This window comes from Callithrix jacchus, chromosome X, assembly GCF_049354715.1.
Source record: "Callithrix jacchus isolate 240 chromosome X, calJac240_pri, whole genome shotgun sequence".
In the NCBI taxonomy this organism is placed as follows: domain Eukaryota; kingdom Metazoa; phylum Chordata; class Mammalia; order Primates; family Cebidae; genus Callithrix; species Callithrix jacchus.
This window is the reverse complement of record NC_133524.1, coordinates 114945340-115089518: the sequence shown is the minus strand read 5'-3', so window position 1 is coordinate 115089518 and position 144179 is coordinate 114945340. Positions and strand designations below refer to the sequence as shown.

At 43.1% G+C, this 144179-nt stretch overlaps 2 protein-coding genes across 3 annotated transcripts; one reads left to right on the top strand and one right to left on the bottom strand.

The window, feature by feature from the left end:
• Positions 1-44943: 44943 nt before the first annotated feature.
• On the top strand, positions 44944-116140 carry KIAA1210 (KIAA1210 ortholog). 2 transcript variants are annotated; one of them, XM_035288540.3, is made up of 12 exons: positions 44944-45141; positions 73850-73920; positions 80433-80601; positions 87726-87852; positions 88491-88625; positions 92615-92770; positions 98039-98242; positions 100980-101073; positions 104216-108268; positions 109269-109432; positions 111622-111727; positions 113221-116140. In XM_035288540.3, the coding sequence occupies exons 1-12, from the start codon at positions 45107-45109 to the stop codon at positions 113394-113396; spliced, it is 5490 nt and encodes a 1829-aa protein (XP_035144431.1). In that variant the 5' UTR covers positions 44944-45106; the 3' UTR covers positions 113397-116140. The 2 variants fall into 2 exon arrangements, with proteins under 2 accessions (XP_035144431.1, XP_008988069.1); XM_008989821.3 differs by lacking the exon at positions 44944-45141 and adding an exon at positions 69860-69942.
• A 1670-nt stretch (positions 116141-117810) lies between these two features.
• Positions 117811-122423, bottom strand: CT47C1 (cancer/testis antigen family 47 member C1). The gene is made up of 5 exons (XM_008989819.5): positions 121300-122423; positions 120959-121081; positions 120600-120767; positions 119621-119768; positions 117811-118087 (listed from the first exon to the last, which is right to left on the bottom strand). Exons 1-5 carry the CDS (start codon positions 122144-122146, stop codon positions 118078-118080), a joined length of 1296 nt encoding a protein of 431 aa, XP_008988067.4. The 5' UTR covers positions 122147-122423; the 3' UTR covers positions 117811-118077.
• Between the last annotated feature and the right edge of the window lie 21756 nt (positions 122424-144179).

Sequence of the window (144179 nt, the reverse complement as noted above, 5' to 3'; positions counted from 1 at the left end):
CCTTGGCCAGGGCACAGGGAGGGGAGCTGCTACCTTCTCCTTAGCCTGCCTTCCAGGGAGGCCCTGACGTGGTTCTCTTTAGACCCTGGGGAGCCTCTTAGAACATTCTGGGCCTTCAGGGACAGATGAGAAGTGAGCTTCCCTGCCCATTCCACCCCCAGCTGTCATTACTGAGGAGAGGTTGGAAGAAGTGTCTGGGAAGGCTCTGGAGAGCCACCCGTGAAAGGCACCACCTGCTCGGGAGAGACCCAAACCCCAGACTGATTTTTCTGGTCACTGAGAGCTCAGAGCTTGGAAGGAGGGAAGCTGTCTCAGGCAGCATCCCAATGCTGCCAGGCCTGCAGCAATAGCAGCTTGTTTAGATGGGAGGGTGTAGAGAGGTCTGGCAAGGCCCAGGCACAATTCTCTGGGTAGAAGCTCCGAGTTGGGGCAGGAAAGGCCTGCATTTTCTCTGTCTTAGCTTTTCTGTTTGGTAACCATCTGTGCTGTGGAAAATATCTGGCCGGTGAGTCTGTCCCCAGCAGTGTCACTGATTCATTCACTCTGTGAACCTTGGGCAAGTAACAATCCTGTTTAGCTTCAGTGTCTGCAAACTGTAGAATGGGCATGATCTATGCTATGTCTGCCTCAGGAGGATGGTGAGAAACAAAGGAGATAATGAATAGGAAAGTTCTTGGTCAAAGTGAGAAGCTTTTTTCTTCTAGCCATTACCTCTCTTGTTCCCCAAAATGGCAGCTGGCCAGTTCCATGGGCTCTGACTCTCCATCTCTTGATATCTGTGAGTGAAGTTATGCTCAGGGCAGGGCACTCTCTAGGTAGGATGCTATGAAGGGCTCTAGGGGCTGAACCACGTTTAACCTGTTAGAGCCAAACCCTTGCTTTAAGCATCCTGCCATTATCAGCATTAACCAGCATTTATGAAACACCACTTAGGCTAAGCCGTGGGATACAAGAAGACCTAGGACACAATCCCTTTCTTCAGCTGAATTAATGAGGACAAGAAAGGAGGAAGAGAGGGAAGAAGCCCTTCCTTTTGTGTATTGTTTTATAGTTTACCAAGTGTTTTCACTTAATCCTCAAAGTTTTTTTTGTTTGTTTGTTTTTTACAGATGATGAAATAAAATCTCAGAGAGGCTAAGCAGTTTGCCCAATGTTGCAAAGCATATTAAGACCAGGCCTCAAGGTATCTTTATTTTAAATTAAAGGCATTTTTTTTTCTACAAAATGTTGGCCTTCTACAGTTTCCAGGAAGCCCTGTTGAGATATAAGTGAGAGGTGGGATAATATCAGTGCCTTTACTACCCACTGACACCTCAGCAAGGATTATCAAAACAGAGTCCAAGAGAAGAGGATAAACAGAGAGGCCTTTTCTTTTTTTTTCTTTTTTTTTTTTTTTTAAGATGGAGTCTCGCTTTTCTTGCCAAGGCTGGAGTGCAATGGTGCGATCTCAGCTCACTACAACCTCTGCCTCCCAGATTCAAGTGCTTCTCCTGCCTCAGCCTTCCAAGTAGCTGGGATTACAGGTGTGTGCCACCATGCGCAGCTAATTTTTGTATTTTTAGTAGAGACAGGGTTTCACCATGTTGGGCGGTCTCGAACTCCTGACCTCAAGTGATCCTCCCGTCTTGGCCTCCCAAAGTGCTGGGATTACAGGCGTGAGCCACCACGCCCAGCTGAAAGGCCTTTTCTTTTTAAATTAAACTTTTATTTTGAGATAGATTCACATGCAGTTGTAAGAAATAATATGGAAAGATTTCATGTACTCTTTACTCAGTATTCTCCAATGATAATAACATACAAAACTCTAGTACATTATCATAAGTAAGATATTGATGTTAATGCAATTAAGATGCAGAACATCCCATCACTACAAGGAACTCTCATGTTGCCCTTTTATAACTACACCTACTTCCCTCCCACACCAATCCCCTTCTTAACCTCTGCCAACTACTAATCTGTTCTCCATTTCTGTATATCTTTTTAATTTTCATGGGTACATACTAGGTGTATATCCATTTCTATAATTTTGTCATTTCAAGAATGTTACAAAAGTAGAATCATACTGTATGTAACGTTTTGGGATTGGCCTTTTCCATACAACATAACTCCATGGAAATTCATCCAGGTTGTTGCATGTATCAATACATTTTCTTTTTAAATTGATGAGTAGTAGTATATGGTATGGATGTGTTACAGTTTGCTTAACCATTCACCTGCTTCAGAACATCTGGGCTGATTTCAGCTTTTGTTACTGGTAGAGGGTCTTGACTGCAAGTTGTCCAGGTTCTTGGCATTCTGAACAAAGAATGGGCCAAAACGCACAGCAAAGCAAGGAAAGAATGAAGCCACGAAAGCAGAGATTTATTGAAAATAAAAGTACACTCCACAGGGCCAGGCATGGTGGCTCATGCCTGTAATCCCAGCACTTTGGGAGGCCGAGGCGGATGGATCACCTGAGGTCAGGCGTTCGAGACTAGCCTGGTCAACATGGTGAAACCCCATCTCTATTTTAAAAAACACAAAAATTAGCTGGGCGTGTGGCAGGTGCCTGTAATCGCAGCTACTCAGGAGGCTGAGGCAGGAGAATCGCTTGAACCTGGGAGGCGAGGTTGCAGTGAGCCAAGATCACGACATTGCAGTCCAGCCTGGGTGACAAGAGCAAAACTCCATCTTCAAAAAAGAAAAAGAAAGAAAAGGACAAGAAAGAAAGTACACTCCAGTTTGGGAGCCTTGGAGCAGCAGCTCGAGGGCCCCAGATACAGAATCTTCTCACGTCCAAATACCCTCTCGAGGTTTTTCCACTGGCCACTTGGTGTTTACCTCATGTAAATGAAGTGGTAGCCCACAATCAGTCTGATTGGTTGCAGAAAGCTTTCCTCAACCAATCAGAGGCTGAAGTGAAGTTACAAGGGTCACTGTCCTATGCAAATATCTGATTGGTTGTGGAAAGCAACCAGAGGCCAAAGTGAAGTTACTGAAAGTTGCACTTCCATGCATACAAAAACTTGGCCACAAAAAGCAAGCAATCAGAGGTACTTTCAATTTCCGATCTGCCGGTGGGGGTTTGCAAAGAGAGTAGCCTCTGGTCCTTTTTTACTTAGGCATGGAAAGTTAGGGCTTTCCTTTCAATTTTGTTATAGGAAGTCAGCATGAAATGGCATTAGGTTCCCTGCCTCCAGACCTTATTCTCCTGTCTCATTCTGAGCTATTATGAATAAAGCTGCTATGAACATTAGTATGCAGGATTTTATGTGAACGTAAGTTTTCATTTCTCTGGGAGAGATGTCCAAGAAGTGTAATTGCTGGATCATATAGTAATTGTATATGGTTTAGGAAGAATGTTTAACTTTTTAAAGAAATGGCCTAAGTGGAGCTGCCCAGAGCACCTGGGGGAGGATGGTGGCCCTCGAGGCTCATGGCAGACAACACGGTGGCTACATCCTTAAACCAGGAGATTGCATTGAGGCGGCCCCAGCAAGACCTCTGGTGGTCAGGGGAGGAGCCCCAGTTGCAAAGGCAGAGACTTCAGCATGGCTCGCTCCTCCCACTTAGCCTGAGACGGGGGGCGCCAGGCAGTCCAGGGGGACTGGAAGGAGGTTTGCTGCCCGAGAGTGGAAATTCTCTTCAACAAACATGGAGACTGTTCAGTCACCAGGAGCACAAAGTTATTATTGTGGGGCTGGATAACGCAGGGAAAACTATCATTCTTTTCCAATTTTCTGTGAGTGAAGTTGTACATAACTCCCATACAATAGGAAGTAATGTAAAGGAGATAGTGATTAATAATACATGTTTCTTACTGTGAATATTGGTGGTCAAGAGTCTATTCTTTCTCCCTGGAATGCTTACTCTACTAACACGGAGTTTGTAATAGTTGTGTGGATGGTATAGACAGGATTTCAGTAACTAGAGAAGAACTCTATAAAATGTTAGGACATCAGGACTTAAGAAAAACTGGATTGCTGATTTTTGCTAATTAACAAGATATTAAAGAATTCATGACTAGCAGAAATCTCCCAGTTTTTTGAAGCTAACCTCTATTATAGGTAGGATTTGAATGGATATGTCAACGTTTAAGATCAGGTGATTTTTGCTCACTTCTTCCATAGACTTGGTATATATGCTGACCTTTATGAAAGCTGCAAAATTTAATAGTTTAGATATATTTAGTAATAAACCAATTTAAGCTTTTTCTATAAGGAGAAAAATTAAGACCACTTATTTGAAAGCAGATGAAGTCTCACATTCCAATTTGCTTTCTCATTAGTTCCCTCAAAAGTAAGTTATGAAAGCTATGATTGGCATTTTTCTTATAATGGATCTTCTCAGGACATTGTGTAGCCTGTGGTAAATACAAAGGAAGAGGAAGACATTTTGAATTTTAAGAGTTTTATTGTCAGCATAGCCTTCTTTAGTTGAACGTTGTTCTCTTCTTGTTCTATTAAATCAAAATACAAATCAGCACAGATAGTGTTTTCAGTATTTTAAAATGTAATGCTACTTATAAAAAGTATTTTGCATACAGTTGCATATGTATTGTGTATATATCTCAAATTCAAGTTAATGACTTTGTTTTATGTTTTAAAGAAGAAAACAACACAACAATTAATAATATCCTTAGTTAAAGCCATAATGGGACAAGTACTGGCACTGGTGTTATGTGACATTTTGTACTTTTCCGCTGTGTTCCTAGATTGTACTAACCAACCTGCTGTTAAGACAAAAAAAGAAAAAGGAAAAAGCTTAACATCATGTACCTAATTTTTATTGTTTATCCATCTCTCCCATAAATCATGTAATTCAACTGAGTGGAATATATATCAAATTGTCAGTTCAGTATTAATGGGCAGAATTGCACAATGAGCAATTATCAGATTATTCCTTGTATCAGTCTTTATTGCATCTAAATTACTGAATAAATTATTAATTGATTAATCAATCTTAAATTATGGTTAAAATTATTGAGTAAATTCCTCTCAGCAGTTGAAAACTGTTGCGTGAAACATGTCTGTCCAGGAGAGGTAATACTCGTTGGCTGTGGTGGCTCATGCCTGTAATCTCAGCACTTTGGGAGGCCGAGGTGGGTGGATCATGAGGTTAGGAGTTTGAGACCAGCCTGCCCAACACGGTGAAACCCCGTCTCTACTAAAAATACAAAAATTAGCTGGGCGTGGTGGTATGTGCCTGTAATCTCGCTACCTAGGAGGCTGAGAGGCAGGAGAATCACTTGAACCTGGGAGGCGGAGGTTGCAGTGAGCCGAGATTGTGCCATTGCACTCCAGCCTGGGTGACAGAGTGAGACTCTGTCTCAAAAAAAAAAAAAGAAAGAGAGAGAGACAGAAGTAATACTTTATAAATATTTTTAAATAACTTAGATACAATCTTTTAAAGTATTAAATTGTATGTCAGGCAGTTAATTCTATGTCAAGCAGTTAATTATACATCAAGCAGCCGAGAGTAAAAGTAAGGCATATTTTCCAACAAACATCAATAATTTCTTAATTTACAAATTTCTCATTTTTGAACTTGGAAAAGTTTGAGAGTTTGTGTTTCTATGAGCTTACTTGTATCTTCTTCCACTTCATAAATGCATTGTTTGACAATTATAAAATACAAATGTTTAAATGCTTTTGAGAATTTGATTTAAAAATTGACACGATATATTATTTGTACTAAAAAGTAACTTGACTCAAATACTTTTATGTTTGCTTAGGGTTTTTTTAATATCTAAAAGTTGAAGGTATTTTTGGTTACAACTGTAAACAAACTTACCCTAAATGTGTTAAAACACATTCTTGGGTTCTCTATTTGCATATTGATCATGCCCTGAAAATCTGAAGGTTAATCCAAATTGGTTTTAAAATAGTCAAGAAAAAAAAAAAAACCTTTAATACCAGCCTTTTAATTTCATGAAAATTTTGGTGAGGAATAATGATATATACTATAAGTACATATATTGACAAAACTTTGAAAGTTTCTTTCTATAAAATATAAAATACTCAGTATCTAAATCCAAGTCAGGCCGAAGAGATCAGTGTTTAGCATTGGTTGTTTTGTTAATATGACAGTGTTCAAAATGCAAACATAACATTTGATCAGGCATGGTGACTCACACCTGGAATCTAATCTCAGCACTTTGGGAGGCCAAGGTGTGAGGATTTCTTGAGGCCACAGGTTTGAAACCATCCTGGACAACATAGCGAGACCCTGTCCCTACAGAAAAAAAATGCAAGTATAACATTTAATATTTGTCAATGTGCTTTTACAAAGTAAATCTGAAATTACTAAACGTTCTCCATATGGTCTCATACTTTTTCAAATTACTGTGAGGATCTACTCATATATTAAAAAATTCCCTTAAACTTTCCGCTCTCCCCAAAAAGCACAAATGGCCCAGCTGTTTTCTAGAGTGGCTGTATCATTTGACATCCCCATCAGCAGTGTATGAATGACCCAGTTTCTCCAAATCCTCACCAGGATTTGTGTTGTCACTATATATTTTTTTCATTTCAACCTTGCTGATAGGTATCTCATTGTGGTTTTAATTTTTATTTCCCTAATGGCTAGCAAACTTGTTTTCATATACTAATTTGCCATCTGTGTATATGTTCGTGTAATTTGGTCATTTTCTAATTGGATTGCTTTTCTTGAGTTTGAGAGTCTCCCCCTCTTTTTTTTTTTTTTTTTGAGACGAAGTCTCATTCTGCATTGCCCATGCTGCAGTGCAGTGGTGCAATCTCAGCTCACTGCAACGTCTTCCTCCTGGGTTCATGTGATTCTCCTGCCTCAGCCTCCCAAGTAGCTGGGATTACAGGCGTCCACCACCATACCCAGCTAATATTTGTATTTTTAGTAGAGATGGGGTTTCCCCAGATTGGCCAGGCTGGTCTCGAACTCCTGACCTCAGGTGATCCACCCGCCTTGGCCTCCCAAAGTGCTGGGATTACAGGTGTGAGCCACAGCACCCGGCGATAATTCTTTTTTTTTTTTTTTTTTTTTTGAGATGGAGTTCTCACTCTTGTTACCCAGGCTGGAGTGCAATGGCATGATCTCGGCTCACTGCAACCTCCGCCTCCTGGGTTCAAGCAATTCTCCTACCTCAGCCTCCCGAGTAGCTGGGACTATGAGCTGCGCCACCATGCCCAGCTAAATTTTGTATTTTTAGTAGAGACGGGGTTTCACCACGTTGACCAGGATGGTCTCGATCTCTTGACCTAGTGATCCACCCGCCTCAGCCTCCCAAAGTGCTCGGATTATAGGCATGAGCCACCGTGCCCGGCCTTAATAATTCTTTATATATATTAGTCATTTATTGGATTTTTTTTCCTAGTCTTTTCATCTTAACAGGGTCTTTCACAGAGAAAAAGGTTTTATTTTCATAAAGTCCAACTTATCAATTTTTCCTTTTATGGATTGTGTTTTGGTGTCACATCTAAGAACTTTTGCCTATCCCTGAATCCTAAAAATGTTCTCCTGTTTTTTTTTTTCTAAAAGTCTTCTAGTTTTACATGTTGTATTTAAATCCATCACCAATTTTGCGTTATCTTTTTTGGCCAATCGATGCCCATTTGTTCCGATGCCATTTGTTGAAAAGGCCATCTTTTCTACATTGAATTGCTTTTGCACCTTTGTCAACAAGCAATTGGGCATATTTGTGTGGGTCTCGTTCTGGCTTCTCTATTTTGTTCATTAATCAATGTGTCCATTCCCCTGCTAATACCACATTGTATTGATTACTGTAGCTATGTGGTAAGTCCTGAAATCAGATAGAATGATTCCTCCCAGTTTGTCCTTTATCGAAATTGTTTTGTCTATTCTAGTTCCTCTGTCTCTTCATATATATTTTGAATAAGCTTAATGGGATTCTGCATTAAATTTATACATAATTTTGGGGAGAACTGAGATCTTTATGTTGAATCATCTCCAATCCATGAACACCTGTATTTCTATTCATTTATTTAGATCTTTGATTTCTTTCATCAGCAGTTTGTAGTTTTCAGCAAGCAAATTCTGTACATGTTTTGTTAGCTTTGTTTTAGTATTTTCAGTTTTTACAAGACTGTAAATAATATTGTATTTTAAAATTTTGTATTCATTGCTAATATACATAAATATAATTGATTTTTCTTTGTTGATCTTATATTCTGTGGTCTTGCTGAACTCACTTATTAGTTCTAGGAGATTTTTTGTAGTTTGCTTGGGATTTTTTTATGTAGATAGTCATGCTATTTGCAAATGGGGACAGTTTTATTTCTTCCTTATACATCGGTCTGCATTCTTATGTGGCTTCCATTGGCACCATGGTATGGGGAGACCTTATTACTGCTGAGCTGAGTAAAATTCCTCATTTTCCACTAGGCCTCCTCAGGTGAGAGGTAGGAGGTGAGAAGTGAGAGGTAGGAGCTGAATGAGGGTGGAAGTCTAGGCACCTCTCTAGGCCTCTGCTGGCATGGGTGGGGATTAAGGCCACAGTTCTTCTGTTGTGTTTGGCTAGAATAGAGCAAATGGAGCATTTTCAAAAATTGTGTTATAGTCTCTCCCTTTTCTGGTCTTTTGGCTAGAGAGGGAGAGAGAGCAGGGTTTTCATAGGGTTTGTCTTTTTTTTTTTTTTTTTTACTGCATCTCTTGTCCTTTCTCAGTTGTTGGCTTCTTTAGCCCAAAGTCTGAAATATATTAGGCAGAAAGAAAACCCAGCGACCCCCTGGTGATGAGGAAGAAGGCCTCTGCCAGCCCTTCGAGGAGAAGGCTCGAGAGCCTGGGCATCTGCACCTGCCACAGCCACCCGCATGCCTGCTGCAGAGCACCATCAACAAGCAGGACTCTCCCAACTCCCAGAGCAGTGGCTCCCCAAGTGAGAGCAGGCCCGGCCAGCACCCAAGAACTTGGCAAAGCAACCAGGGTAGGGGAGAACCATAAGAGAAGCATTAAATGACTTTCACAGAAAGCAGTACAGCCACTTGAATCCTTTTTTCCCTCTCCTTTCCTGCATTTTCCTCCATCTCCAGGTACAGTTTGGGATGTGAATGCCTCTCCCCCTACAAAGGCACTGTGTCGTGGAGAGCTGAGAAGGTGGTTCGGTGATTCATTCCTCATACCCCAGCAGCATCCCCTTTTTTCTGCCTTTAAGGTCCTACCTCACCTACCTGTTTGGGTCAGAGAGATAGATTTTCAAAGCCCCAAAGGAAGAAGGCTGGGACTGTGCCCTGAGGTGTTTCTTGGTAATGGAGTGGATTTGTGCTCTGAGTTTGGTTTAAGAGAATGTCGCTGTCTCGGTCCAGGAGAGGCAGCCCATCTTGGCACAGGGTGAAGAACAAAGCCCACAGAGGCCTGGGGTTTGCCACCTGTGGCTGACAGTGTCTGCAGAGCCAACATCGAGCTACTCCTGTGGGAGGATGAGAGCTACTGCACAGTTGTCTGATAACTTGGTAGGGGCTTGTTGATCTGTGAAATTCCATGTGACCAGATTGATATGCACCCTGTGCATCCCTGAGGGGCCCCTTCTCCCCAGGCTCTGGCTGGCTGCAGGCTGGTTCTGGTGTGAAAGATTATACAGCCTTTTCTTTGTTTTTTTCTTTTAAAAACAAAAAACAGCTGAAAACAAGACCTGCACCAGTGGGCAGGTAAGAATTATCTTCAGGAAAATGACATTTGTGGCTCTTTTCCAAAGAGCCTGGCTGCAGTTGAGCCAGAAGGAGGTGTCTTGTGTGAAGGCTGGGGTGGAGGCTGTCTTGGAACCTCCGTGAGCAGGAGACCCTGAGCTGTGGCAGTGGATAGAGGTGCAGCTTTCTGTACCTCTATATAAATCTCTCTCTCTCTCTCTCTCTCTCTCTCTCTCTCTCTCTCTCTCTCTCTCTCCAGCAGACAATTCAAGGCTGTGAGGTAAATGAGTGTCTGCATTTGGATTCCACAAAACCAAAATCCATGTTGAACAGTGAAATCTCTACAAAGTGACATTTGGGTGAGCTGTGTGTATCTGTCCGTCGTGTGTGAGCCTGAGCCCTGTTTCCTGTGGAGATACTTTGAGTGGCATTCTCCCCACGTGAACCACACTTCTGGACCACAGATGGCCATCTCTAGGTAACTGATCTTACACATTTACTGCTTACGGAACAAATGTCTGACAGTGTACATGCGTGTATTCGCAGCATTGTCAACTGCAGGCTGCTGTGTTTGCCAGAGATACTGGCTCAAAGTAGAGGATTTACTTTCTTCCATAATGTCAATGTTTTGTCTGAATATTGTCATCATTCAAGAGTTCGGGGAAGAACCAGACTCTTCATATATATGAACCAGGATGGGCAGGGAATGTTCATTTCAGTGGTTTGCTGCCTCCATTCAAACTTTCCTATCAAAATGGTGACCTGAAGCCAAGCAACAGGCACAAGGATCTTGCAGGCCTTCCTGCCAACTGCCTTCACCTCCTACCTGGGCCATTGAGTCTTTACAAAGAAAAGTGAGTCACCCCACTCAAAAGGGGTGGGGCAAGGGCAGGAACAAGGCATGAAAACCACAGACAACCAAGGCATTTCTACAAAGTGATCAGTTTAAAACAAATCACCACCACCAACAACCACAAAAAAATATTTATTCATAATCACTGTAGTTTGTATGCTGCTATGTGGTCACATGGAGATCTGTGTTCCGTTCCCTGTAAATAGAAACATGCTCTGAGTCTGTCTGCCTCCTTTGCCTGCTCCTAGTCCTTGGTACCAGCTGCTGGGGGTGTCTATAACCACTTGGAACAGAAGAAAGTAGAATTTCGGACAGAAGCTTGATTGGATCTTTAATGACAGGCTTGGACTAGCTGTGGCTCGGATATCGGCCCTGCCCAGAATTGCCAGGAGGAGGCTTTGTGGGCACTGGAGATACCGCAGGGCTTGCCTCCCTCTGCTGAGTCCAATGGGTGCAAGCAAGCTGGCATGTGGCCAGAGATGGCTGGAGTGTGTCACAGCTGTCAGATGCCTTTCCTTCCACTTGTTTTAAAAAATCCCAAATGACTCATTGAAGTTTTACCAAAATGAATCCTTTTTCAGTTAACCAATCGAATGCATGAATTCTCACCCTCTCATTTCTTTCCCCAATTAGAGTGGGGAACTGGTCGAGTGTTAACTGTGGGATTCACTGCAGCATCCTACCCTGAAGGCATGAGAAGAAAATTGCAACCTAGGGAGCTGGGCTTGATTCCCAAGTCACAGTCTGGCCTCCACTACAGGAGGCTACCCTGCTCAGAGAGAGATTCAACAGGGGGTTGAAGGAATCATTAGGGGACCAGGGAGATGTGATTGAGACTGGTTTTCCAGGTGGATGAGACGGTTGGTGGAAGATTTGGTCCTAAGCCAGTTGGAAGATTTGCAAATGTGAACATATTCCTGTGTGAGGAATGTCACCTTTTGTCAGTTATTGTGAATATATGTGTTTTAAGCAATAAGATTTGGCTGGTCAGACTCTTCTGGGTAGTCTTGGTGACTACCCAGCATTTTCTGTGCCATGATTGTTCTGAAGACAGAGTGACTCTAACCACTGTGAGAAACCCAAATACAAATCCATCCCCCCACCCCCCAAAAAAAGAAAACCCAGGGAATTCATTACTATTGTTCTTGATGTCCTAAGGTCCCTAGTCTGCCTTTTTCTCTCCACCTTTTTTTTTTTGTTGTTGTTGTTGTTTTTTATTTGCTTCTGTTTTGAGACAGGGCCTTGAAATATCACCCAGGCTGGAGTGCAGTGGTGCAATCATGGCTCACTGTAGCTGTGACCACCCTGGCTTAAGCCATTCTCCCACTTCAGCTTCTTGAGTAACTGGGACTACAGGTGTGTGCCACCATGCATGGACAGTTAATTTTTTTTCTTTTTCTTTTTTTTATTTTTTGTGGATACAGGGTCTCCCTTCATTGCCGAGGCTGGTCTCAAACTCCTGGGCTCAAGGGATTCTCCTGCCTTGGCCTCCCAAAATGCTAAGATTACAGGTGTGACCCCACATGTCTGGCCCCTCTCTTCGCCTTTGAATCTTCTTTCTTTCTCTTTTAAAAGGTATATAATGTATGTGTTGTATATACAGTTTAGCATTCTTATTTGTATTTAGTGGGAGGAATAGAGAAAAGTAGTACACTTATTCCATCCTTCCAGAAATGGAACCTTCCACAGGAAGGCTGTGTTTGGGAAAGGAAGCAGGAGGGAGAGGAAGAGATCTGGAGTGCACATTTTATAACCCTGCCTACGTATGGCACCAGGTACCACTACTGGTCCAGGTTAAAGTTGCCCCACGTGGTCCTGGCTGCCTGAGGTAAGAGGTGTTGAGAGAGATGCATAAAGGGGCAGGTGGGAGTCCCCAAAACATGACCCAGACCCTGGTTACCCAATTGGATCATTCAGAGACTCCAGGAGGCTTGGGCAGGCCCTATAGCAGCCCTGGCCAGGATTCCTGAGTGAATAGTCCAGGCTCCCAGCAGCCTATAGGTGACACCTGGCATCAACAAGTTCTGATGTGGGCCATCCAAGGAGCCCAGTTGGCTGTGGTCACAGCTGGTTGAGCCCAATTGTGAGTTCAGCTGATTCAATCAGTTCTGATTCTTCTAAGCCCACAGGGCTCCACAGTGAGACTGAGCTCCTACCTCAGAACACAGTGACTATCCTGGACATGGCTGCTCAGAAAGTAGGAGATTCTTATGATGCTTTCTTAGGCAACTAGTGGGCAAGAATAAACAGTTTTTTATTTCACTTTTTATGAAGGTTTGTTTGAGAAAAATTCTGGTTCTTTGAAAATGAACTCATCAGCATCAGGAGATTTTTGGTGCTGGCTGCCATTCATTGGTCCGTTTATTCACTCATCAGATATTATTGTGTACAAGGCATAATTCTAGGCACCATGGACAAAATCTCCCATGGAACTTTCTAGTGGAGTTATTTTTGGAAATCTTTCCCTTTTCAGCATATAGCACTTAGCACAGGTTTGCTGATTGGGGTGATGTTTCAAGCCTCAGGGTCAGGGTATGGAATGACTGTCTAGTCTAAGGATTTTCAAACTGGCCTGCATCTCAGAATCACCTGGGGGAGGAGGGAACTTGTTGAAAATGCAGCTTCTTGGACCTCTCTGGTCTTTCTGTCTCTCTCTCTCTCTTTTTTTTTTTTTTTTTTTTGAGACAGGGTCTCACTCTGTCACTCTGTCATATAGGCTGGAGCTCTCCCTGGCCTCAAGCGATCCTCTCGCCTCAGTCTCCCAAGTAGAAGGGACTACAGGCATACACCACCATGCCCTGTTAATTTTGTTCATATTTTGTAGAGATGAGGTCTCACTTTGTTGTCAAGGCTAAGATTACAGGCGTGAGTCACTGCACCTGTCCCTGTCTGTCCTACACTTGAATGGACCAAGCACATTTTTTTATCACAGCAGGGTCTCTGCACTTGCTCGTCCTTCTGATATTACACCTTTTCCATGGTTGGCTCTTTCTATCCATTCAGGCCTCAGCAGAATATCACCTCCCCAAAAAGCCTGTCTTGATCACCATATCTAAAACCATAACTCCACCCTAGTCTCTCCATTTCACATACATGTTGTGTCTACTTCATAGCACCCATGGATGCCTGCTTTTACCTTTTTTTTCTTGCCTGTTTTGTTTACTAAATTGTAAGCTTCTTGAGGACAAGGACACTTTCTTCTTCAGTGTTGCCTCTCTAGTGCCTACAAGGGTGCCTAGCACGTAGCAGGTATTTTCTGGGTATTAGCTGATGTTCCAGTTGAATGACTGAAGATAAGCTTGAGACTCTTCTTATTAAGCAAGCACACCAGATGATTCCGGTACCCACTCAAATTTGACAACCAATGACCAAGTGCCAGAGACAGAGAAATAAAGACTGGGCTGAATGTGATGTGCTCAAAGTGTTCCCCACTTCAAATTTGTTTCCTCTGTCTTGTGATTTAACAAGACATAGCTCATTTTCCTATAAGGGATTGAGGCAAGCCAGGAGAAAATTGCTGGTTATTTGAAGTCACTGGTCAAGAAGGTTCTAGTTCATTGAGGTTCAGGTCTGGCTCTAAGGGAATAAAAATATTTTTGTATTCCAGTCTGAGAGTTTATTACAGATCTATGGCTTTTCAATCAGTTCCTGACTTACACTCATAAGAAAAACCAATGTGATCTCCCTGTGTGCACAGTAGTTAACAGAAGAGACTTGGGAATCAGAGTGAACCCAATCTAAAATTGTTTTTAAAAATTCCTCACAGCAGGCTGGGCATGGTGGCTCACTCCTGTAATCCCAGCACTTTGGGAGGCTGAGGTGGGTGGATTATTTGAAGTCAGGAGTTCAAGACCAGCCTGGCCATCATGGTGAAACCCTGTCTCTACTAAAAATACAAAAATTTAGCCAGGCCATAGTGACACATGCCTGTAATCTGAGGCTACTTGAGAGGCTGAGGTAGAAAAATCGCTTGAGCCTGGGAGGTGGAGGTTTCGGTGACCCGAGATCACACCACTGCACTCCAGTCTGGGTGACAAAGTGAGACCCCGTCTTCAAAAAAAAAAAAAATTGTCACAGCAATCAGCAAAGCATATGATTCCCACATGCCTAAGGAAAAGTGGAGTTTGCTGCATTTTTTGCCCAGCTCTGTGCCCTTCCTCATGACCCCCATATTTATAGCTGGATCTACATTGCCTGGAAGAACCAGCTGCTTTACTAACACATGGGTTCCTGGTTTGGCCCCACAAGTGTGGCTATTGCCTTGGCATCTGGCATCAGACTAGGGGTGGAGAGGCAGAGACAAAAAGAGATTCAGAGGCACAGGACTGCACAGTGATAAGTTGGTGATAGAGGGGCTCCTTGGAGAGCTGTTCTAAAGGCAGGGTTCTGTTCTGCTCCTGTAGTGGTCAGATGGCTGGGTGCTGAATATCCCTGCTGTAATGGCCTCTGTAAGTGTGGCCCAGAGTGCATATGCCACCATTTCCCATCTGTGGTTTCTCACAACTGAGTCTTGTCATCAAAGGCAGCTGGAGCCTGCCCTTGAAACCCTGGGTCCTGGGCAGAACAATGGGCCAAGAGAAAAATGGGGCCAGTGTCCTCCAGAAGGGCCATTGTTGGAGAGCTGTTAACTGGCTCTTTGGGCTCTCGGCTTCACACAATTTGTCATCTGTTGACCTTTGCTCACCAGGCCCCAAAAACCTGTGGCTCTTTCCAAGTGTAGTGTGTAGTCTCCAGGGTCCCAGAGGAATGTTGCTATGATCAAAGGCAGTGCAGTCTATTTTGTGGGGGTAGCTGGACTTGTTCTGAGCATGCTGGTTACTCTTTCCATATGGTTTTTGTTATATCTGCTAAATAAGGATTTGTTTTTATTTTTTATTTAAAAAATTTCATCCAAGAGACACTCAAGATTCTATTTAGAGAAAATCAAGTGTTCTGTGTGGCTTATTTACCAGGAGTTACGGAGGTTTCTTTTGGTCTTGTTTGTTTGGTGCTACTCAGCGGGCATCCTTATTAAGTACCACTTACAGAATATCAAAATAAGGAGCAGGGCAGATTCTCAAGAGCCGACTACGGGGCTCTCCTCACAGTGTTATAGAATGGCTGGACTTCAGAGAGCATCCTTTAGAGGGTTGGGTTGGTTAAAATGCCTTCTGCATAAAAAATTGTTTAAAGAAATAGCCAAAGTTATTGTAAACAAAATGAGTTGAAACTAGAGAATAGAGAAAGAGTAGGTTTTGGGAAGGATGGCTACCACTTCTCCATTTGCTGCTAACATGGTGCTAAAGTGGGACTTCCATTTGGAGAATCTGAGAGAGGGAACAATTACCATTTGAATTGTGAAGCACTGATTCAGTGCACTCCATTAGAAGTGAGGTCATGGCAGGGCGTGGTGGCTCAAGCCTGTAATCCCAGCACTTTGGGAGGCCGAGGTGGGTGATTCATGAGGTCAAGGCACCATAAAAACACTAGAAGAAAATCTAGGCAAAACCATTCAGGACATAGGAGTAGGCAAGGACTTCATGAACAAAACACCAAAAGCATTGGCAACAAAAGCCAAAATAGACAAATGGGACATAATCAAACTCCACAGCTTCTGCACAGTAAAAGAAACAGTCACTAGAGTGAATCGGCAACCAACAGAATGGGAAAAAATTTTTGCAGTTTACCCATCTGACAAAGGGTTGATATCCAGAATTTACAAAGAACTCAAACAGATTTACAGGGAAAAAGCCCATTCAAAAATGGGCAAAGGATATGAACAGACACTTTACAAAAGAAGACATATATGAGGCCAAAAAACATATGAAAAAATGCTCATCATCACTGGTCATTAGAGAGATGCAAATCAAAACCACACTGAGATACCATTTCACGCCAGTTGGAATGGCGATCATTAAAAAATCTGGAGACAACAGATGCTGGAGAGGATGTGGAGAAAAAGGAACACTTTTACACTGTTGGTGGGAGTGTAAATTAGTTCAACCATTGTGGGAGACAGTGTGGCGATTCCTCAAGGCCTTGGAAATAGAAATTCCATTTGACCCAGCAATCCCATTACTGGGTATATATCCAAAGGACTATAAATCGTTCTACTATAAGGACACATGCACAGGAATGTTCATTGCAGCACTGTTTACAATAGCAAAGACCTGGAACCAACCCAAATACTCATTGATGATAGACTGGACTGGGAAAATGTGGCACATATACACCATGGAATATTATGCAGCAATCAAAAATGATGAGTTCGTGTCCTTTGTAGGGACATGGATGAATCTGGAGAACATCATTCTCAGCGAACTGACACATGAACAGAAAATGAAATACCACAGATTCTCACTCATAGGCGGGTGAGGAAAAATGAGAACACATGGACATGGGGAAGGTGGTACTACACACCGGGGTCTATTGGGGGAATAGGGGAGGGACAGTGGGGGGGGAGATGGGGAGGGATAGCCTGGGGAGAAATGCCAAATATGGGTGAAGGGGAGGGAGAAATGCCAAATGTGGGTGAAGGGGAGGAAGGCAGCAAAACACACTGCCATGTGTGTACCTATGCAACTATCTTGCACGTTCTGCACATGTACCCCAAAACCTAAAATGCAATAAAAAAAAAAGATATCAAGACCATCCTGGTCAACATGGTGAAACCCCGTCTCTACTAAAAATACAAAAAATTAGCTGGGCGTGGTGGCGCGTGCCTGTAATCCCAGCTACTCAGGAGGCTGAGACAGGAGAATTGCCTAAACCCAGGAGGCCGAGGTTGCGGTGAGCTGAGATCACGCCATTGCACTCCAGCTTGGGAAACAAGAGCGAAACTCCGTCTCAAAAAAAAAGAAGTGAGGTCATTACACTTGTAGGATTGGCAAGTTGATGGCCAGCCCTGGTTGAAAATTAGAGGGGGATAGCACACTCTGTGGTCATTTCCTTCAGCCTAGTGCACATGCAGATGAAATTTGGGGAAAATGCACATTAAGGACAGTCATAAAGGGAAAAAATGAGGCATGGAGATATCACTAATGCAGATTAAAGAAAAGAAAGAGGATGGGCAACCTAAACCAGTGTGAGTGATTGGACAGAGCAGACTTCTAGGTCTTTCTAAGCCCAATTAAAACTCCACTGTCTTCTTATCTTCACCTCCCTTCTGCTTCCCCCTCCCAACCTGCTGCTCCTGGATAGCTTTAGCAGCCTGGTCCTATGTAAGTCCACTGAAAGAGGAAGGGGCCAGATGGATACTATTTGCTATCACTCTGCTATATCCAAGGAATGGCTTGGCTTGTACTGCAGTGAGCAAAGAAAACAACATGAGTAAGAATAGCCAACATTTATTGAGAGTTTGTGGTGTGCCCATGACTTATTCTGAGGTCTTCACCTGAAAAATCTCATCTAAACATCACATCAAACATCTGAGGCAGGGACCACTGTCATCCCCATTTTATAAAGAAGTTGCAGTGGGGCCGGGCGCGGTGGCTCACACCTGTAATCCCAGCACTTTGGGAGGCCAAGGCGGGCAGATTACTTGAGGTCAGGAGTTTGAGAGCAGCCTGGCCAACATGCTGAAACTCCATCTCTACTAAAAATACAAAAAATTAGCCAGGCATGGTGACACATGCCTGTAGTCCCTGCTACTCAGGAGGCTGAGGCAGGAGAATCACTTGAACCCAAGAGGTGGAGGTTGCAGTGAGCAGAGATCACACCACTGCACTCCAGCCTGAGTGACAGAGTGAGACTCTGTCTCAAAAAAAAAGAAGTTGCAGTGGTAGAGGAACATATGCTATATATTAAAAAAATGGAGATATGGTTAAGCCAACTCTGCAGATGGCTGTAGGTTTAGTTACCTCCAAGCAAGAGCCACAGTAGTTTTTTTTTTTTTTTTTTTTGGTTGGTGGGCTCGTGGGGAGAAGGTTCCCTTCAGCATTTCAGGGCAAGAAGGGAGAAGAGGGAGTCTCTTTGCAGATGTTTGCACAAAGGTAGGGGTGTCACTCTTCACTCTCCACCACATATCCTCCTGCATAGAAAACCTGTTTGATTATTACAGCATCTTGCTAAGGAACCTCAAAAATTACTAGCTTTAAGAACTGTTCCCTTTGAAATTCACTCAGGAATTCTCGTTTTTATTCCAAGCTTTTTTTTTTTTTTTGAGATGGAGTCTTGCTCTGTCGCCCAGGCTGGAGTGCAGTGGCGCGATCTTGGCTCACCACAACCTCTGCCTCCCAGGTTCAAGCAATTCTCCTGCCTCAGCCTCCTGAGCAGCTGGGACTACAGGTGTGAGCCACCACACCTGGCTAAATTTTTTTGTTTTTCTTTTTTGAGATGGAGTCTCACTCTGTCACCAGGCTGGAGTGCAGTGGTGCAATCTTGGCTCATTGCAACCTCTGCCTCCTGGGTTCAGGCTATTCTCCTGCCTCAGGCTCCTGAGCAGCTGGGATTACAGGTGTGCACCACCACGCCCAGCTAATTTTTGTATTTTTAGAAGAGACGGGGTTTTACCATATTAGCCAGGATGGTCTTCATCTCCTGACCTCGTGATCTGCCCGCCTCAGCCTCCCTAAGTGCTAGGATTACAGGCATAAACCACCACGCCCCGCCTATTCCAAGCTTTAAACAGCAGAGAAGTAGGCCTGTTATTTGGATCCCTGCTACTTTTTCTTTTTCTTTTTTGCTTCTGGAGAGGGTATTAATAGCTCTCAGTTTCATGTTTCTTTATAAAGTGCTCTGAACATGGAGTGTAAATGATAATTATTTTCTATTAGGGTAGTGTCTTTTATTAGAGGGATGTAGTCCTTGTGCATGTAGCCCTTCATATACAACAACTGGTCTTCAGAATTCCCTAATGAGGCCTGATTGGGGTGGTTCTGCCATCTTAGCAAGATCAAGAGGTTTTGATTAACTGTTATGACTTTAAAAAACAGCAAGAAGGAAATTAAATGTTTCTCTCTTGGCCTTTAGTACATGTCCACTGGCAGATTTAGGTGGATCAGATAAGGAGGTTAAGTTTTTTAAAAGCAGTCTTATGAAGATACTAAATAAAATTTATAGGAGCCCATTGATTTGGACCGAGCTCCTGCACTAGACTCAACAGAACAAACCAAAACAGAGTCACTCATGCCAAGGTTGTATCTCACCAAGCTGAAACTGACTTGTTTATCTGATCTTCTGAGAAATCAAAACAGTGAGAGAGAATAGCCAAATACCACAAGCCAGTTTTAGCCAGCATGAAAAGTCCCCTCTGCTTTAACCTTTACAGGGAAAGTAACTTTGGAATTTGCTTTTTGTTCTCTGTTTCTGCTCTCCTTGGCCCCTTTCTGTCTATAAAACCAACCTCCTCTGCTTGGTTCATGTGAATACTTATTCCATTTTGTAGAATAAGGAGCTGCTAGATTCTAGAATCACAATTAAAGCCAATTCATATCTTTAAACTGAATTTGTTGCAATTTTGTCTTTTGACAGAGATATAATTCACATTTCACATACCACGTCACTCACCCTAATTTTTTTATAACTTTTGATTATGGACATTGCTAAACATACACAACATTAGAGAGATCAGTGGAATGAATTCCCATGTACCCATCTCCCAGCTTCGACCATGAGCAATGCATGGGCAATCTTGCTGGAGCTACCTTGCTGCTCCCCATGCCCCTCATCCCCTCATAGCTGGGTGTATTTGCAAACAAATGCCAGACAACAGATCATATCATCTATAATATTCCAGTATGCATCGCTAACACAGAAAGGATTAGAAAATGACATTCCCACTGGATCCAGTCTGTGTTCACATTTCTAGATCAGAAATCTCTATGATGTGGGGTCCTTGAGCAGCAGAGGGGCTCATGAAGGGGCCTCAAAAGATCTATATGTACCCCCTGAAAATATATGCAAAGGGTTGTGTGTGGATTCTGTGGGGGGAGGCCACCAAGGGGAGGGAGTGTAGGCCTCTGTGCCTGTGCCTGTGTGGGAAACAGGGGAGATCCAGAGCGTTCAACAAATTCCCAAAGGGGTATATGACCCCATAGGGCTAAGAGCCCCTGTTCTAGATGAAGGGGCTTGGCTGTCCTGCTCCTGCTAAAAGATTTGCAATGACCATTCCAGGTGGCAGATTTGCTGGGAAAATTGCTGAGCAGTGTCAGGCCTGGCATGGAAGCTTTACCCATCCTTGCCTGTACTGTATGGCAAACGCAGGAGGCCACATAGTGTCACTAGGGCCCTAAAACTTCTGAGTGTAGAAGAACCCCTCCCTAGTGTGGTGTTAAACATGTGATTCCCAGGCCCCACCTTTCAGGATTCTAAGGGGCCTGGGAATCTGCTCGTTTACCAAAATCCCGATTTGAGAAACGCAGGTGCCGTGGTTAAGAGCATGGGCTTTGGGATTCAATAGACATGAGTTTGAATCTAGTTTCTGCCTCAGATTAGCTATGTGACCTTGGGCAAGTCATTAAACCTCTCTGTAAAGTGGGCCTACTTATAGCACCTCTGCCCTAGGGCCGTTGTAAGAATTAGTTCAGGTAATATAGGTAAAGCACACATGCTGCCTTGCATGAAGAATAACACTCCATTGGATAGGACTTCTTTATTTACGTATTTATTTATAGAGATGGGATCTTGCTCTGCCATCCAGGGTTGGAGTACAGTGATGCAATCATAGCTCACTGCAGCCTTTAACTCCTCGGCTCAACAATCCTCCTCCTTCAGCTTCCTGATTAGCTGGGATTACAGGTGTGAGTCACCAAGCTTGGCTTAGTAGTTCTTTTTTTTATTTTATTTATTATTTATTATTATTATTTTTTATTGTATTTTAGGTTTTGGGGTGGAAGATTGTGGTACACACGTGGCAGTGTGATTTGCTGCCTTCCTCCCCTTCACCTATATCTGGCATTTCTCCCCATGCTATCTCTCCCCAACTCCCCATCCCTCACTGTCCCTCCCCTATCTCCCCCCAGCAGACCCCAGTATGTAATGCTCCCCTCCCTGTGTCCATGTGTTCTCATTGTTCAACACCCGCCTATGAGTGAGAGCATGTGGTGTTTGATTTTCTATTCTTGTGGCAGTTTGCTGAGAATGATGGTTTCCAGGTTCATCCATGTCCCTACAAAGGACACGAACTCATCGTTTTTGATGGCTGCATAATATTCCATGGTGTATATACAAACAAGTCCATTCAAAAGTGGGTGAAGGATATGAACAGACACTTTACAAAAGAAGACATACATGAGGCCAACAAACATATGAAAAAATGCTCATCATCACTGGTCATTAGAGAAATGCAAATCAAAACTACATTGAGATACCATCTCATGCCAGTTAGAATGACAATCATTAAAAAATCTGGAGCTGGAGAGGATGTGGAGAAATAGGAACACTTTTACACTGTTGGTGGGAGTGTAAATTAGTTCAACCATTGTGGAAGACAGTGTGGCAATTCCTCAAGGACCTAGAAATAGAAATTCCATTTGATCCAGCAATCCCATTACTGGGTATATATCCAAAGGATTATAAGTCATTCTACTGTAAGGACATATGCACACAAATGTTCATTGCAGCACAGTTTGCAGTAGTTCTTATTCTTGTTAAAAATGTTGGCCAGGTGTGGTGGCTCATGCCTGTAATCCCAGCACTTTGGGAGTTTTAGGCGGGTGGATCACAAGGTCAACAGATTGAGACCATCCTGGCCAACATGGTGAAACCCCATTTCTACTGAAAATACAAAAAGAAACAGCTGGGTGTAGTGGCGTGTGCCTGTAGTTCCAGCTACTTGGGAGGCTGAGGCAGAAGAATCGCTTGAACCCGGGAGGCAGAGGTTGCAGTGAGCCAAGATTGTGCCACTGCACTCCAGCCTGGCGACAGAGTGAGACTCCATATCGAAAAAAAAAAAAGTCCCAGAGTGAAAGACCATGGAATGGCTACCTTTCCTTCCCCCAGGATTACAAGTGTTTATTGTTCTTTTCATGGAACTGTAGACATTCAAAAAGTATCAAAAAGTCAGAAAGTTGGTATGATTCATGGGGCCCTTGGACCTCCACTGATTTCAGATAACAAGAATAAAGCTCAGAAAATTGATGAGCTTAGTGCTTATTATCAAGCTGCATAGGTCAGGGTGAAACTGGAATGTTTCTTTCTTTAGGTGCCTTCAGGCATTGTTGGTGAAGTTATATCAGTTGTTAGGAACATAGTGTATCAGTCAGTAAACTCTTGATAATGAAGTGAGCCTGATTTGGCAAATATATTTCCTTAGCTACACTGAAAACTTAATGAGAGAATCAAGTCAGGGCCAGTCCATCTTACATGTAGCAAAACAACTCAAAACCAATGCAGGAGTTGGGAGTAGTGAGACCTGCCTACACAGAAGAGAGCCCACCATAATGCCAATGATGTTTTCTAGCTTCAACATTCTGGTGGCCTTTGGGGACCCAAGGCTGGGAGGTACTGGAGTTTCTTCTTTAAGTACAGAGAGCCCCTGCTCCACTTCAGACTTAATGAGGGCAAGGCCTGTTGAGGCCCCACTAGAAAACCTTAGTATCAATCCAGGAGCTGGTGCTTTGACTCAATGATCTGCTCATGACCTTGAGACCTAGAGTTATGTCTCAGTTTCCTGCCCCCGCTTCCACCTCTGCCATCCCGAATGAAATTGGGCTTTCTCACTTTGCCCACACCCTTGTTTTTCAATCCTACCTCCACTGTAGTGTCTACCTGGTGCGTGACATTTCAGATCTTATCTCTTGTTTCTAGCTTTGCACTAGCCCTTAGAAATTAATAACCGAACATAACCTTTCCCACACTGACCCTCTGGCTTTCCAGGAAACATCCTGTACTTTTTTGGAGACTTGAGGTAGTTGTCTTGCCTGAGTATATTCAAACCCTAGGCATCCTTCTCAGGTGAGCTTGCCTGGTTTACTCCCAGAGAGGGGTGACCAGAGAGCCTCTTGATGCATATGAGTGTTAATGGGCTCTAGAGAGGACTTGCTGGCCACGTCTCTGCGCATGGAATGACTAGTGATACGAGTGAACGAGTGAGCTTCCTTTCTTCCTCTAACCAGGGTTTCTGCCTATCCAACTGTGCCCAAAGGCCCAGAGACAGGGCAATGGCTTTTTAGTATCAAAAAGAACCTTCAGGGTCAGGCTGGGGCTGATCCTGTGTCCATTCTCTGATGGGTGACAAACATGTAGGCCACTTTTCTTCCCAGAGGCAGGGTCACTGGAGTCAGTGGGGAACTAAGCTTGAGGTCTAGATAACCCTGGCCTTCTTACAAGTAGAATTTTAAGTGGTCAGAATCCTGAGGAAGGGGCTTAGTGGGAATTTTTGAGAAACTGAGGCTCAAGCAGAAAGCCTATTTTGTCACCCTTCTTTTCAGAGGAGTTACCACAATGTCTGAGGTTACCTTCCTGCCTTAATGAGCTCAGCCTAGTGACTGTAATAAACCTTTGTGAGGTGGCTCATCTTGATTATCTGGAATCATCACCCAGGCTGGAAACAGAAACCAACAAAGTATAAAACTGTGGCCTCAAGCTGGGCACCGTGGCTAATGCCTCTAATCCCAGTACTTTGAGAGGCCAAGGCAGGAGGATTGTGTGAGTTTAGAAGTTAGAGACCTGCTTGGGAAACATGGCGAAATCCTGTCTCTACAAAAAAATTAAAAAATCAGCCAGATATGGTGGCATGTGCCTGTAGTTCTAGCTACTCAGGAGGCTGAGGCATGAGAATCGCTTGAGCTCTGGGGAGTTTGAGGCTGCAGTGAGCCATGATCGTGCCCCTGCACACTAAGGTGACAGTGAGTCCTGTCTCAAAATAAAAAAAAAAAAAAAGACTGTGATTTCAGTGTATGTCTAGATAATCATGAATTGGTGTGTTCATTTGTTTTGGAATGTTCATTCTTCTTCCCAATAGAGAGTTGAGAAAAATGTCTGACAGGGTTAAAGTAAATAACCCTTTATCATCCTAAGAAATAGAATCTTCCAACATGTAAAAATATTGGTTAAGGATAACCTTGGCACTTAGAAATCCAGACAGAAAGCAGCATCTGAGGAGGGCTGCCAAGACCAGCTTTTCCTTGGTGCCCTCAGACTAACTTTACGTTGGGTTTCTTTGTTCATTTTAATTTTCTCATGGGGAAGCAGCGCAGGGATTAGGCAGTGAAGAAACCTTTATAGTTTGGGGCTATGGAGGACACAGATAACTAAGAAGGGCACAAATATGACCTTGTGGAGGACACAGATATGAGGCTATGGATGACACAGAGAACTGAGAAGAAAGAGCCTCTGCCATCAGCTCCTGGTAAGCCAGTTAAGGAGACTCAACATAGATGTAGCATAAGGTAGTTTAGTGCTTTCCAAGAGCTGTCCCCCAGATCCTTATTCTGTTTCTATAGGTCTACGATCTGGCACAGGAATCTATTTTGATCACATTCCCCAAGAGACTTGGGGTCTATAGCAAGTCACTTCTCTTTCTGAGCCTCAGTGTCTCAGACTTGCCCAGGCAAGGAACTTTACAGGAATTCAGAGGAGAAGGAATCCCTTCCTGGGCTGGGATGAGAATGTTCTTTCTTCATGGAAAAGCTCCAAACTAAACCTTGAGGGATGGAGGGAGGATTTGAAGAGGGCAGAGGAATTATGTGACCAGAGGATCAAGGTTATGATAGTGCCACTGCCCTGTTTCTCTTTGTGCTTCTTCTCCGGGGAGTGGAGAAGGAATAGTTGGGCCAAGGACAAAAAGTCATTCACACTGAGTACCAGCCAAGGCCAGACCTCCAGTCCCTTGAAATTTCTCAAATTCCATCCTTGCCAAAGTCTGGGAACTCTCATTAGACACTGACCTGTTGTTATTAGGAATAGGGACTTAGTAAGCCCATGAATTCATTACACAAATCTTTTCAAATACCTTCTTTGGTCTTAGTCTTGTGTTGAGTGCTAAAGATAGAGATCAATAAAATTTGGTTCCTGCCCAGGAGGGGCCTCCGTTCTAGCAGACAATTACCATATAAACAGCGTGTTCAGGGCCTTATATGGAGCATTAGCATCCAAAGGAGTGGCTGTAGTGAAGGGAGGACATACAAAGAAGCAGTGAGATTTGAGTAAAACTTGAAAAGTGGGTAAGATTCACCAGGTCAAAGGAGGGGAAAGGGAGCACTCTTTGGGCAGAGGTGGCATCGAAGAGTAAAATAGCACGGCATGCCAATAATGAATTAGGGGAGCGCACAGACCTGTAATCTGTCCCCCGTTTCACTGATGTAAACTGTCTGAGGCCCCCATGAGAAGAAAGAGTATTGGAGACAATTTAGCTGGGGCCATGGCTTGTGTTTCTCCAGGTGTTTTTACTCCACTGCAAAGGCTCCAGGAAGACAGGTAGGTGTTTTGAAAGCAAGGAATTGATGTGGGCAGATTTGACTTTTACAATGTTCCCTCTGGTGGTTTCGTAGATGCCAGGGGGATGGAATTAACTGAGTAATAGCAAAGGAGGTACTGAGAAGAATATTGCTCTGATCCAAGGAGAGTTGATAAATTGGGGGCAGTGCAGTGGAGAGGACAAGCCATAAGTGCATTAGAGTACTGTTTAGGAATTTCGATCCACACAGCTTGCGGATTAGTTGACAGTTGTGTGCTGAGACAGAAGGCAGTGCTGAGGCTGACTTTCCATTTCTTAATTTGGAAAATTGGGTGGTAATGAGAGGTTTAGGGGATTATGGATTAAGGGGAGAGAATGAGCTCAACTTTGGACAAGTTGAGTTTGAAATGCCCATGGGCCATCCAGGTGGAGATGTCCAATAGGCAGCTGGATAACAAGAGAGAGGCACAGCTTTGAGGTGTTTCTGAGGAGGGATTTCTGGATCCTGTGTGAATTCCCTACTTATGTGTCCTTTTGCACTCTTAACACACTTCTAAGAACAGAGTTTGCTGATATCCATGAATCTATATTTTCTCCTCCCCAATGCCCCCATGTCTGCCATTTTTAACAGGTCACATATTTACCCTTGAATTTCCATGATTCCCAAAGATATTTCCTTAAATTATAAGGACAAGTAAAAGAGGACCTTGGATCACCACTTCCCAACTCACTGAAGTAAAGTGTGGGTATTCCAAAGGCAACCAAGCATTTATTCAAGATTCTGGAAATCACGTCTACTTTTTTAGGAGTGGGGAGGAAGAAACAGTGGGCCGAGGCTGTGGACATTTTGCCTTGAGATCGGCCCTCCTGGGATGGGTTGACTTCACCATCATCAACATAAAAGAGCTAACATTTCTTAGAGCATTTCTTATATGCCAGGCACTATGCTGTACACTTTTCATGCATAATCTCACTGAAACTTGGTAACAAGCCTACAAGGTAGGACTGTTTTCCCTGCTTTGATAGATGAGAAAACTAAGGCACATAGAGTATAAGTGACTTGCACAAGAACACACAGTTACTACTCAGTAGAGCCGGGTTTCAAACATGCAGTTGACTGATTCTAGAATCCTTGTTCTTAACCCTACTTTATCTGCTTAGGAAGGCCATTTAACTCTCATTGTTGTTGCTTTTCTTTCAAAAATTCTTCTAATTTTCTTTCATCTTCAGTAAGTAACTGATTCCTCAGCTAGTCAATCAGCAGCATGGATTCCATACCAGTTTTACAAGGAAAACTCTACCACATGTTGAAGATGGGGTATAAGACAAAATAACTAGAAAGTATGGTTCCTGTATTTAAGGACCTACCTAGCTTTTGCACCCATGAAATGACTTGAATGTGATTAGGCAATCTAGGGCCAGGATTAGGTAGAATTTATAAGATGGCAAGGCTTCCTGGAGGAGGTGTTAGCTGTTTACCCACCTAGAAGGAATAGAGACAGATGGGGTGAGGAACTGGAGGGACCAGAGAGAATATCTGGTTACTAGATTCTGGTCCAGACTTCTCATTTCCTAGATGAAGAAACATAGCAAAAGAAAAATGGGGACCTGCCAAGGTTAGAGTCCCTGACATCCCAGCTAGTGGAGCAGGAGAGGCTGAAGACCAGCATGAGCAAAGTCCTAGAGGTGCCGAGTGAGAGGTCAAGTGCAGGGAAGAATCAGGCCAGGCACAGCCACAAAGCTACCTTGTCCAAGGCACACTTCAGCAAAGAAGTTTTGTTTTGATTTCCACCTACTCCATGGGCATCCTTTGACTCTGGCAACAATGTGCTGCTTGCTCTTGTCATGTGCCTCTGTAGCCCGGGCTGAGAGTGTACATTTCTTTAGCCTGCCCACGCTGAAGCCATACTGTCAGTGAAACATGCTTCTGGCTTCTATTTACCCAACACAAAATATTTCCAATAAGGAACTAAAGCCGCTTTATTCCAACAACAACTTACATATTTTCAAACAAAGGAACCATAGAGTCTTCATTTATAAACTTCTGGCTGCCCTGGTGTTGGGTCAGGAAATACCAGTTTTTTACGTGGTGTCAAAAATTAATTGACTTCCCATTTCCTTCCACAAAAATGTTGCTCTGCAGATGTAAGGACATGGGGATTGGAATCCCACGTCTCCTGGCTCCCAGACTACCTTGTCATAGAGTCCTCATAAATCAGGAGGCAACCCTTTCTGCTAGGTCTGTATTAACCTTTGCAGATGAACAGAGGTGCCAAGTTCTGGAGGGAAAATATCTTTCTGACTCCCATCTGGAACCTGTTGACAGTTCCTTCCTGCCTCCAGTTAGGCAGGGCTTAGGGGCTAGGAGGATGGCAGCAGGTATATATTCTTCGACTCGACTCCATAGTGGGTATCTGGGTGCTTCTTTCCCTCCTCCCCAGGCCTGAGGCTTTGCCCCTCACCCTGAGCTTTTTGCATTCCAGGTACCCAGGACTTCACTATCCATTTCTGGCCTCTGGCCTCTTAACCTTGAGAAGGGAGTTCAAAGGAACTGCCATCTTCTTGCTGTGGCTACATGCATTATGCCTACTGGGTTAAGGGGTTGGGGAACTCTGGGTGGGCATCAGCAGAATGTACCCTTGATGCATGGAGCTGGTGCACTTGAGAGGTATAAAACTGGGAGGCAAGTTGGGATATGGAGGGAGGGAAGTAACAGTTCCTATGAACCTGTCCCCTTTAATCAGAATATAATCATTTTAAGAGAAGGGGCTTTGAGGAGCTTCAAGACCCAGAGAAACACCCCACTGCCTTTATTAGGGATTTTTAAGATCATATATCTCTGTACATTGGAAACTTGACTATCAGTTTCATTTTAAAAATTATTTCCTTTTGTTTGCCATTAATTCTTTCATTCATTCAACAAATATTTATTAAGCACTCTACTATGTCCAGGCGCTGTGCTGGCCCTAGTGATGAATAAAACCACATACGTTCCATGGTCCCGGCCCCCATGGAATGTATAGATTAGTTGGTGAGTCAGACATTATGTACATCAACAAGAAATGAATTATGAAAAATTCTAGAAAGGAGAGGTTAATACTATGAGAGCACATAACAGGGAGGTTCTGACTTTTCAGGAGATCAGGGAGGGTTTCCTTGAGGAAGTGAGGATTTTGCTGACACCCGAGGGATGAGTAGACTTTAGGCAAAGGGTGGAGGGAAGGGTGTTTCTGGCAGAGGGAACAGTATGTGCAGAGGCTCCATGGAGGGCCTGCAAGAACACCAATGTGGTAGAACAGAGCATCAAGGAAAAGCAGGTGGTAGCTGAGGCTGGCAAAGTCAGCAGGCTTCCAAGGCCAGATAATGACAGACCTTTAAGGAGTCTGCTAAGAAGTTTGGTCTTAACCTTAAGAGCTATGGGAATTTCCTGATCGAGTTCCTTTTGAAAATGTCATACTGTTTGAGGAGCAATTTACTACTTAGGAAAGAAAAGGGTTGTTTTCCTTCTTCGAACATATGTGGTTTATTAACATATAAGCTAATCTCATTTCCTACTTTCTTGGGTTCCAAAGGGAAAAGTCCTTCTGAAATTGAGCAGAAGGACTCTCAGTTAGGCTGGAAAGAGCCTAAGAAGACGATGGAACGTATCTCAAAGTAATAAAAGCTATTTATGACAAACCAACAGCCAATATCATACTGAATGGGCAAAAACTGGAAGCATTCCCTTTGAAATCTGGCACTAGACAAGGATGCCCTCTTTCACCACTCCTATTCAATATAGTACTGGAAGTTCTAGCCAGAGCAATCAGGCAAGAAAAAGAAATAAAGGGTATTCAAATAGGAAAGGTGGAAGCCAAATTGTCTCTATTTGCAGACGACATGATAGTATACCTAGAAGACCCCATCACCTCAGCCCAAAAACTCCTGAAACTGATAAGCAACTTCAGCAAAGTCTCAGGATATAAAATCAATGTGCAAAAATCACAAGCATTCCTCTACACCAATAACAGACTTAAAGAAAGCCAAATCAAGAATGAACTGCCATTCACAATTGCTACAAAAAGAATAAAATACCTTGGAATACAACACACAAGGAACGTAAGGGACCTCTTCAAGGAGAACTACAAACCGCTGCTCAACGAAATCAGAGAGGACACAAACAGATGGAGAAACATTCCATGTTCATGGTTAGGAAGAATTAACATCGTGAAAATGGCTATACTGCCCAAAGTAATTTACAGAATCAACGCTATCCCCATCAAGCTACCATTGACTTTCTTCACAGAACTGGAAAAAACCACCATGAACTTCATATGGAACCAAAAGAGAGCCCGCATAGCCAAGTCAATTCTAAGCAAAAAGAACACAGCGGGGGGCATCACACTACCGGATTTCAAACTATACTACAAGGCTACAGTAATCAAAACAGCATGGTACTGGTACCAAAACAGAGATATAGACCAATGGAACAAAACAGAGGCACCGGAGGCAACACAACATATCTACAACTATACAATCTTTGATAAACCTGACAAAAACAAGCCAGGGGGAAAGGATTCCCTGTTTAACAAATGGTGTTGGGAAAACTGGCTAGCCATGTGCAGAAAGCAGAAACTGGACCCCTTCCTGACACCTTACACTAAAATTAACTCCAGATGGATTAAAGACTTAAACATAAGACTTGGCACGATAAAAACCCTAGAAGGAAATCTAGGCAAAACTATCCAGGACATAGGAGTAGGCAAGGACTTCATGAACAAAACACCAAAAGCATTGGCAACAAAAGCCAAAATAGACAAATGGGACCTAATGAAACTCCACAGCTTCTGCACGGCAAAAGAAACAGTCACTAGAGTGGATCGGCAACCAACAGAATGGGAAAAAATTTTTGCAGTTTACCCATCTGACAAAGGGCTGATATCCAGAATTTACAAAGAACTCAAACGGATTTACAGGAAAAAAACAAACAAGCCCATTCAAAAGTGGGCAAAGGATATGAACGGACACTTTACGAAAGAAGACATATATGAGGCCAACAACCATATGAAAAAATGCTCATCGTCACTGGTCATCAGAGAGATGCAAATCAAAACCACATTGAGATACCATCTCACGCCAGTTAGAATGGCGATCATTAAAAAATCTGGAGACAACAGATGCTGGAGAGGATGTGGAGAAAAAGGAACACTTTTACACTGTTGCTGGGAGTGTAAATTAGTTCAACCATTGTGGGAGACAGTGTGGCGATTCCTCAAGGTCTTAGAAATAGAAATTCCATTTGACCCAGCAATCCCATTACTGGGTATATATCCAAAAGACTATAAATCGTTCTACTATAAGGACACATGTACACGAATGTTCATTGCAGCACTGTTTACAATAGCAAAAACCTGGAATCAACCCAAACGCCCATTGATAATAGACTGGATTGGAAAAATGTGGCACATATACACCATGGAATATTATGCAGCAATCAGAAATGATGAGTTTGTGTCGTTTGTAGGGACATGGATGAATCTGGAGAACGTCATCCTCAGCAAACTGACACAAGAACAGAAAATGAAACACCGCATATTCTCACTCATAGGCGGGTGATGAAAAATGAGAACACATGGACACAGAAAGGGGTGTACTAAACACTGGGGTCTATTGGGGGGAAAAGGGGAGGGCCAGTGGGAGGGGGAGGTGGGGAGGGATAGCCTGGGGAGAAATGCCAAATGTGGGTGAAGGGGAGAAGGAAAGAAAAGCACACTGCCATGTGTGTTCCTACGCAACTGTCTTGCATGCTCTGCTCATGTACCCCAAAACCTAAAATCCAATAAAAAATTAAAAAATAAAATAAAATAAAATAAAATAAAAAAAATAAAAAACAAGACGATGAGAACTGTAGCATGCTGGGAAAGGCTCTGGCATTGTTCCTCTAATAGCATTTTCCCAATTCTGATCTTCCTTTTATACCATGTCTCTATCTCCCCTCCAGCCACCGTACTAATTTTAAAATTTAAACAAATTTAAGCCTGTGGTAAAATACATATAACATCATGTTTACCATCTTAACCATTTAAAAGTGTACAATTTAGTGGCATTAACTACAGTCACATTGTTGGGCTACCATCACTGCCATCCATCAATGGAACTCATTTCATCTTGCAAAACTGAAATTCTGTAACCATTAAATGGCAAATCCACATTCCCCCTGACCCCTACAATCCCTGGCAACCACCATCCTACTTGCTGTGTCTGTGAATTTGAGCACTCTAGGTACCTCAAACAAGTGGATTCATACATTTGTCTTTTTGTGACTAGGTTATTTCACCTAGCATGTGTCAAAGTTCATCGATTTTGTGGTATGTGTCAGAATTTCCTTCCCAATACTGAATAATACCACATTTTGTTTACCCATTTATCCACATTTGAGTTGCCATTGAATAATACTGTGAATATGGGTTCACAAATCAAGTCCCCGCTTTCATTTCTTTAAAGTATATGACCAGAATTAGAATTCTGGATTGTGAAGTAATTCTATATTTAATTTATTTTTTTGAGACAGAGTCTCTCTTTGTCTCCCAGGCAGGAGTGCAGTGGCATAGTCTCAGCTGACTGCAACCTCCACCTCCCAGGTTCAAGCAATTTTTCTGCCTCAGCCTCTTGAGTAGCTGGGACTATAGGTGTGTGCCACCATGCCTAGCTAACTTTTGTATTTTTAGTAGAGACAGAGTTTCACCATATTGGCCAGGCTGGTCTCGAACTCCTGACCTTGTGATCCACCCACCTTGGCCTCCCAAAGTGCTGTAATTACAATCTATATTTAATTTTTTGAAGAACCACTGTATTGCTCTTGATAGTGGTTACACCATTTTACATTCCCACTAATAGTGCACAAGGGCTCCAATTTTTCCACATCCTCACCAATACTTAATATTTTTTTTTTTAAAATAGTATACATCCTAATGGGTGTGAGTAATATCTCACTGTGGTTTTCATTAGCACTTCCCTGATGATTAGTGATGGTTATCTTTTCATGGGCTTGTTGACCATTTGTATATTCTTTGGGGAAACGATTATTCAGGTTTTTTGCCCGTTTTTTTTTTTTTTTAGACAGAGTTTCGCTCTTGTTACCCAGGCTGGAGTGCAATGGCACGATCTCGGCTCACAGCAACCTCCACCTCCTGGGTTCAGGCAATTCTCCTGCCTCAGCCTCCCGAGTAGCTGGGATTACAGGCAGGTGCCACCATGCCCAGCTAATTTTTTATATTTTTAGTAGAGACGGGGTTTCACCATGTTGACCAGGATGGTCTCGATCTCTTGACCTTGTGATCCACCCGCCTCGGCCTCCCAAAGTGCTGGGATTACAGGCTTGAGCCACTGCACCCGGCCTTTTACCCGTTTTTAATTGAGTTGTTTTGTTGTTGAATTTTTCTTCATATATTTTGATATTAATCCTTTATCAGATATATGATTTGTAAATATTAATATTTTCTTGTATTCCTTGAGTCCCCTCAATTTTATAGAATGACTTTTCTTAAGGCTGGGCACAGTGTCTCAAGCCTGTAATCCCAGCAATTTGGGAAGCTGACGCAGGTGGATCGCCTGAGCCTAGGAGTTCAAGACCAGCCTGGACAACATAGTGAAACCCCATCTCTACAAAAAATTAGCCTGACATGGTGGCATGTGTCTGTGATCCCAGCTACTTGGGAAGCTGAGGTGGAGGGATTGCTTGAGCCCAGGAGGTCAAGGCTGCAGTGAGCTGTGAGCTGCACTGCACTCCAGCCTGGGCGATAAGAGTGACAAAAAAACAAAAAAAAAAAACAAAAAAAACAAAAAAAACCCCCACTTTTCTTAGAATAAGGGTCCCGGTTTTGATCCTAGCTCTACAATTGACTAAAATGGGGATAGTATACCGTGCCCTGCCCCAAAATAACAGTAACTAACATTTATCAAGTACCTACTAAGTGCCAGACACTGTTAAGTGTTTACATATACTAGCTCACTTAATCTTCACAATACTGTGAAGTAGGTACTATTTTATTTTCATCTTTATTTTACAAGTGGGGAAACTGGGTTACAGAGAGTACGTAATTTGCCTAAGGCCATACAGGCAGTGTGTGCCAGAGCAGAGATGTTACCAAACAAGCTGGCTTTAAAACTCGGCTTTGTGAGGAGCCAAGGTAGGAGGAAGGCCTGCAGACTGTTAAGTGCTGTATATGAGAGAAGCAAAAGAGGGTTTTCATTTCTGATGAGCATACTCCGAAAAGAATGAGGGATCATTGACATGCAAAAGCCACTTTTGAGACACACTAGGATCTTGAGGAGTCAGGGAGAGGCCTTTGCAAGGGGCAGGGCCCTTGGGGTTGAACTTGCAGCCCAGCTCCAAAATATGAAGAACCATCGCCTTCCTCATTTGGCCTCTCTTTGCCAAGACTCCCATTGTAAATGTATGTCCCCTAAGAATCGTTACTTGCAACTGTATAACACTTAAAAAATTAAACATACCTTCACATACATTATTCCATCACATCTTCATAATTACCTAGTCATTCAGGAAGGGTAGAGGTTATTTTACTATTTTACAGATGGGAAAACTGAGACTTAGGAAGCTTAAGTGGCTTCCCCAAAGCCCAGATGTGTGGCTAAATCAAAAGAAAACAGACTCTTGGACCTTTTCATTCATTCCTCAATAAATCTTTTTGTACACCCATCACAAGAATAAGCATTCCTTCCCTGGCCATGGGCCAGATAAGCAGGAAAAGCCAGATATGCCAACCTCTCAGTGACCTGGGCCAGAGCCTGATCCATCCTTCCCACATGAAGGTTTTGAGGATTGTTAAGTTTTCCCTTCTCATCCCACTGCTCAGCAGTGAGCTCTTGGCTAAGACCATTGCTTTGAGGGACAGGGACCTAAACATTTAGATACCTCTCTAGGTCAAGGCTGCCTCTCTCTAAGATGCAGCAACAATTCTATAAAAGAGATCCAGAAGACATTATTCCCTCCACCTGACAGATGTGGTAATGAGGGTAAGTAACATGCCTGAAATCATGCAGCTAATAAGTGCTGGAGTTTCTGGCTTCAATATCAATATTTTTTTTTATCACTGCACCAAGCTACCAAGTTACCAAAAGGCAGGGTGAGGACAGTACTTAACCATGAAGGTACTTGATTACAATGTGGTTGGGACAGTTCAAGTGTGCCCGTGTGGACATTCTGGGCAGTCCTGGCCAGTGGCAGGTAGCAGGCTGGAGCAAGCACCCAGGTATGTGGTATGACATTGTAGAATAAACAAAGATCCCCCAAACAAGAACAAAAGAGGGTATTTATTTGGAGCTTGCTATAGCAAGGGAGTCAGCCACCATGATTTGGGTTGGTAGAGACTCAAAGGCAGGCAGGGGGTGGCAAATCTTTATAGTGAAAAAAAGGAAGGCTAAACATATGCCCTGATTGGGGGCTGTTGGAAAGGGAAAGGTGGACCAGTTTAACTAGAAACTGGGCATCCTACATGATTGGTGTGTGAGGCCTATTTCACTTTCTCTGGTTAATCCTGAGTTGGAAGTCGAGGGGACAGTGGCAAAGATAGTGAATCTGACACTTGAGATTGACCATGTCCTTCCTGACTGCTCTGGAGTGATTGCTGAGAGACTGTGGTTTGGTTTCCTGGCTGGTGGCTATAGAGGTTGTGGGTCAGAATCCTATTGTCATAGATGGTTCTGGTCATTGTCCAGTCAAACTGTCCTAACTGAAAAATCTGCTGTGGCTGAAATGTTCATTATCAGCATTAGGCAAAAATGAAAGGATTTTAGGAGGTCCCTATGCCTTTCCCCACAGGTTGATGATACTATGTTTCTGGAGATTTTTCACATTGGCTCCAACAGGGTTTTATAATCTGACTGATCCTGATTGACCCATATATGCCTCTCAGCATCATGCATCAGAAAGCAGTTTCCTGCATGTGGGAGGAGAGTCCAGATAAAACACTGTGGTTGGGGGGACAGGGGAGACAAGGGGCACAGTGTCTGAGATCCTGAGGTTATGTTCAGTCTACTGAGACTAAGCTGGGGGTCAGAGGAGGGCATTAAAGAGGGGGCACCCCCAAAATTAAATGGGTTGGGGCTGCACACGGTGGTTCAAATTGTAATACTAGCAATTTGGGAGGCTTAGGCAAGAAGATTGCTTGAGACCAGGAGCTTGAGACCAGCCTGGGCACCATCATGAGACCCTGTCTTTACAAAACATTTCAAAAAAGAAGATTAGCTGGATGTGATGGTGTGCATCTGTAGTCCCAGCTACTCTGGAGGCTGAGGTGGGAGGATTGCTTCAACCCAGGAGGTTGAGGCTGCAGTGAGCCAGGGTCGTACATACCACTACACTCTAGCCTGGGAAACAGAGCAAGACCTTGTTTCTAAAATAAATAAATAAATAGACAGATAAATAAATAGATAAATAAATCACATGTTCTCACTTATTTGTGGGCTCTAAAGATCAAAATGAAGTCAGGGACATAAGAGAGTAGAAGGATGGTTACCAGATGCTGGGAAGAGTAGTGAGGAACTGGGGGAGAGGTGGGGGTGGTTAATGGGTACCAAAAATAGAATGAATAAGACCTAGTATTTGATAGCACAACAGAGTGACTATAGTCAATAATAATTTAATTGACATTTAAAAATAACTAGAATATAATTGGATTGTTAGTAACACAAAGGACACAAAGGATAAATGCTTGAGGGGATGGATACCTTATTCTTCATGATTTGATTGCATTACCTGACTGTATAAGAACATGTCATGTACTTCATACATATATAAACCTAGTATGTACCCACAAGAATTAAAAATAAAAAAATGTAAAATAACCATCTTAAAGACCTGTAAGAAAATGAGAATGCAAAATATCTCATTAAAAAATTTTAATCACAAAAAAGTAAAAAATAAGTAAAAGTAGGAGTGAAGGAATATCCGAAACATTTTTCACCAGGGACCCTCTCTTCAGAACACCTTTGCAGCCAATCAGTTGTTTTCATTCCCCCATGCCACACCCTACTGTGACTTTTTAAAATTAGTTGTTTCTATGCCAAAGTAGAATATATACTCATTGTGGGAAAAAACGATCCGGTCAGAAGTACATTAATTTAAAAAGGAAAGATCCTGCCCACCCCCAGTTCTCATTCCAGAGGTAACCACTGTTGAGAGAAACCATATATCTCCCTATAGAAAGTCATTTAGAAGTGAATCCTCCTCCCCCATCTTGCCCAAAAGGTCAGAAATAAATATGCAAGAGATTTCAGATTTGGCAGAAGTTCCACTCCCTCACTCCCCTGGGATGTGGTTGCCATTTCATTTCTTTAGTTGCTTTGAAGTCCAGATTCAAGTTTCTAAATAAGACTGCCTGCCTCCCTCCTACACCCCTTTATCTAAGCACCCACTAGCCTCAGTGCCCTGCTGGGCAGAAGCAGGGCCCAGACTTTGGGTGAACTGTTAGTTTTTGAGCCTCAGCAGTCTGTGGGCACGTAGCTGCTATGTGTGCTCTTGGGCTCTGCTTTCACCTTGGGTACTGGGAGGCTTGACATTCTTTTCATGAATTTTCAAGGAAATATATCTCCCATCTGGATGGAGACTGGCTGTAAAGAACTCAGCTGTGCCCCAGCGGTTGAATGGTTAAGCACACTGTGATACATCCATACCATGGACAGTCAACGACAAAAAAAGAATAAAGTATTGATACATAAAATGATGTAGATTAATCTCCAGAGAGTTATGTTAGGTGAAAAAAAGCTAATCCCCAAAGGTTACATATTACATGATTCCATTATATAACATGCCGAATGAAAATGAAAAAATTATAGAAATGAAGATTAGTGATTTCCAGGGGTTAAGGAAAAGGTAGGAGGGAAATAGCTGTGGGTATAAAAGAGCAACATGAGGGATCCCTGTAGTGATGGAATGTTCTGCATCTTGACTGTACTGATGTTAACATTCTGGTTTTGATATTATACTAAGTTGTATATTAATAATATGTTACCATTGGTGGAAACTGGATAAAGGGTACATGGGATCTCTCTGTATTACAACTTGTGATAACTTACAATTTACATGTGAACTAACTGCATGTGAACCTACCTCAAAATAAAAAGTCTAATTTAAAAAGAAAAACCCCTTCTGTTCCTCTATTTATCCCCTTTTCTTGGGCCCCTTGTGTAGGTGAACATTGAAATATAAATGCTATGTCATCTTGAGGCTGGCGGTAATTCAGCAGGGCAGTTCGATTCAGTAGTTGAGTAGGTAGCATATACGAGGTGGCCTGAAAATCTACATCTTTCATTACTCCACCCCACTTTAACTCAAATAGCCTCTGCACTGGACTCAGCATGATACTCGAACCTCCCACCATTAACACCACTTTTGAGGACCCTCTCAGCAGGCCTATGCTCTTGGTGTTTCAAGACAAGTAATGAATTGGTTCATTGGCTTGATTACTATTACCAGCTGTTGTCACCAGGCACACAGCAAGGCTCTGAGATACTAAGGAAACAGGACAGAGACTTTGGGGCTGAGTTTAAGAGAGAGGCCAGTGTATCTGTTCCTTCCCAAGGATATTCGAGAGCCTGCAGTTATCAAAGTATGAGGAACACCTTCTTGGCCTGTGATGAAGAGATTGCTAAGATAGCAAATATATATAAATATATTTATGATACATTATGGTGGGGTGCGATGGCTCACACCTGTAATCCCAGCACTTTGGGAAGCTGAGGCAGGTGGATCATGAGGTCAAGAGATCAAGACAATCCTGGTTAACATGGTGAAACCCCATCTCTACTAAAAATACAAAAATTAGCTGGGTGTGATGGCGTGCGCCTGTAGTGCCAGCTACTCAGGAGGCTAAGGCAAGAGAATCACTTGAACTATATATATATATATAACATAGATAACATATATGTACACTATATATATATATATATATATATATATATATATATATATATATATATACTTACATACACACACACGTATGGCTCTTTTGTTTCCCAGAAGGAAACCAAGAAGTAGGCTGGGACATGGTGGTGGTGAAGGGTAGAGATGGGCTTTCAAGTTTCATCATTTTATACCTTGTGTACCATTAGAATTTTCCAGCCACTTTTGTTCTTTCTCTTTTGGAGAAGTTCTTGAAGGCCAGCTACCCTGGCTACATGCGTCTGCTTGTCTCATCGACCAGTCACTCAGCTCAGGCTGTCAGTGGCCTAGGAGGAAGCACTAAGAACTCCTTCCCCAGGATGTTAAGGAAGGAAGGAAGGAAAGAAAATGACAGCAGGAGGCTGTTTGGGTAGGCCAGTGTCAATCACTCATTCCAGACCCAGCTGCCTGGCCAAGGAAGCCAGAACAATTCTCTGCCTGGCTAGGTGGTAAAAATGCCATTTACTATGCCAAGCAAGTGTCCCTTCTTCAATGATGGTGACATCCCTGACTGGGCCCTTGCTCCCTGGGCTGATGGTTGGAGGGGGGGCGCAGGCAGGCTTTGGATAAGGCTGCCTGCGAAGGATATGCCTTGCCCCTCCAAGCTCTAGGCTAAGTGAAGTGCGAGTGATAAATGTGTGTGTTTTCTCCCTGCTGGGGATTTTCAGGTTGGAAACTATGACTTTGGCCATGGCTGGAGGTGAGGGAAAAGGAAATTGAATTTCTCTTTCCTGAGCACTGTTCCGTTCTCAGGCTCCTGAGGAGCAGATAGCTGGAGGGAGAGGAGAGAATGATTTCAGAGTTTCATGCACCCAGGAGAAAGGAGATGAAGGCATCCAACAAGAAACTGGCAAGGGTCTTCCACATCCTTGAACCTTTACTCACAGCATCATTGACCCCATCTGAGCTCCGGTTTCCACTCCTGAAGGGGACAGTCTGAAACACAGGCAAACAAGCAGGCAGGTGGATGGACAGGTGTGTGTTTAGAAACATTGTGCAATGTCTAGTTACAAACTCCTCTCATCTCTGCTCAGTCAGGCAGATCCCCTAGGACCTCACCTAAAGCCAAGTTTGTGTTGTGTCATTGGATATAGCCCAAAAGTAATAAAACTGCATTTTAGAGATTCTATACCATACAGACTTCCTCCAAATATCCACTACAAGAACGAGCCAGGAGTGTGGTGAGTTATAGCAACTTTTCTGGTTATCCTCCCCCACTACTCCAACCCCAGCCAAGAGATGTCCAATGACTGAATACTGCCTGATGGGAGAGGAGGAGGAATTGAAAGAGGGGGAGGAAGAAGCAGTCAGGACTGAGAACTGACATTAGCAAATGCCTATATAAGCATCATTATGTAAGCATTCCTCCCTAGGAGGCATCCTCTCCTCACCCTATCCCACCATAGTATCTTGATAGCTCTCCTCCACCCTATTCCTACATTTTTGCCCATCATGTGAATTCATATCAGACTTGACCTGTTTACAAATGTTGGGGGAGGGCTGGGGTGGTCTCTGTCCTACCAAGTGTACTTTCCTCCAGTCTAGCTCGCTTAAGGACAGCTCTGGATCTGGTGGTCCTACTTGCCCCCAGCCTCCCTAGAGCATTGTGAGGGCGGATATTCTCAAGGCACTCTGAGAAGCCTGGCCAAATGGCTCCATAGCAACCATAACTCGGATCTCCAGCTCATCCTCCTGGGCTTCGTGAGATGTCACTCCATCTGAGATGCTCTAATCAGCAGGGTCACATGGATTTAGACACTAAACTGCTTTGTCTCCCTCATTTCTCACCCTTAAACCCATCCACATCTTTGCCAGCCTTTAGTGGGAGCTCATTCAGTGAGCCTCAGGAGATGGGCTGAGGAGAGTGGGAAAAAAGAATGCAGGGAGACAGGAGTCAAAGGAAGGGGAAGAGAGACAGAGACTGAGAGGAACCTTCTGGAGTGGTTTGCACCTGCTCAGAAGTAAGGGAGTTTCACTATTCTCCATTTCTGGATCTACTGGTTATAGAGATTTTTCTTTTTGTTCTTTTCTTTCTTATTTTTTTTTCCAGAGAGTCTCACTTTGTCTCCCAGGCTGGAGTGCAGTGGTGCGATCTCTGCTCACTGCAACCTCCACCTCCTGGGTTCAAGCAATTCTTGTACCTCAGCCTCACAAGCAGCTGGGGCTGCAGGTGCCAACCACCACACCTGGCTATTTTTTTTTTTTTTTTACTTTTAGTAGAGATGGGATTTCACCATGTTGGCCAGGCTGGTCTCGAACTCCTGACCTCAAATGATCCACCTGCCTTAGTCTCCCAAAGCGCTGGGGTTACAGGTATGAGCCACCGAGCCCAGCTGATTACAGGGATTTTTTTCAGAGCCTAGTTTAAAAAGCCTAGTAGAGGCCGGGCGCAGTGTCTCACGCCTGTAATCCCAGCACTTTGAGAGGCCAAGGCGGGCGGATCACAAGATCAAGAGATCGAGACCATCTTGGCCGACATGGTGAAACCCTGTCTCTACTAAAAATACAAAAATTAGCTGGGCGTGGTGACATGCGCCTGTAGTCCCAGCTACTTGGGAGGCTTAGGCAGGAGAATTGCTTAAACCCGGGAGGCAGAGGTTGCAGTGAGTCGAGATCATGCCACTGCACTCCAGCCTGGCACCTGGTGACCGAGCAAGACTCTGTCTCAAAAAAAAAAAAAAAAAAAAAAGCCTAGTAGAGTTTTTGAGTCAGTCCTGAAGGTTTCAGTGAAATTTATCCTGCATGTTTTAGACTCACTGGAATCATTGGTTGGAGCCAGGAAGATCAGATTCCCCCCAAAGCAATGGAAGCATTTATCTAGGAACTGGGGCTGGGGGAGTCAGTCACTCATGGAGTTTGTACTTTATCTTTTGCTAGAAGCAAGTGGCTGAGCCATGCTGCACCTGGAAATCTACATTATTGGCCTGGCATCCTAAGGATATGCCTAACTTTCTTAGCAGAGGTCATTACCATCCTGAATGCCAAGCAATGGAATGTATGCCCTCTTGGGATTTACTAATGATGAACACTTTCCAAAAGCCTGAACTAAAAGAAAAAAGATCTATTCCCAAATAGTTGTTTTTGTGGTCTTATCTTCTTACCCAACTCCTACCACGTATGCTAACATTTTCTTCCACTGGTCTGTCCTAATGACTGGCCTTTGAGCATGTGGTCATTTTCAAGTCAATGCTATGACTACAGATCCCACAGAACAGTAACCGTAAAATCCCCCAACAAGGTGTTCTATTCACTACCTGATTCACTCAGCATTGTACCATGACAGACATAAGAAAAAAATGTGCACTTTGGGAGGCCAAGGCAGGTGGATCACTTGAAGCCAGGAGTTCAAGACCAGCCTGGCCAACATGATGAAACCCTGTCCCTACAAAAAGATACAAAAATTAGCTGAGCATGGTGGTGTGTGCCTGTAATCCCAGTTACTTGGGAAGCTGAGTCACGAGAATAACTTGAACCCTAGAGGTGGAGGTTGCAGTGAGTGGAGATCGCACCACTGCACTCTAGCCTGGGTGACAGAGAGAAACTCCATCTCAACCCCATCAAAAAGTGGGTGAAGGATATGAACAGACACTTCTCAAAAGAAGACACTTATGCAGCCAACACACATATGAAAAACTGCTCATCATCACTGGTCATTAGAGAAATGCAAATCAAAAGCACAATGAGATACCACCTCACACCAGTTAGAATGACGATCATTAAAAAGTTAGGAAACAACAGATGCTGGAGAGGATATGGAGAAATAGGAATGCTTTTACACTGTTGGTGGGAGTGTAAATTAGTTCAACTATCGTAGAAGACTTTGTGGCGATTCCTTAAGGATGTAGAACTAGAAATACCATTTGACCCAGCAATCCTAGTACTGGGTATATACCCAAAGGATTAGAAATCATTCTATTATAAAGACACATGCGCACGTATGTTCACTGCAGCACTGTTCACAATAGCAAAGACCTGAAATCAACCCAAATGCCCATCAATGATAGACTGGATAAAGAAAATGTGGCACATATACACCATGGAATACTATGCAGCCATGAAAAAGGATGAGTTCATGTCTTTTGCAGGGACATGGATGAAGCTGGAAACCATCATTCTCAGCAAACTAAGAACAGAAAACCAAACACCACATGTTCTCACTCATAAGTGGGAGTTGAACAATGAGAACACATGGGCACAGGGAGGGGAACATCACACACTGGGACCTGCTGGGGAGTGGGGGGCGAGGGGAGGGATAGCATTAGAAGAAATTCTAATGGAGGTGACGGGTTGATGGGTGCAGCAAGCCACCATGGCACACATATACCTATGTAACAAACCTGCACGTTCTGCACATGTACCCCAGAACTTAAAGTATAATTAAAAAAAAAAGAAAAGAAAAAAATGTAAGAAATGTGTTTTTCTTTCCTCTGGAGACTTCAAATCTAAGTTAAGGAGACAAATTATATGCATTTGAAACACCTCAAGGACAACAAAAGACAGTATATAATAAAATTTGGTCACAACTCTGACCCTAGAACCTTGACCACAGGTGCTATGAGGCTTCAGTAGAAGGAGCCATCAACACAGTTTGGGGATTATAGGATGGATTTTCTGTGGACTCTTCTGATTATTTGAAGTAACGGAAGGAAGGCATTAGGCAGAGCACTAATTATCAAAGTGCTAAAGCTCATTGTTTTCAGGGTGAGTTCTATTTGGGTGGGAGGGGAATGATTCAAATTTGCCTTTCTAATTAGCTTGTTTTCTGGCCAATATTAAAATTGGTCTTTCTTAACTGCCTGCTGACGTTACAACTGGGGTTGGCATTTCAGAAGTTATTCTTTGATTAAAAACACAATTACAGGAAATGTACTAGGTGGGTAAGCAGTACACACTTATGAATAATGGAGAACTAACCACAAATTTGAGTTAGAAAGGAATTCTAGCTAGAAATTCTAGCCACAGGTCAGAATTCAGCATCTACAACATAAATTTAGTCCTTGCTCAGTTATGTTCCTTTTCCCCAAAGCTAACAAGCAAGGGTTGCGTGTACGGCCCTGTCCAGAGACCCCAGCCAACCGACTCAATGAAATTGCAGTAGCAGGCTGTTGCCTCTTTCAGTCTGAAAGGAAAAACAGGCCCCTGCTACCTACCAGACTTGCCAAGACCCCCTGAAGGGACCCCGGCCTAGATTTCTTCTTTCTTCTTATTCTTATTTGGGTAAACCTGATTTGGAAAGCCTGTCGAATTAGGCCCAGCTGGACAGTGTTTAATACTCCCCATGAATACATGCACAGAAATCACAACCTTTTGAAACTCTTGATTCCTCAAAGTCATTTTAAAAAGCCAAAAGCCTGCATCTGCATTTGCTTTGCATTTTGCACTCCCACTAGGCACTTTTAAAAAATCAAAATATTGTAGATCTGTGCATCTCAGAGGCCAAGGTAGGGATACACACCTCTTTATGGAGCTGAGATTGGGAAAGATGCCCTACATGTCTTCCAGGCAGTCAACATTAGGTCACACTTTTGCTCACTGTGTCTCTCTCTCTCCAGCTCTTTTGGTTTTCTGTAGACACAATCTGATCTGCCACATGTCTGAATCCATGTAATGTAAGCCATGGTGTAATTGGGGTTCCCTGTGTGCACACAACCTTTGGTAGGGACTTTCATCTGAAGGGCAGAAAAAATTTCGCAAATTTAAGGAAAGTCTTTCTTTTTCGCTTCATGGCCCCTGACTGGCTTAAGGAGTAAATAGTTTTCCTTAGGATTGAACAAGAACAGTTTAGAACACCAAAAACAGTATTCACATCTAGGTAAGAATGCTTGCAGCCTTGCTATTTAAATTTTCTTTCTTTCCTGGCCTCTCTCTTCTCCCCTCTGCTCCCCTCTCCCTCCAGCCTGCACCATTTAAAATGCCAGAAAGCAACTTATTTACATCTTCTTTGGCTTTACACCCAAAGCCCTGAGTGTCCTTTCCTTCTCGGATAAAAGCCTCTACTCTTTTCTTAGCGTTCTCCTCCAAGTTACTTCTCACACTCGTTAGCCCTACAGGGATACAGAGAGCCTAAGAAAGAGCATCTGGTGTTTTGCACTAAGGATGCTGTGGTAGCGGGAAGATGGAGGCAGAGGAAAAAGGGGAGTTAACAGTTCCTAACCATGTAAGGAACAAGCCCAGCCCTTTTTGGAATGAGATCAGAAGACAGCGAGAGGCCTTGGAAAAGAAACTTTATCTGGCTGATTATTGCTTCGGCCTGCGGGTCTGGGGCTGCGTGTGTGTGGGCGCTTGAAGTGCGGAGCTGCCCCCACGTGGCAGCCTCTAAGGGCATGCCCGCAGCACGGGCTCCCATGCACCCCAGCAGGCAAGGCACGTAACCGGCCAGCGGCTCCCTCAGCAGCACCATGGCTAGCTTTCACGCATGCCTCGAGATTTCAGAGTAAGTGGTGGGTGCAGCCGACCTACTCTTCCCCCCCCCCACCCCGCGTTCTGACACCATGGTGTGGAGGGGGGCAGAAAACCAGCCGGCCTTGCAGGGGCTCCTGCCTGCCCAAGTGGGGCGTTCGCCTCAAAGACGGGCGGCGAGGAGTGACTAGGGGTGGGTAGCGGGCAGAGAGACACCTCTGGGCTCGAACTTGCAACATCATTCCCCTGTGCAGCCCGTCGGTTGGGGAAGGTGCCCACCTGGGAGAGTTCGCGCAGGTGTGCGTGTGCGTGGGAAAGCTTAGAGGCGGGGGAGCCCTCAATTCAGCTTCTAGGACTCGGAGGGTCGGGGGACACAGACAGGTCAATTGCGTGGGGAAATGAGGGGCGACTGGAAGGCTTCTCTGCCTTTCATGCTTCCTCTCCTTCCTGCCTGGCGCCTCTACCTGGCTCACCTGGGCCCCAGACAGCAAGGAGCCAGGAGGGGAAGGCGAACGTGCTCCCAAGGTTGTTGCAACTGTCGTTGATTGATTTGCAAAGGCAAGAAGGAGGGAAGCACCAAGGGGGAGCTTGGCCCAGCTGCAGTGACTGACCTGGAAATACCCAGTTATTCCCCGGGTTTCCTGTCCTGCACACAGTGAGTCCCCTCCTGTTGGTGCAGGGGTACTTTGTGGCACTGCTACAGCCTTGGCTTTGCCAGAGTTGGTAAGAAATGGCTCAAGTCTGAGAAGGGAGAGCTGCACAAGGGTGATGTTTTATAACAGACAGACCAGGGAGAGAGACTGGACAATGCTATAGATTCTATATGTATCAAGAAACCTAGCCAACATCATCTCAAAGTAAAGCACTCCATAAACTTGGATTTTACAAGGCTCATTTCATTGACTGGTGACACCACTCAAATATCTGACAGTAATAATTCTATCAACTAATGTGGTTCAGTTAGATCAGAACATGATGTTTTGGCATCAGTAAGAGGCCAGCAAGCAGCTAGCATGGCTGACAATAAATGATCTTATAGGGAGATAAGGGAGATGGGGCACTGGGGGCAAGAAGTAGATGAGAGAAGAGAGGAAGGCAGAGAGAGGGATGGAAAGAGAGAGGGGAATATGGATGAGGAGAGAAGAATCATCTTAAATTTTCTGAGTTGTCTTCATTTTCTAAATTTATTCCAAGCTGTACAATATGCAGTCTCCCAGTTACTTGATGGGGTATTATCTCCGAGCAGTATATTCGTATTATGTATCCACAGTGTTGTTTCGGATGTTGTGTGTGCGTATGTTTAAATATTTCAAGCAATTCCAACAGGAAGAAGATATTAACCAAAATGGATTTAGTCATATGGTTAATTAGTGGGTATATGAGTATACATGATTATTTGTGATTTTCAGTCATGGAGCGAACACTCTTCTTTTTCCTTTACTATTCCAGCTTATACTCACAGCCAGAAACCCACCTCACTCATTGCAAATCTCCAATCGTTGAGAGTTGCATGGGTTGATCTAGCCCTGCAGTTCTCTCCCTCCATGGGAACACACTGTATGAACAAGAATTGGCAGCCTCTAGCCTGCAGGCCCAAAGTGGAATTCCATGTGATTTCTAATGGTGCTGCACCTGGAATAAAGTGGTTCAGGTGTGGAGGTGTGCGTAGATTGGCTGCCCATTTCTGCTTCTTCTCCAAGATCAGTACCATCACATGCTCTCATTTTTCTGCTGCTGAGTGGGCCTGGACTCTTGAAATCCTGCTGATCCCCATATAAAAGTGTCCTCAGCAACTGTTTGAAAACCCTGTCTCCACGGCTCTCACCTCACTGTTGTGCCCTCAGTCTGTGGCTTTGGATGGATGCTGTGGATGTTACAAGGCTTTCTCTGTATAACTCATGGTAGTACCAGATGACAGAGATACTGACAGTGAGTGCTTTGGAAGGGCCAAGGGAGATGATAATGGCAAGCACTTTACTCCCAGGTGAGTTTCCAAGCCCTTTCTCCCTGGGGCTCAGTGGTAGCTTATGTTAGATTTTCCTACTTGAAAATGAGCAAGGGGGCTTTCTTGGCACCCCTTCACCCTAATGTCTGCTCTCTGTGGAGGGAATCTGGAGCAGCCTGAGGTCTTTGGGTTGGAAAAGGAAACTCAGTGGACCAAATGGCTTGCTCTTATGGCCTCAGGTGAAGAAGTCTCAGCCTGAGCTCATGTGATGGTTTATTGAATCTGGGCTGAAGGTACAGGAGAAATGATAAGAGGGCATTTGAGGAAATTAAGGAACCAGGGCCATTACAAATAAGTGGCACAGAATGTTACACAGGACCTAAAAGGGAAAGGAAACTTGGTAAACATTTACGAAGTGTATGTACTTACACTGTAGCTAGCTTTGTGCTGAGCCCTCTGGGAGAAACTTTTCCTTTCCCCTCCTGGAGCCAAGCAAGCACAGTGCCTGGCACAAATATTTGTTGAAGGAATCTTGTTGACTGAACCAAGATGCACGCAAGGAGCTTGCCCTCTTAGGGGGTGACGAGGCCAGTAAACAGCAGTTTGCAAGAAGTGGAGGATGGGGGCATAAGTTCAGTAGGAGATAATGTAAAGGAAAGTAGGAGCTTGGAAGCGAGCAGATGGAACTCTCGGGTCCTCTTCTCTGAGCTTTTTCCTAGGCTCCAGGTGTTGTGGGAGAGGAAGACTGGGAGGGAAATGGTGCTGGCTGAAACATTCACTGCTCCTCCTGTAAGCCTGAGGCACTCTCACACTCTCTATCCCCCTAACAACCCCAACTTCCCCCAACACAAGGGATTTTCCTAGAATCCCAACTTGGCGGTATCAGCAGGGTTGCACTTTCTCAATGAAGCCCAATAGACCTTGAAATTCAAATTCGGACAGAAACCCAGAATTGGTTCACAGTCTCCTCTCCCGCATACAATTGCAGTCTATTTTTTATGTATAAATATATACATTTCTCATAGGAGCTGGAGATGTTTGAAATGTCTGACCAGTGGTGGAAATGAGTATGTTCGGAGCAGCCATCCATATCCTTGTGGGCCTTGACGCTGTGCCAAGAGCCTCACTGGTACTTTGCTCTAATCAAATGGATCTCTAGAGTAGCAGTTTGGGTTTTTAAATTCTGAACTGGTTACTGCTATTTTCTCCCTTCTTCCAGTAAGCATATTCACCAACCCTTGATAATTCTCCTGTAACCTGCTGTTATTCTATCTCTATGGAAATAACAACAGAACTTAATAACTAGTTATCTTGAGATTAAGCAGTGGGCTTGAACTATGTGATACCGTATTGCACAAATACAGATGGAGATTAAGGCACAGCAAAAGAACTTTTTCAATCTGACAAGACCCTGTAATGGTGGGATAGGTGACAATGTCTTCACTTCAAGGGTAAATAAACTGGGCCCCAGAGGTTTTAAGCTATTCTCTTTGGGTCACTCAGTCAGTGGCAGTACCAAGATTAGAATCCTGAGTACCCTGCCTCCCAGCATAGAGCTGTCCAGCTTGGATAGATGAAAGATCGTCTTCTGAGTAGTAGACCAAAAGCATACATTGTGGGATACTGTGGCCTCTCTCTGGGACTGTCGCAGAGGTCGATTCAGCCTAAGGCAGAATGGTGAGCTCAGGCAACTTTTTGTTGTTGTTGTTGTTTTTGAACAGGGTCTCTCACTGTCACCCAGCTTGGAGTGCAGTGGAACAATCATAGCTCCCTGCAGCCTTGAACTCCTGGGCTCAAGTGATCGTTCTGCCTCAGTCTCCCAAGTAGATGGGACTACAGGTGTCTACCACCATGCCTGGCTAATTTTAAAATATATTTTTTTAGAGACAGGGTCTTGCTATGTTGCCCAGACTGGTCTCGAACTGCTGGGTTCAAGTGATTCTCTTGCCTCAGCCTCCCAAAGCATTGGGATTACAGGCATGAACCACCGTGCCTAGCCCAGGCAACTTTGTTTTTAGCAGCCCCAGTTTCTCCTGTTACAACCCATTTCCGATTTCAGTACCCTTTCCACCCCAGGTGCTCTGGGCCTGAACTTTGCCCTTCTTTCCAAGCCTGTCTTCTCCAGGCCTCTGGCCTTCTAGGCCCTGGACTTCCCCTTGGCTAACACATTGCCATCTTGTGGCCCAGGGGCTATCTCTTAGCCAATTGACCTGTGATGATAGGTTAGTAAACATTAACGATGAACTCCTGACAATGTGTATTTCAACAGGACCTGGATGCTTTTGTGTTACTCCAGTGATTGCTAGTAATCTTGAGGTTCTGGCCAGGATAGTGGGCCCCTCACATCATGCTAGTCAGCTTCTCCTATACCAAAAACAGCATTCAGGAAAGTGGGCCTGAAAGTTTCTGCAACAGGTACTTGACACCTGATCAGGGAATTACTATTGGAAATTATGTGTCAGTCTGCTCCCCTTGGCTACAAAACTTCCCTGATGCCCCTGGAAGCAGTATGGGTTGTAATTTCAGATTAGAAGCCACAACTATTGACTTTTAGTCAGGTCCAGTTGCTTGTATTCTGGGGATCCATGCATTCTTTCTTGGCCCAGAGTAGCCCCCTGGAATCCAGATGCTAGAGGAGAGTCAACCCTAAAAGTGTCCTCTAGCAGCTTGGGCCCATCTCCCCATAGCATCTGCAACCAGTTCTCCCAAACCCAAGACCTTGCAGCATACCTAGCTGCGAGGAGAGAACAATGATGAACATGAAATCTGGCTCTATGTGACCTTCAGTTAGCGAAGGCAAATTTAGGCCATCTGAGAGGACCAGAAATGTAGCTGCAGCTTAGCCTACCAGGTCAGACCCAACTTCCACTCCTCACTGTAATTAGGAGTGTTTAATGTGGTCATTAGAGATCCCTGTGGCACTTCACTTCCTTCTCTCCCTCCCTTCTTTCCTGTGTGTGTGTTTTTTTCCTTTTCCTCTAGTTTTAGAAGAAAGATCGTTAACTCTAATCCCCTGGCAAGGGGCTCAGTCTGTGCATCACATTTTACTAACTTGCATTCACTGTTGCACTTTTCATTCATGAGAGCAATAGGAGAATTGATGGGTGTCAATGGAGTGGCAGGTACCAGTGTAGGGGTTGAGGGGAAGTACTGTCCCAGGCCCCCAGCCTCACCCTCTGTAGGGAGTTAGGGGGAAACTGGCTCTTGGGCAAGTTCTTGAATAAATAATTGGCCGCATTTTTTGTTTCAGCTATTTACAACAAAGTATTTAAGTGTTTGCAAAAATTCATTTAGGAGAAAATGGTTTTAAAAGCTTTTGAAGATTTCTCTAAAGATGTAGTTGACAGGTTTCATTTGGTCTTTAGCAGCATTCTAAGGGATGTTCCATTTGTTGTAGGGAGGTTTGGTTTCCTTGGGAATATATGAAAAATGTGGAAAAGGATATTATTTCATCAGGAGCCAAAATTTCAGCATATTCTATGGGAATACTTACATTTGCTTATTTTAAAAATTTATGTATTTTCTTGATTGACAATGGAATATTTGTGTATATTTATGGTATTCAATATGATGTTTTGATATATGATACATTGTGGAATGACTAAATCAAGGTAACTATCATATCCTTCACCTCACATACTTATTTTTTGTGCACTAGCTTCTTTTGAATCCTTTGAAAGTGCATTTTCAGTTGTGTCAACTTTAGCATTTTTTCATTTCTTTTACCAGTTTCTCATATAGCACAATTTTTTGTTGTGTGTTATTTCTGGAAATTAGTTACCAAAATGTAACACGTGATGTGGTTGTCCCTGTCATTTCCTAGTTGATTTTCTACTTTAGCATTCTTTCAGCTTTTTGAACCAATCTGCTTCTTATCTTTCCTTCATAATTTCATAGTTATGCTGAGTGGATAGCCAATTTGAGGAACGAATCCTATAATGTGTTATAGTAATCCCTTCTTGGCCTCTCTACTCTCTTTCTTCTGCTTTAAATGGTTTTACTCTTTCATGAAATCTTCAATAGCTATTAAAACTGCCCATTCAATTTAAATTGCTGCACACTTTATAATTCACTAGAAGAAATGAGTTTTAGTGAATTGGCTTGCTTTCAGAAGGCCAAGTTAAGTTAGTGAAGGCTTGCCATTTGATTACTTCAAATGTATATATAGTACTTACCTTCACCCAGAGGTACTGTGTGAAGGTAAGTACTTGTTCTCCTACCAGCTGGGTGAGCTCACCTCACCTGCAACTCACCTCCTGTTGTGTGGCCGGTTCCTAACAGCCTACAGACCATTAGTGGTCTGTGGCTTGGAGGTTGTGGGCCCCTGTTGTATGCTATTACTTCAAATGCATGTATAGTTCTTACATGATCCTCAACTCGAGGGTGGCAGGGGATGTGGGGGACAGTTTTGCTCTCCAGGGACATTTGGCAATATCTGGAGGCATTTTTGGTTGTCAAAACCAGGCCAAGGTGTAGTACTGACATCTAGTGGTTAGAGGCCCAGGGATGATTCTAAACATCCAAGGAGGAGCAGGAAGAGCCATCCGCTATCTCCCAGCAAAGAATTTTCCAGCCCCAAATGCCAATCGTGCTGAGATTGTGAGACTCTACCTTAAACTAATAACTTTTTCTCAAAGTAGAAGTCTGAGGAGGACCCACCTTAAGAGCTTTTAGACCAGCACTGTCCACTCAAAGTTTCTGTGATAATGGAAATGACCCCTATCTGCTGTCCAATACGATAGCCACCAGCCATGTGTGGCTACTGAGCACTTGCAGGGTGGCTGGCATTACTGAAGAACTGAGTATTGAATTTTATTTTATTTCAAGTAATTAAAAATTAAACAACAACATATGGCTAGTGGCTTTCATATTGGACTCCGCTTTAGAGGCATTATGGTCTTGTGGAGTATAGTCCTTGGTTTGTGTCCACAGTCTACCACTTTCTAGTTTTATGGTCTCGAGTATGTCATCTAGGCCTTCCGAGCCTCAGTTTCCTCGTCTGTAAAACAAGAAGTAACAATGGCATCTACTTTTCAAGATGGTGAGTATTAAATCATGCATGAGAAATAAAACATGTAGCAGTATCCAGCACAGTAAGAATTTGAGAGATGATGGCTGGGTGCGGTGGCTCATGCCTGTAATCCCAGCAGTTTGGGAGGCCAAGGCTGGTGGATCAGTTGAGTTCGGGAGTTCAAGAGCAGCCTGACCAATATGATGAAACCCTGTCTGTACTAAAATTACAAAAAATTACCCTGGTGTGGTGGCACATGCCCGTAATCCCAGCTTCTTGGGAGGTTGAGGCAGGAGAATCACTTGAACCTGTGAGGCAGAGGTTGCAGTAAGCTAAGATCATACCACTGCACTCCAGCCTGGACAATAAAAGCAAAACTCCATCTCAAAAAAAAAAAAAAAAAAGAATTTGAGAGATGTTAGAGATTCGTGACAAGTATAGTAATTGTCGTCATGTCTGTGGGGATTGTGCAGGCTTAAAACAAGACCTCCCCTGGGATAGTATTTAAAGGCCACTTCAGAGGCAGAGCTGTAACTCTCAGCCCTCACGGGATTCCTCTAGGCATGTCCCTCTTTGGCCACATCTGTAAGGTGGGAATAATAAAATGGTAATCATAATAATGCTTCTCCCCTAGCTGTCTATGCTACAGCATTGTTGGGATGTGCTCTGAAGAGTACAAAGCCCCTGGCAGTATAAGGTTTGTGCCATAAGTTTGCACATTACAGCAGTGCTTTTATCCAGATTCAGTACAAAAGTCCTGCCTTGGTAAAATTGTCTTAAATTTGGAATTTAAGTGTCTGGGAAGGTGGGAAGGTGGTACTGGAGAGCAGCAGGAAACCAGGAGTTCCTCGTGATGTCAGACCCTGCTCTGTTGGTCACCTGGCCAGTGTATGGCAGGAGAGCCCAGGCACCACCTTAAGGATGCATTGAAGCTTGGCATTTGGGGCTGGGAAGCCAGAGCACTGTATGGACCAGCCTGCCTCCCAGGCTCCTAATGAAGGAGCATGGCATCTGGTCCAAGGGGAAAGAAGAGCAGCTTAGAGTGTGCCATCAAAGACCATATTGCCCAAGGGCTCAGCCACTTAGGCAGAGTGGACTGACAGATACATATGTATGCATGTGGAAAATATGTAGATACCATATAGCAGAAAGTGCATGGGGTTTTGCGGTCAAATATGGGTTTGAATCCTCACGATGCTACTTACTAGCCATGTGGCCATGCGTGAATGCCTACACCTTTCTCAGCCTTACTTTTCTCATCTGTAAAATGGAGATGATTTGTACCTCACAGTGTTGTCACAAGGATTAATCAGGTAGCTGGCAGGCACGCAGAGGTTGCCCTCGGGAAATACGAGTTCCCTTATCACCTTATGTTGACAAACAGAGAGCAATCGTTAACCAATTAGCTAGTCGTGATCCCACCATTTCTGTTCCTCTGGGATGGTCAAAGGAAATGAAAGTTTCTATTGTTGACATGGGAAAGTCATTTAGTCCTTTCTGGAGAAGAGGAAAGGGGAGGGATTTTCCTTGCTGTGCCACTACAGTGTCCAAAAGAGTAGTCTGAACTGTTTAAGAATAGCCTCAGGCCGGCGCGGTGGCTCACGCCTGTAATCCCAACAGTTTGGGAGGCCGAGGCGGGTGGATCACAAGGTCAAGATATCGAGACCATCCTGGTCAAGATGGTGAAACCCCGTCTCTACTAAAAATACAAAAAATTAGCTGGGCATGGTGGCGCGTGCCTGTAATCCCAGCTACTCAGGAGGCTGAGGCAGGAGAATTGCCTGAACCCAGGAGGCGGAGGTTGCATTGAGCCGAGATCGCGCCATTGCACTCCAGCCTAGGTAACAAGAGCGAAACTCCGTCTCAAAAAAAAAAAAAAAAGAACAGTCTCAGGTGAAAGATAAAAGCACAGGGCCTGGGTGGTCACAAATACAGTTAATGAGGAGCCTGAGCAGCCTTGCCCCGGCTTAAGAGTTGCCCCAAAAAAAGTCATTCCATTCTGTGAGCCCAGGGAGAGACTTTCTGGGGACAGTCGGCTTCCCAGGAGTCTGGGATTGAAACTCAAGCAGTATCTGTGGTTGATCCAGTGGTGGCTAATGGGCCAAGGTCACAGGTTGGATCCAGTTGGCTTTGCCCTCACATACTCATGAGCCCCAGCCCCCAATATAGGCAACCACTGGACAAACCTGCTGGTTAGTGGCGGCTGATGGAAAGAGTATGGGTAACTGCAGAAAGTCTCATATGATGCTTTTGGGAAACTGATGAAGAGCAGGGAACACAGGTCATTGACACCATGGGGAGGACAGCCTTCTGGTGGAGAAGGGAGAGTAATACCAATAATAGTGAACATGTATCGAGTGCTTACCATGTGTTATGCCTCATGTCAAGAGCTTTATATGAGTGATATAGTTTGGATACTTGTCCCCTCCAAGTCCCATGTCAAAATCTGATCCCTAGTATTGGAGGTGAGGCCTAGTGGGAGGTATTTGGGTCGTGGGAATGGATCCCACATGAATGGCTTAGTGTCCTCCCAGTGGTAATGAGTGAGTGGGTTCTCACTCTATTACTTCACATTAGATCTGATTGTTAAAAAGAGCCTGGCACCTCCTCCCCTCTCTTTCTTTCTTTTCTTTTCCTTATTCTTTTTTTTTCTTTTTGAGACGGAGTGTCACTTTGCTGCCCAGGCTGGAGTGCAGTGGCACAATCTTGTCTCACTGCAACCTCCGCCTCCTGGGTTTGAGACTGCAACCTCTGCCTCCTGGGTTCAAGACTGCAACCTCTGCCTCCTGGGTTCAAGTGATTCTCCTGCATCAGCCTCCTGTAGCTAGGATTACAGGCACATACCACTATACCCAGCTAACTTTGTATTTTTAGTAGAGATAGGGTTTCACCATGTTGGCTAGGCTGGTCTTGAACTCCAGACCTCAGGTGATTCACCTACCTCGGCCTCCCAAATTGCTGGGATTACAGATGTGAGTCACCGCACCCAGCCTCCTTCCTTTCTTTCACCATGTAATGTCCACAAATCAGCTCCCCTTCTGCCATGACTGGAAGCTTCCTGTAGCACTCACCAGAAACAGATGCTTGCAGTCTTGTATAGGTGCAGAACGATGAGCTGAATCAACTTCTTCTCTTTATAAATTACCCAGCCTTAGGTATTCCCTTGTTGCAATGCAAAATGGATTAATAGAGTGAGTAAGTCTGTGACAGTAGGGCCCTTCTCTTCATTGAACATTGCTCTGGGCTCTTCTTAGCACATACCAGGAGCTCAATGAACAATTATTATATGAATGAGTCAAAAAAAAAAAGAATGAGTCTTCACAGCCTATGATGAAAGCACTACACTTAGCCCACTTATCAGCTAAGGAAATTTAGGTTTTGAACAGTTCAGTGTCTTGCCCAAGATCACACAGCTGGTAATTGATAAGAGCTAGGATTCAAACCTAGATTTGGCCAGCTTCATAGCCTAACCCTTTCACAATTATGTTATGCTTCCTCCTCAGGAGGTCGATCTGCCAGATTTCTCTGTGACAAAAGCACATCTGCTTAGAAACTACTGGATCAGAGAGCCAAGAGCACTACACCAAGATTTATTATGATGTTGATACTTCTTTCATCCCACCCACTCCCTCCATCTCCTAAACTCTGTCCCCAGACACTTCGATTATCATGTTCATTTTGTAGATCAGGAAACTGAGGCATGAAGGGATTATATGACTTACCTTAGGTCACACAGCTTGTCTAGATTTGCATCAGTCTGAGGTTCTGGTCCTCAAAAAATTCCCAGCCTGATAGGGAGAGCGAAATTTTTATCTAATAAGGCCAAGGTCCCATGGGAAACAAATGAACAAAGGGCCCCGTATTGTTAAAGCAACTTGCTTGAACTTTTAAAATAGACACAGAAAATATTTCATCCATCTAATTTGAACATTTGGAACCAGATTTCTTGCTACAAACACAAAAACTTATAACAATATAATTCATTTGTCTACCATTACATATAAGGAAGATGTTCAAAGTGAAAGACAGAAACAAGAGAACAGGAAAAGAAGAGATATGGACATGGGAAAGTCCAGATATGGATAAGAAAAGGGCAGCAGCACAGGAGGCAGGGTATTTCAGAAAAATATTGCTACAGAAGGTTGATAGTTATGTTGCATTTTTATATTAACAAGGCCTTTATTTCTTATTTCCTGGCCTGTGAACTTCATGAGCTAAGGACTAGACCATCCTATGGACTAAGGATCATGAATACTTCTTCCTTACTGCGTTTAGATCTTCCCTTCCCAACGGTCCTGGGAAAATGGAGAGGAAAGCAAGTCAAAGGGAGACTTCTTCTGAGCCCATGGGAGAAAAGAAAGGGTCAGGGTCCTGGGAGCCCAGGTGTGTCTGCCTCCTCAGATTTGAAGCAGACCCCAGTAGATCAGGCAGGGAAAATCTCCTCTCTTGAGTTTGCCACCAAGCATATGAACAGAAGTTTCTGCATTAGTTCACTGTTCATTTGTGATAGTTGGAGGGGTACCCAGAAACCTTTTAAGGGAAGGAAGAGGGGGTAAATCCCCACTAAACCTCCAACACTTTTTTTTAATGGGGTCTTCCTGTGTTACCCAGGCTGGCGTCGAACTCCTGGGCTCGAGTAATCCTCTTGCCTTACCCTACTGAGAAGCTGGGACTACAGACATGTGCCACCATGCCCAGCCATGCCATATTTTTGATGGACATAATTTTAACTTTACATGTGAAGACTGTTTGTTTCTTTTGTCCTCGTGGCTCCAGAAGTCAAACGTCAATGACTCTAAGACCTTATTTTACACAGAAATGGCTTGGTTTGCTTATTCAGAGTTAGAAGAAGGAGGAAACCCTTTGGGATGAGGTAATTAGTTCTATGATGGGAGTGAGCTCCTGATTTAAAAAGATTTTGAAAAATCTCTTTAGAAGTGGAGGAAAGAATGAGTGGAGGAATTTTTAAGTTAAATCTGCAACCTGTGCTTTTTTTTTTGAGACAGAGTCTCATTCTGTCAACCAGGCTGAAATGCAGTGGTGCAATCTTGGCTCACTGCAATCTCTGCCTCTTGGGTTCAAGTGATTCTCCTGCCTCAGCCTCCTGAGTATCTGGGATTACAAGCTCGTGCCACAACGCCCAGCTAATTTTTGTATTTTTAGTAGAGATGGGGTTTCACCACATTGGCCAGGCTGATCTGGATCTCTTGATCCCAGTTGATCCACCAGCCTCAGCCTCCCAAAGTGCTGGGATTACAGGTGTAAGCCACTACACCCAGCCGGTGCAAAATAGCTTAGTATTCTAAAGAATCTTAGTGTTCTGAAAATATTGACAGGCTTCTGAAGGGCTTGCTCTGAAGACTGGGCCACCATTGGCCAACTCAGGGAGGGCTTATAGTGAGCCTCCAAAATCTGGATATTCTAGGATGAACTGGGAACATTCAAAGATCATCTCAGGAAATCACAGAATCCAAGAATGCCTGGGCCAAAAAGAACCCTAGACTCCAAGTCTAGCTCAATCCTTTAGTCCTTAGGGGAGTAAATGGAGGCTCCAAGAAAGGACTCCATGTGCCCCAGGCCTCACAGCTAGTTAATTGCAGAGCTGGGGTTTGAACCGTCCAAAAATTGCTAGAGGTCTCATTGGAGGCTCACATCTTAGGTGTTTATTAGAAGAAAAATACCTTCATCTGTGGTCATGATTCTCTCTAGATATCATTCAAATTGCTTTTTCTTCACCATGCTTGCCCTACCATTCATTTCTTTTTATTATTGATTATTTTTACAGATGGAGAGAGGACAAGTGCAGTTTAGTTACATGGGTATATTGTGGGCAACTGCAGAAAGTCTCATATGCTGCTTTTGGGAAACTGATGAAGAGCAGGGAACACAGATCACTAACATGATGGGGAGGACAGTCTTCTGGTGGAGAAGGGAGAGTAATAGCAATAATAGTGAACATGTATCGAGTGCTTACCGTGTGTTATGCCTCATGTCAAGAGCTTTACATGAGTGATATAGTTTGGATACTTGGTGAAGTCTGTGCTTCTAGTGCAACCATCACCCAAATAGTATACATTGTACCCAATATGTAATTTCCCACCATCCAATCCCCTCCCACCTTCCCACCTTCCCAAGGCTCCAATGTCTCTTAATCCACTCTCTAGCTCCCATCCATTTCTTATGGCTTCCCAATTCAGATTTTCTGTTTCAGCTATGCCTTGTACCCAATGTGATTTACAGCAGGGTTTCCTTAAAGTGAGGTATTTGGAGCCCTCACCTCCCAGGAGTCACCTGGGAGGTTCTGGACTTTCAGGTTCCTGAGCCCCACTCCCACTGAAGAAGCAGCATCCCTGGGAGTGAGTGCCAAGGAATCAGTGATTGTTACACATGCTCTTCACTTCCAGCCTTCCTTCTTGAACCCTGTACTCACACTTTGCCCTTATCTGTCATGGGAGTTTTGAAAACCCCACTATTTATTGAGCACTTCCTTTGTGCCAGGCACTGTGCTACTTTCTATGCATTGTCTCATTTATTCCTCACATGCTGGGGTATGATTTTCTCTTATGCTCAAGTGCACAACAGGACAGTGTCCAGCTGGGTCAGGGGCCAGCCATCTCTCACCCCCACTTAGGAGCTCCTCCTGGGCACTGTGAAGACAGATGCTACTCCTAGTATGGCTTTTTCTTTTTCCTAGGTCATTAGGACTAGGGATTCTTGTGCCTAAAGTTTAGGGAAGCCTGATAGATTTCTGCTCTCCTTGGGTTCACTGCCACTTTTCTTTACCTTCCAGGTAGTATATACTCTAGGAGGAAGAGCTTGGGCACATCATTTACTCCTTTCTGGTCACTAAGGTTTGTGGATGTCACCTGCCCTCTCTGTCCTCATTTGTAACTCACCTGTGCTGGCTCTCAGTGCCTCAGTGCTCGAGCTGTCAGCAAACTTCAGCCTAACACCTGGCGCATCTTAAGTTCTGCCTTCTCCACTGGGAGTGGCGGCTCACGTCTGTAATCCCAGCCTTTTCGAGGCTGAGGCAGGCGGATCACCTGAAGTCAGAAGTTTGAGAACAGCCTGGCCAACATGACGAAGCCCCATCTTTACTAAAAATATAAAAATTAACCAGGTGTGGTAGCACATGCCTGTAATCCCAGCTAATTGGGGAATGTGAGGCAGGAGAATGTCTTGAACCCGGGAGGCGGAGGTTGCAGTGACCCAGGATTGCGCCATTGCACCCTAGCCTGGGTGACAGAGAGAGACTCCATCTCCAAAAATAAATAAATAAATAAAGTTCTGCCTTCTTGGTTGAGCCTTTTATGATGACTCCAGCCTGCCTGGAGAGGTCCGTTTTAGTTCTTTCTGCTGCTGTAGATGGAGCCACCCACAAAAGTAACCTTCTGATCCCTTCTGTGGCTTGACGGCCTCCTATATTGTTTCCCCTTCACTCTCGCTTTCCCTTGACCTCATTTACATCTAAATCTCAGCATGCTAGCCTTGCTTTGCTGTTCCCTGTCAATCTCAGCTTTGCCGTGTGTTATGGACACCCTTTTCTGGCTTGATCTTACCCCTCTGCCTCATTTCTGGCCTCTAGCCCCCTGTCCACACATATAAGTAAAGTGCATTCCAGCTTCTTGTTCCACACATCTTGGGGCCTGCAGACTCCTCCTATATGTACCCAGTCCCCTAGAGCAGGGGGCGGGGCAATGTTTTGGCTTCCCTGAGCCACATTGGAAGAAGAAAAATTGTCTTGGGCCACACATAAAATACACTAACTATAGCTGATGAGCTAAAAAAAAAATCACAAAAATATCTCCTAATGTTTTGGTTATTTATTTACTTATTTTTTTTTTTTTTAGACAGAGGTTCACAATTATTGCCCAGGCTTTAGTGCAATGGCGCAATTATCAGCTCACCACAACCTCCACCTCCTGGATTCAAGTGATTCTCCTGCCTCAGCCTCCTGAGTAGCTGGGATTACAGGCATGCACCACCATGCCTGGCTTTTTTTTTTTTTTTTTTTTTGTATTTTTAGTAGATGGAGTTTCTCCATGCTGCTCAGGCTGGTCTCAAACTCCTGATCTCAGGTGATCCGCCTGCCTCGCCCTCCCAAAGTGCTGGGATTACAGGTGGAAAGTTGACGAATTTGTGTTGGGCCACATTTAAAGCCATCTTAGGCCACATGTGGCACAGCAACCGTGGGTTGGACAAGCTTGCCCTCAGTTTAACCCTGAGAATCCTTGTTCTAACACATGATAATTTTGCCTCATCTTATTTTACAAATGTGAGAAGTGAGGTCCAAGAAGGGGCTATGACTTGGGCAAGGCTGTAAGGACAACTTGTTGGAACAGCAGATCTCAGGACACAGGCTTTGTGATTCCTAATACAGTTCTATTCTCAGTTGTTTCATGTGTATTCTTTCTCTTTGTCATCAGGGAATGGGTCATTTTCTGTAGCACTTATTGGCTCTGGAGTCAAATTGCCTAGATTCAAATTCTCCTTTCAGAATTTGAACTTGTCATGTGACCCTGGGAAGTTGCTTAGCTTTTTTGTTTCCTCAGCTACAAAACAGGAGAGAGTGAAAATAACTAGCACCTACTTCCTAGGATTGCTCTGAGGATTAAATGAGATGATTTTAAAGCACTTCAAACAGTGTTTGCACATAGTCAGTGTCAAGCAAATGTCAAGGATTTTATTTTGTCTTTGGCTACATAGAACCTAGAACAGGTCTGAGCACATAGTAGATGTGCATAAAGACTTTGGGGTTACTAATGAGACAGGCTCTGGGAAATAATGTTCTGACTTTGTTGTCTAGTTCAAGGGGAATGATTCTGATGGTGGATATTCTAGGCCAGGTGGAAAGAGAGGGTGATGCCATGGCTGGGGTAAAAGGAAAGATTTGGGGCCAGAGAACCTTTGAATAACTCTTCCTACAACTTCAGGTAAGGAGCTGCCTCTGCCGAGCTGCAGGGCTGTCTGTGGGGTTAAGAGTTAAAGAAACCCGAGGCTCAGATATCACCTTGACTGAGAACGTCCAGTGATCTCAGATTCTTGTAGGCATTTTTATTTCTTTTCTAAAAATTTTTTTATTTTGTATTTTTTGTAGCGATGGCATCTTGCTATGTTGCCCAGGCTGCTCTTGAACTCCTGTGCTCAAGTGATCCTCTGGCCTTGACCTCCCAAACTGCCGGGATTGCAGGCATGAGCCACTGCACCTGTCCATGGCATTTTTATTTCTGTGGATATGTGCCCTCTGGGGACAACGGCTTCACCCCTCCTTATGCCTATTCCCTTCCTGCTGAGATGAAATTCACTCAGAGACTTCTATATCCCTCCGGAACTAGGGGACCGAAGGCTATCATAACCATGGGATGATGTTGAGAATACTTTCCCCAACCCCCACCCTGTGGGTCAAAAGACTGCAAGATGAAACTAGGAAGTTACAAGGTGTCGGCAAAAAGGACACAGATAGTTCAGCTTGGGCTGGGGACACATTCCTGAGGACTGGCTGTTCTTGCTTCCTTATCTTCCCTTCCTCCCCTGGCCAGGGAATGACTCCTGGTATCTCCACTCCTTGATGACTTTTGAATTCTAAGGGCAGGAGATATCTACATCAAATCCCACAGAATCCAATGAGCTTTATAAAATTCACATCCTGCACCAGCAACCCCCTTTTCTTCTACTTTTAATTTTTTTTCTCTTTGGAGATTTTTACCTCCTCCCTCAACTGGTATATTATTGACTGCTAGAAGCAGTAATAACAGCCACTGCAATAACTCAGCAATAAGATCAAAAGTCTCAGATATATTCTGGTGGGGATGGGCTTGAGAACTGGCAGAGCATTTCGGGGCAGAGCTCTCGACACCCAGCACGCACGCAAAGCTTGAAGTCCTTCCTTAGGGCCCCTCAGTTCTGACTTTTTTCTTGAGTCTCCCAGTGTCCTCATGCTTTTCTGTCCCCCCTCCCCAGTGCTGGAACAGCACTTCTGCCTGACCACCCGAGGGTCCCCATGCTACAGACCTATCTCCTTTAAGTTAAGATTCCTCATCACAATATATGTAACTAGTGGGTCATTTTTGGCAGGACTCTGTTTGTTGTTAAAACGATCCACAAATATCTGCAAAGGTGTTAGGGGCTGATGAGCTATTCTATTTTTGGGTCATGTAATAGACCAGTAAGGAAGAATCTTTGGGGCAGGAGTGGATGGGCATTTCATGCTAACCAGATTTTGAGAAGTGAGGAAGGAGAAGAGTATAGTGGTCAAATCATGGGCTTTAAAATCCAGAACTAGCTTTGAGTCCGAACTCTACTGCAACTTGTATGACCTTGCACAGACTACTTAATTTCAGCAAGACTCAGTTTCCTTATCTGGGAAATTGGGGTGAAAAGAGTAAAAACAAAATAACAATGCCTGCTACATAGGACTCTTGTGAGGCCTCCATGAGATAATGCAAGTAAAATAATTTCTCACAGTGCCTGCCTAGTACAGACTGAGCACCCAGCAATTTCATCAGTTAGATTAATTGTATAATATTAATTGCCCCTCACTGCACAAGAACAGAGCCTTTGATGATAGCATTTGTGGACTGAAAGACGAAATAGGAGTCCCTGTCTGCTACGCTTTGAGGCTGCTAGAGAGATCTCAGAAAAGACCTTTTAGGCCAAGTTCTTTGCATGTTCCCTAGATGACAATCAAGGTACTCAGAGGTATTCCTGAAATGGGCTTCCTCGTGATGGCGAGGTGGAGAGGGTAGACTCCATCATTCTCTGGCTTCCTAGTGTGTAAGAAAGGCTTCAGTGACAATTGCTCTGCAGCAAGTATCTGAGGCAGGCATCCCCTAGAGCATGTTTGGGCATCTGTTTGATGATCCAGATGCTCAAATACTCACAGGTGAGGGTGTGGAATGTAGGGAATGACCCTCTCTCCCTGGTTTGTCTTGTTACTGACACCCATGGGCATTTGGAATTTGCTGAAGATTCATTTTAAGTAGTGTACTATCACAATAGTGAAGATATGGAATCAATCTAACTGTCCACCAACAGATGAATGGATAAAGGAAATGCAGTATATATACACAATGGAGTACTACTTGGCTATGTAAAAGGATTAAATCCTGTCAGTCACAGCAACATGAATGAGCCTGGAGGACATTATGTTAAGTGAAATAATGCAGACACAGCAAGGCAAATACTACATGCTCTCGTTCATATGTAGAAGCGGAAAAAGTTGATCTCCTGGCAGTAGAGAGTAGAATCATAGTTACCAGAGACTGGGAAGGGTATATGGGTGGCAGGGATGAATGAAGAGAGGTTGGTTAATGGGTATAAACATAGAGTTAGATAGAAGGAATCAGTTCTAATGTTCCATAGCAGAGTAGAATGACTATAATTAATAATATATTGTATATTTCAAAATAGCCAGAAAAGAGGATGTGAAATGTTCCCAACACAAATGATAAATATTTGAGGTGATATCTACTAAATACCTCACTTGATTGATTATGCATTCAATGCATGTAACAAAATATGACATGTACCCCATAAATATGTACAAATATAATGTATCAATACAAAATTTCCAAATTAAAAAATATAATAGGCCAGGCATGGTGGCTCACGCCTGTAATCCCAGCACTTTGGGAGGCTGGTGGGGGTGGATCATGTGGAGAGATCAAGACCATCCTAGCCAACATAGTGAAACCCCGTCTCTACTAAAAAAACAAAAATTAGCTGGGCGTGATGGCATGTGCCTGTAATCCCAGCTACTTGGGAGGCTGAGGCAGGAGAATCACTTAGACCCAGTAGGCAGAGGTTGCAGTGAGCCGAGATCGTGCCACTGCACTCCAGCTTGGCGACAGAGCGAGACTCCGTCTCATAAATAAAATGAATAAACAAATAAAGTTCCACCAAAGCCATGCATCAGCTTCTGCTTTGGGTAGATATCCACCCAGAGCTCTCAGAGCCAGAATAAATGGCCATCAAGATTGTTCTCCTCTATCCAGGTTCCCATGAGGGTGCTCACGCCTGCTCCTAGGAGCACAAGCAAACAGAAGTTCAAGGCTAGTTAGCTGGCCCCAAGCTTGCTGGGATCTGTTGCTGTTCTTGGCCCCTGCTGGGCAAATGCCAATCATTCCGTCTACATCCCACAGCCCTGATTTGTGCATGGACATAGTTGCATCCTGGGTGGAACTTGGTGTCAAGCCCATCCCCCACCGAATGAACTCTGCCAATCCGTGGAGTGACTCTCCACAATGGAACCCTCCAGACTACTGGTGGACTCATGGAGTAGGACTTCTGGGGCTCATCGTGCGATGTGAAGGGCAGCCATTTTCATTATGGAGTGTCCAAAGACTGCATTTCAAGAGCTGGCTGGACATCTGGTGACCTCCTGCCAACCTCCTGCAAGGAAAAGAGGAAGCTGGGGGTGATTATAGCTTCCTTTTCCCTAAAGGATATCTTATTTTGCAATTAAGGAGTATAGGGGCCCTTTCTGATACTTTCATTTCAGGTGGTTCCTGGTTCCTCAATGAGTTGACATCCTGGCATCAGACACTTCCTCTAGAAGAAGCCAGTCACCACCGTTCTCTCCCCTTACCATGCCTCAGAATGTTCAACTCCAGGGCTCTTTAGCCACTGCTTGGTGGATACACACACTCCTGGTTGAGGGTACAAAGTACAGCAATAGTTTGGAAGGGTGGGTCTGGTGGCTCATGCCTGTAATCCCAGCACTTTGAGAGGTAGAGGCAGGAGGATTGCTTGAGCCCAGTAGTTTGAGATCATCCTGGGCAACATAACAAGATCCCTCCACCAAGAAAAGTTTTTTTAAAAAATTAGCTGGGTGTGGTGGCACGTGCCTGTAAGTCCTAGCTACTCAAGAGGCTGAGGCAGGAGGCTTGCTTGAGCTCAGGAATTCAAGGTTACAGTGAACTAAGATTATGCCATTGTACTCTAGCCTGGGCAACACAGTGAAACCTTGTCTCAAAAAAAAATAGTTTGAAAGGGGTTAAAGACATTGTCTTGGAGATAGGGAAAGCCATCTCAAACAAGCTGAGCCTTTAAGGGGTTTTGCATGTTCTAACATTTTGGCAAGGTCTAATCAGTACAGCTGACAATTCGCTTGAGAGAGTAGCAACTTAAGTTCTTTGTAAAGAAGTGTTTGCAGTGGGGCACGCTGGGGGAAGAGAGCATCTAATCCCCTCGTGTGCTTCTATACACAGGTCTGTGTTGCAGCTTACATGGCTCCAAACCTACCCCAGTTTTGGCTTCATCTGCAATTAGAGCTAGAGCCTCTAGGACTCTATTAGTCTTCTAATGCTGTGTTACAAATGACAAAAAAAAAATAGTGTCTTATGACAACACAAATTTATTATCTCTCAGTTTCTGTGACCCAAGAGTCCAGACTGGGCTTAGTTGAGTCCTCTGCTCAGGGTCTCACAAGGCTCAATCACTGCCAGGGCTGAGGTCTCCTTTGAGGTACAGGGTTATCTTTTAAACTGAGTTGTTGTTGGCAGAATTCGGTTTTTTGAGGCTATAGGGCTGAGGTTCCTGGTTTCCTTTTTTTCCCCTCTGAGGCAGGGTCTCACTCTGGGTCACCCAGGCTGGAGTGGAGCAATTTCGGCTCACTGCAGCCTCAACCTCATGGGCTCAATCAATCCTCCCATCTCAGCCTCAACTGGGACTATAGGCATGCGCCACCCTGCCTGGCTACATTTTGTATTTTTAGTATAGACGGGGTCTCCCTATGTTGCCCAGGCTGGTGTCAAACTCCTGAGCTTAAGTGATCCTTCGCCTCAGCCTCCCAAAGAGCTGGTATTATAGGCGTGAGCCACTATACCGTGCCTGAGGTTCCTGGTTTCTTTATGGCTGTTAGCTAAGGGGTTCTGTCAGCTACTAGAGGCCACGTCATGCCCTGCCATGTGGCCCTCCACAACATTTAGTTACTCCAAGGCCATCAGACAGCATCTGCTGCAGCTTTGACTCTCTCTGGCTTCTGTTATCTGACCTCTAATCCTTCCTTTTATTTACTTACTTTCAAGTATATATTTTTTTAATTTTTTCAATTTTTGTTTTAGGTTTGGGGATACATGCACAGATTTGTTACATGGGTAAATTGCATTTACTGAAGTTTGGGGTACGATTGATCCCGTCACCCAGGAAGTGAGCATAGTACCCTATAGGTAGCTTTTCAACTCTGCTCCCTCCCACCCTCTCCCCTCTAATAGTCCCCCAGTGCCCAGTGTCTGTCGTTCCCCTCTTTATGTCCATGCACACTCAATGTTTAGCTCCCATGTGTAAATGAGAGCATGTGGCATTTGTAAACCCTCCTTTTTAGAGGCCCACCTGATTGGGTTAGGTCCACCCACGCTGAAGGAGAGGGGATTTACAGGACATGCATACCAGGGGGTGGAAATCTTGTGGGTCATCTTAGAATTCTGTTTACCACAGCCTCCATGAAATACATTTCATCCTATTACATTGTTTAAAGAAAACCAACAACATGAGGCCAGCTGCTTTCCATTAGCATTCTCCATTCTGGGAGGGCAACAGAACTGTCAGGAAAAGTCTTCTGAATCCCCGAAGCTGAATCAGGCTGTGGTTTAAAAAATTCAACAACCTTGAAAGAAGGGCCTTTTTCCCTTTTTTTCCCTCTTTTTCCCCCAAAGCCCTTGTTCAACCCTCAAATAAGCCATTTGAGAAGGAAAAGGCACCTTCTCAAACGGCTCGGGGTCTAAGCATCTGAGGTCAGCCTAGAGAAGCAAACGAAGCCCTTTATTTTTTCTTGTTTTGGGATGGAGTCTCGCTCTGTCATCCAGGCTGGAGTGCAGTGGCACCATCTCAGCTCACTGCATCTTCTGCCTCCCAGGTTCAAGCAACCTCCTGCCTCAGCCTCCCGAGTAGCTGGGACTACAGGTGCCCACCACCACGCCTGGCTAACTTTTGTATTTTTAGCAGAGATGGGATTTCACCATATTGGCCAGGCTTGCTGGTCTCGAAGTCCTAACCTTGTGATCCACCAGCCTCGGCCTCCCAAAGTGCTGGGATTACAGGCGTGAGCCACCACGCTGGGCCCAAAGCACTTTAATAATCACTTGATAATGAGACTCAATACCTCTGCTCAGCCAGATTTCCTGATAACCATTATTACATGACTACGTATGGTCCTTGGAAGTGGTTCTGAAGGCGTCTCATCATTTACTGGATAAAAGCATATAGTTCCTCTTTCCCTATTCGGTTTGCCAGCTTTTTCATGGGACCTCATGCAAGAAGGGTCTTTTACTGAGAGTGTGTCTCAATGTGTCCCCATATGTTTAAAAAAGGCCACTTTTCCCACTGACTTCTGTTTGCCACTGTAAGACCCTCTCCAGACCCTGCATTCATCCATCCATAAACTCATGCCGTGAGCACCTTCTGCATGCCTAGTATTGCACTAGGTGCTAGTGATACTCAGATAATCAATACATGGTTCCTGTTCTCAAGGTGGTATCAGCTACAGCAAGAGATGTCTGCAAAGGGCTGAGAGCAAGGGGCATGGGTGGCTGGTACCTTTGAGGTAGGTCTTAAAGCATATGTGAGATTTCAAGGATTCAGGAATTAGAGGGATGCTGTTCCAAGCCAAGTGCATAACCTGTGCGGAACACAGAGAAAGCAAAAGAACATGGTGATTCTGGGAGGTCAGAGCATGGGAGTGTGAATCAGGGGTGGGCTGCTGGGAGACTGGACCCCCTCCAGCGGGCAGAGAACACCAGATTGCAGAGGGCCTTGAGTATTAAGAACTTGGCTTTTATCTTGCAGGCAGCAGGAAGCTGGTGGACAAGTTTCAGCAGGGGAGGCTCATAGTTATATTTCAGAAAGAACACTGTGCCTTTTTTGAGATCGTAAGGTGACTGTAGCTTTTTCTAAATATCATAAATAAAAGTATAGCTCAGAGGAGGCAGCCCCAAGGACACCACCAATAAATCATGGTATAATTAAGGAACAAATGTCTTTTAAATTTATATCCATAATGAGGCACATGAAAGAATCATACAGTGATGTCTCTAAAAGGAGATATTTGGGAAGCAAAGCTTTGTTTAATAAGATCAGCTTGGGGGGGCAAAAGGACAGAAAAGGTGGTGGCTGGAAAGCACGAAGAGGCAGCATTTCTTTTACTGAAACCTTTTCTCTCCGTAAGAGTCCAGATCTAGCCCAGCTGAATGGGGCTGCACACTCAGGGTTCACGTGGCTAGGATATCTAGGGATGGGCTCTGTGTATCAAGGGAAAGAGGAATCCACGAGTGCTTAGTTCTCGACAAGTGAATAGCCTAGGGCTGAGAGGGAAGGCAGTTCTTGCATCAAGGGGGTTTTTCTTCTAGGACAAATCTTCCTCTGCCTCCTATAGCATGCCTCAGTGTCTGAAGACATTTCGGACCACAGAGGTGGTTCTTATCAAAGAACCACCTTTTGTTTTAATAACATATTTTATTTAACCCAATATACCCACCATATTATGATTATTTCAACATATACTCACTATAAAAATAATGATATATTTTATGTTCTTTTTGTTCACACTAAGCTGCCACATCAGCTGCATCGGTGTCCTGTTCCAAACCCCCCAGTGGCTTGCCATCAAGCTCAGAGTAAAATCCACCTTTGTGGATTTTACTGAATTTTTTCAATAAAAAAATTTTAAAAATTTATTTCTTTTATTGAATTTATGCATTCATTCAACAAACGTTTATTGAGTGCCTGCTGTTCCCCTGACACAGATGTCCCCTGACATCTAATCAAATAGTAAATCCCTTGCCTTTTTCATCCTAGGTACCATTCTGGGTCCTGGGAGATTCAGTGATGAACAAAATAGACAAGACACCTGACCTTACAGAATTTAAATTATAGTTGAGGAGACAGACAAGAAACTAGTAATTAAATTAACATAACATAATTTTATGTAGCAGTGAGGGCTATGAAGATGTTAATAAAGAATTCTGGGATGGAGAGAGAGTGGGAGCATGTTAACTAGGCTGATCATGGACGTGCTCTCTGGGGGAAGTAACACTGGATGCTTGAATGCTGCAAGGAAGCCAGCCATGTAACTATTTGGGGAAAGAGGCTTCTAAGCAGAGAGAGCAGCAAATGCAAAGATTCTGGGATTGAAAGGGGGCATTTCCAGGAGGGCCAGTGAGGCTAGGTGAAGGGAAGGAGTCAGGGGGTAGTGGGATTAGTGGTCAGTGGAGCATGGGGGTGGGCTTGCATCACGTAAGGCCCATGGTAAGGGGCTAGGATTTTACTATGAGCTTGATGGCAAGCCACTGGGAGGTTTGGAGCAGGGGGCCAATGCAGCTGATGTGGCAGCTTAGTGTGAACAAAAAGTATATAAAATATATCATTAATATTATTTTATAGGGATTGTATGTTGAAATAATCATAAATGGTGATTATATTGGGTTAAATAATGCATATTATTAAATGCAGTTTCACCTGTTTCCTTTTTTTCTTGTTAAAAATGTAGCTATTAGAAAATTGAAAATATGTGGCTTGCAATTCTGCTCACGTTAACATTTCTGTTTAATGGTGAGGGTCTAGGAAGTGATTTTAGACCAAATAAGGGAGCCAAAGTCAGAGCCCTGCAGTGCTACAAAATCAGGGAAGGGGGAGAAGTCCAGCAAAGGCGACCCAGAAGGAACAGCCAATAAGGTAGGAGGAAAATTAAGGGAGTGTGGTGTTCTGGAAGGCACGTGATAAAATTATTCAAAAAGAAGGGCGTGACCAATCACGTCAGATGCTGCTGAAAGTTAAAGTAACTGGGAATTCAACAAGCGCAGTGTTGGTGGAATTGCTTGGAAGCAGTTCAGCTTGGAAGCCTGATTGGAGAGCTCATGAGAATAGAGAGTGAGGACATAGAGGCAGTAAGTATAGATAACTCTTTAAAGAGTTTTACTTTAAAGAATGCAGACGAATGAATGGTAACAGCAAGAGGATTTGAACTCAAGGGGAAATTGTGTGTTTTGCTGTAGTTGCTGGGTTGTTTAGGAGGGGAGATAGTTCCACATGTCCAGTTGGATTGCTGATGGTGGTGGTGTCAATAGAGTGCCTGCTAAAAGCCTCAGGGCTTTTAGGATTTGGTTGAGGAAATAAGGCAAGTATGCTACAAAGAATTTCAGACAGGGCAGCCTAAGCTCAAGGGTTAAATGCAATGATTCTATTAGTGCTCTATAAGTTCAGATGCAGGCAAGATGACCACTTTCTTTGTTCTCCCTCTTATTTCATATATTTCTCTTTAGTGTTCTTTTTTCCCCCTTTCTATCTTCTACCCCTGACAGTGGTAGGTCAAGGGCAATGTTAGCCTACCATGACCTGACATTTTGGTTAATGTCTAAAAAGGCTTCTATAGTGGCAGGGGTCGGGGGTGCTGCTGTGTTATTAAGTTGACCAGGAACTTAGCAGTGACATGAATGCCTCCTGTTCTCCCTCTGAATTTCCTAAGAGCTTTCAATTTTTTTTTGAGACAGGTTCTCACTCTGTCACCCTGGCTGGAGTGCAGTGGCATGATCATGGCTCACCGCAGCCTCAACCTCCCAGGCTCAAGCAATCCTCCCACCTCAGCTTCCTGAGTAGCTGGGATTATAGGCATGCACCACCATTTCCAGCTAATTTGTTTTGTATTTTTTGTAGAGACTGGGCTTTGCCATATTGCCCAGGCTGGTCTCGAAGCCCTGGGCTCAAGCGATCCACCTACCTTGGCCTTCCAAAGTGTTGGAGTTACAGGTGTGAGCCACTGCGCCCGGTCAGATGTTGAATTTTCCTACCTCTGCTCCTGCCACATCTCCATATCTTGGAAAACTAGCAGAGACGGGAATGCTAGAGGGAGAGCCATTCATTCTAGGACAATGCATTGGTGTGGGCTCTCGAAAGGCGGCATGGTTATGGAGTGGAGAGGGTGTGTGTATGCATGTGTCCCTGTGTGTGTGGAGGGGGATAATTACTGATCACTGTGAGGGCCTGGGACTCAGTCATCTTTAGGCAGAATGGTAATATTAACTCCTAAAGGTTGAGTGACTTAAAGTATCAATACCTTCCAGCCAGGAACATACCTGTAGTTGAACATATTGGGTTTATTACTTGTGGCAGTGAGGGAGAATACACGTTGTGGGGAACCACAGGGCATCTTGGTAAGTGGGTCTGAAGCAATCTTGTTAGCAGTCTTATCAGTTCTCATGGTGGTTTGGAACCTTTTGTTCTCCAAAGCCTCAGTCAATCTGGCTATGTGAACTCTCAAGTTCTCCTTAGCCTTAGAGCCTGTGGTCACCACCCGTGCCCTCCCCCAACCTCTGGAGATGCACCAGGGGTTTACAGCTAGAAAGCAGGACAGGATGGGCCTGAAGCCCACCCATGAAACAGCAATGGCAGCATCGCTATGTCTGGGAACAGTGCAAATCTGGAGCAGGCAAGGGGGCCCTAGAATCTATTTAACCCCACTTTACAATAGTTCATTCAGTTACAGCAAGACCTCAAGGAGAGTAATCATAGAAGCAAAGTCTCTGCTTGCCTTTCTACAGCCTTCCGGCATGGATGAATATAGCACACTTTTTCTTTCTCTGGGTTATGGAACTCATCAGATCTCCCCTGCGCTCCCCTCCACCCACAAACTTTCATCAAGAATGTCAGCCTTGGGCCAGGCACAGTGGATCATGCCTGTAATCCCAGCACTTTGGGAGACCAAGGCAGGAGGATCACTTGAGTCCAGGACTAGCCTGGGCACATAGTGAGACCCCAAATAAAAAATTAAAATAAAATAAATATTAGCTGGGCATGGTGGAGCATGCCTGCAGTCCCAGCTGCTATGGAGGCTGACGTGGGAGGATCGCTTCGGCCCAGGAGGTTGAGGCTGCAGTGAGCTATAATCGTCCCACTGCATTCCAACCTGGGCAAGAGAGAAAGGCCCTGTCTCTAAAAATAATGTCAGCATTGATTTCTAAAAGTTTGATTATCAACCGTCATGATTCCTTAGAAGCATGACATAGAGTCATGGGCAAATTATCCTTTTCATGATCACTTTGGTTGTTTCCCATTTTTAACTATTTAAAACAGTACTGATACACATTCTTGTATACATATTGTTCTGTGCAAGTGTGATTATATATCTATAAGGTAATGTTTGAGAAGTGATGTTCCTGGATCAAAAGGTATGTGCATTTTAAATTTTGATAGATACTACCAAATTGCTCTTTAGAGAGTTAGAACTATTTACTCCAGAGTGTATGAGAGTCCCTATCTTTCCCACCTTGGTCAGCAATGTGATACCATCCAAATTAAGGTTTTTGACAATCTGATAAATGACAATATTCATTTGATATGTTGACTTCTATGTCTTTAATTATTAAAAGGATGGAGCCTGTTCATATGTGATTATTTGTATTTCTTTTTCTGTTAACTGCTTCCTATTCTTTGTCCCTTTTAGACCAAGTTGTTTGTCTTTTATTGATTTATATGAGCTCTTTATAAATTAAGAAATTTGGCCCCTGTATCTATCATGTTTGTTGCTAGTATTATTTCCTAGTTTGTCATTCTTTTATTGACTTATTTTTTTGGCCATAAGTTTTACTTTTTTTTTTTTTGAGACAGAGTCTAGAGCTGTTACTCAGACTGGAGTGCAATGTCGTGATCATGGCTGATTACAGCCTCAATCTCCTGGGTTCAAGTGATCCCCCCACTTCAGCCTCCCTAGTAGCTGTGACTACAGACACATGCCACCATTCCCAGCTATTAATTTTTTGTGTGTAGTAATGAGGTCTTGCTATGTTGCCCAGCCTCAACTCAAACTCCTGGGCTCAAGTGATCCTCCTGCCTTTGCTCCCCAAAGAGCTGGGATAACAGGCATGAGCCACTGTACCTGGCCTGAAATTTTTATGCAGTCAGATGTTTCAGTCTTTTCTTTATGTCTCTGCATATTTATCAAAACAATTTTGTCTCCCTGGGCACACCCATGAATAGTAATAGGCATCCAAAGCTAATGGGACGCAACACAAAACAAAAGATCTGGTTTTTTGCATTTATCTTTTTTTTTGGTAGCAGCTTTATTGAGATATAATTCGCATACTATATAAGTCACCTATTTAAGGTATACAACTCAATGCTTTTTAATATAGTCACAAATCTGTGCAATCATCACCACAATCAGTTTTAGGACATTTTCATCATCTCAAAAAGAAACCTTATCATGTAATCATAAGGATCATGGGATCATGCCTGTAATCCCAGGACTTTGGGAGGCCAAGGTGGGAGGATTGCTTGGGCCCAGGAGTTCTAGTTCAACATAGCAAGACTCCATCTCTATTAAAGGTTCAAAAATTAGTTGGGTATGGTGCCATGCGCCTGTCGTTTCAACTACTTGGGAGACTGAGGTGGGAGTTTCGCCTGAGCCTGGGAGGTCAAGGCTGCAGTAAGCTGTGATCACACCACTGCACTCCAGCCTGCGTAACAGAGAAAGACCCTGTCTCAAAGAAAAAAGAAAGAAAGAAAAGAAACTTTGTACTCTTTACTACGCTCCCCCGTCAAATAAAACCCATTCTCCCAGGCCTAAGCATGACATTTTCTGTGTCTATGTATTTGCCTATCCCGGACATTTTATGTAAATGAAATCATTGTCTTTTTTAAAGGAAGGATAATTCTCTGTAATGGTAATTCCATTTGTATATGTTTTCTAGACTATTTTTAGAATATAACTGAAGGATAAGGGGTAGGGTGATAGGATTGCATTACACCCTGAATATCAAATGATGATCTTCTGCTTTTTGGCTTTGTATTTTATTTTAGTAATCCCACGATGGCTGAATCACCCAGTGAAATTTCTGACAGTCTGGATGTTCTTGAGGCTGGTGATGAGGGTAAGTAACCCAATAAAACCCTGATAATCAGAACTAGATTTGTTTACTGTGTTTATTTAGCTCTTAGGACAAAGAAGCAAGGCATAAGAAAACAAGCTCAGATCATTAGACTCAGTCACGTTTACTTCTCAGTTTTCTAATTTCTTCTTTGTCACTTCCAACTCTGATAGTCAAAGATTTGTCTGAGGTCCTGCAATCTTCCCTGAAAATGGCTACCAGGTTTTACTTCCCTGAAAATGGCTACCAGGTACTTACTTACCTTCTGATGAAGGCTTTTCCTGCTTCATCAGAATAAAATACAATCAGAACAGACATGATCTGACAAATTCAACTGAGGTTTTACTGTAATTCAGACCTAAGCAAGAGATTAATTTGTTGAGGAGTAAAAGGAGATAGAAACAAAAGATGCCACCACAGGAAATAGGATTCAATTTACAAAAATTCTCTTTGGCAAAACTTACTCATGTATCCATTGCCTAAATTGTGGCACCATCTGTGAGTGATAGGTGATTATGAATGAAAAAATTAGAAAGGGAGGCAAATGTCACTAAACAATGATAAGCTTTACACACACACACACATACTAAATAAATGAATAAATAAACAAGAAATCGTAATTCGGAATGTGAGGCATTGAGTTTGAAGACAGAATTGAATTTAACAGTTAATTGGGTTGTTCTTCCATTCTTTTGCTGAGTTTTCTTTAGTGGTGTATGGTACAGAAAACTCTGGAAAAACAGAGGGGAACCTCCTTGTGGCTTCCTAGGGGCCTGACTTTACACATGATGTGGGGCAGGGGATGCTGAACACCTGATCATGGATTCTTAATGGCAGTGCTTGGGTCTGTTTTATCTCTGTGTTATCACTGTTGTGTGTGTGTGTGTGCGCGCGTGTGTGTGTGTGTGTGAGAGAGAGAGAGAGAGAGAGAGACAGAGAGAGAGAGATTGAGATTAGGCACTCCAAAATATTTCATAAATGAGTGAATAAATAAATGAGTGAAAGGCCTCCTCACCAAGGCAGACCCAACTACCGAACCAGTTGACCTATCTTTCTGGATGTGAACTAAGCAGATGCCTACAAAAGAAGGTGGCAGTGCAGTACATCTTGATGAAGAATGGTGGTAAGGAAATGCCTTTTCTCTGTTCTCAAGGTTTTTTTTGTAAGACCGAATATTTGAGTACGGTTTTAGAACTAGTCAGGGCTGGCCAGAGAATAAAGTGGCTGTTGGGAGGTATGGGAAGAAAGTTTAGTTAGAAATGTTTTCTTTCCAGCTGAGTGTGGTGGATCACACCTGTAATCCCAGTACTTTGGGAGGCCAAGGTGGGTGGATTACTTGAGATCAGGAATTCGAGACCAGCCTGGCCAACATGGTGAACTCCTGTCTCTACTAAAAATATTTTTAAAAATTTGAGTGTGGTGGCAGGCGCCTGCAGCTCCAGCTACTCGGGAGGCTGAGGCAAAAGAATCACTTGAACCCAGGAGGTGGAGGTTGCAGTGAGCTGAGATCGCACCACTGCACTCCAGCCTGGGTGACAGAGCAAGAATTCGTCTCAAAAACCAAAGAAAATGTTTTCTTTCCAAGCAGCAATGCAAGAGAACAAGGTCATCATTATGTGATACATTTTAAAGGCTCATTCAGTTCATTTCAGATGGGCTGCATGCATGCATGGTGGATAAGTAAATATACAACCCAGAGGCAAACATTTCTTCATTAGATTTAGCTGTGTTTTCTTCTCTGGGGAAAAAGCTGCTTCAATGAGCTGTTTTCTGGCACGTGACACACTGCAGACCCTGACTGGATGAGGATGTTGAAAGCTACTTGCTGTTTGGGAATGCATAGTCTTTCGTATTGGACAGGGAACTCAGTAGCTTTGTTATAGGAGAAGTCCAGACAACTGTCAGCTCACTGACTGCAACTGCTGTACCCTGTGGTGCCATAAGTTACCCAGTGTATAGGTGACCTATATAAACATTGCTGGATACAAATGTGAGTTCTGACCCATACCTGCTGTCTAGATCTCTCTACCGTTTGTGCTTTTTGTAGCTTTTGAAAACCAGCCTGTGTAGGGCTCAGCTGCCAGCAATTTAAAGGTGCTCCCCCCACTTTAAAAAAGAAAGCTTGAAAGGCCAATTTATACACTTGAATATATGGCAGCCATCTCAGGTTCCACTAGCGTTTCAAAAGTAACACATCATGTGGACAGTACCCAGCTTTGTATCTCATTCCCACGGCTGAGACCAGGGCTTGTCTCCATACATGGGATAGTGGGGGCAATGGGGTGGGGGTGTCGGATGCCGTTGGGTTAGGGAGATCTTCTAATGGAAAGCTGGCTGAAGACATAGACCCTTGCTACTGAGATTGTATGTCTGGCAGTGGGTTGTCACAAAGGTCGTATCCAGCTGACCTAGAGCAATAGCAGCCAACCCACCGTGTTTGGCAGTTACCATCTCTTTGTGTGTGCCTCCCTAGCTCCCTGCTAACGAAGCTAACAAAGCACCACCACACTCAGAGCCGCCCTACAGGATGGAACGGAAACATTCTTTTCCTTCTAGGGCCTATGGTTAAAAGAGACACGTGTTGCTTTAGCTATTTTTGAATCTTTGTGGGAAAATGATTGTTGATTCTGGCCAGAAAAGAACGGAAAATTTGGGGGAAATTGGACCATATGCATATATGCATACTTTTAGCACCTGTTACAGTTCCAACATCACTAGTCATTTTGTTAATTTAGGAACATAAAAATGTGTTAATGTAGAATTTTCTACTCATACAATGATTATGTTTGTTGAATTCATTATTACAGCCTAAAGAGTTTATTAGACATGTTTTTATGCAGTTATTCAGTGTTTATAGATTGTATCACAAATGAAGTTACTAGCTGCTGACTCTCTTTTCTGTCTTTGCTGGATTTTTTGGAGTTTGCAACTCCAATTTCCCTAGCTGTGCTTTCCTCCCTTCCACTAAGGGATTTTGAAGCAAGAGAGGCAACAATTGCTGTGTTTCTAAATCTTCTGAGCATAAAGTTCTTCCCCTTTCAGAAGGCAAGAATGAGATCCACCTGTCAAGAATCAATAAATCGTCTGGGCACAGTAGCTCACACCTGTAATCCTAGCACTTTGGGAGGCAGAGGTGGAAGGATGTCACTCTATTGCCCAGGTGGGAGTATTGTCATAGCTCACTGCAGCTTCGACTTCCTGGGCTCAAGCAATCCCCCTGCCTCAGCCTCCTGAGTAGCTGGGAGTACAGGAACTCACCACCATCCCCAGCTATTTTTTTTTAAATTTTCAATAGAGATGAGGTCTGGCTATATTGATCAGGCTGGCCTCGAACTCAAGAGCTCAAGCAATCCTCCTGCCTTGGCTTCCCAAAGTGCTGGGATTACAGGTGTGAGCCACTGTGCTCAGCCTTAATTATTTTATTATTGTAGAAATTAAATATTTTTCTGAAAAAAATTTAAAAGGGATCTTGGGGAAAAGATATGTTTCCTATTGCTTTTTCATTTTTTATTCTTTCTCTCTTTAGGTAGAATTGCCAAGTTTTCCCAACCATGCCCCTATACAGGTGCATTCTAGTAGACAAGAAATTGCCCAAATCATCCAAAACAGAAATTACTTAAGCAGCAATTATCAAGCAAACAGTCCTAGGATCTTTCATTGCTCTACTCCATGCTGGCTTCTGCCTCCAATTATGCATATTATACAGTTCACTATTCAGTTATAGATATGGGGCTGCTTCTGATGACCACAGATAGAATTGAATCCGGCCCTAATAAGCAAGTAATTATTGAATCCCTGACACTAGTTCACATTTATTGAGCACTTACTACATGCCAGGTCACATGCTAAGCTCCTTACCTATGTCATTTACAATTTGCATCAACCCCTATAAGGGCCAGTGTTTAAATTATAGGTTGCTGAAGGATGACTCTGCTCAGTGGTCTCAAGTCAAAGAAAGTGACAAGCTGTGTCGGTATTCTTCATCCCCCAGTGGACACAGCTGTTACTGCACACCTTGCACTGTGCTAGTTGCTAAGCGGGGATGCTAAGAGGGGCCTGCCTACAGCCTTAAGGTGGGGGCAGTAGCTAAGACATAGGGAACTATATCTTAGTTCTTTCTCACTGATACCCAGAACATGATAAGTTCTTAACCTTCATAAATATTTGTTGAGAAGATGAATGAACAAATGAATGAGTGAGCAGGCTAAGAACATTCAGATGCAAAACTTGTGATGCCAACAGCCAGGTTTTAGTTGTTCAGAGAACAGAGAGAAGTTTGGGTTGCATTGATTGGTGGGAAACTGGACTTAAGGCAGGTCTTGAAGTTTAGGAACTTTTACCCTGGCAGACTCAGGATTAATCAGTGCACAAATAGGTCACAGCATTTCTGAGCTAAAGGAACTCCAGTTCAGCGTTTCCCAAAGTGTGTTTGGCCAGACATTCTGCTTACACACATTGGGAGATAATATCGTTGCCTGGTTTCTTGGAACTTCACCATATACATAAGCATTTTGAAGTTTCAGAAAAGTTTTGTTGGAAAGCAGACTACTGAACTTTGTCTAATCCAGAATTTTCCAGATTGACTGGACTACAAATCCCTTTTTCATCCAACAAACCTTATGGGCATCCCTCTGAACACACTTTGGGAGATGCTGATCAGGTGCAATCCTCTCATTTTCCTGCTGAGTACCAGAGAGGCTGAGTGACCTACTCAAGGTCACAGAGCTAATTGATAGTGGATTCAAGCCTAGGGTTCCAGAATTTTCTGACTCATGGGTGGTGGTTTCCATTATGCCATCAAGCCTTTCATGATGGCTGCTGCATTGCCAACTCCCTTGTCTGGCCCCTTCATTGCCAGCACAGAATTGGTGTGGTGATGAGGCCTTCTGGAGACCAGACAGTTGAGACTTGGAGTGAGATGCCTTAGTTGGTACTTAATGCATGCAAAATCACTAATTGCTAATTCCTTCCCTCTGAAGAATATATCACTTTTCTTCTCCGCCTTCTCCCCTTTAGTTTCTTAATAAGCACAATAAAGACATATATGCTTATTAAGAAACTAAAGAGGCCTGGCGTGGTGGCTCATGCCTGTAATCATAGCACTTTGGTAGGCCAAGGCGGGTGGATCACTTAAGGCCAAGAATTCGAGTTTGAGACCAGTCTGGGCAACATGGTGAAACCTAACCTCTACAAAAAAATTACAAAAACTAGCCAGGTGTGGTGGTTCACGCCTATGGTCCCAGCTACTGGGGACGCTGAGGTGCAAGGATCGCTTGAGCCCAGGAGATGGAAGTTGCAGTGGGCCATGATCACACCATTGCACTCCAGCCTGGGTGATAGAGTCAGGCTCTGTCTCAAAAAAAAAAAAAAAAAAAAGAAAAGAAAAGAAAAAGAAACTAAATCCCAGACAGCACCTTAAGAGCATTTAAAGCTCACGTTCCTCACTGCTGCCCTGGTGATTATTATAGATGGAGCAAACTCACATTTAGCTGCATGTGCAAAAGGCAGCAGCCCTGTAGATAGTATAAACCAATTGGCAAGAGTTGAAGAACACACACAATGATCATCTTTCTCACTCTCTCACTCTCTCTCTCTCTCTCCTTGAAAAATTCTTTAGTATCTGATTTTGACGTGCCTTTACACAGGCAGCTTCTTTGCCTGGGTAGCCCTTTCTTCTTTTTGATTCCCGGCCATCTCCTTTGCTCATAAATTCCTTCCTCAAGGAAGTGTTCCTGGACTGCACCAACCAACCGCACTCACTCTTTGGTCTGCATCCTTTGAGCATGCAGGCTGGGAAGTATCAACTCCCACTTGGACTTGGATTTCTGAGGGTTCTGAAGTGTTTTTCACCTGTGGAAGGTTGGCTCTCCTATTGGATTGCAATGACTCCAGCCACTGGGGTAAAATCAGGGGAATACCAAGTGCTTTCATGGGCTCAATCATTGCTTCACATGAATGAACTTCTTTTTTTATTGCATTTTAGGTTTTGGGGTACATGTGCAGAACATGCAAGATAGTTGCATAGGTACACACGTGGCAGTGTGTTTTGCTGCCTTCCTCCCCTTCACCCACATTTGGCATTTCTCCCCTGGCTATCCCTCCCCAGCTCCCCCTGCCCGCTGTCCCTCCCCTATTCCCCCCAATAGACCCCAGTGTGTAGTACTCCCTTCCCTGTGTCCATGTGAACTTCTTAGGACAAAGAAAGAGGTTGGTATGTTAATAGCTGAAATTGAGAGGCAAATTAATCCCTAGTGAGTTTGGCCTGAATAGAGGCTGCCCAAAGATCGCAAGCTGTGGCCTAAGCTTCTGCTTTCACCAGTAACTCAGACACTTTGTTACTGAGTTACTAAGGGGACAACTAATTAAATGAATGTTGAATGGTGCTGTGAGCATTGGGGTTGAGGCCAAGCTCTGCAAGCCACCTGGGGGGGATCATGGTCCTTGTTCTGTCATGAAGGCCCTGTTTCCTCCCTTCTACCATCACACTCTGACTCATTTTCACTTTTCACTTCCAGGAAAGAAGAAATCCAAATTTAAAGCCCTTAAGAGCTTTTTTGGTAAGAAGAAGAAAAAAGAGGCTGAAGATAGCCAGGAAGAAGAAGTTCTAGAACCGAGTTTGTCCGGAAGCAACATTAACATCTTTTCTCAGGAGCCCGTTCAGGAAAATCAACCAACTGGGGCCAGGTAAGCTCAGATGGGGTGGAGAGTGATGGTGACAGGAGAAGAGGCAGACAGTTGGATCTAGGTCATCTTTTGGCAGCTAAATCACTGGGATCACCGAGAGTCCCCACCTATAGGGGCCAGGCTTGCAGTCATTGCTAATGCAGTCATGTCAGGGGTGGGAGTGCTATTCTCTGTGTGCATATGCATGTTTGTTGTCTGAGCTGCACAGCTCAGTGGGTTGGAGCATGGCAAATGCATACCCCATTTCCCAAGAGCACTGAGTGAGAGAGTACAGATATTCAGGGAAGCCTTCCTGTCACAGCTAAAATAAGTTGAGATGTGGGGCCTGCAGCCACTGAGGAGCTGGAGGCCTGTTTGATCTAGTAAGAAGGGCTTGCATCGTTCAAGAGGCTTGGTCTGGTTTGCTTGCCTGGCTCTCAGACTACAGATCTGGCCAAGATCTCATAACGAGTGATGAAAGCCTCATATAATAAAGCTATCTAACTGGGAGTGGGTTGGGTTGTGAGCATGAAATCACTGTGTTGCTATAAAAACACACTCAAGCAAATAACCGGAATCCCTTTCTCCCTCCATCCCAGGATGCTAGGGGAAATGCTGTAGTCACAGAGGGCATAGGAAAGACTGTTTCCAGCTACCACTGCCATTACTATTCAGATATTCATCTGCAGTGCCCAAATTTCCACATCCTATTGTGCTATCTGGACACCTAGGATCCCCAGCTGTCTCTGGATCAATCAGATCCCCCTCCATGGAGTTCTACTTAGGGCTGTTCTCCTGGCCTTAAACGCCAGACTTACCTGGACTCCCCACAGAGCTCACCAGTCCTGCTATCCATTCCAACCATGCAGTCTTAAGGGAATGGGGCAGTTAGCTGACATGTTATACTGTCCTCAATACCTCCCCCAATACATTCTATAACATAATGGCCTGATAGTTATCATATATGGCTCCTTAAGAACAGCCTTCATGAGTGCATCCAGTGTGAGGACTTTTAAATCATCTTGCTGGGAGTAGGGGATATGGTTTTGGAAGAGGGGCTTATGCAGTACCTCACAGGTAATACTATTATAGCCCATCGCCTTATAGTGTTCAGTAAGACTAAGACTAACCTGCTAAACGCAGGCGGGAGTTCAGGGAGGGGCATTCAGGTTTACTATCTCTTCTAAAGTTCTACATTTCCCCCTCTTATTGTTCCTTCCTTTCCAGAAGTGTGTGCTCACATGAACCTGAAAGAGAGACAGAGACAGAGACAGAGAGAGAGAGAGGGAAGGGGGGATTTTTTTGTATGCAAGGAACATAAATTAACTCAAAGAATGTAACTTGGCTGGGTGCCATGGCTCATGCCTGTAATCCCATCACTTTGGGAGGCTGAGACGGGTGGATCACCTGGGTCAGGAGTTCGAGACAAGCCTGAGCAACATGGTGAAACCCCATCTCTACTAAAAAAGACACCGAAAAAAGTAGCCAGGCGTGGTGGTGGACACCTAAAATCCCAGCTACTCGGGAGGCTGAGGCAGGAGAATCGCTTGAACCTGGGAGGTGGAGGTTGCAGTGAGCCGAGATTGTGCCATTGCACTCCAGTCTGGGGGATAAGAGAGAAACTCTGTCTTAAAAAAAACAAAAGAATATAACTTAGGGGGCCTGAAGATCACCCCTGATCTCAGTCTTTTGCTTAATGTGCTAGGGTAAGAAACCCTGGAATATGTCACCCTGGAGAAGGGAGATGAGCTTTTTTCATTCACTGAAGCAATCAATCATAATGAAACTTATGACCAGCCTTCCCCTGGCCTGTACCACAGGACCAGCATCTACTTCCAAGACTGTATTAAGCTGTATCTGATGGAATGGACAAATGCTGTTCTGTCATTTGATTTCTTAATGAGTGCTGTTGTAATAATATACTTCACTGTCCTTATTTAAGGCTGAGATTTTGTTTGAGATTTTGGATTTTTTTTTCTTTTCACCTCCAGGGAATAGATCAATGAGCACTAGATATGTTAAGTGAACAAGACTTTTGATTTCTGACAAACTTGGTCACAACTGGTGCTAATGTAATCTTTTGCTCAGGGAGGGCTTGGCACTTATAGAGCCAATTCAACAGCTTCACTCTGGTTAATGCACAGCATGGAAATGAGAGACATTCTTAAGCCCACTCATAGCCCAAGATTTCCTGTCAGTTTCTGCACACAAAGCAGGGGAGGCAAGGTAGTCACAGATGCTACACTGGTTCTGAACCTGATTTGCGTTCAGATTGCGTCTGAACCAGATCACAGAGCAGCAGAATGAAAGAGTATTATGTGTGCATACTGAGCATATGCGTGTATATAGAGATGTCTGGACATATTACTCTCTCAATGTGGAGTCAATCATATATGCCCATTAAGTGTTTATCTAGAGAGTCACAGTAATTTTCTGCTGGACTGCTGTTTTATAAAGCAGACTACATTGCCTTCAACACCAGGGCCACCTGGATAGCAGAGTTTTACAAGGAAAAGGTAAGTATGAGTTTAGTACAAAGTAGCAGACATCTCTCTCCTCTCCTCTCTTGCTGGCCCACAAACCATCTGAGAGCAGGTTCTGTTTTAATCCCCATAACATGAGATTGTCCTTATGGTGTGTCATTATCAAATATATCCATGTGAGGACCCCACAGGCTTATAATGACAGGGTGGGTGCTAGCCCCACAATGCTCAAGCTGCTACTCTAGCTACCATTTGAAGATTTTTTAAAGTGCCAACATATATGTATTGTTTTGTAATAAAGGTAATAAGTACAAAAAGGGTATTTAAACATTTTTAAATTTATTTTATCTATTTTTAAACATTTCTACTACTCTCTAAAAGAAACCATGTACCAATGAACAATTTCACCCCCAAATAACCACTAATCTACTTTCTGCCTTTATAAATTTGCTTATTCTGGATATTTGATGTAAGTAGAATCATACAAAGGTTGTTTCACCTAGCATGTTTTCACTTAGCATGCTCGTTTCACTTAGCATGTTTTCAAGAGTCATCCATGTTACAGCATGTATCAGCTTGCTTGCTTTTTTCCTTCTTTTCTTCCTTTCTTTTTCCATGTCTAATCTCATCTTTTATATACACATACACATTTTTTTCGTACCTAACGGGAATAACTTTATCATTTAAAAATTTTATGTTTCTATATAACAGCTTTATTGAAATATAATTCACATACTACAAAATTCTATCTTTTAGGGTGTGCAGCTATTACTATTACTCAATTTGAGGACATTTCATCACCCTAAAAAGAAACTCTGCACCCAGTAGCAGTCATTCTCCATTTCCCCTCTCCTCTTTCAAACTGCTGATCTGCTTTCTGCCTGTATGGATTTGCCTATTGTGAATATTTCACATGAATGCAATTATACAATATGTGGCTATTTTTGACTGGGTCTTTTACTTAGTATGTTTTCAAGGGTCATTCATATAAAATCATGCATGAAGAACTTGATTTCTTTTTTGGTAGGTAACCGTTTTATTGAGATATGATTCATATATTATACAATTAAACCACTTAAATAGTAAAATTCAAATTTTTAAAATAAATCCTCAGAGTTGTACAATCATCATCATCATAAATTTTAGAACTTTTTCATCACCTCAAAAAGAAACTCCTGTCCCCATTGACCAGTCCTCCCTATTCAACCTCCATCCCATGCCCGCCACACCCTAGAAATCACTAATCTGCTTTCTGTCTCTGTGGATTTACCTATTCTGGACATTTCACATGAATGGAATGTGATCTTTTCTTACTGGCTTCTTGTACTCAGTATGTTTTCAAGGTTCATTCATGTTGTAGCATGTATCAGAATTTTATCCTTTTTGCAACTGAATAGTAGTCCATTGCATAACTGACTATACCATATTTTATCTATTTATCAGTTAATGGATATTTGGGTTTTTTCCACCTTTTGGCTATTGTGAATAATACTGCTGTGAACATTTGTGTACAAGCTTTGGCCAGATATATGTTTTTATTTCTCTGGGGTATATACCTAGGAGTGGAATTGTTGGATCAAATGGCTGTTACATATTTAACCTTTGGAGGCACTGCTAGACTGTTTTCCAAAGTGGCTGCACCATTTTAACACCAGCAATGTATGGCGGCACCACCAGCAGTGTATGGGTGTTCCAATTTCTCCACAACCTTGCCAATGCTTGTTATTATCTGAATTGAATTTTTGATTCTAGCCATTTTAATGGGTGTGAAATGGCATCTCATTATGGTTTTGATTTGTATTTCCTTGCCAACTAGTGATGTTGAGGATCTTTTCATGTACTTGTTGGCTATTTGTATATCTTTGGAAAAGATATTTGTATAGCTTTCTTCTTTGGAGAAATGTCTACTCACATTCTTTCTTCATTTTCTAATTGGGTTAACATTTTATTATTGAATTCCTTAAGAATTCAATAATAAGAATTCCTATTAGTGAGAGAGTTCTTTATATATTTCAGATCCAAGACTCTTATCAGATGTATAATTTGCAAATATATTCTTCCATTATGTAGGTCATCTTTTCATTTCTTGCTAGTAACCTTTGATGCACAAACATTTTTAATTTTGATGAAATCCATTTGTATTAGTCTGTTCTCACTGCTATAAAGAACTACCTGAGACTGGGTACTTTATAAAGAAAAGAGGTTTAATTGACTCACAGTTCAATCATGACAGAGGGTAAGGGGAAGCAAGACATGTCTTACATGCTGGCAGTAGAGAGAGAGTGCAAGCAGGAAACTCCCACATGCTTTTAAGCTATCAGATCTCATGAGAAGTCACTATCACAAGAATAGCATGGGGGAAACTGTCCCCATGATCCAATCACCTCCCAACAGGTCCCTCCCTCAACATGTGGGGATTACAATTTGACATGAAATTTAGGTGGGGACACAGAGCCAAACCATATCACCATTTATCTATTTTTTTTTCTTCTGTTGCTTGACCCTATGTTTTCTTCTAAGAATTTTATAGTTTTGGCTCTCATATTCAGGCGTTTAATTCATTTTGAGTTAATTTTTTATCTGGTGTGAAATAAAGTCCAACTTAATTATTTTGCATGTGGTTATCCAGTTGCCCCAGCACCATCTGTTGAAGAGACTATTCTTTTATCATTGAATAGTCTTGGCACCCTTGCTGAAAATCAACCACAGATGTATAGGTTCATTTCTGAACTCTTAACTCTACTCCATTGATCTATATCTTTATGCTAGTGCTACACTCTCTTGATTACTGTAGTTTTATAGTAAGTTTTGAAATTGAAGTATAAGTTATCCAACTTTGTTCTTCTTGTTCAAGATTATTTTGGCTATTTGCGGCCCCTTGCATTTCATTATGAATTTTAAGAACAATTTTATGGAAAAAAAAAGCCAGCTGGAATTTCAGTAGGGATTGCATTGAATCTGTAGATCATTTTGTGAAGTACTGACACCTTGACAAGTTCAAGTCTTCCAATGAATGAACATGAGACTTCCTTTCATTTATTCAGGCCTTTGGCATTTTTCTCATCAGTGTCTTATGGTGTTCAGAGTATGAGCTTTGCAAATCTTTTGTTGAATTTATTTTTAAGTTTTTATTATTTTGTTGCTATTGTAAATGGAAGGGTTTTCATAATTTCATTTTCAGATTGTTCATTGCAAGTGTATAGAAATACAATTTTTATATATTTTATATATTCAACTTTGATGATTTCATTTATTAGTTCTAGTCATTTTTAGTGGATTCATTAGGAGTTTTTATATACAGAATTATGTCATCTGTGAATAGAGATAATTTCACTTCTTCCTTTGCATTCTGGATGCCATTAATTTCATTTTCTTACCTAATTTCTCTATCTGTAACCTCCCATACACTGTTGAATAGAAATGATAAGGGCAGTCATTCTTGTCTTGTTCCCAATCTTAGGGGGAATACATCCAGCCTTTCACCATGATATCAGCCGTGGTTTGTCACAGATATCTTCTATCAAGGTTGAGTGCATTCATTTATCAGGGAGGGGTGTTGAATTTTGCAAATCTTTTTTCTGCATCTATTGAAATGGTCATATAGTTTTTGTTTTTATTCTATTAATATAGTGTTTGACATTCATTGATCTTCATATGTTAAGCCAATCGTTCCTTGCAAATCCTACTTTGTCATGGTATATAATTCTCTTTATATGCTGCTGAACTGAGTTCGTGAGTTTTTTATTGAGGATTTTTGCATCTATATTCATAAGAGATATTGGTCTGTAGTTTGCTCTTCCTGTGATGTCTTTGGTTGATTTTTTTTAAGGTAAAATACATTATCACACTCCAAAAAGTCGTCTTTCATGTCTTTAGCCTTTTATTTGTTTCTGTCTTTCTCTAAATTTTCTTAACACGTAATTGTCATCAACCTGGCACCATTCCCAATCAGAAAGTATTCTCATCTGGATTTAGCAAGCTTGGGGAAGGTAGGGGCAGGTGGTATATAAGATGACTTTGAAAATAGGATAGAAATGTTGTAGGGCTCCTGTGTGAAAGAGGAAAGGATCTGATGAATGAAAGCCTCCCGTATCTGAGAAGATCTTTGATACACTTAAAAAAAACACTAGAGAGAAATTTGGGTGTGAAAGATCTTTTATAATTTTCATTGTAATAATAGCAAAACTCATGACCTTTCCTCTCATTCCCTAGAATTGCTACTATTGAATTATATACTTTAAATGGGTGAATTGTATGGTATGTAAACCATATCTCAGTAAGACTGTTACATAAAAAGGATATATGCTCATAATGTAAAAATTAAAATTATACAGAAGGACAAGAAGTAGAAAATGAAAATTTCCTTCCTGTCCCTAGTGCACCATTCCTCAGAGGGAACCACCTCCAACAATTTGTGGATATCCTTCTAGATTTTTTTCTTTGAGTATGAACTATATATGTATGTAATATATGTATATATATTAATGGGATAATACTATTATTTTTTTGCCTATAATCTCATAGGCAGCTTTCTATGTCAATGCATATGCATCCCTGCTTTCCTTCTGAGGTATCTAGGGTATGCCATATTATGAATATACATTTGTCTTCAGTTCTCATGACCCTTGGATTGATTTTACAAGAACTTTCCTTTCTGTCCAGGGCCAAGAGTGGCATGGGGAGCAAAGCCCTATCTCATGATAGCATCTTCTTCTTGGTTCCTGAGCCTGAAAGATCAGCAAGTAAAATGAGGCCTTCTGTGGATCCCCAGAGAGGCAGACCTCAGCAGGTAATAGTGGACTCGAGCATCAGTGTCTAACTGGACCACTCTTCTGTTCCCTACTCTAACCCTGACAAAATTAAAAGGAGTGGGAACTTGTTTCTGCTTCTCAGCTAATCCTACCCCCAGAAGGCTGTTGTAAGCCTTGAATGAGAGGATGTATAAATATATAATGTGCCTATTACCTGGCACACAGTGTTGATTAGTATTTCCATATTCACTTCTCTCTTTCTTTTTATTTATTTATTTATTTTTGAGATAGGTCTCACTCTGTCACCCAGGCTAGAGTGCAGTGGCATGATCATAGCTCACTGCAGCCTCAACTTCCCAGGCTCAAGTGATCCTCACACCTCAGCTTCCCAGGTAGCTGGGATTACAGTCCTGTATCAACATGACCGGATGATTTTTTGGTACTTTTAGTGGAGACAGGGTTTCACCATGTTGCCCAGGCTGGTCTCAAACTCCTGGGCTCAAGCAACCTTCCTACCTTGGCCTCCCAAAGTGCTGGGATTACATGTGTGAGCCACCACCCCTGGCCTATATTTACTTCTCTTAACATACAATAAGAATAACTATTTTGGCAGTGACATTCTACTGTTTATATGCTGGCATACCAACCCTTAAGTTTTTCTCTCTCTCTTATACAGAGATCCCATATTTCCAGAACTCTGCCTAAACCTAAGAGTAATGTGCCTGGAGCTGTGTCTGGAGCCATGTCAGGAGCTGTGCCTCAAGATGTGCCTGCAAGTGCAGTCTGTGTTACGAGGCCCAAGATCACTGAGGTAACAAAGTGGAATCGTTCAGAGCATGGGCAGCTGAGTCAGAAACACAGATCTATGCTTGAATTCAAACTGTGCTACTTACTGGCTGTGTGACCCTTGGGCTAGTTGCTTAACTTCTCTGAGTCTTCTTTTTTTTTTCTGAGACAGAGTCTTGCTCTCTCACCAGGCTGGAGTTCAGTGGTGCAATCTCAGCTCACTGCAACCTCTGCCTCCTGGGTTCAAGCGATTCTCCTGCCTCAGCCTCCCGAGTAGCTGAGACTACAGGCGCACCACCGCACTTGGCTAATTTTTGTATTTTTAGTAGAGACAGGGTTTCAGCATGTTCGCCAGGATGGTCTCGATATCCTGACCTTGTGATCCACCCACCTCAGCCTCTCAAAGTGCTGGGATTACAGTCGTGAGCCACCGCGCCCGGCCTGAGCCTTGCTTTCCTTATCTACAGTAGATATAATATTAACATCTACCTCAAAAGGTTGTTTGTGAGGATTGAATGAAGACTTAGAGAAGTTAAAGACATTGCTCAAGCTTACCCAGGCAGTACATTGTAGACTTGGAACTCTGACCCAGGTGTATTAATCTCAAAACCCTGATCCTTCCATTATCCCAAGATGCTCAAGTTCTTTATACCTGCCTGGACAGAAAGAAGGGTACACCTTAGCCCCTATGTAATGTAGCATTTATGTGGCTTCTTGCCTCCAGCTAATCCTAAACTTATGGTAGGGATCCATTGCTCAGTCAGACTATAGCTCTGATTTAGAAATGCTCCAGTGGGAGCTGGAGACATTGTCAAGGAGACAACCCTTAACAGCTGCTTTCCCCTTCTCGGCCTGTGGGTGGGATTATGTCCAAAGGTCCCTGTGTAAGTGGGAAGACCACACAAGGAGGAGACCCTTCTCCACTGGAGAGATGATTATTTTCCATTTGGCAAAAGGTAAGTGGGGCTTATTTCTGACATGCCTGCTAAGACCCCACATCTCTCACTCTGGCTTCCTTTCTTCTGGATCCATTAGCTATGAAGAGTAGAGGAAAAAACACTGAGATAGACACTAATTGTGTTGACCCTAAGGTTGTTAAGCAACCCCTAGAGTCAGAAGACTGTTGCTGTCTTGTACTACAGCAGGAAAAGTCATTTCCATGAACTATTCAATCTTCAGTTTTAAACATCAACACTAGCTTTCACTCACCTCCATAGTTACGCTTCCTGCGGCCTCACAACCATGACCAAGTGTCACAGTGTTCTCACATTCAGAAAGAGGAAACTGGTTTCTTGGACTCCTCCTTCTCTCCCCTCTTCTCTTAGTCCCAGCTACAGAGAGACTCATATAGCAGAGATATTCCTTTTCTTTTTTTTGAGACAGAGTCTTGCTCTTGTTGCCCAGGCTGGAGTGAAATGTCATGATCTCGACTCACCACAACTTCCGCCTCCTGGGTTCAAGTGATTCTCCTGCCTCAGCTTCTTGAGTAGCTGGGATTACAGGCATGCACCACCACACCTGGCTAATTTTGTATTTTTAGTAGAGACAGAGTTTTTCCATGTTGGTCAGGCCGGTCTCGAACTCCCAACCTCAGGTGATCCACCCGCCTCGGCCTCCCAAAGTGCTGGGATTACAGGTGTGAGCCACTGAGCCCAGTCCCATTTTTTAAAAAATTAATTTTTGTGAAAACTAAAGGAAAACATTCTAGGGGCATTGCTTCTCACAAGGAAGTGGCTGGGGAAGGCCACAATAGCCTAAAGGCAAGTTTTCTTAAATGTTTGGCTTGGGCCTACACCTCATACTTTTGACCAGACCCCTTAGTTCATACTGTGGAAAACAGGGCTGAAGACAGCAAGGTATTAATAGGACCTAAGTCATCAACAACCAGCCTGACCTTTGCACGGGAAACTTCCCTTAAGTACCAAAATGACAACCCCAAACGGAAGGGTGGTTGACAGCATTAAGTCAAGAGTCCTGACACCCAGTGCTACATAGAAGCTGGTGCAAGTATGGAATTGGCCAGTGGGGTCAATTCCTTTGAAGGGGCAGGATTCTAATGGATGAAGTGACATTCAGAACAACTGGGAGATTGTGAAAGAAGAAATTCAGGTATACAGTTACGTCAGAAATACTGACAGTGAGACAGTTTTATTTCCTGCCAGATTTTCACCTGATGTCCTATCTGAGGTGTTAAGAATGTAGATGTCTACATTACTCTCCAAGACATTCTCTGTTCCCTTTATTTGAGCATAAATAGTTAAGAAGATACAACAGCAGATTACTAGCATCTTGCTGTTGTTGAATCAAATTGAATTTATTCATGTAAGGAACTGAGACTTCAAAACAGTTTTTCTTATTGCTTACGGGCTTGACTGTCCCTCAGCCCTTCTTAAGGAAGCAGGCACACCATCTGCTCTGGTTGTTGACTTTAAACTTCTTGAACTTGGCCTTTAGTATGGGCTCTCCCTTTTCTGGCCCTTATAATTGGGAGACAGGAGTTCATAGTGATCAAGAACAAGGGAATCAAGCTGGACAGACCTTTCAAATGCTTCCTCTGCCACTGGGAGAATTATGGCAGGTTACATCATCTCTCAAACTTTGTTTTTCCCATCTGTAGCAAATGCTTCAAAGAATTGTTGTGAGTCTTCAATGAGATGTATCTATGGAGAGCACTCCCTGCTTAGCACATTGTAAGCCCTTAGTAAAAATTAGTTGCCATTATTGTAGTTATTATTATTAAAGCTGGGCTTGGGGCTGGTTGATCTGGCCTCTTCCCAAGAGCTCCCAATGGGGCCTAGCAGTAATAAGGAAGCCCTGGAGAACCTGGCCAGGAGCACCCCAGGAACATAACCTTAGCAAGCTTCCATTGTGGCGTCTTCTTTGGCTACAGTGTCTGAAAGCTGTCTGCTTTGAGCTAAGGAGAGTCTACAACAGAAGCAAGCATGTCAGCTTCATGACAGCAAGAATTTGATTATTGTTGCAGGCCCAGTTCCTGGAACGGGGTATAATGCATTGTAGATGCTTAGCCAGTATTTGTTAAAGATAAAAAGCAGGGATTCTGATCCACATCAAGAGGACCATGGCAGGGACCAGTGCCTCCAAATCAAGTGTACCATTTTCTTCAAGATGGAAACAACTAAATTGTCTGCTGAATCGCAAGGAAAGCCCAAATGATCAATTTTTTTTTCCTTTAGGAAACTAGGACTAGTTCTGTAGATTTTCTTTAAAAATCCCAGAAAATCAATCTTGACAGGATTAAGATAAGCAACTAACAATCCAGATAATTCCTGGAATACTATGAGCAAAGAGTGTAGTTTGGATGCCAATTCCAGGTCATAACTATGAGAACTGGACTTCCAAAGACATGACAAAAATTAAAACAAAGATCAGAATTGAATAAGATTTGTATTTAACACCAATACGGAGATAACATCAGGATTGTGATTTTGCATGAACAAGTAATTTGAAGTTTCTGTCTTTGGGGATTGGCAAAAGTGTGCAACACCCCAGAGGGGAAATCAAAGCTACTAGTCTTTGGTTTGAGTAGGTACCAGAAATGAAGACAGGGAGGTAGAAAATTCTTCCCTGTGTTTATTTTTTTTTTTCACTTTGGATTCTTAGTCTTCCACAAACTTTCGACTTCTTTCTCTTATTTTACTTTATTTTGAGATGGAGTCTGGCTCTGTCACCAGGCTGGAGTGCAGTGGTGCGTTCTCAGCTCACTGCAAACTCCACCTCCCGGATTCAAGTGATTCTCCTGCCTCAGCCTCCCGAGTAGCTGGGACTACAGGCACGCACCACCACACCCAGCTAATGTTTGTATTTTGAGTAGAAACAGGGTCTCCATCACTCGACATCATGATCTGCCCGCCTCAGCCTCCCAAAGTGATGAGATTACAGGCGTGCGCCACCACACCTGGCCTTCTTTCTCTTATTAAAGAATAAGAGAAAACCACTAATTTGGGAGAGAATGCAGAGGTTTTTACTTGTTCCTTCTATTCTCCCTCTTGACAGAAGCCACCATCGCGCCGACGCCGACTCAGCATCATCCCACCTGTTGTCCGATCTGATCCAACTTCTAAGGACTTGGTAGAAATTTCTGTCGATGATGAGTCACCTAAGAATCCACAAAAAAAGGCTTTACCACAGGGGATTTTGACAGCAACTCAGGTGAGTATATTAAAGGGCAGGTTGGGGGGGCTCACAGATCAGAGGCATAATTTCTTCTTCTGTTCTTTATTCTCCTGCTGGAGCTCACCATTAGGGGGATGATTGGGGAAGGAGCTGACATTCTTGGCTTTTGATTTGCATGGCGGTTTTCCATCCAATTCTACAAACCAAATAATCATAATTTTAATGAATAAGCAATGGAAGATAGTATTTTGGAAGCAGTAATAGTTTGCAGATGTTTTGAGTATTTCATGAAGATAAAAATAGAGGTTTTTACTGAAGCATAGTCTCTACACTTTGAAATCTAAAAAATATCAGTGGTTAGGGCATATAGTATTATTTGATAGATACATATCCATGTGAAGAATCAGTTGACACATGAGAGGGCAATGTGTCTATTTATATGTCTAAGTTTTTCAACCAGATAATATCAGTCAGCAAGTTAGTATCGTGTGCCCATATAAACACTTCCATTCTTAAACTAATGTGTTTAATTGAATTGGTTGTTGGTGAACTTGAAAGGGCTCTTAGAGTGAAGTAGAGTTTAGAATGATTAACCTTTGGAAATAAAATGTAAACAGAAACCTAACTTATAATGAAGAGAATTTGCCAGTCAGAACAAAACTCTGTTTTGTTGTTAAAAGATCTTATGAAGTGAAGCAGCCCTCAGATATGTCAACAAAGAAACAAATTAGGTTAAAACCAAAGTTAAAGCACAGACTGGTAGTAGGTGGGTGGATGCTTATTGTTCTATGAATCTGGGCTATGACTACAAGTATTTTCTGCAGAATGCCACGAAATCAGATGAATAGGGATATATAGTCTGAATTAGTGGAAGGGTTGACTTAGATAGCATTTTTTATTGTACTAAAATACAGATCATGTAAAATTTGCCATGTTAGCCATCTTAAAGTATACAATTCAGTGACAGTACATATATTCGCAATGTTATGCAATCATCACCACTATCAAGGGTCAGAACCTGTTTGGTTATCCCAAATGGAAGCCCAGTTCCTATTAAGCAGTCATTCACCATTTGTATCTCCCATCAGCCCCTGACAACAACTATTCTACTTTCTATCTCTGTACTTGCCTACTCTGGATATTTCATATAAATGGAATCATACAATATGTGGCCTTTGTGCTGGCTTCTTTCACTTAGCATAATGTGTTTGAGGGTCATCCATATTGTGACATTTATCAGTACTTCATTTCTATTTATGGCTGAATAATACTTCATCATATGGATGTACCATATTTTGTTTAGCCATTCATCCATTGATGGACACTTGTGTCCTGTCTACCTTTTGGTTATTGTGAATGGTGCTATTATGAATATTCGCATACAAATTTTTGTTTGAACACCTGTTTTCAATTCTTTTGGGTATATACCTAGGAGTGGAATTGCTGGGTCATATGGTAATTCTGTGTTAGCTGAATTAGCTGGGTGTGGTGGCACACGCCTGTAGTCCCAGCTACTCGGGAGGCTAAGGTGGAAGAATCGCTTGAACCGGGGAGGCGGAGGTTCCAGTGAGCTGAGATTGCGCCACTGTGCTCCAGCCTGGAGACGGAGCAAGACTCCATCTCAAAAAAAAAAAATTATAGTCATGTTTGTGGGTGTGAAGTAGTATCTCATTGTGGTTTTGATTTGCATTTCTCTAGTAAATAATGATGTTAAATATCTTTTCATGTGCTTATTAGCCATTTGTGTATCTTCTTTGGAGAAATATCCATTTCTCCTTTATCCATTAATTGAGTTACTTGTCTTTTTGTTGTTGAGTTTGTAAACCAGAAAAGTATCTAAGACAGGTCAGAATCAATTTGGAAATCTTATTTTGCACATCAAAGGAGAACATATGCCCCCTCCCCATGATTGTATACAAATGTACAACTTTCAAAGTGATTTTCCATATATAGTTACATTTGATTCTCTCAATAACTCTGTAAAGCAGCCAGGAAAGATTCCCATTACAGATGAAAAAAGTTGAGGCTCAGAGCGGTGAAGTGACTTGGCCAAAGCCACAGAGCCAAACAAAGATAGAGCTAGGTCTTGATCCCAGGACTCCTGATCAAATCTATAGCACTTTCACTGAACTATGTGGCTTCTAGCAGTCCTCTAACTTTGTATAACCAATGCTCAATAATAGCAACAGCAGCTAACATTTATCAAGACTTTCTTATGTAACAGGCACTGTGTTAAGCACTTCCCATGTATTATTTTATTTAATCTTTACAACAACGAACCAAAGTATGTATTATGATTATTCCTATTTTACAGACATGAAAACTGAGGCTCAAAAGGGTTAGGGAACTTGCTCAAAGTCAGACAGCCAATAAATGGTATAGCTAGGATGTCATATTCAGGCCTGTTTGGTTTCAAAGTCCATGTTCTTATTCTCTATACTAGAAATGAAGAGAAAGGCTCTCATTCAAGAAATTGAAGAGATTGTGATAGAAGGGGGGTGCAGGGAATATCAGAAATCCCACCTCCAAGAACTTTCAAGTTGGCAAAAATCTTGGCCACAACAGCTTTTAAGCAACACAGATTTTGTGTTAAGCAGCAGCTGTACAGGAAGTCTCAGGAATGGGCACAGAAGCCACTTTGCCACACCCAGGGAATTAAAATCTTAGCCATTATTGGATCTCACTCTGTGCCAGTACCTCTTGGTGCAGAAGTCTCCCACCAAGAACCACTTTTCCCACCAAAAGTTGCTTCTTGAGATAATCCAAAGACAACTTGCTTTTAGCTTTTGACTCACATGGAACCCAGCTCCCCAGCATCCCAGCGTCAATCTCGGAGTGTATTTTTTCCCCGGGGTGGCAGCTTTATGGACCAAATGCTTGATGAAACCTGGACCTAAACAGCCCCCTGGTAATCCTCTTATTTAAGACATTACAACCAGAGCTTTCCTTTGTTCCAAGAAGACAGTCAAACTGCTCTCTATCCCTGCTCAAAAGGAGAAAACCCTAGCATCATACAACAGAAAAAGAAATCATTAAAAGGACTGCCAAAATGTGCATTATTGACTAAACTGCTTTGCACTGGGTCTAGAAACTTTACAGAAGGGAAAAAAGAAGTGAAATGTGTTTTTATTTTCCAAAGAGCTGCCCTTATGCCAGCTAATAGCAAGAGTATCCAGCTCCCTACCAACCAGTGCTGAAGAATCCTTTTCCCTGGCCCAAGGTCCAACTTCCTTTTCTAAGAAGATTCTGGATTACTGGGTACCTGGCCATGCACATCTTCCAGATGTTGAGGCATGAGGAGCCCATTAATTCCAGATATTAATCTGAAGATGTCTGTGCTAAACTCCCTCTAAAACACAGGAGAAGAAATGGAAACATCTCAGCCTTACTTAATAATATGCATAATTGACTACATATCCTCCCTTAAAAGTGGGAGATAAATAATGTGGACACAGTGGACACAGAGTGTAGAAAATAAGCATTAGAGATTTGAAAGGGTGGGAGGGAGGGAGGAGGGTGAGGGATGTCAAATTACTTCATGAGTACAATGTATATTATTTGGGTGATGGTTACAGAAAAAGCTCAGACTTCACCTCTATGCAATATATCCGTGTAACCAACTACACTTATACCCCTTAAATTTATACAAACGAAAAAATAATATGCATATTGGGTTCAGACAGGGTATGTTGGTATGTTGGCTGTCAGAGTGCATAAAAGGAGGAATAGCGCTGGAGGGGAGTAAGGAAGGAAAAGTAAAGGACGGTGTCCCACTTTCTCCATTCATTTTCCTTTCAGAATTCTGCCAGGAAGGGATTATATTTGCTTTTCCTGGGTAACTCATAAAATCCTGTGGTTGGCTCTTGTGGTAACTTTTCTAGGTTGCTGTTAACCAGGAGGGCTGAGGACCTAAGAAGTAACCACACTTCCTCCAGCCTTAAAAGACCAGAACTCTGACACCACTCTGAAGTAGGGAAGACATTCAGAACAATAAAAGAAGAGCTTTTACTCTATACACTGATATTAAATTTATTTTTCCAGTAGATAATATAATCTAACTAGACAATATCAGGAAGAGGCAGTATAGAAATTCATGGATGAAAATTGCATAAAGAAGTTAAAGAAATCTTCGGATCAATCTTAATTTTGATTGATCCCACAAAAGGCAACTGTACTATTCCTCTGTCTTCTCCCTGAATCCAAAGCAGAATGGTCTGCAGGATTTGTCATCTGCCTGACCCATTAACTCTGTGTTGAGTCCCCAGGCACTGGAATTACAGTGCCATCTTCCAAGATAGTAGCTAAAGTTATCACTGCATCAACATACAACAGTGGTGGGAATCGTGAAGACATGTGAAAGCTGCAAGTACCAAGGGGATCCCTGGCAGTGTGCAAAACTAGTCTGAAGAGAACATAGTGGGTCAACACAAATGGAAATTCTGTCTACTGGCTAAATTTTATAATTTGCTACTAGTATCTAGCAGAGACAGTTTATCAGCTGATCTTCAAAGGGTCTTCTGCTAACAGAAATCGGAATCTTCTTAGAAATGGAAAGAGCTCTGGGGAGGCTCTTTGAGGTATGGAAAATACTATGTCCAGAAGCCCAGAGGAGACCGTTTTGAAGGTCCTACAGAGGAATTCAACTAAGTGTCCCAGAACCAAATAGTATGGCGATATGGAGGGCAGCCATAATGAGGACAGGGTTACGGGCTCCATACCTGTCCCACTGGAGGTTGGAGCATTCAATTCCTGAGGGTCCTCCCATCAGTCTTGCACCCATGAACTGTCAATATAAATAAAAGGTAGTGTGCTCTCTATGAAAATGCAGCTTGCAGATAGGCCCTCTTCCAACCTGATTTTTCTCCCTCCACCCAACCCTCCAATGTAGAAATCCCAGAGCTCTGCTGGGTTTCACTAATACCAATTGTGCCTCTCACCCCAGCCAGATGTCCTGTTGATAAGAAGGGGATCTAGGACAAGAGAACATGCAATTCCTCTGATCTTGCAAACTCAATTCAGTGGTCGCGTTCTTATCTCGAGGACAGTGGGGTGCCCCTGAAAGCTTTCTAAGCAGGGGAGTAACCCAAACTTCTTCCTGTTTCTTGTTTTTATCTGCAAGGAAATCGGTAAAATTATGGAGCTTACCAATAATGAATAAGCCTATTGACTGGAAATGTAGGAAAAGGGGACAAGAGTTCACGAAGAATTTCTTCTTTAGGAATTCTTCAGTCAGAAGAATTTCCAACTTTTGAGACCAGTAACAGCATATGGGTTGACTCGTCTATTTTCTCTCACCTTCTCCAGAGCTTCTCTGAGCGATTACCTGGACCTGACTGCTCACAGTCCTTGACTGCATTTGCCACACTTGCCTCTGCCAGTAGCACCCCACTGCCGGTTGGTTTCAGCACCCCAGCCACCACCGAGGCCTGTTTGGATTCTTCAGCTGCTCGCCACAAGATGACTTTAAATCCCCGCAAACAAAACAAGAAGAAGAACCTTCAAGCAATTGTAAGTCCTTCAAGAGACAGGGGACTAAACTCTTGTTTAAGAAAAGATAAGTTCCAATCTTTGCAAACTACTGCTAGGGAAATAGTATGGTGTAGGAGACCCATGCCCTAAGTAAGATTGGCAAGGTCAAAGGCGCTGTCCTAAGCTTGACAACCCCAGAGGGGGTGAGCAAGCTTGCATCTATTGGGTGTGGTTTCCTATCCATGTGGAACTTTATATTAGAAGGGACTAAAAGGAAGCAGAAACAGTGAATGATTTCAACCCCCATAAACTGCTTATTGGCTTAGCATCTGAAAGTTCACTCCACCCTATTTGTAGAGAATATTCAACCGTACCCCAGATCAGGATTCTTTCAGTTATTCATCAGATGAGATCCATGAGTTACAAACTGCAGCACCATTCCACTTATTTGGAGGTCAAGCTTTCAGCAACTCTAAACATCCAGAACTTGGTTGTTAACCTCTCCAAAGATCTCCAAATAGATGTCACATGACTTTCTAGGAAGCAGACCTACTGTGCAAAAAACATGGCCACAGATTAGACTCAGACCTGACAGCAAAGAGAGCGACAGCTGATAGCAGAGAGAATGACAGAAACAATCTGGGGCCATTTAATATAGGGGCTCAAAAACCTTGCCCACTTCAATAGGTCCTTCAGGGTCACACTATATCACAGTCCAGTGTAATAGATCATTTCATTATTTGTCCAAGTCATCTAGAAAAAGTAGATTATGTTTTGTGATCCCTGTTTAATTTAAAAGATAGAGAAATAATGCTTTTAGAAAAGGCTTTTAGTAAAGATTAAAGATTAGGGCTGGGCATGATGGCTCATGCCTGCAATTCCAGCACTTTGGGAGGCCGAGGTGGGCTGATCATGTGAGGTCGGGAGTTCAAGACTGGCCCGACCAACATGGAGAAACCCTGTCTCTACTAAAAATACAAAATTAGCCGGGAGTGGTGGTGCATGCATGTAATTCCAGCTAGTCAGGAGGCTGAGGCAGGAGAATCGCTTGAACCTGGGAGGTGGGGGTTGTGGTGAGCTGACATTGCACCATTGCACTATAGTGTGGGCAACGAGCAAAAGTCCGTCTCAAAAAAAAAAAAAAGTTAAGGGTTAAAAAATGTCAGTGTTTAAAGGGATGTGTCAGTTGGCTACAAAATTCACTTTTATGAAAAACTGAATTCGCCAGTGATTCTGGTCTGAAAGTAAGAGACTGTGAACGAGAGGTAAAGAGACTAACAGATTGTACAGTACAAACATTTTACAGGGAAGGACATTAAAGCACAAATACTTTCAGATACTCACCCAGAGTCAAACATCCAGATGGTGGGAGAGCTAGGGCCAGAATCCAGTCTTCTGACTTCTAGCTCAGCACTTTTTTTTTTAATCCCACCATCTTGCCTCTAGCTTAGGCATCTCAATTTCACTTCAGGAAGTACACAAAATATGAGTTGAAAGAACAGGTGCAGGAGCAGGGGGGCAGAGGGAAGCCCTCTGGTGGCCTTGAGAGTATCTTCTTAGTTTGGTGTCAAAAAAGGGGTGACCAATTACTAGGTGCCAAACCCCATATAGGCATTATCCCCTGAATACCTCACCACAGACCTGGGAGATGGGGGAGTTTGGCTGAGGGAAACAGTATGAGCCTTCTAAGTTTCTTCTTTCTGTATAGCCTAGTTGAGAAAAGGCCTGGGCATCACCCTCTGAGAAGACCAGGACGTCCACTTCTTCCCTGTGACTCTCTCCCTGACATGTGGATGAATATAAAAAGATCCGAGATCATTTATAACACAGGGACTACTACCACTTTCTCCCTGCTCTGGAATTTATTAGATCTGCAAGTCCCACACGAGGTTTTTCCTAGTCTCTTATTTATTGATGTAGACACAGTGATTCAGAGAATAACTTGCCCAAGGTCACGCAGCAAGTAAATGATGAAGAGATCCTGAATCCAGGCCAATCTGACCACATTGGCTCAAAAATAAATTATTATGAGCTGTGTCTGTTTGCACAGGCACTTTGAGTGGGAGTGTAAAGAGTTGTATGTTTGTCTTCACATGCATGCCATAAAGGCTTACACTAAGCAAATTCCATACACTGTTCAGTGCAGTGCTATGCGGACATTTCCAGAGCTGTATTCTAATTATCAGAAAACCTTATTTATACTAAACCAACTTCACCCCATCTGATGTAAGGGCTGAACCCTTCAGCTTTTTCTCCTTTTCCTCCCAACAAAACCCCAATTCTCTTTCTTTGTTTGATCTGGAAAGAGATGATTCATGCTTTCATTAAATTCCCTGAAAAGAAGCCAAACAGGATTTGAATTTGGCTCACAGGTCGGTGAAGCAAATCTGAGAATCCCATTATGGCCAAGGGCATGATCGTTGTCAGCCCCAACGACCCCATTTTCGGATTCATGGGCTTCCAGTGTGGTTCAGTAGTTTCCAGGGCATTTTAGAGAGATCGCTGTAGTGTGTCATTCAGAGATTAAAAACTCCAAACCTGGATGAACCACTTCCAATAGGTAAAATGATCCCCAGGGATCTCTTGGTGGAAACAATTCCATTAAGAAATCCCTGGAAATATCTCCATTGAAATAACTTCCATCTTTTCAGGTATTGTTACATGCCCAGCATCAAGAACTTTTTTCCTGATTTTTTTTTTTTTTTTTTTGGCAACCATGCAGGAGTGGTTGGAAAGCACTTCAGTAGGATTCAAGCTCATTGTTTTCCCGTTTCAGGTAAAACCAAACCAGGAGGAGCGAAACCTTCCATTGGTTTCTGGAGAAGAAAAGAATGTAACCAAACCAAAAGAAACCAACCAAAAGAAGCTGGGTAAGGACAGTACAGGATAGCATATTTTTACCCTCACCCAGAAACATGCATGACAGACTTCATCACACAGTGCTATGTTGATAGGAGCTATACCCAAGAATTATCCAAGACTGCTGTCCTTGGTCCTCAGAGAGCTTTCAATTTAAGATGCAGATAATGTGGTCCAGGCTCCTCCATCTAAACTGCTGAAGTAATATAATTGCCACTTGTGTGGGGTTCAGGTAAAGGATCATACCTGGATTCTTATTTTATCTAAATGAATTTCCAACAAGAGAGGTGTTTTGTTTATAAATTTATTTCATCTTCTTTGAGGGTAACGTACATGCTGAGTTCCTCAGTGAGCCCAGATGTGAGAGGACAGCCAGTGATTTTCCCTTCAGCATTCTCCCTCAGCAACAGAACCAGAAAGGAATAACAGAATTGGCCAAAAAAATCGTTTTTTAAAAGTTGTCTTTCTCTTCCTGTAGAGCAAAAACGTCCGTGTTAATAATGAGACTATTGCCCATATCCACGGACAAAGAGGGTTTGGGCAGCTGCAGACAGATGTCCTTGGTAGCCAACACCTATCAAATTCCCAAACAACAAATCCCACGAGAGTGAAAAGCTCTCTGTTCACGTGTGTACATACGTCTATGTTGGCTCCGACTGATGGCAAGCTAATTTCAAGCAATATTTGATAAAAATTCCAGTTCCTCAAATTAAGTTAAACAGTTATGCCACGTTTTTGCCACAAAGGATTTCACATGTGGGTTCAAAGACAGGATACTCCTAAACACATTTTCCCATGAAATCTAAGAAAACCACACAACTCTCCAGTAAAAAAAAAAAAAAGAAAGAAAAAAAGAAAAAGAAAGATTAAATTAGTACTCTTTTATCTTTTTGAGATTTATGTTTTAATAGTTGTCTCTTTTACACACAGAGGATAGAACTGAGCCAGTATCCATGGGGGCAGATACTTTAGTTGATTTTCCATATCATGGAAGTGGTTTGGAGCAATCAGTTATTCTCAGCGCGGTATGTTGGATATGAAATCACTAGATGGAGCTGGGGATGCAGCAGATAGTGAGTAAAGAAAGGCAGCAAGGGGCCACCTGAAGATCAAATTGAGTTTCTTAGAAAAGTACTACAAGAAAGGAGGGGAGCAATCTGTACAACTATGACCTTGTTCTTGACCTGAAGCCGGTGGACCAATGCAATTGCTAAGGCATTCTGAGAATTTCCTTGCATGTATATTACATACAATTATTTATAAAAAATTTTTATTTCAATAGCTTTCGGGGTACAAGTAGATTTTGGTTACATGAATGAATCATATAGTGGTGAAGTCTAGGATTTTAGTCTAGGATTTTACTGTCACCCTAGTAATGTACGTTGTACCCAGTATGTAGTTTTTCATCCCTCACCCTTTTCACACCCTCCTTCCTGCCCGAGTCTCCAATGTCCATTATACCACTCATGTATGCCTTTGTGTACATAGCTTAGCTCTTATTTATAAGAGAGAACATGTGGTGTTTGGTTTTCGATTCCTGGGTTACTTCACTTAGAATATTGGCCTCCAGTTTCATCCAAGTTGCTGCAAAAGACATCATTTCATTCTTTTTTATGCCTGAGTAGTATTTCATGGTGTATATATATATATGTGTGTGTGTGTGTATATATATATGTGTGTGTATATATATATATGTGTGTGTGTGTATATATATGTGTGTGTGTATATATGTGTGTATATATATGTGTGTATATATATGTGTGTGTGTGTATATATATATGTGTGTGTGTGTGTGTGTGTGTATATATATATCACATTTTCTTTATCTACTCATAGGTTGATGGGCACTTAGGTTGATTCCATATCTTATAAACATACATGTGCAGGTGTTTTTTGATATAATGACTTCTTTTCCTTTCGGTAGATACCCAGTAGTGGGATTACTGGATTAAATCATAGATCTATTTTTAATTCTTTGGGGAATCTCCATACTGTTTTCCATAGAGGTTGTACTAATTTGCATTCCCACCAGCAGTGTATAAGTATTCCCTTTTTATCACATCCATCCCAACATCTATTGTTCTTTGACTTTTTAATAATGGCCATTCTGGCTGGGGGAAGATGATATCACATTGTGTTTCACTTTGCATTTTCCTCATGATTAGTGATATTGAGCATTTTTTCATATGTTTGTGGTCCATTTCAATATCTTTGTTTGAGAATTGTTTATTCATGTTCTTTGTCCACTTTTTAATTGATAATTATAGTTTATTGTCACCTGGTTTCAGCTCTGGGTGCTTTCAGTTTTGAACACTCTGTATGAGTTCCTTGGTTGTAGAGTATCTTTGTGCGATGGCTTTCTCAGACACTGCTTGTAGTAGTGATATGCTGGGTCTGTGCACAGGTTCACTGTCTCCTATGGGGAGTTTTCATCTGGTTTATAGTGTAGGCTGCTGCCCAACACTTCTTTCAAAGGGTCTGTGATTTCTTTCAGTCTTTTTGTTAAGTTTCTGTCTTGCTTCTTGGAAAAAGCTCACAACATGAATCTCTACGTATTATTTTGTCTTTCCAAGTGGGAGAGACATACCAACAATGCCTCCAATCTGCATCTTGGAAATAAAAACAACTAGGATCATTTTAATATGAGAGAGTAGAAGAAAAGAATAAAAGGGGCCATAATCTTGCCTCCCAGATAATTCCCATGGACACCTTTCTAAAAAAAAGCAATATATGCACATGATATGAAATTTCAAGCAGTTGAGATAAATATTATGTAGAAAATAGAAATGCTAGTTAGAAAGTAAAAAATTTCATTCCTCTTTCCTGTCAGTTTCCCCAAAGGCAATCAGTGTTACAGGTTCAAAATTTGCCTTCTGATATGTCTCACATCGAATGGTGGACAAGACTATTGGTAAAAATGTGATAAGCCAACCCTGCACTCCATTCCTAGAACTAGAATTTCCCTTTGGCTTAAAAATGTCCAACTGCAGAAACCTAATAGTGGCCAAGTTGCCCCCTGTCTTCCAAATACCTGCTTCCTCATACTAGATAATTCATTAGCAAATAGATACCATTGGGCCAGGGCACAGTGTTCTTAATTTAGAAAGTCAAAGTCACACATATTTCTCTTTTTCTTATTTCTATTTGGTACAGGTTCCTCAAGCAAGGAACAGAGCAAGAAAACTGAAATATACGACAAGAAGACAACAGACCAGGCTCCAAACTCTGATGCTACTGGGAGTCAGGGCCATCCACTACCAGAAGCATCTGGAAGAAAACGGAGAAAAAAAGGAGCAAGTGTTTCAGGATTGAGTGAGTGTGAATTCAAGGAAAGAAGCCTTAAACAATATCGCCTGGGCGATGGAGCTGCATCCTCACCTACTGATAAGACTGCCAGGAATGTGCCTTTCTGGCACTTACCCTTGGAGAAGGACAACATGGAGCAGCCTACACCTCCACAACCAGAAAGCACTACCCCTCAGGGGTTGCTTTCAGATAAAGATGACATGGGAAAGAGAAATGCTGGCACAGATTTCGGATCCAGAAAAGCATCAGCAACACAGCCTATACCTGAAGACATGAAAGATCCCATGGTTACTGATCCACAACCATACCATGAAAATGGGGCTCCTGCAGCTGAGAAGACAGAAGCCAGAGTGTCTCTTTCATTGATGGTGGAAAGCCGTTCTACAACCCAAGAGGAGGCCATTCTCTCAGTGGCAGCAGAGGCTCAGGTGTTTACAGATCCTTCTCATATCCAGTCACGAGAGAAAGAAACTTTCAGCTTTGAGTCACAAAAGGCCCAATCCAAAATGAAGTCAGCCCAGGATATTCAAACTATCTACAAAGAAAAGCCTTCTGGAAATGTTCGCCAGGCCTTTACAGCAAGTGTTTTGAGTATGACAGATACTCCAGCCAAAGGAGAGGTTTATGCCAAGAGTCTGCCTCCTGAAAGCCTTTTTCAGTCCTCTAGGAAGCCTGATGCTGAAGAAGTCTCCTCAGATTCAGAGAATATTCCCGAGGAGGGGTATGGTTCTGAAGAACTGGCTTGTGGTCACTCTTCCCAGTCCTCATTGAAGTTTGAAGATGAACAAAAAGTCTTCTCAGAATCAAAAAGTTTGGTTGAGGACCAGAGCAGCTCTGAGGAAGAGCTGGACCCCAGATGCCCTTCCCAGGCTTTAGAGGAGCCTGAATATGAAGTCCTCACAGACTCAAGCAGTTATATTGATAAGTATAACAGTTCTGAGGACTGCAGCAGCTCGGAGGAAGACCTGCCTCTTGGACACCCTGCTCAGGCCTTGGAGAAGCCCAAAGACCAACAAGAAGTCGCCTCAGCTTCAAAGAGTACTCCTGAAGAGCAGACTGCTTCCGTGCTGCAGCTGCCTCCCAGAGGCCCTTCTCAGCCCATTATGAGTCCTGCTGTTCAGCAACAAGTTCGCACCAGTTCAGTGGGCACTTCTACAAAATGGAGCAGTTCCGTGGAGCCAATCTCTCCAAGACGCCCTTTTGAGGCATGGGTGATTCCTAAATCTGAGCAAAAAGTCTCCACAGGTCCAGAGAGTGCTGCTGTTGAGGGCATTTTTCCAGAACCTCTGCCTCCCAAAATTCCTCCTAAGCACCGGATGAGACCTAAAGCAGAGCAACAAGGCTCCTCAAGTCCAGAAATTACAAGTATGGAGGGGGCTGCTTCTGTGGAGGCCCCACCACCCAGCCAGTATTCTCAGCCCCTGATGAGCCCAGGAGTCCAGCAAGAAGTCTCTGCAGGTCCAGAGACTGCTGCTGTTGAGGGGAGCATTTCCGTGCAGCAAAGGCCTCCCAAACACCCTTTCCAGCTATCGGTGAATCCGAAAGTGGAGCAAGAAGTTTCCTCATCTCCAAAGAGCATGGCTGTTGAAGAAAGTGTTTCTAGGAAGCCTCTGCCTCCTAAACTTCTTTCCCAGCCCTTGATGAACCCTAAAGTTCAAAAGAACATGATCTCAGGTTCAGAGGACATTGCTGTTGAGAAAGTCATCTCTGCGGAGCCACTGCTCCCCAGATATTCTCCTCAGTCCTTGACAGATCCTGAAATCCAGCAAATCTCAGAAAGCACAGCTGTTAAGGAAGGCACTTCTGTGGAGCCACTGCCTCCCAGATGCCTTTCCCAGCCCTCCGGGAGGTCTAAGTTCCTAGACTCAATGAGTACTTCTGCAGAATGGAGCAGTCCTGTGGAGCCAATGCCTGCTGGACACACCTTCCAACCACGAGTTAGTCCTAAATTTCAGTGGCAAGTATCTGAAGGTCCAGAGAGCACTGCAGCTGATAGGAGCATTTCTATGCAGTCGATGCCTCCCAGACATCCTTTCCAGCCACGCGTCATCCCTACATTTGAGCAACAAGTCTTTGCAGGTCCAGAGACTGCTGCTGCTGACTGGGGCATTTATGCAAATCCACAGCCTCCCAGAGTGCCTTCTCAACGCAGGATGAGATCAAGAGCCAAGCAAGCAATTTCCTTGCATTCAACGAGCATTTCTGCAGAAAGGTGCAGCTCTGTGGAGCCAACATCTCCCAGACGCCCTTTCCAGCCACAGGTGAGCCCTACATTTGAGCAACCAGTCTCCGCAGCTCCAGAGAGCACTGCAGCTAAAGGGACTGCTTCTATGGAGCTGAGGCCTCCCAGACAGCCTTCTCAGCCCCTGATGAGACCAGCAGTAGAGCAAAAAGTCTCCTCAGGTTCAATGAGCACTTCTGCAGAACGGAGCAGTCCTGTGGCACCTTCCAAATACACTGTCCAGCCATGGGTGACCCCTAAATTTGAGCAACTGTATCAACTCTCTGCAAATCCAGAAAGCACTACTGTTGAAGGGAACATTTCTAAGGAGCCGCTGCTTCCCAAACATCTTTCCCAGTTTACTGTGAGAGATAGAATCCAGCAACTGTCTTCAAATTTCAAGAGCACTGCTGTTGAGGCAGGCATTTCTGGGGGGCCACTGCCTCCAAAATCTCCTACCCAGTTCTTAACGAGGTCTAAAGTTCAAGAAATGACCTCGCATCTAGAGAACGTAGCTATTGAAGGCATTTCTAAGAAATCAATGATTCCCAGGCGTCCTGCCCAGTCATTCGTGAAGTTTATGGCACAGCAGATCTTTTCAGAGAGCTCTGCTCTTAAGAGGGGTGGTGATGTGGCACCTTTGCCTCCAAAACTTCCTCCCAAATCTTCGTCGAAGCCTAAAGTCAAGCACCAAGTTTTTTCAGATTGGGGGAATGCTAATCCTAAGGGAGGCGTTTCTTCAAAGATGCTGCCTGCGAAGCACCCTTTACAGTCCTTGGGGAGAACTGAAGACCCACAAGAAGTTCAAGAAGTTTTCTCATATTCAAAGAGTGCTCCTGGGAAGTGCAGCAGTTCTAAAGAGCAGCTGCCTCCCAGACAGCTTTCCCAGGCCTTGGGGAAACTTGAGTATGAGCAAAAAGTCTCTTCTGTTTCTGCCAGCTCTCCTGAAGAGTGGAGGAATTCCAGAAAGCAGCTGCCTCCCAAACATTATTCCCAAGCCTCAGATAAGTCTCAAGTCCAGCCACAGATGTCATCAATGGGCCCAGTGAATGTACCTGTAAAACAGAGCAGCAGTGAGGAGCACCTGCCTCCAAGTAGCCCTTTCCAGCAACAGGTTCATTCAAGTTCTGTGAATGCTGGTGCTGGGCGATCTATTTTTGAGACCAATTCTGACAACTGGTTCCTACAAAGAGATCAAGCTTTTGCAGACAAAACCAAGAAGTTCAGCCAAGATTCTAAAACCCGCATAAAGAGCATCCTGGCCCCAGCTACCAAACCTGGGAAGTTCACCGTTCCCCCTGCTGGGCAAACATCCACTTCCAGGGGCATTTACTCCAAGGAAGAAGTTCTCGAGAGTGGTGATGAAAATAATAACCAGCATTCAAGCCTATCCAACCAGGCACATGTTGAAAACCTTTTTGGAGTTCGACTGAGGAAAGTCCCTGCCTTGCAGAAGTATGAGAGTGAGAAACAAGATGACTTCACCCAACCTGCTTCAGTGCCCTTGGGCCCAGTTTCATCCTTTGTAGGTAAGGGGCATAAAATCAAAAGAAGCACATCCGAGGAGCTCCAGAATGCTGCAGGGAGCCTCACCAAAGTATCTAACTTGGCAGAGAAGCAACAGAGCAGGCCAAAATCTGAAAGCATGGCCAAGAAGCAACCTGCTTGCAAGACCCCAGGTAAGGCTTTTATCTCTCCAGATGGCAAGTAGATATCAAGTGGAAAGAAGAACTGGAAAGCAAAGCCTTGAATGGGCATTAAAGTCTGTTATAGCCTTGCTTACCGAACTGTGGCTTTGACAGGGCTTGCTGACGGGTTTGGGAGCATAATAGTGCCCCATTCTAGATTTAATAGATTTGGAGGTAATTTTGAGTCTCCCCTTTTCCAATACGGTTCCCCTCTGGACATTCATCTACATTCCATAATAAACACATGACCATCTCCCCATTCTCTCTTCCACACCCTCTGTACACCTTATATTTGGATGGAATTTTATGCTTTTCTTAAAATACTTTTTACATGTATTAAGCCCCTCCCTAACATGTGGATTTTTGAAGCCAACTCATTAGTAGAGCATCATGTTCAGCCTCTCAGCCTGAAATCTTAATTAGCCATAAATGTTTCTTCACCCACCTGAAATATGTAAGAATCCAAAGCTAGGTCATCTTTGGGGCACTAATGTCTCCCAAAACCTTTGGACTTTCACACTCTGTCTTTGGGAAAGTCTTTTATATTCCTGTAACCACACTCATGTAACCACACACTTGTGCGAGGGACTATGAAGTAATAAATACTCTAAGATTTTTCTTGGAGTTAGAGGAAAGGCATCAATGGCCTGAGCCTCTGGCTTCCTTAGAATTTTCCCTACCCACCTGGCAAACGTTGTCTTGCCCTGATTTGCAGATGGGAAGAGGGATGGACAAGGGAAGGGAAAGGTCCAATAAAGGAACAGTATGCCCACTTTTAAGTCAGCTTCTTTACTACCCAAGGAACTTCTGCCTTGCCAAGCTGTAAGGAGGGCCTAAAATGGTGGAGGGGGGCGTTTCTGCTTGATATATGTTTATTTTCCTTTGGCAATTAACAAGTTCCCATTTGGAATATTATTGTGGGTAAGCCCTAGCCAGGTTCAGGACCCTGCCTGCCTTGCTTCAGTTCTAACTTCTTTCATTCCTTTCTCAGAAAAGCCTGCTCATCAACAGTCACATTATGCCGTCTCAGAGCCAGCTTGGATAACTATGGAAAAGCAGAAGGAGATGGGTTTCAAGGCCCATATTCCTATGAAAGAGCTGAAAACCAAGAGCACAGCTGGAGCCAAGGCTGAAACTAAGGAGCCTAAATATGGGGTAGGAACCGGGGTAGCCTAGAAAACACTCCAAAAAAGTCGCTGGAATCACTGATCAGGCTTCCTTTGGGAACTTTGCCGACATGCAGCTCCCCATCTCTTTGGGAGCATTAATCAAGGCAGGGGGACTCTTCAGGGAAAAAGACTTGCTTTGCATTTATACAAACGTGCCCTGCTTTTGTGCTCTTAAAGGGTTTGTGCAGGCCAGGTGCAGTGGCTCATGCTTAATCTCGGTACTCTGGGAGGCCAAGGCAGGTGAATTGCTTGAGCTCAGGAGTTCAAGATCAGCCTGGACAAATGCTGAAACTCTGTCTTTACTAAAAATACAAAAAAATAGTCAGGTGTAATGGCATGCACTGATATTCCCACGTACTCGGGAGGCTGAGGTGTGAGGATTGCTTGAGCCCAGGAGTGGAGGCTGTACTGAGTCATGATCACACCACTACACTCTAGCCTGGGTAACAGAGTGACACTCTGTCTCAAAAGTAGGGGAGAGGATATGCAAAGTCATGAATATAGAGAGAATCTACAAAACAATTCCTGCCCTCAATACTCTAAAGCAAGTTTCCACAAATTGGTTGAGAAATAAGGAGTAAGTCATTTTACTTTATTTTTAATTTTTTATTTCCACAGGTTTTTAGAGTTGGTGTTTGGTTACATGAATAAGTTATTTCGTGGTGATTTCTGAGATTTTGATGCAGTCACCCGAGCAGTGTGCACTGTAACCCAATTCATAATCTTTTATCCTTCACCCCCTTCACACCCTTTCCCCGGGAGTTCCCAAAGTCCATTGTATCATTCTTATGCCTTTGCATCCTCATAGCTTAAAAAAATACCTAAAGGTAATCGCTGGAGTAAGAGTTGACTATCTTTACAGATATTTTATGCCTATCAATGTATATATGGAATCAAACTATAAATACTAGTTTTTACACTTAACATTTTATTTCTAGGCCCTTTTCCATATCAGTACACAAGTTCCCTTTCTGTGTTTGATGTTTGGATTTCTATATATTGATTTGGTTTGGTGTGGCACCTACCTATAAGTTAAAAAATGTGATGTAGTGAACTAGGCTAACTACCACATGTGGATAAGAGGTGATAGGATGCCTTTCTCCCCGCTCATCAAAACTGCATAAAACTGACTTAAGGTAACATACCAAATTCACATATCAAGAGATATGTTTAAGTTCCTATACTTTTACGTGCTTACTGAATTTGTTGAAGGACCATGCGAGGAACTGTTTAACTCTTTGCTTCAAAGGTCTTTTCTTTTTCATCATTAGTATTTACATGGGGGCAGGATCATATGGGGGTAAAGCCCACCTTTAGTAAAGCTCAGTGGTGCAATCACAGCCCACTGTAGCATCAACCTCCTAGGCTCAAACAATCTTTCCCCTTCATCCCCGCCACAGTAGCTGTGACTATAGGCACTATAGGCATGTGCTACCATGTCCAGCTAATTTTTAAATTTTTTGTAGAGATGGGGCTCACTATGTTGCCCAGGCTGGTCTTGAACTCCTGGGCTCCAGTGACCCTCCTACCTGGGCCTCACAAAGTGTTGGGATTATAGGCAACTGCTCTCAGCCTGGTTAAAGCTTTTGTCATGAGGGATAAGTTAGTGTTTATAAATTCATTAATTTAGACCAATTATGGAGAGGTTAATTTAAAAAGAATAAACTGCAAAATTTTGGAAAGACCTACAATTATGTTACTTTTTAATGTGAGGAGTCCTTCAAGTCATATGTCAGCTAGTTTTGAAAGGTAGAAATCTTATGGAACTCACTTCAATGAATTAATCAGATTTGTTTGCAACTATTATTAAACTATTAAGTTTGCAACTTAGCTTGCTGTTAAGTGCTACTAAAGTGCTAAGGATAAGGTTGTTCTCAAGTTAAATAATTCTCCTGTTAACCTGCTTACACTATTTGTAAAGTTAGACAATTTTTTTCTAGTCTGAAAGGTGGTAAACTTGAGCCAGTTTAGGTTTTGTGAATGTAAATTTTAAGCAAAAAGGCTCAATGCTATTTCTCTCCTTATCTATCTCTATATCTCTAATCTTTCCTTTGGGATCCTGTTGAACTCATAGTACCCAGGGCAGGGCTTGCACTTGATGGCCCTCTGAATAAGCAATCTTCCATTTTAATGTCAAAACTTAACAAGCTTTCTGTTTTCATTTTTGTGTTAAAGGGAGCTGACCCTGCAAATGAAAACCAAGCTAAAAAGATTTTCACTTCCAATGTCTACAAACAGGAGAAGAGAGCACAGATGAAGCCACTTAAGCCTATAAAATCAGGTAAAAGCATATATTCCAATTTCTCAAAAAAAAACCCTGGCAGAATGTTTTGAAACTTCTGCAATTTCAAGCTCAGATAATACTTGTCTCTTATCTCCCAAGTCAGCTTAATGATTTCTCACATGGCTCTTTAATTAGATAGAGATATTAGCTTATTTTAGGAAAATCTTATTATTTTGACTTATACAAGTCCAGTGTATAACTTTCAGAGGGTCTTCCAGTCTTTTGGCTCATCAGAGAAGCTGTCTAAGCTCAAAACTGTGGTCACTCACTGAAATATTCTTCTGGCTGGGTATGCAAGAGGAAAGTACCAAGTCACTTTCCAGTTCATAGCAAAGTGGTATTTTCTCACTTTCTACATCTCCAATGAAACTTTTGAAAATATTTCACTCTAAAGGCCCAATGGTATTAAATTGTTTTAAATTACTTAGTAGGCTTGTTTCAGCTTCTCTGTGTTCTGAGCAGGGATGTGTAAGTGGTGAGGAAATGTTGACAGCTGAGAGGAATACTCCACTGGGATATAATAGAGTGTGATCTCACCAGAAAGAGTTGTGTGCTAGAGAGAATAATTTTTTTCAGCAGGAACAGGGGAGGGGAGGATGGATTTATATTGAACCATCTTTAAGAAATTAGACTAGGACTTCAGGAACCCACTGTCTGGCCATGAAACAGCAGCAGTTGACTTGCTCACAGCTATTAATGGCTTCATGGGCACTATACTACTATCAAGTGTTTCACAACTGTCACTCTGCATCAGAATCACCTGGTGAGCTTTTTAAAAAATTACAGATGGTCCTAGCTCTATTCTTAGAGATTCTAGTTCATTTGCTTCTGGAAACACCATGGGCTTTGGTATTTTTAAAAGAGCCCTAGGTGATTCTAATGTGTAGCCAGGATTGAGAACCACTGGTTGAGTCTAAATCACTAGGTAAATTGACCATAAGCAGGATAAGGGAGGGAGTGGAATTAGGAATAGGGAAAGTAGTCTGCTTGGATGGGGTAGTTGGGTTAGTACAGAATTATTTACCATCAACTTTTACTGCGTGCATCTATTGAATCATCAATCAATTTACTTCACATGAAATCATGGATTGGCAAAACACAAATAACATTACCTTATGTGAAATTTTCGAAACTGAGCAGATACGATATGTTTCCTTCTGGTCTCAGTTCTAAGATGTAAGACAATCCAGTAATAACCACCCGAAGATTGGCAGTTACAGCCATAAGTACTACCTCCCAGGCCTTCTGATGCCCAGGGCCCCGTGGCCATAGCCATGTTGATTTTACCCCTTTGACATACCACTCTTGGCATCACACAGGCACTAACTTTTAGAAGTGTGGCAGCAAAGGGAGAAGGGTCTATAAAGCACTAGAGCAGGGGGATCAGAGGAAACCTGAAAGGAAGAAACATTTTAGGACATGCCATAAACAACACACCCCAGTATCTCTGGGGTTCTTTATTGTTGTGTATTATTTTTCTGTGGTTCCAGTTGGATTTGAGGCTCAGAAGACACTACAAATGCCTGCCATGGAAAAAGAAACCGAACAATCTTCAACTGTCCCAGCCAAGTTCCAAGAGCCAGGTGAGCCAGTTGAGCCTGTCTGGTTCTCCCTGGCCAGGAAGAAAGCCGAAGCATGGAGCCATATGGCAGAGACCACAGAATAAAGAGCTCTTGTATGGAGCATCAGCATTTTAAATGATAATTGCTAATAACCGTATTAATTCTATGTTGTGATCTTTTCACTGTGTGACCACTTTTATTAAGCATTTTAAATGATAATTGCTAATAACCATATTAATTCTATGTAGTGATCTTTTCACCGTGTGACCACTTTTATTAAGCATTTTAAATGATAATTGCTAATAACCGTATTAATTCTATGTAGTGATCTTTTCACCGTGTGACCACTTTTATTAAGCATTTTAAATGATAATTGCTAATAACCGTATTAATTCTATGTAGTGATCTTTTCACCGTGTGACCACTTTTATTAAGCAAAATAAGTATTAAGCAAAGTATGAATTTATTAAGCAAAATAAGAATTTATTAAGCAGCACAGCCTTAGAAATGAGAATTAAAACATAATTATTTGAATGAAATAAATGCCATGAATGCTTCAACTTCCATATAGTCACTGCCAGCATCCAGAAACCCAGCATTTTCTCTATTAAAACTATGGGAAACATTTGCACTGCTGTAGAATTTGCAAAGTCTTTAACTTTGGACAATGTGCTTTAGAAGGGATAAAGCAAAAACATTTTGTTGGAGCAACTAAAAAATTGTCATTTCTCTCAGCCAAATAAAGTGATTCTAATGGAAACATTCAGATGATTTGATGCAAAGATTGGCCTTTAGGATTTATGAGCCTAGATGGCTCATAAATGAGGCAGAATGCTAGATGGATGCTGCAATTATTTGGTTGTTGCTCCAAGCTTTGCAAAGGCTCCTAGAAGAGGTGGTAGAAGTGAAAATTCTGGGTCTCCAAGAAAATTTCTGCACAGCCAGTTCTCCAATCAGCCTGCTGCCCCTTGAAACACCTTCCCTGTATCCCTGGGGGCTCCTGATGCTTTCATCTTGAGTGATAGTAACATACAGAGCACTTACACAAAGCTCCCTCTTGGCACATGTCCCATGTCGACCTGTCACAGGCCTGGCTGCAGCACCTCCCTATGAGGCAGAATGCTTCTTGGAAATTATCTTACTCCTCTGTATGGCTAGTCCATCAGTGCTTTGCTTCTTGTCTCAATACTACTGTGACCCCCTCTGATTGCACAGAAATCACTGCCTGTCATATATATCCTGTTAAGCACTGAAGATCCTATTGAAATTAGAGTTCTACAGGTGCCAAAAGCTGTACTTTCCATCAAGCAGATGGCAAGCTTACCACCTTGATGCACATCTGGGGCCACTGGAGCTCCTTCCTCTCTGGTTCCAGCCTTAAGGTGCAGAACTCCATGAAGCTTCTTGTCCTTTCTCCTCAGCTGTCTTTGCTTCACAAGGTTTTAGCCCAAAGCAAGAGTGTAATCTGAAAGCCACAGAGAAATGAACTTTCTGCTAACTGGAAGCTTTGAGTAAATCAGTTTTTTCCCACTCTCATTCCTAGAGGCACACACCTCAAAAGTTACTAGGCTAGAGAGACCCTACCTTCCAGTGACCCACTCATCCCCCAGCCACGGAGAAGAGGGAAGGCCAAAAAGGAAGAGTGAGAAAGAGGATGAGAGGGATGGTCAGCTATGAGGGGAGGGGGCAAGTAGCCCAGCAAATGTTGATGCCTCCGTTTCCATCTTGCCACACAGCCTTTTTCTTTTGCAGCACTGCCTCCATTAACAGCTCCTTGGCTGAGGATGAAGATGTAGGTACTTTTGCCCCAGAGCCGGTTCCTGAATTGGTTGGCTTTCTGATATGCAGACCACCCCAGAATCTCATCTAGGTTCACTAGAAGTTAGTTAAATCTTCCTTTTTATGTCTTTCCCTTCATTCCATCCCCCAAACCCACCAAACACTAAAGGAGAGCTCCCTTTGGATGCCTGGGCAGTATTTTCTAGGAGACCCAGAAGTAACTTCTCAGTATAGTTATGACTGTGTCTGCCTCTGTGACACTGTGCTGCTTTGCTAAACAGAAATGCAGGTTGTCAGAGAAGCAAAATGTTCTTAAGAGGTGGTGCTGCGAATACAGAGCCTCCACACAGGTGTGCCTGACCAAGCTGATGGCCTCTGGGTGGACACTGATATTTGGTATGGGGAAGAAGGGCTATTAGGTTTTTTGTATGAACGCCTGGAGAGCAAAGAGAGCGAATGGAGGGGGATGTGGTTGGGGGGCAAGTGGAGGAGACAAGGTGGTTGGCAGTTGCACGATAGCCTGGGTCAGGGCATCTGACTGTGCCTTTATATTCTGAGTGGGGTGCTGCCCCAAGCAAAAAAAAAAATCCAGAAAGGCACGGAGGTGTCAGAGCTAAACACTTGGTACTGGATTTTGTTGATGCTGGTATAACGTGACATGGTACAATTACATGCTAGATTTTGCATTTTCTCTATATAACATCTATTTTTCCTGATCCTGTGCCTTTGCCGTTTGGATAATGCTAGGTTTTTGACTGAGTGAATTTCACTTCTTTTGTATTCCCATAGTGAACAATATATTAAGGTAGATGCCCTTTATCCCAGTACTCCTGGTAGATTAGCTGTTATACCTCCCTTTCCTTTTTCACAGTGAACCTGTATTCAGTTATTCTCACTCTGAGAACTCTCCAATAACAATTTCTTTTCCACGGTTAACAACAAAGCTCTGTTTTTAAATGAAGAGATTAAGTTCTTTTTAAATGCTGAAAGCACATTCTGACAAATTTTCTACTTCTTTAGCTTTCTTGATTTATGATATATGCAAAGCAAATAAATTCAATAAAGCCTGTTCTGTAGTCCATCTCTGTCTGTGACATGGGGCAGGAAATCAAATAGGATATTGACAACTCAAAGCTGAAGGTTGTCAGAGAAGTAAAATGTTCTTAAGACGTGGTGCTGTGAATACAGAGCCTCCACACAGGTGTGCCTGACCAAGCTGATGGCCTCCGGGTGGACACTGATATTTGGTATGGAGGAGAAGGGCTATTAGGTTTTTTGTATGAATGCCTGGAGAGCAAAGAGAGCGAATGGAGAGGGGTGTGGTTGGGGGGCGAGTGGAGAAGACAAGGTTGTTGGCGGTTGCACGATAGCCTGGGTCAGGGAGAAGTCCAAGTTCTATAGCAAGATGGGCTACTAGAACAAGCACTTTTCAGAAACAAAGGGCCCCACTGTGCTCAGGTAACAAAGCGGCATGGAGGGAGGAAGGGAAAGGGGTTATCAGCTAGATATTGAGCCTGTCCCACCTGTAACATTTCAGGTTTCAGAACAAGAGTTCAACTTGGGATCCACATACCATAGGTCTAAATATTTGAAATGTTTAAATCAACTAACACAACATGTTTTATTTCATGGTTTATCTCCAGTTGGCATTATGACAACTGTACCTTCATAATGACCTCAAAGGCGGGGTTGGGTTCTAGGATTCTGACTCCTGCCCCAGTGGTGTGGGAAGAACTGCTCCCCTTTCCCCTCCCACTTTAGAAATATTTCAGACCTACACAAAATTGTAGAAAACATCACTATAAACATCCATGTATCTATTATTCAGCTTAAGAAATGTAACATTACAAGTACAGTTGATGCCTGCTGTGGAGCCTTCTGTACTTGAATGCCCCTCCCTTTCTTTCCCTGAGAGGTAACCACCGTCTCAAAAGTGCTTGTCTTTTGAATGCACACCTTTCTGTATGCTTCATTTGTATCCATCTCTTACATGCACACCTTTTAGTCTCTCTATATATACCCACGATCAATTTATGGTGATCATTCCTCTGTTTTCTTAGAAGTCATATACATGGTATCATGTTTGTATCCCTTTGGACCGACTTTTTCCTTTATGCATTTTTCCCCTCTAGGCCTCAGCCCCTGTGAGTTCTAGCCTCCTCCCCAGCCCAGCCCTTGCTGTCCCTTTCGGTTTACCTGAAACAGCCCCTAGCCAGTGAATTAAGGCCGGTCTGACAGGAGGTGAAGCACAGCTTCTTCCTCTGTTGCTCGAAACCAGTGGCTCTCCAACCTTAGTGTTCATCAGAAGCCCCTGGGGGACTTGTTAAAACACAGCTTGCTGACCCCACCCCAGATTTTCAGATTCCATAGGTCTTGGGTGGAGTCTGAGAATTCCCAGGTAATGCTGGTGATGCTGTTTGGGGGACCAAACTTGGAGAGCCACTGCTCCAGATCAAAGTCTGGGCCCAAGCTCAGCAATGCCATGTGGCCTCCAGGCAACCTGGGCCATCCATGAAGTTTTCTTCAAAACCATGCTCTAGAGCAGCACTGTCCAATAAACATATAATGTGATCTACATGGGTAATTCTAAATGTTCTAGTAGCCACATTAAAAAACAAAAAGAAACCAACACAAACTTTAATATTTCATTTTATTTAAGTATTATCATTTCAACATGTAACCAGTGTAACAATCATTAGTAAGATATGCAACGTTATTTTCACACTTACAGCACATATTAAATCAGACCAGCCACATTACTAGTGCCTAAAGTAGTTGGCAACACAGCTCTAAAGACTTGAGCCCCATCTCTCTCTCTTCAAAAATTGTTTTAAACTTGACATTTTAATTGATTTTTGGCCATGTTTCAGTTTATTCATTTGAAACAAACTTTTATTTTTAACTTGAACAAATACTGTCAAATACATTCGTGAAAGATAAAACTTAGATGTCACTACATATTACTTTTGAGGTAACACACTTCGGAATAATACGTGTTATAAATTCTCACAGGGATCTGAAAAAAAAGAAAATAAAAACAATGAACAACAGAGTTTTCTTTCTTCATCTTTCTATTCCTCCCAACTGCAGGATGAAATTTAAAAAAAATAAACAATGGTATAACATTAACCAGCACCGACTTTCTAAATAGAAGAAATGGTCAGCTCTGTTTATGTCTGCAATATTTGTGTGCTATGTCTTGAACAAATAGAGAAGAACACCTTTTTGTGTGTGTGTAACTCACAAGCTTAGATATCAGGGTGCTTGTGGAACTGGTTCTAGTCAAATGATCACACCAACCTTGTCTGCCTAGCACCAGAAAAGCTTGTTGCTGTTGTTTTTATGTGAGAAGCAATTCTGGGATTTAAATAAATCTCTCGAGCTTTAACAGCCTGTGCTAGTTCCACAAATGTTACGCCTTTACCCTCCCAGATCCTTGGTTTCCATATCTACCATATGGGAAAGAAGCTGTTATGAAATATACAGCTATGAAAATGCAAAAAGAAAAAGAAAAACTGTTAACCATTGAAATATACTCAAAGACAGATATACCTTAAGACTTAATTACACATATTCTTTTCATTTGTCACATAAAATACAAAAATATAAAGCTAAACAAATATTTAGGTATTAGTCGTTAAATGTGGTCCTACTTGAAATTCTTAGCTTTTTGCTATTGGTAACTAGTCACTTTGTAAAGGGCATTGAGTTGTCTCCTAGTTACTATGGGAGCCTACATTTCTGTGGCTAAGTAATGAAGGCCCAACTAATGTGTGGCCCAGCTAAGTTAGCTGCTGCATCTGGCAGCTGTTGTGTACACAAATATTGGTCTTGGTAGTAGGTCTGATACATTGGCCACTTGCTAATAGTCTTGCAGCTAGAGGAAAAAAGACCCCAACATGAACAAATGAGTAGCCATGAAGTATATTTCAGACCACATTGCAGTTCACATTACTAGGTACATGAATATTCTAGTAACATTTTAAGTAAGTTAAATTGAATTTTTAAACTAATTTAAAACTTTTTCTTAGTTTACTGGGAATTAAAAAAAAATAAAACTTTCAGTAACAGGTAAATGCCAGGAATAGTAGAGTGATTCTGAAAGTCCATCGATGATAGACTGGACTGGGAAAATGTGGCACATATACACCATGGAATATTATGCAGCCATCAAAAACGATGTGTTTGTGTCCTTCGTAGGGACATGGACGAACCTGGAAACCATCATTCTCAGCAAACTGACACAAGAGCAGAAAATCCAACACCGAATGTTCTCACTCATAGGTGGGTGTTGAACAATGAGAACACATGGTCACAGGGAGGGGAGCACTACACACTGGGGTCTGTTGGGGGGAAATAGGGGAGGAACAGTGGGGGATGGGGAGTTGGGGAGGGATAGCCTGGGGAGAAATGCCAGATATGGGTGAAGGGGAGGAAGGCAGCAAATCACAATGCCACGTGTGTACCTATGCAACAATCTTGCATGTTCTTCCCATGTACCCCAAAACCTAAAATGCAATAAAAAAACCTGAAAGCTATACACACATACCTGGATTTCCTCGGCTTCCCCTCTGCCGCGCCTTTGCAGTTCTTCAACTTGTTTTTTGCATCCTTCTCTTTTCCTTGTTCTTTTTCTTCCTCACCTGCAGCACCCTGGACCTCTTCATCCCACTTTTCATACTGATATTTAGTGACTTCTTTAGTAAAGAATAATACAGATGTTGGGACTAGACATTCACAGAAAATATAGCCAAATTTATAACTAGCATCCAGTACTCCAGCCTCAGGAGCAGGAGGATAGATTTAACTAAGAAAGGAATAGCTAGGCAACTTCCTACTGGTTTTCACAACAGTTCCATGGCCCTCACATTGCTGCCACTTGATCATTTCCACAGTGACACTATTTCCCTTTTTTCCAGTAAATCTTCCACCCAAAACTGCTGATTATTTCTAGTTCTTTGAAGAAAAAGATATCAGAATCATCAGATCTGATCATAATCTAAGTGTTTTGGTCAGAACTTTGTTGGGAAAATATTTGTTGCCTCAAAAGACAAATTCCATGGTGAAGCTCATTGGTTGCTCAACCGCCTGAATGTTTCATTTTTACCAAGGGCTCCTGTATCACTTCATTATTTGGGGGATCAACTTTCTAAGAAAAGCCATGAACCAAAAAGGATGTGTGCCATTTCCCTATTCTTTTCTTTTGGGCGTCCCTTCTATTTCCTGCCGAGCTCCCTCCTAAACTCCTATCTACCTGGCCATTCATCTGTAGGCTTACAAATGGAATCGATGATCTCAGATCTCCTGTCACAGTTTGGTAGAGGGCAGCATGTTTTCTCAAAACCATAGAGGTTGTTAGAGAATTGGGCTTTGACTCATTGGGACACATTCGACCTTAAGTTTCAGGAGGGTCCCGACCCCCACTTCACCACCCACTTCACCAGCTGTGCCCGCACTGCAGCCCTGCCCAGAGCCCTCGGGCGCACGTGTTCCCTCCTCCTCACCACTGCCACTTGCCAGTTCCTCACCCTCGGGGGCCGCGGCCTCCTGTGTGGCTGGTTCCTCTGCAGACTCCTCTGCAGCTGGTTTATCTTCCGGTTCCTCCTCTGTGGCAAGTTTCTTCACCGCCGGTTCCTCTGTGGCTGCTTCTTCTGAGACCAGTGATCTCAGGTGTCCTATCAATGTGGCTGCTTCCTCTGAGACCATAGAGGTCGTTAGAGAATTGGGCTTTGACTCATTGGGACACATTCGGCCTTAACTTTCAGGAGGGCCCCGACCCCCACTTCACCACCCACTTCACCAGCTGTGCCCGCACTGCGGCCCTGCCCAGAGCCCTCGGGCGCACGTGTTCCCTCCTCCTCACCACTGCCACTTGCCAGTTCCTCACCCTCGGGGGCCGCGGCCTCCTGTGTGGCTGGTTCCTCTGCAGACTCCTCTGCAGCTGGTTTATCTTCCGGTTCCTCCTCTGTGGCAAGTTTCTTCGCCGCTGGTTCCTGTGTGGCTGCTTCCTCTGAGACCATAGAGGTCGTTAGAGAATTGGGCTTTGACTCATTGGGACACATTCGGCCTTAACTTTCAGGAGAGCCCCGACCCCCACTTCACCACCTGAGACCCCGACACCGGCTTCACCACCCACTTTACCAGCTGTGCCCACACTGCAACCCTACCCAGAGCCCTCGGGCGTACAGATTCCCACCTCCCCACCAGTGCCGCTAGCCTGTTCCTCACCCTTGGGCACTGCTTCCTCTGCGGGCTCCTCCCCTGAAGGCTTTCCCTCTGCAGCCTCCTCCGCGGGCTCTTCTTCGGGTTCCCTGGCCATCTCGACCAGGTTTGCTGGCACCTCAGGCTCTGGGACCACCTCGGCCTCCTCGATTAGGCCCAGATCATCACTTTCTGGGGCCCTGGCCCCTGCACCCAGCCTCTCAGACACCAGCAGTGGGGGCTCATCAGAGCTGGGCATCACAGGGTGGGGCCCCACCATCAGGCGGCTGCCACGGAACCTGATCAGGATGTGGTCATTGTGATAGATGCGGTGGAGAAAGTTGTGGACCATGTCCAGGAACTGCAAGCGAAAGCCTACTATGGGGTAGTGACGGGCAGCCGCGACCATGCCGAAGTTGTCCTCGTCCTCTTCCTCTTCCTCCTCCTCCTCCCTGTTTTCCTCCTCCTCCTCTTCCTCCTCCTCCACGTTTTCCTCCTCCTCCTCATCTGACTCCGACTCCTCTTCCATCTCCACCTCCACCTCTACCATCCCAATGTAGGATTCCTCCATGGCGCTCCCGCTCCAGGGGGCTGCAGCCAGCTCACCCTCCTCCTCCCTGAGGCCTCCCATGGGCCCTGCATCTCCAGCCACCTCAGCTGTGGGCACCACGTCGCCACTGTTGGGGCCAGAGTCGCCACCCTCCCCATCACCAGCTCCAGCCGCCTCAGCTGTGGGCACCACGTCGCCACTGTTGGGGTCGGAATTACTACTCTCCTGGTTACCAGCTCCGGCCACCTCAATTTGCACTCCCTCCTGGCTCGCCAGGGCCTCCTGGTCCCCTTGGGGTGGGTCTGGATCCCCTGTGGCAGACATGACTGTCAACGCCTCAACTGGGGTGGCGACCAGGCTGAGGTGACGACGGTGAAGATGGTAGCCGCGGCTGAGGGGAGGCGAGAGGCTGGTTGCTGAGGAAATACGAGTCTGTCTCCTTATTGAGGGAATAAAAGTCTGTCTCTGAGGACACCCTAAGGTGGAAGGGCAGGGAGCCAATCCCAAGAAGCCTCCCGCCAAGGCTGGCCTGAGAGGACTTAGACAGGGAGGGAAAGATTCCAGTAGGCAGGTGACAGGGGGCGGAACCGGAAGTGTCTATGAGGGGCTCTCAGCTTTTTCAGTGAGATCTAAGCTCATTTGCTGAAAACTTAAGATTGACATGCTCTGGCCTGAGAGGACTTAGACAAGGCGGGAAGGATTCCGGTAGGCAGGCAACAGGGGGCGGAACCGGAAGTGTCTATGAGGGCCTCTCAGTTTTTTCAGTGAGCTCTAAGCTCATTTGCTGAAAACTCAAGATTGACATGCTCTGGCCTGAGAGGACTTAGACAAGGTGGGAAAGATTCCGGTAGGCAGGCAACAGGGGGCGGAACCGGAAGTGTCTATGAGGGCCTCTCAGTTTTTTCAGTGAGCTCTAAGCTCATTTGCTGAAAACTTAAGATTGACATGCTCTGGCCTGAGATGACTTAGACAAGGCGGGAAAGATTCCGGTAGGCAGGCAACAGGGGGCGGAACCGGAAATGTCTATGAGGGCCTATCAGCTTTTTCAGTGAGCTCTAAGCTCATTTGCTGAAAACTTCAGATTGACATGCTCTGCATCCAATGAATGATCCAGGCCCTTAAGCTTTAGGAGAACTCAGAATTCATAACTCTACCTGTTCTTTGAGGCTTTAGTGTCCCGGGCTACCCTTTAGGTCCATACAAGTCCTGCCCTTTTAATTTTACGATTATTAGCAACACTATAGTAGTCCAATGTGGAGGCACTCTGGGTTGGGGAAACTTCTTCTGTAAAGGGCAGAGAGGAAACATTTTAGGTTCTGCAAGGCACAGAAGCAATATCGAGGCTATTATATAATTACTATCACTAAGTAGGTTTCCTTCCTTCCATAGGAACACATAATCTTCTTTGTACCACAATTCTTTTCTGTATTTGCCTGGTCAGTCCCTCCAATCTTCACCTCCTGCCTAAAGTGATTAACTTTATTCATTAAACAATTTATTTACAAAATTTATTGAGTGCCTTCCATGTACCAATGCCATGCCTCCTTACAACTGTCATTTGTACCTCTTGCTTGATGGCTGATGAAATCCAAAGCAGACTGCTCATGGTTTACATCCTAGTGCCTCTTTCCCCATCATTCCTGTGCCCCTCTTTGGGGTGGAGGTTAGCTAAGATCTCTGGAAGCTGAGCCCTCCCAGCTGCATAGAGTGTCAATGTTCCGATATATTTGCTGAGACTCCAGTTTATACTCAATCATTTCCTCTTCAGTTGCCTTGTCCACTTATCAGTGAGTGTGAAATGCAATGTGATGACTGCTGTCAATCTTGAAGTTTCTAAGGCAAAAAAGTGCACAATAGTAGCTGCTGCTTTCTGCAGGGAGGTAGGACTGGGCACTGGGCTTGCTATGGAGTAAGTTGTTGTCAGGGAGTGAGGCAGACCCTGGGGGAGATGGTTCTGTTGTAGTGGCAGTAAGGTATCTTGCCAATTGTTTCCAAGTCCCTGGGAGGGGGAACTGGTTAGCACAGGCAAATAAAGGAGAAAGGAAAAAGTTGAGTGTGCTTTCAATAAGTGAAGTGAAACTACCTGAAGTGACACTGAGGGAAACTGTCCCCTCAGCTCCCACACTGGGGCTCTCTTCATGGCAAGTACATGAGCCAGAAGTCCATGGATCAATTTCCATAGCCTTGGTTATCTACCTGAGCCTGATGCCTGTAGATGCAGACCGATCCAGGTTGTCACACTCCCTTATCTCTGGTGTGTAGTTGCTGCCTTTCCTTTATCTCTAACTATGCCACCCATGACATCTGATCTTTGCCAAGCCAGGTAATTGGTACAACCCAGGACTTCGGGTTTTCTTAGGGAAAGGTGTTCTCTTTCCCTATTTCCCTTCCCTCTAAGAGTGAACTGAAGTGGCCAAGTCCTTTCCATTTGCAGACCCACCATCAGGGTCAGGGTGGGACAGAGGGAGAGACCTAAAGCCACAATAATCCACAGAGGTTTCCACTTAATGTTGGGATGACAGGGAACACCCCTGGAAGACCAGCCCAAAGAGCTCCTTCACAGCCTGGCTCAAAACTCACCACCTCCAGGCAGCCTCCTTTTCTATATCTGCCCCCCACCACCCTCACCAGAGGCCATCCTGAATGACAGTGATATGTGTGGACATGGTTTAGCTCCTCAAAGCACAGGCCCTTTAGGGGGAAGGTCCAGGCCTGCTTCAAGTTTGTAACACCCACGGTGGCTGCCACAGGGCTCTTCACTAGGTCAGTGTTTGGTAAACGTTTGCTGAATGAATCAAGGGGCTTTGGAATCACTATCACCATGAACAGTGTTTCTCTTCTACCTGCCAAGGGCTTGACTGTCTACAAAGGGCCTTGCAATCCCCTCTTCCTTTCTTTCTTGGGATCATCTCCCTGGCCTCATGTGAGGTTTCTGCTCTTGCGGTCTAGTGTGATTCTGCTGTGAGGCTGGGGACAATGAGGGATCTCACCCCTCAGGGGAGACCCTGCCCCCACCCCCGACATACAGGGAGTGACTTGATCCCTTGCTGGTCTCCTAGTCTACTGGGTCAGGGCCACAGCAGGCTGCGGGTGCTCACCGAAGAGAAACACCAGCGCAGGAGTGCCATCTCCCTCCAGGCGGGGTAGAGCCCACTGTCCTCAAGCCCAGAACTTCCTGCTGATTGTGGAAGCCACGGGAGGAGCAGGGGACAGTCTGGAATGCTGGTCTCCCTTGGAATTTGACCTTGACTCCCACATCCCAAGGGGTCACTGCACAGGCTCTGTGACCTTGAGCACAGCCCCTGGGAACGGAGTTGTATGTCAGGGCTCCATCCTTCCTGTTGAGCAGGAATTGCAGCACCACTGGGCCTGATTCTGGGCAAGTCTGTACCACCGCAGGCTCCTTTTCACTTACAGGCTCACCTAGCTTGTGGGGGTTATGCCTTTCATTGCATGCTCAGTCTTCCTTCCTACACTGAAGTTTGTTCATCATTCTTGGTGACTTTCACATCCACAGGGATGACTCATACCACATCCTGGAATTCCACTTGATCTTTTTTACAGCCTTACATCAGATACTTACCCCCATGATCCTACACTAGCCTTTTCCATCACCAGAAATGGCACCATTTAGAAAATTTCTTCTCTATGGCTACAGTGTTTCAATCCCATCAGATTATTTCCCCAATTTGCTGACCTAACTACTTTTTCACTCTGCCTTCCTACCGTCTTCTTCATTTGCCTCCTTATCCAGTTTAAATTCCCTCCGTGATGTGTTGTTATTATCACAGGCAGAATGCTGGCCTCCTCATCCCCAGAACCCTGTGAATTTGTTAGCTTACCTGGCAGAGGGGAATTAAGGTTGCAGATTAAATTAGTGTTGCTAATCAGTTGACTTTAAGGTAGGAGGATTATTCTGGATTAGCCAGATAGGCCCAATACAATCACAAAGGTCCTTAAAAGTGGGAGAGGGAATTAGAAGAGGGAACCAAAGATATGGCAGCATGAGAAAGACTTGGCCTGATGTTGCTGGCTTTAAAGATGGAGGAAGGGAACTATAAGCCGGTGAATGTGGGCAGGCTCTAGAAGCTGGAAAAGTTAAAGAAATCTCCCCTAGAATCTCCAGAAAGAATACAGCTTTGTCTACACCTTGATTTCAGCTCAACGACACTTCTGACCTCTGAAATTCTAATATTATAAATCTGTACTTTAAGCAACAACAAAGTTTGTGGTAATTTGTTACAGCAGCAATAGGAAACCCACGTCTACTCGCTGTTAAAGCCACTCCACTCCCTTTCTCCTCTTAGCTATCTATCATATCCACTAGGCAAAACCCTAGTTGAACTGCATTATATTACTTTTTCCTTGTCACTAAATGAAGCAGATAGGAATATTCAAAATTGGTTGTCGAAGTTCACTACAAATTTGTGATCATCAGCATGCTCAAGACTGTTTAGGCTGGGTGCGGTGGCTCTCACCTGTAATCCCAGCACTTTCGGAGGCTAAGGCGAGCAGAGCACGAGGTCAGGAGTTCGAGACCAGCCTGACCAATATGATGAAACCCTGTCTCTACTAAAAGTACAAAAATTAGCAGGGCCTGGTGGCAGGCACGTAAAATCCCAGCTCCTTGGGAGGCCAAGGCAGAAGAATTGCTTGGATCCAGGAGGCGGAAGTTGCAGTGAGACGAGATCACGCCACTGTACTCCAGCCTTGATGACAGAGCAAGACTCCATCTTAAAAAAAAAAAAACAAACTGCTTGATAACCACAGTTTTACTACACTTTCTCTTCACCCCAAATCTTTAACAGTTTTGCCGTTGAAGACCCAAACATTTCTGTTTCTTAGCTTTTACATTTCCAATGATTTGCCATCTACCCTGCCTCATCCACTTACTCTCAGGACCATGCCAAGGATCCCAGACCTTTCTCAATGAAAATATACATCATTTCCAAAGTCTCAAGATTGAAAAATCTTAAGATTTCCATACTCTGACCAGCATCTCTTATTTTTCCAGTTTGGTGCCCTTGCTCCAATTATGGCCCACAATGACCACCATGTGGTTAAAACCATTAGTCACTTTCTATTCTTGGTTTTCTCCATCCTTCAGCAGCAGTTACGCACATTACTTAAACATTCTTTAACATTCCTACCCACATTCTAAACATACCCATACCCGTGCTAAACATTCCTAAGCCATTCCTACCCACATTCCTTAAACAGTTCCTTTCAGGATTTCTGTGGGATTACAGTTTCTTGATTTTTCTCCTCTTTGGCCTCTCTCTACCTCAATCCCCCAAACTGGAGTTTCTCTGGGCTCTGTTGTGGGACTTAGCCTCTCTACATTCCATTCCCTCAGTGATCTAATCTTTGTTTCATGGCCTTGAAGATAACCCAATGACTATAATTTTCAAATTGATATCTCTGTCTCAAACGCCTCTTCCAAGTCAGTAACAAATTTGACTTGGCATCTCCTCTTGAGTATCTCATAGACATCTCCAACTTGAGGTAGCTGAAATGTCATTCTTGATTTGCTCCTCCTCTCTGCTTGTTCTTCCATCTTAGGAAATGGTACTTCTACCCACCAAGTTGCTTTAATTGGAAACCTGGTTGCCCTCTTTAATTCCTTTCTACATCCATTCCATCTGTCTGTTTATCATCTCCTAAATGTCTCTCAAATCTGTCCATTTCTCACCTCTTCAACTATTAACACTATCATCATAATGCAAACCATTAGCATTTCTGATTTGACTACTCAATAGCCTCCTAATGGGTTTTTCCCCTTCCATTGGATTCTCTGTACAACTGGAGAGCTTTTTAAAGAATATAATTCATATCCTTTCAATCTTCCTGTTTACCTTCAGTGGCTTCTTGTGAATTAAATAAGATATGAACTCCTTATCTTGCCCCATAAGACCCTGTGTGATATAGTCTGCCTGGTACTGGTCTCATAATTTCTAGAATACTTGTTCTTTCCTACCCAGGAAATTCCATCTGCTGGAACAATCCCCTTACCCACTACTCTTATGCAAGATTGTGCAGATTGTTCTCTACACAAAGGTATCCAGCTGAGGTGCAGGGTGGGCTGAAATCTAGCCTACAGTCCGTTTGCCAAGCTGTGCTCCCTGATGTGCAAGACCTTTTCTTGCTTTCTTGATTTTTCTCCTCTTTCTACTCTTCCCATGGCTGGCTTCTTCTCAACCTTCAAGTCTTGGCTTCAATGTCGCCTCCTCAAAGAGGCCTTCTCTGATCTCGGTTATTTTCTGTCTCAGTGCCATGTCTATCTACTACCTTCATATAACCTATCACCATCTGTAAGTATAGATTTACTGTCTGTCTCCCTGTATGCTCCATGAGAACAGACATCTTGTTTGTCTTGTCCCATGTTGTATCCCTACAGCACCTAATATACAATCACGCACTGGGAAGTGATAGTTGATGAGAAAGAATGAAACTCCCGAGAAGAGAATTCGAAAAGCAAAGAGAGGGTCCAGGTTACTGCTTTGCCCAGGTGCCTCCTGCCACACTGATTGGCATCAGGAAAAGCCTTCATGTCACAGAGAAAGCACAAGTTTGGCCAGAAATTCTCAAATGTGGCAGCACATCAGAATCTCAGGGGGTTAAATAAAAATTTCTTCATGTCCTAGAGAAAGCACAAGTTTGGCCCGAAATTCTCAAACGTGGCATCACATCAAAACCCCATAGGGATTAAATAAAATAACATAACCGCCTCTGTCTTTCAAGTTTCTGATTCACTGGGTCTGGGTGGCTGCTGCAGACACTCTCAGTGCACTACCTAGAGACTGCCACTGGGTGGAAGTGTAAGACTGTTTCAGAGTAGAGGTTGGGCAAGAAAAAGCAAAAGTTCTAGAAGGAATTTTTTTTTTTTTCCAGCTACTCTGACCTCAGATCTTCTCATTCCAGGAGGGTGGTCCAGGCAGTGCCTCCAGAAAGGTTTAAGTTTTGGTTTCTTTTCTGTGCCTTTCAAGATTCACAACAAGGACACCTGCCCTTACCTAAAAGCTTCCCCTCACCTCTCCTAACCCACCCCAACAAAGCTCCCCCATCATCCTCTTAGCTTCTGCCCAACACTGCCTGTACTTTTATTCTCTTAACTTTTACCTATCTATCTTGTCTTCCTCTTCTTTTTCTGGGAATCACCCTGCCTCAGTTTCCTTACTTGTAACATGAGGACAAGGGTGGCACTGTGAAGATCTGAGGAGATACCACATACTAAATTGCATTGATCTAACTTGGCATGTAGTATCTTCATAGATTTTGACAGCGATGCCATTCTAATCCACACAGGATGGTAGCTGCTCTATTCAAGTAAGCACAATTTTGTTCATGTGTATTTTCAAGAACATGTATTATACATAGTGAAATATGTCTGAAGACTATTTGGAGAAGAGATCTGTATGCACTACTACCCTGCTTTTTTTAATTGGTCATGAACCAGCCTCTGAGTGAGCCGGAGGGGAAGGCATGGAAGAGGTAGCAGAAGGGGCTGGGAAAAAGATTCTTCCAGGGTCTCAATCAGCCTGAAATGCTTTGGAACCAGCTGACGTAGTAATTCTTCAGAAGCTGTCAGTGCACTGGTGCCCCATGAATGCCTCTATACAAAGCTGCAAACCCATTATCTATGGCAGTCTAGGACTAGGAAAGAACCAGGCAAGGTTACAACTGAGCAGACCTCAGTTCAAAGAAATGAGAACAAAAATCAGGTCACTCTTGGTCATATATATATATATATATATATATATATATATATATATATTATATATATATCAGATTTCCCGTTCCTCTATATTCCAAGTAGTTTTCAGAAGGGGCTCTTGTTTCTCATGGCAGGGCTATCAATGGGGCCATTGAAGGAGCTACTGTAAATGACTGTAACTAAAGAAAATTTCAAGATGGCCCCACGGGCTGTTTGACCGGTCTAGTTCAGGAAGCCCCATGCCAACAACCAAACAACTCCCTTTGCAGTACAGCCCACAGCCTCATCCTCTGGGCTGGTTCAGCTTCAAATGACCATTTGGCACTGTTTGGCAACAGGTTGCCTCACTAACCCACTGACCTCCAGAGCCTCCTGGAAGTTAAAGGGACACACACTCACTACCATAAGTTCTAAAACCCTATAGCAGTTCCCACTCAAGCCACTCCACTGACAGTTGGAGGGGGTGGGGCGAGATGGGCAAGGGCTGCAAAGGGAAATGTTGTGGACAAAGCTTATTTGAAATGCATTAGGGTGCTTTCTCTTTGAAGGAGTTTGTAGGGAAAGGTTTTGTAAAGGAGCAACTGCTTTGGTATGGGGGTAATATGAAGTCATTCATCTGTGTGGTAAGCTTAGATCTTATCCATCACATTTTTTTTTTAATCTTTGAGTTCATCTCTATTAGGGAGATTCTGATTTCTCCAACTCCTTGGGGGGCACTTGAGGTCCAGGGAAAAAAAAGAATAAGGAAGCTTTTCTCCAGCATATGGTACTTTTAAATTCCACATGTTTCTGCTTTAAATATAGAAAAATAATTTGTCAAACTCGGGGGCTGAACTTCCTGGATTTGAACTCAAGATCTTCCACTCAGTACCTGCATGATCTTGGCTAGTTATGTAGCCTCCCTGCACTTCAATGGGTTTTTAAAAATATGAAATATGTAGATAATAGGAGGACTTACCACATAGACTTGTTGTGAGTGTTAAATGAGCATATATATGTAAAATCTTAGAACAAAGCCTGGCACATAAGTAACTTATGGGTCCTCAGCATATAATTCCTGCCCTCAAGTAGCTTAGAATTCAGTTGGGGGGATAAAACCCATGCATTAAAGATTAAATAGCAGTACATGCTACCATATCACTAGACTGTATGTAGTGTTAGGCCTTAGGATATGGTAGTGAGCCGGACAGTCTTGGTATAACCAGAAAATGGCGAAGAAACAGAGCAAACAATAAAGGCACCGGGATCAGAGTAGTGAGAAAGTCTTTTGGTGTGGAGCGGTCAGAGATGTCTTCATAGAAGAGACAGGACTTGGAATAGGCCCAGAAATAGAGCAGGGGTTGAATAGATGGAAACAGAGCAATGCAGTGGTGTTAAGAGAACAGGGATTTGGAGGTCGAACAACTGTGGGATGGACGGAGGTATTCAGGAGTCTATTTGAAATGCACTTAGGGTAGCTCCCTATGCATAACTTTCTGGTAAAATACTGATATGAGAAAGATAAAAACATCTCCTAACATCCGGGAGCTTGACAAGTACTATCAGCTATGCCTTGCTGTTGCTAGGAGCTGGCCTAGCACTAGTAGCAACACCAAACTAGGTCTTGTTCTGTTGAATGTAAACACATCCACAGAATGTCAGTGTCAGACAAGGCAACTCTGTGACTGTGATGGATCAAGACAGAAGCAAGATCACTAATAGCTGAATCCAGACAAAATCTGAACACTCTCCAAACCACAGAAATGACCAAATATCCCTATCCTAGCTAGAATGAATGACTGCTACTCCTTACTAACTCCAGCTGTAGCTTTGCTCTCCTCTACCCTCTTTCTACATAAAACTTATTGAAATACCTGATCACAGAATTGTTCCACTGTCTGACAGCATCCAGTTTAGAGTGAACCATAGCTTTTTTTAACCTTCCCCCAAGTCATCTAGCCACTGCCCCAATCCTATAACAAATCTTTCCTAACACACGATTCTTGAGATGACTCACAGTGCTTCACGGTGTACATGCCCCCTCCCTTCAACAAGTGATAAACCCAGGTTGATTAACATGTGTGTGCCTAGTGACATTTGGCCAAAGGACATTGACAATATCACTAAAATGATTGAGGGGTACGGATGCAACCTCTTACCAGGTTCATTTAAAAAATTCCAAGAAAGAAAGAAATGTCTGAAATAAGAGCAGCCCCATCTCATACTATACAGCATGGTAAGTAAAATGACGAAGGTCATCACAGGGCACTGTAGGGATAGTAGAGGGAGGACATCTTTCAGCAACTTTTCCTTAACCATTGTCAGGCACCGGGCATACAAGAGGGAACAAGATAGACAGGTAAAAGAAAGACAAAGGCCGGGAGCAGTGACTTATGCCTGTAATCCCAGCACTTTGGGATGCCGAGGCAGGAGGATCACCTGAGGTCAGGAGTTCGAGACCAGCCTGGCCAACATGGTGAAACCCTGTCTCTACTAAAACATACAAAATTGGCTGGGTGTGGTAATGCAGACCTGTAATCTCAGATACTTGGGAGGCTGAGGCAGGAGGATTGCTTGAACCTGGGAGGCAGAGGTTGCAGTGAGCAGAGAGCATGCCATTGCACTCCAGCCTGGGTGACAAGAACGAAACTCTCTCAAAAAAGAAACAAAGATAGATGGGTAGATAGATGATAGACATATAAAAGATAGATAGGACAGATAGGGAGAGAGAGAGAGAGAGAGTCCCTGCTCACATGAACAAAAGAAGAGTACAGCAAATGTTTGATAACCAGAAATAGCAAGTATATTGATTAACCAAGGACCCTCCTCAGAGGCAATGGAACCTACTGGTTGAAAGCACAGCTTGTGGATCCAGCCTGCCTTGGTTTCTATCTCAGCTTTGCACTCAGCAGCTGCCAATAAAGCACAATCTTATCATCTACTGTGCATAGTAATTTCCTTTTTACCTGATCACTCTTCAGTTAGGGAGATAGCTCAGCTCCTGTCTGCTGCTGTTCCTACACCAACATTTGAACAAAGTCTTTCCGCTTCCAAATGAGACATTCACCCAAGGCTGCTTTTTCTCCGTGGTCTCTGGCTGAGGGCCCAGGGAAGACAGATCCAGACTTCAGGCTGATGAAATACAGAGTCCAGCATCATGTATGTATGGTTTTAGCATCCAGGAGAAAATTGCAACTGGTGTTTGTTCAAGAAGCTCTCTTGAAGCTATTTTTTAAGCGCTTTACAGGGACACAGACTTTATGTCATCCTCATGCCCATTCTCAATTACAGGCTTTTGAATACACATTTGGTTCTAAACTATGCTAACCCACTGGGGGCTGGGGGAAACAGTATGACTAAGGTATCTGACACCAACCTTATTCTCAAGGAGTAGACAGCCTGACTGGGGAGAGAGCCAATCACTGACAAACAGAGCAAGAACACAGACCCAGAAGAATGTGCTAAATTACATGGCCCTCTGAAAGGCCACCTGAACTTGTATCATAAATGCAGGAGGAATTCTCACAGGAAGAGCTCACTGTGGGCCAAGTGAGTCTAGGAAGGCTTTGTGGAGGAAGATCCGGGGATAAAATACAATTTAGATAGAAGAGTTTTCAGGGGGATATTTCATGCTTCAAATTATCTTTGGTATAAAATGAATTGAGATAATTAATTTTGAGGAAATTGTGCAATGTTCATTTGAAACCATTGAAGCCAATCTAGGGTGTTCCAAAAACAGTGCCAGAAATGGTCACTTTTTACTGCACTCCCAGCTCTCCTGGGAAATGTTGCCAAGCAGCTGGCTGCATATTTAGCCAAATATAAATTTTCCCACACATGGAAAAATCATAGAATTACAAGTGTATAAAGTCCTGCTACCTCTGATTTGAAGAGTCTCCAGGGAGAATTCCTGAACCACCACCCTTAGCAAACCCCCACCTGTCACAAGTTTCAAATACATATCCTCACCAGAATGCATTGTTATCATTATTTCTTATTTTAGCCATTCTGATAGGTACATAGTCATATACTCATTTATTTCCCAGCTTTATTATTAAGGCATAATTGACAAATAAAATAATTGTATATATTTACAGCATACGACATGATGTTGTAATATATATACATATTGTGAAATGATTCAATCAAGCTAACTAACATACCCATCAACTCACTTATTATTTTGTCATGGTAAGAATACTTAAGATCTAGTCTTTTAGCAATTTTCAGGTATACAATACAGTAACTGTACTCACCATGTTGTCCAGTAGATTTCCAGAATTTATTCATCCTACATAACTGAAACTTCGTACCATTTTACCAACATCTCCCTACCACCCCCACTGCCAGACCCTGGCCACCATCATTCTACTCTCTGCCTCTATGAGTTCAACTTTTTTAGATTTCACATGTAAGTGAGACCATGCATATTGGTCTTTCTGTACCTGCCTGGCTCGTTTCATTTAGCATAATGTCCTCCAGATTCATCCACATTGTCACAAATGACAGGATCTCATTGTTTCTTAAGGCTGAATAGTATTCCATTTTGTATATATACCACATTTGCTTTATCCATTCATTCATCAGTGGACACTTAAGTTAATTTCATAGCTATTGTGAACAATGCTGTGAAGAACATCGGATTTCAGATATCTCTTTGACACACTGATTTCATTTCTTTTGGATACATACCCAGAAGAAAGACTGCTAGATCATATGGTAGCTCTATTTTTAATTTTTTGAGGAACCTCTACACTATTTTCTGCAGTGGCTAACCCAATTTACATTCCAACAAACAATATACAAGGGCTCCTTTCTCTTCAGATCCTTGTCAGCACTTTTCTTTCATATTTATGATAATAGCCATTCTAACAAGTGTGAAGTGGTCTCATTGTAGTGTTAATTTGTATTTCCCTGGTAATTAAGCAGGTTGAGCATTTTTTTATATACCTGTTGGCCACATTGATGTCTTCTTTTGAGAAATGTCTATTAGGTCCCTTGCTCATTTTTTATTGGGTTATTTGTTTCTTGCCATTGAGTGTCTGAGTTCCTTATACACTGTGGATATTAACCCCTTATCACGTAACCTCAGGTGATCCCGAAGTGCTGAGATTACAAGCGTGAGCCACTGGCGTCCGGCCATATTTGCTTTTAAAAAATGTTTTTAGCTTTTGATACATCATCTTTTCAATGAAAAACTTGCTGGCCACATTTTTTCTAAAATGTAATAAAGTATTTCTTTTTTCTTCTTTTTCATCCACATTTTACAGATGATCTTGTTTCTTTAGTTATGAGTGAATCACAGATCCACAGTAACAAACTCAAATTCATACTCCTGTGGCAATTATCTCAGAAAGTTTAAATTTAAATTTCTACTTGTACGGGAGCAACCCACTCACTATCATAGAGAATAACAATATGGAGACTGTGTGCCACGATTTTAGACACTTTTGAAATACTTACAGTGTTCTTAGTAAAATGTTCAATCCCATTATCTTTGTCTCATCAAATGAGTTATTAACGGAAGCCAGTTCTGAAGGACTTCCATCTCTGGTCGTGCACCCTTTTCAATTAACATTGTTTCTCATGTTTTTTTTTTTCTCCCATAGTCTTGTCCCTTGATGAGTTGCTCTGGATGACACAATATAGGTGGGAAACTGTCACTTGGTAATGTGTATCTTTCTTACTCCATCAAATCAAGACTTTCTTTCCAAGTGAAACACCGAGCAGTAGAGACCCAATAGCCTTAGAAGTACTGAAACCCCTGTTAGGATTACTAACATGTAAAGGTTACACAGCAAGTGTTTCTAGACTTGGTGGGCTAAGTTTGAGATGATAACAAAGACAATGTTATGTTAAAACTACCTAAAGTTTGGGAACATATAGGTGCTGCAGTTTCATTTGAAGAATTCTCAAGCCTTTTGAAAAATAGAAGCCCTCCAGGATTGTTCTCTTCTTCATAGTGGACATAATGAATTTTTCCCATCAAGAAAGTTTTAAAACAAGAAGTAATAGCTGAAGGATAAGTTATTACACTTTATCTTTTTTTGGTCATAGCTCAGTCAGCTTTTGTGACAATATTTTTTTTTTTTTTTCAGAAACAGAAGCAAGCTTGTCACACAACTTGACAAATCCAATTGGCATTTTGCCTCAGTCATTAGAATATTTTAATCTTTACAATAAACTACTCATGTCATGGAATACAGAGCTGCAGGATTTCCATTTGCCTTTAACAAAGCTTATTTGAGCAATGGATATGGAATTTCTCTCCATTGTCCTCCTCGTTTGACTCCTGTGTCCGATGCTCTTACCCTTAGAAGCCACTTCTATGTGTGTGAGAGAAAGCTGTGGCAAACCCCTTATTCAGACTAGGCTAGAGAGTCTTCTGTCACTTTACCTCCATTCCTAACCCTCCACAAAGTGCCTTTGTTAGAGTAGGCAGATAGCCAGGAATGAGCAGACAAAGGAGACCCTTGGAAAAGAAGTCCCAGAGACACTGCCCACTGATAGCAAAAAACACAATGGCTACATTGGCTACTTCTGGCCTTGTAGTTGGGCTCCTCCAGCCCTGCAGGGCACTTATCAGGCCCTAGTGGGAAATAACCATGGTAGGGACTTCCCAGGCGCATGTGTGTGCACCCTCCTGCAATAGCTTGCCCTAGAGTACCCTTTTGTTCATTCTAATAGTAAAAAACAGACCCTTGAGTGGGGATTTTAAATGCTAATGAGACCTGTGTCATGTGTACTAACATGTACAATCATCCAGCATTTGTGCCCAATGTGACCGCCTAAAACATGATTGCAAGTAACACCCTGTTACTCTCTTTTATGAATAATCATGGAAGATTCTCCTAGAGTCCCCCAGCACCAGCTTCTGCTAGCCCATTCTTCTGAGTGGTCTGCTCTGACACCTGCTTTAGAGTGTACTGTCTGTTTAAATAAACCTTGCTGCTGCTGCTCCTTTCCAGCAAAACCAGCCCAGAGCTGTTTCACAGCCAAGTCAACTGGCTCTACTCTTGGGTTGTACTCTTATCTCTTTAATAAACCTCTGACTTGCATTACTAATTGTCTCTTGGCTGAATTCTTTCTCCCAAGTTAGACAAGAACCAAGGATTCCTGCACTTCCCAGTAACACCTTCACTTTTTCCATCTTCTCACTTCCACCCTCTTGAAGGAGACTAGAAATGGGGATGCTGTAGAAGAGCAAAATGGAATCATACAGAGCTAGGGTCACTTGCAGGCCTATTTCATCATTTTCTCAGACCTGGCCCTGATTCTTCTGAGATGTGGCACTTGCTTTTCCTGCCTTGCTCACCAGTTTTTCTCATCTTAATATTCCAGGGTCAACTGTAACCATTGAGCAGGCCATGCTCCTTCTTTCATGAACAGAGAGTCGATGACCTTAGAATAAGAGTTATGCCTGAACAGAGGGGTCTTGTACCATTCCCCTGTCACACTCGTCTTTTTCTTAGTATGTTAACACAATGAGGATTTCTTGATTATTCCTTTTTAATGACGTAGAGCATAAATTAGACAAGGTAATATTTTCTGGACAAGAATGCTCAAAGGAAGAGAGGTTTTCTTTAATTACACAATCAATCCATGTTCAATGTAGAAAATTTAAAGCTGCACATGATTAAGCAATACAAAGAAAATTAGTGTATGCCTGGCCACAGTGGCTTGTGTCTGCAATCCCAGCATTTTGAGAGGCTGAGTTAGGCAGATCGCTTCAGCCCAGGAGTTTGAGACCAGCCTGGACAACATGGGGAGACACTGTCTCTAAAAATAATACAAAAATTAGCTGGATGTGGTGGCATGTGCCTGTAATCCCAGCTACTTGGGAGTCTGAAGTGGGAGGATTACTTGTGCTGAGGAGGTTGAGGCTGTGGTGAGCTGAGATCATGCCACTGCACTCCAACCTGGGTAACAGAGTGAGACCCTATCTCAAAAAAAAATAGTTTCTGATCCCATCATTCAGAGATTGTTGTTGTTAACCCTTTGGTGTGCTTTTATAGGTTTATTTTTATATGTATATAAACACAAAAAGACATGCAACCCTTAACCTATTTGAGTTTTCCAACTATGTTCTTTTTGTTTTTGCTATTGCTTTTTTGAGATGGAGTTTTGCTCTTGTTGCCCAGACTGGAGTGCAATGGTGCAATCTCGGCTCACCGCTTCCTGAGTTCAAGCGATTATCTTGCCTCAGCCTTTCAAGTAGCTGGGATTACAAGCATGCGCCACCATGACTAGCTAATTTTGTTTTTCTGGTAGAGATAGGGTTTCTCCATGTTGGTCAGGCTGGTCTTGAAGTCCCAGTCTCAGGTGATCCGCCCACCTTGGCCTACCAAAGTGCTGGGATTACAGGCATGAGCCACTGTGCCCGGCCCCAACTATGTTCTTTTAAAAATTTATCTTGGCTAGTCAGGATTCCTTGTCCTTCCATATGAATTTTAGGATCAAATTGTCTGTTTCTTCAAAAATTCCAGCTGGAATATTGACAAGGATCACGCTGAATCTGTAGACCAATTTAAGTAGTATGACATCAAACAGCATTAAGTCTTCCAATCTGTAAATGTGATATGTCTGTCCATTTAGTTAGGTCTTCTTTAATTAATTTCAGCAATGTTTTGTAATTTTCACTGTATAAGTCATGTGCCTCCTTGGCTAAATTTAACCCTAAGTTTTAATAATATTTGTTATACTATTATAAATAGAATTGTTTTCTTAATTTCATTTTTGAAATGTTCATTGCTAGTATAGATAAATACAGCCGCTTTTTGTGTATTAATCTTATTTTTGCCATGGAAGCCTTTTCACTAGGGCACGATTTGCTTAATACTTGATTCAGGAATCATTACATTAGAGCTTAGTCTGGGTAATCTCTCATTTTTTTTTCCAAGCCCTGTGCTTTTAGAGATAATGAGTTCCTGAAATAGGAACAATTGAAATGTGGAGGAAGAAGTGTCTATGAGAGAACTTTGGTTTTATATTTTAGAGATTTTTCTGTGTGTATCTCCTCTCCACCATCACTATCACTGCCTCAATCCAGGCCCTTGTGATCTTTCTCTTGTGGTTGCATTAACACTGATCATTTAACTGTTATCACCCTGTTACCATTCTTGCCACTATCTCCCTCCCACCCAAACCCTTTCTCCATGCTGTTATTAGAGGGATCTTTTGAACATAGATCTGATAAGTTGCAAAATTCAGTGTCCATTTCTCTCTATTTTTCCTTTAGTTTTTAGCAACATCCAAGATGCTTTACCACACTCTTCTTCATGAAATGCTTTCCTCTCTAGACTTCTGGGGAACCACTCAATGGATTTTTCTTCCTATTTCACCAACCTCTTCTAAGTTTCCTTTGCTGGATCCTACCACTCTGCTTAATCTTTAAGTCTTCAAATGACCATGGCTCTGCCCTGGGACTCCTGTTCTCCATCCCCTCTATCTCTAGCAATCCTATCCAGTCCCATGGCTTTAAATATTGTCAATTATGCTGACACACTAATTTTCATCTCCAGCCCTGACTTTTTCCAAGAACTCCAAACATATATCCAGCTCCCCACTTGTATGGCATCTTAAATTTAATATATCCCAAACAGGACTCTTGATTCTTTTCACCTCCGATTACAGTGTTTCCCACCTCACTTCCTAGTTGCTCAAGCCAAAAACCTAAAGGTCATCTTTAATTGTTTTTATTATTTTACCACTCACCTGCAATATCCTAACAAGTAGTATCTCCTGTAGTTCCAAAACATATCTTGAATCCATCCATCTCAACCACCCCACCTTAGGCCAACCCTAAGATGATTCTGTTATTAAAATGTATTCTATTATTTCTTTGCCAGATGACTACAATGGCCTCCAAACTAGTCTCTTTGCTTTAATTTTCACATACCCCCTCCCACACATTTCATTCTCTATACAGTGACAAGAATGATCTTTTTTAACTTTTTATTTTTGAGACCAAAAAAATGCCTGTTGTCCAGGCTGGGGTGCAGTGGTATGATCTCTGCTCACTGCAACCTCCACCTCCTGGGTTCAATTGATTCTACTGCCTCAGCCTCCCAAGTAGCTGGAATTACAGGAGTGCACCACCACACCCAGCTAATTTTTGTATTTTTAGTAGGGATGGAGTTTCAACATGTTGGCTAGGCTGGTCTTGAACTCCTGACCTCAAGTGGTCTGCCCACCTTGGCCTCCCAGTGCTGGAATCACAGGCCTAAGCTACTGTGCCCGGCCTACTTTTTTCTTTTTCTTTTTTTCTCTTTTTTTTTTAAGACACAAGGTCTTGTTGTGCTGTCCAGGCCAGTCTTAAACTCAAGTGATCCTCCCACCTCAGCCTCCTGAGTAGCTGGGACTACAGGTGAGCACCATCACACCCAGCTCAAGTGATCTTTTAAAGAAGTAAATCAGATTGTGGTACTCTTTTACTTAAAATTTATCAATGACTTCTTTTGGCACATAAATCTGTCATGCCCTACATGCTTTATATGATATGGTTTCTACTCATCTCTGTGACCTCATGTTGTACTAATTCTTTATTCATTATGCGCCAGACACTCTATACCTGTTTCTATTTCTTAAACACACAAAGTTCATCACAACCATAGAGTCTTGCTGCAGCTCTTTTCTCTTTCCCCCTACATCTTCCCATGGTTGGCTCTTTTCTGTCATTCAGTTCTTCCTTTAAAAGTCATCTTCTCAGCAAGGCCTGACCACTCAATCTAAATTAGCCTATTTACCTTATTCAATCACTATCACATACCTCTGTTTTATTTTCATCAAAGAATTTATCATTGCTTGATATTTTCTTCTGTATTTACTGCTTTATTTTCTCTTTCTTTTCCACTAGAATGTAAGCTCTATGAGAACAGAGACCTTGTTTATCTTACTTAGCACCTCATCTACAGCACCTAAAACAAGCATTCAATAAATATTTATGCATAAATCAACTCTAAGTTTGGAGCAAAAATGAGAGGTTAGAGCTAAAGAGAAAGAAAAAATAGATAGGGGGTGAGAGAGAGAGAGAGACAGACAGATAGACAGAGAGAGAGAGAGAAATTATAAGAAATCGGCCCACATGATTATGGAGACAGAAATGTCCCAAGATCTGCAGGATGAGTTGGCAAGGTGAAGACCCAGGGGAGATGATGGTATAGTTCCAGTCTGAGTCAAAACGATGAAAACCCAGAAGAAGCAAAAGTGTAGTTCCAGTCCACAGGCTGGCAGGCTCGTGACCCAAGAAGAGCCAATGTTTCAGTTCGAGCCTCGGTGCAGGAAAAAGCCAACATTCCAGTTTGAAGACTGTCAGGCAGCAGGAGGTGTTCCCAGTTACTAGAAGGAGGGTCAGCCTTTCTTATTCTATTCAGGCCTTCAGCTAAATGATGAGGTCCACCCCCACTCAGATTAGAGAGGACAATCTGCTTTACTCAGCATATTGATTCTAATGGAGTTTTTTTTTTTCTTTTTTGAGACAGGTTCTCACTCTGTCACCCAGGCTGGAGTGCAGTGGCACAATCATGGCTCACTGCAGCCTCTGCTTCCTGAGCTCAAGCGATCCTCTCATTTCAGACAGACATGCACCACCATGACTGGTTATTTCTTTTTATTAGTTTTTATAGAGATGGGGTCTCACTATGTTGCCCCAGCTGGGCTTGAACACTTGAGCTCAAGAAATCATATGAAAAAATGCTCATCGTCACTGGTCATCAGAGAGATGCAAATCAAAACCACATTGAGATACCATCTCACGCCAGTTAGAATGGCGATCATTAAAAAATCTGGAGACAACAGATGCTGGAGAGGATGTGGAGAAAAAGGAACACTTTTACACTGTTGGTGGGAGTGTAAATTAGTTCAACCATTGTGGAAGACAGTGTGGCGATTCCTCAAGGCCTTAGAAATAGAAATTCCATTTGACCCAGCAATCCCATTACTGGGTATATATCCAAAAGACTATAAATCGTTCTACTATAAGGACACATGTACACGAATGTTCATTGCAGCACTGTTTACAATAGCAAAGACCTGGAATCAACCCAAATGCCCATTGATAATAGACTGGATTGGAAAAATGTGGCACATATACACCATGGAATATTATGCAGCAATCAGAAATGATGAGTTTGTGTCGTTTGTAGGGACATGGATGAATCTGGAAAACATCATCCTCAGCAAACTGACACAAGAACAGAAAATGAAACACCGCATATTCTCACTCATAGGTGGGTGATGAAAAATGAGAACACATGGACACAGAAAGGGGAGTACTAAACAGTGGGGTCTATTGGGGGGAAAAGGGGAGGGCCAGTGGGAGGGGGAGGTGGGGAGGGATAGCCCGGGGAGAAATGCCAAATGTGGGTGAAGGGGAGAAGAAAAGCAAAGCACACTGCCATGTGTGTACCTACGCAACTGTCTTGCATGCTCTGCTCATGTACCCCAAAACCTATAATCCAATAAAAAATTAAAAAAAAAAAAAGAAATCTTTCCACCTCAGCCTCCCAAAGTACTGAGATTACAGGTGTGAGCCACTGTGCAGTTCCTCAAATGTTAATCTCATCCAGAAGCACCCTCATAGACACACCCAGAATAACCAAATATCTAGGCCTAGTCTGGTTGGCACACAAAATTAGCCATTACAAATGATAACTTGCATTTGTGTAACTTGTAACTTTTCAAACAACATTCACATATTGTATTATGTTGTCTTTATAATCACTGTGTGTGTTGAAAAAAATGGGTATTAAATCTTGGAGAAACTGAGTTTCTGAGAGGATGCCTGGCACTGCAATTCAACTCTCCAACTTACTAACTCTATTAGTTCAAACTCTGCTTCCAATGAAGAGTGGACTGCTTGGACAGTTCTTTGGTTTGAATGTATCCCCCAAAAGTTCATGTGTTGGAGACGTAATTTCTCTACCTTCATGAATAGATAGTCAGTTCTGGCCTCATGAATGAATTAATGTTGTTGTCATAGGAGTGGGTTCTTTATCTCAGGAGTGGCTTTGTTATTAAAAAAAAGTCTCTCTGACTCTTTTGACCTCTCACATGTGATACCCTCCATCATGTTATGATGCAGCAAGAAGGTTCTCACCAGATGCCAGTAAGGCTTGGCATCTTAGACTTCCCAGCCTTCAGAATGGTGAGCTAAATAAATTTCTTGTTAAATTACCCAGTCTGTAGTATTCTGTTATAGCAACAGAAAACAGACTAAGACATAGTCTTGTGGAAATCATAGAGAACCAAGTGATTTGAATGGAAACTGAAGAAGACATTTGCTAAATAACCACACAGGTTTTCATAACCTCTACATTCTAGCATAGTTTCTCTTGTGTTTTTTCTGTCCACTTTGGGGATTAAATGAGTGGCTTCAAAGTGTTGTTTTATGGTTACCTGAGTGATATAAAGGACACCTCATTCTTGCAGAGGAGAGTGGGAAATGCATATGAAGAAATCTTGGGGGGTGGGGAAAGAGAGAGAAAAAAACAGAAGACATCTTTATTACCTCAAGTAGCTTTTATTTAAGTGGGTTTATTCTACCAAAAATCAATGGAAGAAGATTTATGAAGAGTTGGAAATGACCAATGGAATAAATAAATATATCTTTTCTAAACAGCTCAGAATACTCAATCTATTTGATGAGCATTTTAATTCTCGGCCAGGTTTGGTGGCTTACACCTGTAATCCCAGAACTCTGGGAGGCCAAGGTGGGCAGATCACTTGAGGCCAGGAGTTCGAGACCAGCCTGGCCAACATGGCAAAACCCCATCTCTACAAAACATACAAAAAAAATTAGTCAGACATGGTGGCACATGCCTATAATCCCAGTTACTTGGGATGCTGAGGCATGAGAATCACTTGAACCTTGGAAGTGGAGGTTGCAGTGAGTCAAGATCATGCCACTACTCTCCAGCCTGGGCAACAGAATAAGACTGCCTCAAGAAATAGGTATATTTTAATTCTCAAATCTTTACCTGTCCACTCTTAATTCCAACATGTGCACATTTGTAAAAGCTCATCCTGTTCCCAATCCTAAACATACTGGTGAATGTCAATGAGAGCATTCATGGGGGGAAGAATCTCCCAGAAATAGATTTCTAAGTGTTAGCACAGGAAGTTATCTTTTCAGGATAAAAAAAATTTAAATGTACACAGAATTCTGATATTCTGCCTTATAGATTCTGGTCAATGTAAGTTATCTTCTGTTGTCTGAGTAGTCTTCCTGGATTGGATTGGTTAGCTTAGTAAGTCAAACATTAAAAGAGTCTTACATCGTGATGTGTAATTTTGGTTCTGTTACTTGGCCAATCTCCATCTCTTTATCTAGAAAGTAGAGAAAATAAAAGTTCCTACCTCCTAGCATCGTTTTGTGCTTAGCACAATTCTGGCAAATAGGGAGAAATCAGTAAGTATTAGCTGTTATTATTTAAAGTAAAACAAATGCTATTACAGGGAAAGTTGCATGCTGTCCTGGAAAGGGCACCGAATTTGGTATCAGGGGTTCTGGATTAAAGTCCTGGTTTTGCCACTAAATAAACATAATGGCTTTGGGTAAATGACAAAAACCTCTCTAGAACTTAGTTTATTCACTTGTTAAAAATGTGGGCATACTGGCCCTTGCAATGCTAAATATCATTCCATGATAACTCCATAACCACCTTA

Coding starts and splice junctions, on each gene's coding strand:
- CT47C1 (XM_008989819.5), bottom strand. CDS start 122,146: ATGTCTGCCACAGGGGATCCAGACCCACCCCAAGGGGACCAGGAGGCC. Junction 120,768..120,958: donor GGAGGCCGCGGCCCCCGAGG/GTGAGGAACTGG, acceptor CTATGGTCTCAG/AGGAAGCAGCCACATTGATA. Junction 119,769..120,599: donor GGAGGCCGCGGCCCCCGAGG/GTGAGGAACTGG, acceptor TCTTTACTAAAG/AAGTCACTAAATATCAGTAT.
- KIAA1210 (XM_035288540.3), top strand. CDS start 45,107: ATGGCTAGCTTTCACGCATGCCTCGAGATTTCAGA. Junction 108,269..109,268: donor ACCTGCTTGCAAGACCCCAG/GTAAGGCTTTTA, acceptor TTCCTTTCTCAG/AAAAGCCTGCTCATCAACAG. Junction 111,728..113,220: donor ACTTAAGCCTATAAAATCAG/GTAAAAGCATAT, acceptor CTGTGGTTCCAG/TTGGATTTGAGGCTCAGAAG.